Source organism: Clarias gariepinus, chromosome 24 (assembly GCF_024256425.1).
Source record: "Clarias gariepinus isolate MV-2021 ecotype Netherlands chromosome 24, CGAR_prim_01v2, whole genome shotgun sequence".
NCBI classification, from domain to species: domain Eukaryota; kingdom Metazoa; phylum Chordata; class Actinopteri; order Siluriformes; family Clariidae; genus Clarias; species Clarias gariepinus.
Genome location: NC_071123.1, coordinates 1,631,407 through 1,775,585, shown reverse-complemented (window position 1 = coordinate 1,775,585; position 144,179 = coordinate 1,631,407). Strand labels below are relative to the sequence as shown.

The 144,179-nt window shown below is 38.6% G+C and overlaps 3 protein-coding genes and 1 long non-coding RNA gene across 7 annotated transcripts; 1 reads left to right on the top strand and 3 right to left on the bottom strand.

Annotated features, from left to right (window-relative positions):
• Window positions 1-37,828: 37,828 nt before the first annotated feature.
• On the bottom strand, window positions 37,829-80,397 carry eng (endoglin). 3 transcript variants are annotated; one of them, XR_008356222.1, is made up of 15 exons: window positions 80,304-80,397; window positions 79,244-79,456; window positions 65,457-65,611; window positions 55,857-55,979; window positions 51,760-51,922; window positions 51,529-51,679; window positions 51,312-51,411; window positions 50,235-50,415; window positions 49,647-49,783; window positions 49,222-49,455; window positions 46,981-47,047; window positions 41,202-41,309; window positions 41,004-41,087; window positions 40,821-40,868; window positions 39,730-39,820 (listed from the first exon to the last, which is right to left on the bottom strand). XR_008356222.1 is itself a non-coding variant. In XM_053484925.1 (14 exons), exons 2-14 carry the CDS (start codon window positions 79,302-79,304, stop codon window positions 39,699-39,701), a joined length of 1,650 nt encoding a protein of 549 aa, XP_053340900.1. In that variant the 5' UTR covers window positions 79,305-79,456; window positions 80,304-80,397; the 3' UTR covers window positions 37,829-39,698. The 3 variants fall into 3 exon arrangements, 2 of the variants coding, with proteins under 2 accessions (XP_053340900.1, XP_053340901.1); XM_053484925.1 differs by lacking the exon at window positions 41,004-41,087 and having other exon boundaries at window positions 37,829-39,820; XM_053484926.1 differs by lacking the exons at window positions 41,004-41,087; window positions 49,222-49,455 and having other exon boundaries at window positions 37,829-39,820.
• A 142-nt stretch (window positions 80,398-80,539) lies between these two features.
• Window positions 80,540-98,765, top strand: LOC128512205 (uncharacterized). Its single transcript, XR_008356264.1, has 7 exons — window positions 80,540-80,620; window positions 82,079-82,147; window positions 82,244-82,402; window positions 85,968-86,098; window positions 86,409-86,602; window positions 87,828-87,928; window positions 98,679-98,765. It is a non-coding gene; the product is annotated as an uncharacterized LOC128512205 (long non-coding RNA).
• ak1 (adenylate kinase 1) lies at window positions 96,117-107,010 on the bottom strand. Its single transcript, XM_053485363.1, has 7 exons — window positions 106,873-107,010; window positions 101,203-101,235; window positions 99,645-99,680; window positions 98,702-98,865; window positions 98,445-98,561; window positions 97,334-97,525; window positions 96,117-97,178 (listed from the first exon to the last, which is right to left on the bottom strand). Exons 2-7 carry the CDS (start codon window positions 101,207-101,209, stop codon window positions 97,110-97,112), a joined length of 585 nt encoding a protein of 194 aa, XP_053341338.1. The 5' UTR covers window positions 101,210-101,235; window positions 106,873-107,010; the 3' UTR covers window positions 96,117-97,109.
• A 3,880-nt stretch (window positions 107,011-110,890) lies between these two features.
• gpsm1b (G protein signaling modulator 1b) lies at window positions 110,891-143,682 on the bottom strand. Of its 2 annotated transcripts, none has more exons than XM_053485419.1 (14): window positions 143,489-143,682; window positions 128,394-128,615; window positions 127,840-127,975; window positions 125,283-125,425; window positions 123,953-124,076; window positions 122,335-122,450; window positions 122,010-122,165; window positions 121,766-121,874; window positions 121,105-121,219; window positions 119,354-119,424; window positions 119,099-119,263; window positions 113,727-113,889; window positions 113,130-113,335; window positions 110,891-112,398 (listed from the first exon to the last, which is right to left on the bottom strand). In XM_053485419.1, exons 1-14 carry the CDS (start codon window positions 143,524-143,526, stop codon window positions 112,213-112,215), a joined length of 1,950 nt encoding a protein of 649 aa, XP_053341394.1. In that variant the 5' UTR covers window positions 143,527-143,682; the 3' UTR covers window positions 110,891-112,212. The 2 variants fall into 2 exon arrangements, with proteins under 2 accessions (XP_053341394.1, XP_053341395.1); XM_053485420.1 differs by having other exon boundaries at window positions 119,111-119,263.
• Window positions 143,683-144,179: the final 497 nt, after the last annotated feature.

Here is a 144,179-nt window from a genome sequence, read left to right as displayed (position 1 = left end):
TATGTAAATATCACTATGGAGTAAATTCTGCCACTGTGCAGTCCTTGAGTGTGATATAAAGAAAAGATGGAGCTCTATAAACATCATTAATATCTAATAATAAACAGTATACAGGTTCTCAACCTAGACTATTATCTTTTTTTTTTTTTTTGTCATGTGTTTGGTAAAATCTATAAGGTTGACTATAGCCAGAGAGTCCGTATTATTTGACTCGGCAGTATTATATCCTCTTTACTATCTACCACCAGATAAAATGTTGAACGCTTCGATTGTGGATCGTCTGACCTCTATAAGCGTTTTGGTACCGTATAGGAAAACTAGAACTACTTACCAAACAAGGAACCCTCACAGGAAGCCTTTTTGTATATATGATTAATACAGTTTACTAATTGAAATTGTAGGAAAATTAAATAGAGAAAGATTTTTCCTTATTCAGAGGCTTCAATGTCGAGCTGACTGCGAGCTTTTTTTTTTTTTCCTAACAGATTTTCATGCACCTGGAAAGCAAGACTGAATGAAGAACAACAACAACAACTCGGTGATGAAGAACATTTGAAACTCGGCCTAATCAGCAGCAAAACCGCTTCATTAATGAGCGTTGATTTTGAATACAGTATAGTCTTATTTGGCTACATGTTCAATTCAATTCAATTCAATTTTATTTGTATAGCGCTTTTAAAAATTGACATTATTGCAAAGCAGCTTCACACAATGTGACATGTGACATTAACTACATGCCTGTATGAGATTCGTTATTTTCCTTTTATTTTTGAGAACGTCATCCTAATTAAACTGTAAGCCCAGACAAGTTAAATTTGCTTAAAAAATTTGAGGAAGCCCTAAAAAAATTAGGTAATGTTTGGGTAAAATCGTTTGCAATATCAATTGCTTTACCCAATCACACCACTGAATATCTTAAGTTAAAGTAAGAATTTTTATTAAACTTAAATTAGAGCGTTTAAATTATTTAAAATTTTTCTTTTTTGTTTATTATCTAAACAAAGGTTTATTCATAGTCCAGGTGCAGAGCATACATCAGTCCATAAAGCACCCTGAGGGCCTGAGGCATGTTGGCCGATTTATCCATCACATATTCGTTATAGTTGGATTTCTTTAAAACCTTGTTAAATATTCAGTCCAAGGCTGAGCCTTAAAAAGGGGCCGTACTCTAACGGTGCTGTAATTGTTCTTCGAGTCTCACGGTACATCGTTAATTAATGTAAAACTGAGCCATTGCTTGTCAAAAAACTAATTGAAGGCTGCAAATCTCTTTAATACCAGTCCATATGTGCCCTAATGTGTTATAGAAAGGGACAATGAAGTGATGTCGATGGAGCAGGGGTGGAGCTGCGGCTTGAACCCGAGCCAGTTCAGACATAATGTCATATTACACGTTTACGACCCGGCCACTTATCCTTTACAGTTGCACAGTTTATATATATATATATATATATATATATATATATATATATATATATATATATATATATATTTACAGGTTTAGAATGGTGTAAAATTATAAAATGTTTTTTAAAAAAAAGAAAAACTTTTAATAAAGGGTTTTCGATGAGTATTTCTCTTCCAGGTTTGATTTCAAGCAGTTTACATCATGCTAATAGAGTAATTAGCATCAGAGGACCTATAGAAAACATCCGTCTGATGTAATGACAAAATTGGCAGCTCTGTCACAGCACCAAATTTAGATGAGTGTGAATCATGTCATGCTGTGAATCTCTTTACCTTCAGCCTCCAAAAATTGTTGGAATTAGCTGAAATATTTCGAGAGGCTGAGCTATTCATAGACAGCTGAATTTACCTAACCGGTGCAGGTGGCATCTCTTGTGTAACCTTCACTTAACATGAACATACAGTACCATATAACCAGAATATAACGTGTCTGTGGTCCTGTTCAGGGTGTGTTCCTGCCGCACACCCAGTATCCTTGGGATTTAGATAAATGAATAAATTATTACTGGTATATAAGATGAGATTTATATTCATTTAATGGTCGATGCTTCCTAGACATAACAAGAATAAGCAGATGTGGTTACAGAGGTTGAGAAAGCAAACCCTGACTCTGCAGTATAATTTTAATTTATGATTTTCATCCATACATCTTTAGGTCTGGATCTCCCCTTTTTTGACCAGGTGCTTTCACACCATGCCCAGGTACAGCACAATTGCTGGCCTTTTTCCTTATTTCCACTGACCAGCTTTCGGTACCTGAATACACTTGCATATTTACACTCTCCGATACAGTAGGTGGCAGTATGCACTGACTTGATTTGCAAACCGATGATTAACCTTAGTCTTAACGCTATGTTTAATATTACTGGTATTTCAGAGCTATCCTTTGCCATTTGTTATGAATAAGTATCAGGAGAAGCAAGTGCAATTTCATGTGTTTAATGAAGTGTAAATCCAAGCAATCAAATCCAAACTCAATTTTAAACAATAGGCAAAGGTCTAGAGAGCTGCGACAGGCATAAACGAGACTAAAAGAAATTTGGAAAAATGAGCGAATAAAATTGGTTAAATCCACATAAAGCTTATCCCAGGTTAAGTGAAGGTTAAGTGCTTGGTAATGATCTGGATCAAGTCACAAGAGTGTGTACTTCACATCAAATCTGTCTGTTTGAGGTTATTTTATACAGGTTTCTGATGGCTTACAGGTGTACTATAATCGCTTTAGAAAGTGACTGATGAAGTAGACATTCTTATATGTTGAATTGGTTCTTGTGGACTCAAACAGCTCCGGAATTTTACTCTGATTTGTGTCCAGGTACCGTATGGAGTGTTCACGGCACATGAACATACCAGACTTTGAGATCAAGTGTACTCAGATCTGTGCCTGTGCCTCCCTTTAAAGAGAGGTGGCACAAATTCTGTACATGAGTCAAAGTAGAGATTCTCTAGTGCAAATATTAATTAAGAAGAAGTAGAAGTTCTCCATTAACATGTGTGCAGTATAAATCCTTCAAGTGTCAAAAAGTACAAGACTTTTATTAGCTCAGAGTGGCCTTTCTCATAGACAACTCTCTCTCTCTCTCTCTCTCTCTCTCTTTGCTTTCCAATTGTGAACTTGTTTTTTTCTTCGCTGACTGTAACCAGCTCGACTTTTAATTTTAAACACCTTTAATGTTATTAGGGATGTCACAAAAGAATTAATAGATAAATGTACAGGGTGGGTAAAAAGTAATTAGGCCTAAAAAAAATGGTAAAATGTTTCTTATAAACAAATTGTACATGGACTTTATTACATTTCAAAATGAATGCAATTCTTTACATTTCAATGGTGGCACCAGTGACATCACTGATATTGCTGAGAACCGCCAAGTCCTCCAGTGTGTCCTCCATTTTCCAGGACATTGGCTGGGACGAGGCAAACCTCATGAATGAGCTCCAACAAGTCCATGGGCTACGCAAGAGAGGAGGCGTACTGGGCAAAGCTTAACACACTGAAAGACTTGGAGGCACTACATGTACAATTTGTTTCTACTGCATTAGAAATATAGACAGTAAAAAGTTTTATAATGAAAAGTATCCACTGATACAAAAAAATACTCAAGTGATATACAGATATGTGAAATATGTACTAACATATAATAATGAAGTATATTTACTCAGTTACTGTATCTCCCAACGCTGTATTTAAGCACCCTACATGTGCCAGCAGAGAGGGAAACATTTGGACTATTGCTAGAATGCAAGAATGCATAGCATGCCACTTCCTGAGCCCCTACTGGACTGTCTGATCATGTTATGATTCAGATCATTCCTGTATATAGACAGAACTGAAAGTAATTAAGTCTGGAAAGGAAAAAGAAAGAAAAATATGGACTGCTGAAGCAATTAGAGAACTACAACTGTGCCTCAGTGCCACAGACAGGGATACAGAATGTTTAAATCATGTACAAACAGTGTGGATAAGGATACAGACACAACTTTTATCAGAAAACTGAGTCCCACAGCAAACCTTGGTTCAAAGCAGAGCATGGACTGTTGGCAAGGCTTTCAGGACAAGAGATAAGGAAGACTTTAAGAAGGTAAAACAAGTTTGCGAGAACTTTTTTAAGCACCCAAAGAACAATACTCTGATGAACTGAATTTACAACTTTCCAATAATACTTCCATAATAAACTACGCAAACTACAAAAAAATGACCCCCATTTTTTATACTAAATGACTCCTACTGCAGAGACACAGATGGCCCATCACGTGTCTAATCTATCACCTACTCAGCCAGACCTCGTCCCAGTCCTGTCATCGTGCACCTTCATCATCACAAAACAAGGGATGAGAAGACAATTCAAAATGGATAGAAAGCTCCTAGCCCTGCTGCACATGGAACACTCAGACATTAGTGTACAGTAGATCAGCTGTTCCCCATCTTTACAGACGTATTCAACTAGTCATTGAAGCTGGTTTTTGTTCCAGCATGTTCCAAGGCATTAACTATTGTCTCAGTTCCAACGAAAAACCAAAGCTGATAAACCTTAATGATTACAGACCAGTCATTATCACCTCTGTCATCATGAAGATGTTTGAAAGACATTAGATGATTGGATGTCTTAAACCCAACAATTAGGATCTTCTGGATTCACTGAAATTTTCCTAATAAAGCATCAGAAGTTGTAGGTGGTGCAATTATCATGTACAGTGTCAAAGCAACTAGACTCACCAAACATATACCAGGATATACCAGGATTCTCTTTGTAGATTTCTACTCAGCCTTTAATACCATCATGTCTGAGCTCCTAAAAGTCAGCCCTTTGAGGCCCTTGTGGTAGAACGATGAGGTTGTGTCTAAGATCTGTACAGCACATCTGAACAAATTCGCTGGTGTCCAGTTCATGTGTTGAAATGATTCCTTATGCTTCCAGAACCTCCTCTTCCACAAGCGTGAAAGACAAGAGTCCTGGAATATACCCGTACCACAAGGGAAGAAAAACTCTAATAATGGGATAACCCCAATAATCACGGGATAATTGAGGCTAAAGGAGGTCAAACTAAATAGTAGAGTGCAGTATTTTTTGGCCATGCAGTATATAAAACACATCATTTTAGCAAAAATTAGTGTACATTTATAAATAATGTGTTTATGTTTTTAATTGTTTGCTAAACATTTCTGTCCTTAGGGTTTATTTTTAAAGGTAATTGGTTAAGTATAAAATGTTTAAGAACTCTTGACGACTTACATTGCTCCAGTATATTAAAGATTGTTAAATAATTAATTTCCTTTTGGTTAATTGGTGCAATGTTTGGTTTACACCCTTCCTTCAGGAAGCCTGAAGAACTATTCCTCAAGACTACAAAAAAAAAAAAAAAAACAAGAAAGTCTGGAGCTTTGGAAGCAAAATCTGAATAAATAGGATCTTTATCCTATAATAAAAGGGTGTGTGTGGCGGGGGGGGGGGGGCGGGGGGGGTGATGGGGTTGGTTAGAGGATAACAGATATATAAGAAAAACTTTTCGACTCTCTTCATCTTCAGTTAAGTGATTAATTCATATATTCATTCTCCAAAGCTCTTATTCTGTACAGGGTCAGGGGTCAGGGTCAAGCCTGGCACGAGGCAGGGTACACCCTGCACAGGGTCAAATTCATCACAGAGCACGCACACACACACACACCAGAAAAGCCATTTAGCCTAATCTGCATGTCTTTGGAGGGCAAACCTGGAGCACCCAGAGGAACCCACCATGCACAGGGAGAACATGCATGTCTTTCTATTAAACCCTCCTCCAGGGTTTGCGTTTCCTCCGGATACTCCGGTTTCCTCCCATGGTCCAAAGACTTATTAGGCTGATATATATATATATGCATTTATTTTCCTATACAGTATGAGAACATGTTTTCTGCTTGAATAGTTCATCTTATAGAGAGTGACCGTTGCGTATGATTCCTTTACTTTCATGTTATTTGACACCTGAACCATTCATTTAGAAATGTGATTCTTTTTATGTGTGATTCCTTAACCCTATTACTTTATTCCCACCTGTGATTCCTTCTGTCATTATTGGTTTATTTTTCAAGAGTGATTTAAAAACCTGAGAATTAGAAAAAGAGAAGCTGCAGAGAAAGAGAGAGAGAGAGAGAGAGAGAGAGAGAGAGAGAGGTCTGTTGTGATTCTGGCGTGAGGAAGCTGGGCACTGTGGGGGGTTTCACTGACAGATTGACAAGACAGAAGTGAGCGAGGGAGCGAGCGAGGATCGCAGCTTTCTAACAGCCTTTTTGTGTCGGAGTGCAAAGCGAGCATCAGGCAGGAACTGTCAGGAGAAGAGTGTGAAAGAAAGAAAAAGAGTAAAAGAGAGAGAGAAAGAGAGTAAGAGGAAGGTGGGTGGTGAGGTGAGGTGAGAAAGAATCTCCAGCTGGAGAAAAATCGCAGACTTCTGAGGACGGGAAGTTCCTTTGCAGGTGCTCGTAGGTGGAGAAAATAGACGCTCTGAAACTTCACTCCCCCTGCGTACTTTAAATTATTTTTTTTTTAAATCCTCTATCTAGACACGCAGGAGCGCAACCACTCTGTGTATTAGGGTGTGGCGATGTCTGTGGCACATGCAGGTCATGAGAGGGGTTAAACCACACAAAGCTGTGCCAATATTCAGGTCCGGCACACTATCAATTATCCCTAGATCTCTATAAATGTAGTGCTTCATAAAAAAAAAATTAATAATAAAAAAACATTGCTTTCTTTTGGTATCTCTCAAAAGTATTCACCTGCCTGCCTTCAAATGAATATGAACATGAGTATCATCCAATTTCCACAAGGTTTAGGGGTGTGTTTGTGAGAATTGTTGACCATCCGACACCAATGTTGGACACAAAGGCCTGGCTCGCAGTCTCGGCTCTAATCATCCCGAAGGTGTTCTATCGTGTTGAGGGTCAGGTCTCTCAGGTTCTTCCACACCAAACTCGCTCATCCATGTCCTTATGGACCTTGATTTGTGTACTGGTGTGCAGTGTACTGTACATCATGTTGAAATATATATCAAGAAATTGTCAAAAAAACATATTATGATTCTTTTCAGTTAATATCCTTTAATTTTTTTTATTTTTATTTTATGCAACTGTACAAGAAGATACATATTTTTCCCTGGAAACTTTAAAATTATTTAAATTATCAATTGAAACTTTAGATTTAAGGCAATCTTTAAAAGCAGTGTTTGTTTCAGGATTTGATTTTTTTATTGCAGTAGTTTGTTCTTTTCATGATTCTAGCCTGGGATAAATTTCCATTTTAATCCAGTCATTGATTTTCTTTATTTCTAATTTTCTAGCAAATAAAAAAAAAAAAAAACTCCCTGTTTAATTTCCATTCAAGCATTTTCATTTTGATGAAGCCCGATGCAGGGCATTTTTGGTTCAGGGAGCAGGCCGAACGACCCGAGCACACGGATCTGCCCCGCACATAACACTCCACCTGTGGCCCACTCCGCTAAGACGCTCCGGTACTCAGAACTCAGACCCTTTCAGCCCCAAAGAGACAAAGAGAGAAGGAAACGAGAGGGACGAATAGAAGGTTCTTCTCCATCTCTGGCGCCTTCCTCTGCCATGGAGAGTTTGATTAATGGCCGCTCACAGAGGCTCATCAAGAGCCCGTAAAATATGAGGGCATAAGTCAGGCTTCATCCCGAGCTCTGGCAGGCGTTCAGCTCCCTCCGTTATCAGGCCGGTGCCTCTGAGGCCACATCCATGCTAAACACATCCATCTCCCTCACTTTAATCCCCTAATTCAGTGTGGGGTACGATCCATCACCACCACCACCCTCTCTTTCTCTCTCTCTCCAACTTTTAGAGGAAATAAAAGACAAGCTCTGACACTTCTCCTGCTTTTTAGGTCCCATAGATGTAGCTGCTGATTGATTTTTATGGCTGATCAGTTGAATAATCTGGTTATTGTTTGAAACGTGATCTGTGTGTGTTACTACAACATGGAGCGTGTGCTAATAATCAGGAATATATTGTGTTAGAATAGCCAGCATACTGTACATAATAACCCCATTCGGATGAGATTAGTATCTGTATTTCTCCCCTACTGTACGTGTGTTTTTCTGCCTTCCCTTATTGTTCAATTTAGCTAATCCATAAAACGATTATATGCTGTTGTTTTTTTGCACATTAATGTTTTTAAATAGTCAGGATGATAAAATGTTCAAAATTGTTTAAAAAGGCCTCTAAGTGGCGCAGTGGTAAAGTGCTTGCCCTATCACCCGGAGAGCGCAAGTTCGATTCCCGGGTGACGCTGTAACTCTCGCAGCCGGAGGTCTAGAGAGAGCTGTTAGCGCTGTCCTCTGAGTGTTATGTTGCCCCCAATGGTGCGTGAGCAAGCAGTTCGAAAAGATGCAATCGACTGGCATCACATGGTTTAGAGGAAACACGTGACAGTCTTCGGGCCTTCCGACTTGTGGTACATGTAATGGGGAGGAATTAGATATCACTAAATGAGGGGGACAATTGGGGGGGAATTTTTTTTTTAAAGAATCTACTGTATATTTAATTTTACTTTATTTATTAATATTCATTTTATTTATTTAACATCAAAACTCAAAACATTATGCAATGTATTGTATAAGTTCCCCTTCTACCACCAGGGTGTCTGGCACCAGGATATTAGCAGTAGATCCTTTGGGTGCGATGAGTAGTTAGGTGGGATCCCATGAATCGGACTTTATTGTATGGTGATTCCATGGGTGCTCCATTAGATTGGAAATCTGGGGAGGTTGGACGCTGGGTTGGTGTACTTTGGCTCTTTGCTTGCTGGACCCCATGCATGGTGGGCTGTGGTGCCTCGGGTGGTCTGGCTTTTTTTTTTTTTTCAGTGATTTGTGCTGCATTGACTTTTCTGTGGGATCAGACCTGACTGATTGGCCTTCGGTCCCTGTGGGCATGGGTTAGCCCTGTGTTCCCATGATCCTGTCACCAGTTTAGTGGTGTATAATAGATAATCGATGTCATTCAGTTCTCCTGGCCGTGATGTTAATGTTCAATTAGTACTCTACATCGAAAACTGTTATTTTATAGTCTCGATGTTATGTTTGTTTATTCATTTATTTATTTTTTACTAGAATTAGTACGTGTCGTTGATGAAAAGGTTAAAGCTAAACATAAGCTGATCAGCTTTAATGGAATCAGTGATTTCACTTTACACATTTGAAGCCCACATACATGCCTGGTACTCGCCTGGTGTCTGTTAGTAGATGGTATTGGGAGAGTGAATCACAGATGAGAAATCAAAAAGGTAGATCAGATAAAGATGAAGTTTTGTTTGATTAGGACTGGTTTCTGGTCCTCCAATGTATGAAATGTAAAAATATTAAAAGCACGACTTCTAACTAATGTGCAATTTAAACCCTTCTTTTATTTATTTGTTTGTTTATTTATTTGTTTGTTTATTTAGAACGCTATTTTAATTAAATAAACACTTAAGGCACTTATGTAATATCTAACGATGGTTATTTAGTTAACTGTTTATCGAATTGTTAATTTATTTATTTTGCATCCTTATAAATGCTTTACTTTTCATTATTTATGTAATTTTATATAAACATGTATATATAAATATATGATTTGTTTTCTCAGCCTAATCTCTGTATGTCCTGAGAGTGTGTGTAGGAGTCAGCGAGGCTATGAGTTACGCAAGCACAATGCCTCAGGACTGGTTTGGGTTTGAAGAAAAAAAAAAACTCAAAAGATGAAAGCTGGAGAGGCATTTTGTCCTTGGACTTGTCCATTCACTATCGAACAAAATGTTCAGTTGTGTAAAAAAATGTTTTTACTCTTTTTTAACTCTTAATTTCTATAAATTTAAAGGTTTCGTCCTTGGGCTTTGCTGGAACCAGTGCATTCAGAAATAAATAGAACTGAAAAGTAAAAAAACATTCAATCTGGGAAACTGACGACACTCTGGGAGACAGAAATCCACAAGAATTTCAGTCAAAAGGTTTGCATACTGTACTGAACCTTTTTCTGTACAGAAAAGAATCTAAATCTAAAACTCATAGGTGAAAGGTGAAATTAATTTTGTAATATGTAATAAAATCAAATCATGTGAAGGTAAACATGTGCACTGGGTGAAAATTGTGTGAAACAACATGTGATGTGTCCAAAAACCACACACATACAGTATACAGCATGATATGAGAATCCCAAGGTCAACAGCGGGATGTTACTTCTTTTTCAGAAAAACAAGCAGCGACAGCAAAAAACTCATATTTGACTGCAATTGCAAATTTAACACTGATTTTGAGAACTTAAGCAAATTCACTAAAATTAAAGATTTTGTAATAATTATATAAAGTTCACAAATACACTTAGCTTGCTTAAAAATCCAAACATGTTACACTGCAGATGTTTATTTGTTGTTGTTGTTTTTAATACTGTTAGCGCAACCCCGTTTCATCCAGCCCTGAATTCTGCTTGCTAGGATTTTCCTTTTAGCAATATTGGCAACTTGCTCTAATTAGCCCTCAATTACCCTGGCGATGTTGGATTTCACCTGTCAAATTTCCAAACCAAGCATTTGGACTTTTCTCTCATTTGGTGTGCACTAAGCTTGCAAGCTTTCCACTCTCTCCAATGAGATTAGTGTCGGATCCGCTGGGGAAATGAGGCGGTGTGTTTTAAGTGGCTGCTCCATTATAGTCAACTTGCCAGACGCTAGCTGTCTGTATCCATCGCCATCCGCCGAGACTCAGATTGCGGCGCATCATCGCCGTGATTGGGCTGGAATTCGATTTGACTAAAAGGGCTTCATCGTTTAGACGCTCTTTTAGGCGGCTGTCGGCAGGATGTGTTACAACAGGGTGAAGGTTTACATTCATCTCCATTGCTATTTGCACAATCCTCTGCTGTTCTGCTACAAATCCCCTGATGGGATCACGTCTGGCTAACATCGCCGCCCATCACTCTAAAGCTTAATGGGAACTTTCCATCTTTTCTCATTTTTCCATGTGTTCCCCCTTTTCAAAAAGAAATTGTAAAAATATATTTGCTCTCTGAGTGAAAGTGGTGTTTATAAGACCTCCGTAATAACCATTTATAAAGTCCTATAATATACGCCATCAGTCTCTGACATTTAAAGAGGACCTATTGTGCAAAAGTCACTGTTCAGTCATGTTTAGAGATTCAGATTTGTCTCTAGTGGGCGTTTACAAACAGCAAGGGAGGGAACAAAACATTTCCTGTTTTTTTTTGTCCTTTTTCCATTGTTGTATTGGATGGGACTAAAACAAGCCAGTTAGATTTTTCCCCCTATTGTGACCTCATATCAGAAGAGCCCCTCCCCCAGCGCATTACTAAGTGATGCTGTTCGCTTGTGGGTGGGGTTTAGCTCTTGCTCATTTACATTTGCGTTTAGATGAAAAAAAACACGCGGAATTTGAAGTATAAAAAGGGAAGAGATGGAACTTGTGTTATCTTGATAAAGAAACAAAATGGGACCTTTAACATAATCAGACTTTTTATAGTGTCGAGTATTTATTTATTTATATTCATACTGATATACTGTATGTTGTATATACTTTTTTTGTGGACAATTTTTTATCTCATTCTGTTTACACTTTTGACAAATTTCTTTACAAAATTTCTTTACAATCATGTGAGGTTAATAAACTTTACATTCAAGTTATTGTTCCTAAAAGTGGTCCTATATTCTACTGTATTAACTGTTCTATAGGGTGCACTTACTTTTTCCAGTCTGGTTCTTGAATGTTGGTTGCATTTGTTTTATGTCTACATACTGCATTAAAACCTATTGCTGCTTTGTTTTTTTTTGTTTTTTAAAAATAAACTAAATAAAAGCACACAATTGTGCACATGATATAAATTAAATAATTATAAACAAACCTAATTAGAGATCTTCACAGAATGATGTCTTATTAACTGCCTCTGTTTTGCATCTTGCCACAGATAAACCCCGGCCCCTTTGACTTTTTCACTTTATTTTTAGCAAATCTTCCCACTGGGTTCTTGACACGATCCTCAAATCTCTGTTAAAGCAGAGAAGTGTTAATTCTCTGCAAGTCATCTTCTTCTTTAAAAAAAAAATAAAAAAATAAAACGTAAATTTTTTTTTTAAAAAACATGAATTAAATAGGAATGCGTTCTTTTAGTGCTTTGAGGCGTCGGGCTTAATCCTAATCGTAGCAGATGTACCGTATTTCTCTCAGGTCCGCTAGACAAGCTGACCTGTCGGCTCACATGTTCTCAGAAGATTACAGAGCTGTTAAATCCGGTGTAGTAAATGGACCAGGGTGGACGGATAGATCATACACACTCATATTTGGTGACAGGAAAAGTGTAAAAGAAGATTTATCTTTCACACTTTGGATAGTCGTGGCAGAAAGGGAGTGCATCATGCTTCTACCATTCCAGTCTGGCTAAACTAGATTTAGATGGCAGGAGCATCAGATTTAAGCTAAAACGAATATATTATTCTGGATGAAGAGACAGTGTCTTAGCATATACAAGCTTACACATACATGGGCTGGGTTTGCTTTTATTCTCTTTATCATTACTATTATCGGAATATACAGTACCAGTTTGGACACACCTCTGGACTAACTCCATGTTTTTTTCATTCTTATTTCTTTCTACACTGTAAAACAATGCTGATGGCCTCCAAATATGGAATGATCTCCTTTGAACAGTTGATATTGAGATGTACAGTATCTGCTACTTATGATCTGTAAGTCCTTCATAACGGCTCTAATCTGAGGTGCTGGTTGTTAATTGGTGATTTCTGAGGCTGGTGATTCCAAATTAACTGCTAAGTTTTGGTCTTGCTCGCCTGGAAAGATCTTCATGAGAGACAGTTTCATTATGGAGCTTGATGGGTTTTGAAAACACACTTGACACAATGCTGTTCTTGCAGAACTGCTGACCTTTGCGTCTTAAAATACCAACTGACTGTTGTTGTTGATGTTACTTGGTGGTGGTGTTCCATACATGAAAATGGTAGTATCCTATTGAAATTTTGCATGAATTTTGCCTCAGTATATGAGGCATTTTTGGCATATGAGGGAAACCTGTGGAAAGACAAGCAAATCGGGTAAAAAAAAAAATTCCCAACATTTTTAGTGAAGACATAGCCAGGACAGAAGCAAGAAGAAAAGTGAGCCACTTTCAGTTTGGTTTTTAAAGCAGCCGGTGCCAAGACAAATCATAAATTAAGGTTATGTCAGGTTAAATGTCTATTTATTTTATATTTTATCTTATTAACATGTCTTTTCTAAATGTTTTGGTTGTTTTATATGCAAAAATATGATTATAGTATTAAAAATTGATAATATTGGTCATATTTTTGGGTGGCTAGAACGGATTATCTGCATTTACATTACTTCCTCTGGGACAGTGTGTTTTCACAATACAAAATTTCACGTTAATAACTCGTTAAGAACACCTTAAGAACACCTTAAGAATTTCGTTGAAATTCGTACAGTATACCGAGGTTAAGTTCGTATGCCAGGGTGCAACAAAATTAACCTGCATTCGCTTTTAAGTCTGGCTCCTGTCGAAGTTTCTTCCTCATGTTCATCTCAGGGAGTTTTTTCCCTCAGTACCCCCACCTCCGGCTCACTCATTAGGAAAGAACGTTTATTTAATTTATGTCCATATGTTTCATGGACACATTCATGCAATACATATTTATATATCTGACCATTGCACATGACACTTTCATAAGTCACTTTTCATGCATATTAGCACAGCCATTGCCACTTTTTGCCACAATTTTTATATATACTTCCCCCCCCCCCTATATTCCTATATTTCTTTACTCTGTAATATTTTTATTATGCCCTTATTTGTACAGTTTATTTTACTAGTTAAATTTATTTTATTTCGTATTTCTTTTATTAATATTTATTCCTCATATATAGTTTTTATTTTCTTTTTTAAAGGTCACTGGCGGTCGTACAAGCATTTCACTGCATATCGTACTGTGTATGACTGTGTATGTGACAAATAAAATTTGAATTTGAAATAATTTTTATTCCTGTTAAGCCGCTTTGCTGAAAACGTCCATTGTTAAAAGTGCTATGAAAATTAAATTGAATTCAGATTATTTCATAGCTTCATAGCTTTACTTTCCTTTCATTAGGGTGTTTCCCTATCTCTAGCAAGCGTCCTTGTGAAGATATTGACACAGGTACGGAAGAGATGGTGCGAGGAAGGAATGCACAGGCTGGGCATATCCCTCTGAGCCGTTTGAAGCAGCGAGACGCCCAGCGAGGCCCACGACAGGCAGCGCGCAGTGGCAGTTCATTGACTTTCCCCTCCAGAGCTAAAGGTCGAGGGATCAGGAGTCAAGCTTGTGCCACTCTAGGTGATCATTAACGAGCCTCTTGCTCCACCAGCATGGATATTTAACAGCTGGTCACTATTGAGCTCCTAAAAAAAATCATTACGATCATTACGCTAGAGTGGGGAAGAGCTCTTAAATTTGCAGCTTGTATAAAAAACCTTTTCACGTCAAGAAAATTTCCAAATCTCAATCACCATTGTCTTTAGACTCTTGAAGTTCCAAAGTGTATTGGGTGATGATGAAGATGAAGATGATGATATTTCTCGAGTTCATCAGCGTAATAGTGACAAAGTTTCTAATGGAAACGGTTAGCACCAGCCTGGTTGGTGTCAAAGGTTCTCCCGCTGACATGATTTCTAAATGCTGGCGCTCCTTTATTAAATCTAATAGCTCTATGTTTTCCTCAGACGTCAAGAAGCTGTAAAAGGCTCTCTGACAGGACTCGGAGAATGAAAGCGCTTTAAAAGTCGGCAGCAGACTAAAAATAAAAAGTGATAACTGACAGATATGAAATGAGGTCTGTTTTATATGTGGATAAAACTCCCAGCTCTAACCTCATCTTCTGCCTGAACCTGTCAGCGTTCAACATGACTTTTAATTAGCGCTGTGTATATTTTCCAGAATTTCCACAGCAGCCTGGTGAAGTCTTGCCACTTCTGTCCTCAATCTTTGTTCTTTTTCCTAATTTGTGTGTAACAACACTTCTTTTGTTATTCTTTTTGTTTTTTCCCCAACTCACCTGATCTCATGTACTAGATACAAGTTCTGCCACACCGCTGGGTCACTTTTCTTATTAATGTTTACCATTTTCTTGGTACAGTACATGTTTTATGGAGAACCTGGAGTGTATCCCAGAAATGCCAGGCACAAGATGAGAATACGCCAGTATGGGAAGGTACACCAGTGCATGGCCGGTCATCCCACACACACACACACACACACACACACACACACGTATACACCTTTTTCACCAAGGCAGTTCCAGACCTATTTCGGAGCCAGTGCCCAATTTCCAGTTCCTTGTCTTCAGACAGCCAACATGTAGTCCCTCCACCAAGACTTATGCTGGACAACAATAAAGAACACCTTATGTTCGGGGCTGGGGGCGGGATTATCACAACCAACTATACTTTAAGTTTGTGACTGTCATTTTTAAACTGGAGTAGTGTAGTCACATGTAGCATGGGTTTGTATCTACCACTGAAGGTAAACTCGAAATGCAATGGGTAACAGAAATGCTTTATAGTAATAATGGTTTGATAGCAAAATTACCTCACAAACACTTGTCATGTCATGTCATTTCTATTTTCTCAGAAATTCTAGTGAAAAGAAACGCTAGCAGCAAGCACAAAAACCACAACATAGCTTTGCAAGCTGGTCTTGTGACATGACATGACTCAAAACTCTAAGCCGGCACTAGAACAAGACATAGTTCACCTGGTTCACTTTGGTGGAAAAGAGAGGATCATTCACAAAAGTTCACCTACTGACGGTTCAAAAAAAGAAGAAAGCAAAGAACCTGGAGGAAATCACTACAAGAAACATGCTAAGGGAGAAATATGGAGAAACTGCTAGCAACCCAAGCTCAAGTCCATACTGTATATCCTGAGAGTCGGGACACATGTTTCTGTGGTAAAGTCCAGTGGGGCATTGGTTCATTCATGGTTAGTCAAACTGGCTAGCGCGTGAGGCCTCATTACATTAAGTCAACTGTATAAACTTTTTTATTGAACGTTAGCCTGTTTTGCCCACTCATGCCAGACTTTTGGTACTGTGAAAAAGTTTTGACCCCCTTATGTTTTCATATTTTGCATCCAAAGCTCTAGACTTTTTTCCCAGGCTTTCTGAAGACTTTTTTTGTCTTTTGTAATTTTCAGGCGTGGCCCTTAAACCTGAGCAGTCTCAGAGGAATGTTTTCTGTTTCTTAAGACAGACAGCGACCTATGAATCATTCAAGCATTAAGAAAAAGCATCTAACTTAAGGCATGACCCAGTGAGAAACAGATGCAGAAGATGACAGATGATCAGGTGGTGATTGGTGTACTGCTGATGCTGAATGCTAAGTGGTTGAAACAGACGAGAGGGGAAATGAGGCTGCTGCTGTGGTCATTACGTAAACAAGCAATATCTTTACGCACTTTGCAGCCTGTTGTAATAAAACATTTGTTCCCATTTCTTTAATTTAGTGTAAATCATTTAATTTAATTAAATATGAAGAAATAGGAGGGTGTCCAGACTTTTGCACAGTACTGCACTTAAACAAAATGATGTGATACAATGGAAGACAGCACGATGTTCATTCATTCCTTACGCTGTATGTTTCCATGGTTACAGCAACGTCTGATTGATGGATTTGGGATTCCTGGTATTGATAGGTTTGGCTTTTTGGATCCTTTGCAATAATATCCTATTTGTTAAAGAAATATGCCATCTACATGCGCAGATATACCACAGTTTAACAATCTCATCACTCAGGTTTAAAAATGATCGCCTAAATCAGAAGTGAAAGAGTTTAAAAAGCAAATAGTCAAGACTCCACAGCGCTACATTAGAACCCATTACTGAGGTACAATCAGTCAGACTTTCTACACTAAAGTCGAAGAACCTCTGCTTGATCCTTCATACAGCATTGCCCTCCAGTGGAGCATCGGATTTATCCATCACGACTCGCCCATGAAGAGTAAAGCACATGGAACAAAACAAACTAGCAGTTAGAACCTCCGTTTATTCTGGGTTTATTCTAGTTCCCAGTATTCCCAGTGATCTATCCCTCATTCCCAGCAGTGACACTTCTGACTGTGTGACGCAGCTTCAGGAAACATAGCTGTTGTTTACCCTAGCATGCAAATCAGAGCTTTAGATGTGTGTGTGTGTGTGTGTGTGTGTGTGTGTGTGTGTGTGTGTGTGTGTGTGTGTGTGTCTGTGTGTGTGTGTGTGTGCGAGCGTGTGTGTGTTGGAAAGCAAATTGGATCGAATGTAATTCGGTTCACATGAGGGAGCGGATCGATAATGCTGACAAACGGCTTTCTAACCCAAAGTGCCCACCTTGTTTAGAGCGCTTTGTGTCCACAGGTGGAAAAGAAGGATGACAAAGAGGAAAAGGAGAGAAGAAAACAAGGCGAAAAGGAAGAGAAAGAGGGGACATTTAGATAGGGGAAGAGGAGGAGGAGAGGGTGAAGGAGGAAGAAGAAAAATGAGGACGAGGATCAACGAGAGGAGGGAGAAAAGGAGGAGGTAGAGGAAAAAGAGGTGGAAGGTAAAATAAAAAAGAATGAAGAGAAGAAGGAGGAGGAGGAAGATTACTCAGGGATAAGGGGAGAAGAAGGAAGTAAAAAACAAGAGCAGGATGAGGACTATATAATAACAGAAGGAGAATGGTGCAGAAGAATGGAAAGGTGATGGTACCTTCTATCAGGAAATGTTCCACAGACAATAGTACTCTACAAAAGAGTGCTTTGCTGTCAAAAAGATTCCAAGTTGAGCCATTTCCCAAAGCTTAGACCCCTTGAAGGATGTCGCATCAGATCTAGATGTTCACCTTCTGCAGGTTTCACTGTATTTGTGAAGAAAAAAAATAATGAGCAGTTACTATACAGTCTGTGGTTTTACTGGAGAAAAAATGGTTCTTCAAAGGTTCTTTAAGGCAAATGAGTGTAAAAGAAGGCTTATTATAAAACAAAGTAAAGAACGATGTGTATTTTTTATCCATTTGTGGTTGCACTTAGAAGTTCTTGCAGAAACAGTCATTTCTTTGTGTCCCTCCTCTTTCTTTACGATGATGTAGAACAAACAGCATAGTTACAAAGCACTGACACTGAAGACTCCTTACATACTGTACATGATTAATTATTGTCTTCTGACTGAAAGGAAAAACATTATTATTATTAAGCACATTAATATAAACATCTTCAATCCGGTTATCTACAAGTCACATGGGGTTCTGGGGTCTATGTCAGGGAACTCTGGGTATGAGGTAGGGTACATCCTGGATGGGGTCGCAGGGACAAACATCACAGGAAACTAAAACACACACACACACACACACACACATTCATACACTAAGTGCATGGAGGAAACCTGAGTACCACATGCAAACTCCACACACCACACAGACAACAGTGAGATTCGAACACACGGCCATGGAAAGTGCGAGGTGGCAGAGCTGCCCTCTATGCCACCTTTATAAACACGTGATGAGAACTAAATGAAATCAACATCTTCCGAGAATTCAGCTCCGATTATTCAGATAAAGCACAAATTGAGAGAGATGCACGGTCACGTACCATAGACACGCTCGGCATCGGTTTCCCCGACTGTGAGCCATCATAATAACGAGGGCCAAACACAAACCCCCTCGGTCGAACAGAGAAACAAAGAAACCCTGCGGCGAAAGCAAACACACAAACGGCCCAGAGTCCTTTCATTTGTTCCCGATCAGACTTTTCTCATTGCGCTCCAACATGGCTTCTCGTTTCCTGCCTGCTCCATCCGTTCTGCTGCTGCAGATGGCTGTGTGAAGGATACTGCAGTCTTTTTCCCTCATTGGCACCCTGGCAGCCTGGAGCAGAAGCCATTAGGGCCCATTAGTGTTGGAGCTGAAGCCGTCCCGCCTCGGCCTCCCACCGATAAGAAGCTCTCGGCTCTGGACGTCTCTCTAATGAGCAGCTCTGCTGTCCTACATGAGCCAAAATGGGAAGCCTGGGACGCAGGATGCTTTTTCTTTTTTTTTTCTATCTATCGCTTCATTTTTAGAGGCCCGGAGGCGAAAAGAAAGTCGCCGAACTGGTATCGTCATCCACAGTGAAGCAGCAGTTTTTTTTTTCTTCTTTGTCTTTTTGGTTAATCTGTGTGCTCGAGAGAGAGAGAGAGAGAGAGAGAGAGAGAGAGAGAGTGATGAGATGTGAAAGGGTGAATCAGGAGCTCCGTCTGTCCTCGACACAGTCCAATCTGTGACAAATGGCAAATAAAGCGTGTCCTCACAGGACGGCCGTGTTTATTTAACATCTCCAGGATGAGGTTTTGCACAAACTCCGGGGGTCGTTTGACAACGGAGCTAATTAAATGCAGAGTTATTTGTTAGGTGAATTTAAATAAAAAATTAACAGTCCCTCTGCTGATGCCACGGAAAATAAATAAATAAATAAATAAAAAAGGCAGTGGAATTTAATGAGACGTGGATTTGCAGCGTTGTTGTTTTGTTTTTGTTTTATTTTTATACGCTGGGCAAACCTGATAGAATTTAACACACGCAGAAAAATCAATCTGAATTTAAATGTAACTCTAAATGGATAAAAAGTGAAAAAAGAAAAGACGGTAGTGCTGTTATGGGAAAATAATCTGATTTTGTTAACTCTGCATAACTGAAAAACACTGAGTGTTTTGTACTTTACATACTGTGTTATTACACTTATTCCACCAGATGGTTTTTTTTTTTTTTTTTTTTTAACAAATGTCAGAGTTGTGTTTCTGGCAGAAGAACCCTGAAAAGAACTCGAATCAGTTCAGGTCACTCAGCAGTGAAGCAGAGCAATTATCACTTCTCTGCGTTCTGAAGCTGTTCGTTCACAGCCTCCCGCTCTTTCACTCTCTGGAAGACTCTCGCAGATGTGCTGTACCGAGCCGCCACCAAACGCAGTTTCACACCAGCATTATAGCGATCGCACCACGGGTGAGAAAACTGCACAGGAGTCACGCCCTGTAATGCGTCTTATAAATGATGGCGCTTCGGCCTTGTTCTGATGCCCCAGGAATCAACTGGCACCTCCGGGAACGGTGGATTACAGAAGCATTGTGCATTGCTAAGGCTTGACGTGTTGGATATTTGGAGCAGACCTTACTGAAAAAACATGACTCCACTTCATTCTTAACGGAGCCAAGGTGCGGCAAAGGGAAAAATTAATAATAATAAATAAATAAACGCTGGACAAAACTGTCCGCCATAACGAGACAGAGGCCAAGAATACACTTATAACTATCACCTTGTCATAAAGAAGGATTAAAAATGGAAAGATGCTGGTGTGATGAGCCTTGTATGGATTTATGGGATGGAAATGTGAATCCAACTTGGACCTATTGGTGGCGCCAGGTGGATTAAGACTAAATATGTGAGCTAAATTACATTTACAACCTGCTGTACAGTTTGAACAGTTTGTGGTTAATACGAGTTATAATTACAATAACAGGAAAAATGAGGAATGCCACAGGGCTCCTATGCACACACGTGTCAATATACGCTGGACATGTGACCCAACTTCCGTGGTTGAACATGCACAAACGCATGCTCGTATCATTGAAAGTTCTTAACTCGAATGTTTGTATGTAGGGGACTTATTGTAACTCCAAAAATTATCAGTAAATCTACACAAGAAGCAAAATACTGAACAAATGTAAGGTATGACTTTGTCTCCCAGAGGATTAAACGCACGCAAAATGCTATTGTCTGAGTCTAAGTGGCTTACAGTTTACCAAAACTGGTATGCTAAAACCGTGATATGGCATTTCACAGATATCCTCCACCAGAGTTGTCACCACGTCCCAACCTCTTGTATAAACCTCGGCTAACAGATCCTCGTCTTTTCAGGGCTCTTTGAAGCGTCCTCTTCTCTTCCAGCTCTTTCATCAGGGACGGTGAAGTAACAGAGCAGCAATACGGCAGTGAGAGAATTCAAATTAACCAAGAAACCGTTCAAGAGCCTTTGGACTCAAAGCACATTAGTGCACAATGGATCAGTGCTCAGAGAAGCCTTTTTATGTGGCGTTCGGAGAGATGCAAGCTTTTATGTGACGTTTAATAGAGACGTTTTTCGCGTGCGTCGGGCTCATTACCAGGCTGAAGTCGTACAAATATCACAATCCTGTGGGTTTAAGATGAGTCAGAAATCCTTAATAAGCGAGAACGAACTCAGTCCACGAACAGATCGACTGCTGAGTCAGTCTCCTGGCATTTCAGTTCACCAAGAAACGTGTTGCATACACGTGACACACACACACACTTCTTGATGGTCTTGTTTCTTAAATTTATGTCTGCAATATTTTGCAACACTAAGGAATATTACAGCGATCATCATTAGGCCAATTTTGACAATAAAATCAGGGTTGCCGTGTCTGAGCACAAAATCTACAACTCAAAAATCGATACAAACACATTTTCATCCTAAATTAACCATTATATACTGTAACTATGCCAAAAACGACCTTAAATGACTGGTATGTTATTAGAACAGACTCACTCGCTCACTCTAACTAATCATCTATACCGCTTTATTCTGTATACAGGGTCTCAGGGGCCTGGAGCCTATCCAAGAATGGGTCACCAATCCATCGCAGAGCACCAACACATACACAAACACTCACACACACTACCTGCAACACCAATTTGGAAACACCAGTTAGCCAAATCTGCATGTCTTTGGACTGTTGGAGGAAACTGAAGCGCCTGGAACCCACCAAGCACAGGAAGAACATGCAAACTCCATACACACAGATCCAAGGTGGGAATCGAACCCGGACCCTGGAGGTTCAAGGTTCACCGACACACAGCAAATGTGTTTATACTATAAAAGTAGTCAATTATTTTGTTTTATGCTTTTAACATTATACAACAGCTTATTTCACAGGATCAGACTGAGGTAGCACACTCACTGTATGTGTAACCATAGTAACAAGCTTCGTTAGAAATATTTATACAATATACACTACAAATTCTATTGTGGCAGCTCCTGAATCTATGGAGGCTCCACCCCACAAGCCTAACGTCACAGTGCCAGAAACCACCGCGCACACCCAGAGCCATGCCCTGAGGAGGTAGAGCCACCCCAGAGGCACATGGGAGAAATAAAACCTGGATGGTTTCAATGTTAATGGTTTTAATTTTAAGTCTAGTCTGCGTGTGTGTATAATGTAAAAGTAATGCAACAGTGGACATATTTACTAACTGTCATGGGTAAGTCAAATTGCACATATTTGCAGACTAACTCTTATACAAAAATAGGACTCAACATCACAAGACATGCATTTGTCCACTTTCGAACCGTGTATGAAAATCAGGTTACCCGCAGTTGATGGTTTCCCACTGCATTGGTTTAACTTCAGTGCTGCTTCCTCTCCTTTAAAGTTCTTCTCGTCAATGGTGTCACCTCTGGAACTTTCTGTAGCACAGTCAGGGACCATGACCTGCAGCAAAGGGGATTTTCAAAGAGCATTCGACCAGTCTGCAGCTATACAGCCCCGTTCACAACAAACTGCATTGTATTGTGTGTTCCAACTGCTTTCTATCAGAGCCAGCATTCACTTTATTAGCAATTTGTGGTACAGTATCTCTTCTGTGGGGTCAGACCAGACTGACTACCCTTCTATCCTTCTATTCTAAAACGATGAGAACGAGCATGATAAGGAAGATGGTGAAGAAGAAGATGAAGGAAAACAAAAAGTTTCTTTGAACTTTCTGTAGTGCAGTCAGAGACCATGACCCGCAGCAAAGGGAATTTTCAAAGAGCATTCGACCGGTCAACAAACTGCAATGTACTGTGTGTTCCAACTTTTTTCTATCAGAGCCAGCATTCTCTGTATAAGCAATTTGTGGTACAGTAGCTCTTCTGTGAGGTCAGACCAGACGGACTACCCTTCTATCCCCACACGCATCAGTGAACCATGGGTGCCCATGACCCTGTCGCCGGTTCAGTTTGTCCTCCCTCACAGGACAAACAAGGCTGCTCCATGGAGGCTTCACCTCACAACTTACAGGACTTCTGTAAAGAATCTGCTGGTACAGACTTTGTACACACAGCGCATCCACAGTATAAATGTGGATATATTTACAAATCAAAAAATTGCTAATCGCAAAAAACATAGCCTGGAAAGTGGCTTTAAAAAGTATGAAAGTATTGGAATTAAATAATTAAAATGTAATTAAAATTCTTGGTGGTCACAGCCACGGACATGGTTAGATCGTTGCTTTAGTCCCTATGTTTTTATTGCATCACTATGCTTCAGTGAACGTGTATTTTTTATCCTTTCTTTCTTTCTTTCTTTCCTTTAGGAATAAGGAACCTGACTCAAGCTACGACTCAGCATGTGGTCAAAAATCTGTGATGATCTCCAGAGAGTTTGGAGGATGAAAGCGATCACTCTGCGCCTCCTCCAGAGCTCTCCCTTTTCCACATCTCTCTTTCTTCTGACGCTCTCTCTTTCTCTCTCCATCTTGAGCAGCAGAGCCATCACAAAGATGGAGGAAATCTGACCAGCCGAAGAGGGGGCGCGGCAACTTTTGTTTACCTTTTGTGGGAGGTTTAGAGGTGACTTTGATATTCCAAATGAGTACTTATGTGGAAACCAAAGACTTCTGTTCTAAACTGACCTTTTCCCCGACGGGGCTCCGGGTGCGACAGCGGCTCATCGTAAAACAAAAGGCTAAGCGAAAACCTCTACTGATGTAAAGTCAAGAAAGTTGGAAGACACTCCCTCTATGGCCGTGACTTGAGTGAGAGCCATTACGCCTAGAACCTGAGTGTAGTAGGCGTGCGTGTGTAATGCACACTAGCCAAGAATAGAAATTGTAATTGTTGTAAGAAACGTGTTAGAGCTTTTTAAAAACCTGCTTATGTGATCTTCACACTCTATACTGTAACAGTCTCAGATTGTTGCGGCTTCCTAATCCTATTCTTCAGATAAGAATGATCCAATCTTATGAGGTTTGTCAATCATGCTGATGAAATATGAATGGTTTTAACTCTGGTGATGAGAAAATTGTTTAGTTTTGCTGTAGAGAAGTGCTTGTGAAACCTGTGCAACATATAAAAATATGAACGAATACTTTTGCACAGCCGCGTCAGAATATTAGCATTGAAACGTGCTGATCACTAAAATAATTATTTTACCAGTCCATTGTAAATAAGCACTTAATTAGTTTTGTCTTTACTCGCTAATTCACTGTCATTTGCCAGATTAGCATTTGCTAGCTACGTTTTATTTCACTTGCTAGCTTGTAACTTCTTTGCAATTTGCTGCCACTTTTTCTGCATTTTTTCCACATTTGCTAGTCAAATATCATTTGCTAGCTAGTGTTTGTTTGCTGCAAGGTTTTAGGTGATTCTATTGTAATCCATATTTTATGTGTACATAATTCTTTAACAATACAAAAGAAACACACAAATGAAGTAAAGCTAAGTTTTACCACGTAGTAAACAAATGCAAAAGGAAATGTGTTTATTTGCATAGTTGTCATCATATCACTCCAATGTTAGCATTCATGGGCTAGGTTTATTTTTTTCAATCATAAGCTTACCTTTCCTTGCTAGTTTGTTACCAATTTTTAGTTTGGTTTTTACTTACCATGTAGCTGTTCACTTCACAGTAATCCCAAAGTAGTAAACAATGCTGCACCTGGTGGGCTGTTTAGTTATCAGTCACTTATTAGTTAGCATTCACTTGCTAAGTATCTTTTTACTCACTAGCTTGTATTTTCTTTCGAGCTGGTTGACACTTTTTAGTGTTCCTGGTTGCTAATTCCACTTAATAGTTTTGTGTTTGCTACTTAGCTACGTTTCATATGACTTTTATCAAGTTTTATCTAGTAGTAAACAAGGCAAAGGTAAATGTATTTAGCTGCCTATCTTTATCTATTACTTTCTACTTTATATTCATGGGCTAGGTTTATATTATAAACATTAGCTTACCTTTTCTTGCTAGGTTGTTTCCACATTTTTTCTTACTACCTAGCTGCCAATCGCTAGCGTTGTTTGCTGCTTGGTTACTTGACAGAGTTTCCAGTGTATTATATATTTTATATGTATGCTGTATTTTCAGGGGGGAAAAGCCTTAGGTTAAGTATACATTTTATTATGTTGTTAATGCGAAACTTATTTGACTGATTAGCGGTCGATTGTTAGTTAACCATCACTTGTTATGGTAGTTAGCTTTTTGTTGCTGTTGTTGTTGTTGTTGTTACTTAGCTAGGTTAATAAATGTGTTATGTTATATTATATTATAGCATTTAAAGATATATAATATAATATAATATAATATAATATAATATAATATAATATAATATAATGTTTTTTATCTGTGTGTGCCAGCGTTTTGTATTGACGTCAGTGATCTCTCACAAGGTGGATTTTTCCCGAACTCCTGACTTGGAATTACGTCTTTAATGACCTTTCCCTTGCTCATTTCCATGACAGAGGTTGAGTTTTTCTATGTTCTGAATATAATGGATCGCACCACACGTCTTCCATGTTTGTTCCTCTCACTTGCCCTCTTGTGACACATTTGGTGAAAAATTTCCCGTTGGGTGAAAGGTGAATTCTGTGACACGATAAACAAAGATGGCCACAGCTTCATGTAAAACATGCAGTGGCAGTTCAAGAAATGAAAACAGCCAAAGAAAAGTTTAGTTAAATTAAAAGTTATAACCATTCAGTAAAAGCAGTCATTAATAGGAAGCAACTATTATACTTCAGGGTCTGAAGTCTGTGTACTGGCTTTGTGGATTACAAAAGCAAAAGTAAATCAGAAGGAGAACCTCATTAGTTGATAGTGTTTTAGTATTGCAGTGTGTAGCGGCTCCTCTCTTCCTCTCTGGGCCTGTTCTCCTTTACCTGATTAATACACTGCAATATATACAGTTATAAGTGGAAAACTAAGCGCTCCCTGTCTCCAATTTATAACACACGCTGGCATAATCATGACTATATGCTATTTTAATACACCGTGCCTGGATATTTAAACACTTACATGTTGTTCTCCCAATTGATTTAACGCAAAATTAATGGCATCCAACTTCATCAAGTGCTTATATTTTGTTACTGTGGCTCTTAAAATTAGCTCTAATGCGTTGGCAAAATCCCACGCCAAGCATCCATAGAGCCAAATGAGACCTGAAATAAAACCTCGAGGGCCACGAGAGGGCATTGATTAACTCGGAGATGCTGATCTAAACTGTCATTAAATATTCATGTCTGCTGTTATAAGGTGAAGTTAACTATGGTTTTCTTTTTTCCTTTTTAAATATTAATAAATGTTAAAAGTAATTAATGATGTTTTGTCATCAATCAATGTTTATAATTGTATCAATGGCTTGTGTGTTGCTTACAGTCTGTGAGTCAATGTTCTTCGTGTCAACATGAAGCCGTGCCAAGGCGTGGCTTGTGTGAGCATAGAGAAGGCGTGGCTTGTGTGAGCATAAAGAAGGCGTGGCCTGTGTGAGCATAGAGAAGGCGTGGCCTGTGTGAACATAGAGAAGTCGTGGCCTGTGTGAACATAAAAATGGTGTGGTTTGTGTATAAAATAAAGGTGTGGGTTATGTAAACACAAAGGAGGTGTGGCCTGTGTAAACACAAAGGAGGTGTGGCCTCTGTAAATATAAAGAAGGTGTGGTCTGTAATTGTATGTGCTGGTTATTCTAAAGGAGGTGTGGTTTCTCCATATCTGGGAGATTATTTTAGTCATTATAAGGGGGGGTGTGGTACAGCACAGCACATGGACTTGATATCAGACATGTGATAAAGGGACATGGACTGTGTGAATGTTAAGGAGGCGTGGCTTGTGTGTCTGTCAGTCAGATCAGATCATGGGAGTTTATATTATTTGAGACGTGAACGTGATGTTTATTTAATTTAGAGCTTCCTGCTTAATCACAGCTATTTTTCCTTTTTGATGTTCACCTCACGGTGTCTGGGAAGACCGAGACATGGGACAATCTAATTAAAATTATTTGTAGCATAAATTTGCTCAATGGTTCTTGAATGCTGTGTGTGTGTGTGTGTTTGTGTGTGCAGGCTGCAAGGCCATAACTCAATCACGTTGTGTACCAAAATGTGTCCCCTGATCCAATCCCTGGCTTCAAAAGTTCATCAGAAAAACGGTTTCATTGTCTCGCTCATTATCACATCGTCTGTCTCTGGCGTAATGAGTTTAGTCACTCCAAAAGCAGGTTTCATGGACGTGTCTTTATCTCTCCGTCCACGCAGCCGTCTAGCGCCCTTTTCCGAGAAGCTGCCCTCTCATTCATTCTAATTAGAGCCATTGAAATGGAATAGAAGCGGGCCTTGTTGCTGAAGAAGCTGTCGCTACTTAGCATTCAGCAAGGGGAGGTAGTTGTATTCACACACACACACACACACACACATACACACACACATAGACAAGGTTTACCTGAAGCTGCTCAGGCTAATCTGCATTTATGTTGCGCCTCGTTATTTCCATATCTGCTGCTGCAGGGCGAACGGGAGAGAAAAAGTGAGCTACAGTTAAATCAATCATGTTTTCCTGTGTTTTTCTGTCCACGCTAACAAGGTTTGCAGATTTAGAAAAAGCCAAAGAGAACAAATTTCAATAATGTTAGGAAGCTTACACTGAGTGAGCAGATTGAGGGAAGGAGGATATTAAAACTATTCAATTAGCATTAGCAAACTAACGATCTGGAAGTTCATCACTGAGTCAAGAAAAAAAGTTATATTAGTGTGATACAGTGGAGCAAAAAAGTATTTAGTCAGCCACTATTTGAGAAAGTTAAAACGATGAGAGAGACTTATAAGTTTCATCATAGGTATACCTCAACTATGAGAGACAAAATAAGAAAAGAAAAACAGAAAATCACATTTTTAAAGAATTTCTTTGCAAATTATGGTGAAAAATAGGTATTTGGTCGTTAACAAAATTTCATCTCAATACTTTGTTATTTTGTGTTGGCAATGACAGAGGTCAAACATTTTCTGTAAGTCTTCACAAGGTCTTTACACACTGTTGCTGGTATTTTGGCCCGTTCCTCCATGCAGATCTCCTCTAGAGCGGTGATGTTTTGGGGCTGTCGCTGGGCAACATGGACTTTCATCTCCCTCCAAAGTTTTTCTACGGGGTTGAGATCTGGAGATGGGCTAGGACACTCCAGGACCTTCTTACGAAGACACTCCTCCGTTGCCCAGGCGGTGTCTTTGGGATCATTGTCATGCTAAAGGCCCAGCCACATTTCTTCTTCAATGCCCTTGGTGATGGAAGGAGGTTTTCACTACGTGGCCCCATTCATTCTATAACAAACTTCAGACGGGCCTGGACATGTACTGGCTTAAGCAGGGGGACACGTCTGGCACTGCAGGATTTGAGTCCCTGGCGGCGCTGTGTGTTACTGATGGTAGCCTTTGTTACTTTAGTCCCAGCTCTCTGCAGGTCATTCACTAGGTCCCCCCGTGTGGTTCTGGGATTTTTGCTCACAGTTCTTGTGATCATTTTGACCCCATTGACTAAAACTTTTTTGCCCCACTGTATGTGTTCAAATATAATTTTATTATATATTACATTATATATATATGTTTTTAGACCCTTTAAGTTTTTTACATTCTCTTGTTTCACATCTTGAAATGGATTCAATTCCTTTATTTATTTTTGTATTTTATGTTCTTATTTACTTGTTCTTGTGAATGATGCTACTGTACAAGCTCTTGGCACACCTCTTCCTTTTGAAGGTTTCTTCCATTCCTCTTGGCAAAATCGTTTGAGTTCCACAAGATTGGATGTTCAGCATCAGTGCCATTTTCATGTCTCGCCATAAACGTCCTCTTGGGTTCAGATCCAGACTCTGGCTGCGCCGATCCAGTCCAGGACTTTCATGTAGTTGTTCGGAAGCCACTCCTGTGTTTTCTTGGCGTTACGCTTTGGCTCGATGTCTTGGTGGAATGTAAACCCCTTGATCTTGAGCTCTCTGGAGAAGGTTTTTACTAAGGACAGCTCTTTATTTTTTTGTATCTAATTCCCCTCTATACTGCCAGTTGCAGAAAAAAAAACATCCCAACAGCATGATGCTGCCACCACCGTGTCTGACTGTAGGGATGGTTTTAATAAGGTGATGTGCAGTGCCCAAATCTATAATTCCTAATAGTTTAATCTTTGTGTCAGCAGACCAAAGGATTTTGTTTCTCATGGTCTGAGTCCTTGAGGTGCTTTTTGGCAAACTCCCAGCCGGCTGTCAGGTTCCTTTTAGTGAGGAACTGCTTCTATCTCGCAGCTCTATCATATAGGTCCTATTGGTGGAGTGCTGCAGTGATGGCTCTCCCTCTGTAAGTCTCTTCTATTTCCACCAGATCTCATTCATAGTAACCCTTGGGTTCTTGGGCACCTCTCTAACCAAGGCCCTTTGTCCCTGATCATGCAGTTTGGTTGAGCGGACAAATCTGGGAAGACTGTCCCTATTTGAAAATGATAGGGACTAATGTGCTCCTGGGTGCTTTTACTTTTAATGAGTACCTCCATTTTTTTTTAAATATCCTACCTTAGATCTGTGCTTTTGGAACAATCATGCCTCGCAGATCGACAGATAATTCTCTCGACCTCATACAGTCATACATATAGTTACACGTCACAGTGCTGTTACTGTCTGCTATCAGCACTTTTGGAACACCTCTCGTCCAATCAGATTACTTGGTCGGAACTAAGTTATATAATATGGATTAATTATTGAAACCTAGATATGTAGCAAATGAACACTTACTATCAGCAAATCTAGCAAATAGTGACAGCTTAGTAGTAAAAGTTATATAAGTAGCAAATAAATAATTAGTGAGTGACAGCTAATTAACAAATGACAAATAATTAGCAACATACATCTGTAGTCTGTCCCTATTTACTATTTCAGCTATTTTTTCTTTTCAAAGCAATACTGAAGATAAAGCAGATGACATCTGTTCACACAGTACACTTTCAAAAGATCATAACACATTGCACACACACACACACACGTACAGTACGCACACATCAATCATGCTGCTCACATTTGCTCAAATGGCCGTGCGTAAATAGACATTTTGTTCTTCTTCCTCCTCTCTGGTCAGAAGGTGTTGATTAGTTTTCTGTAACAGCAGCTCTGACAGAAGCGCAGCTGCAAATCACAGCTTTATATTTAGTCCTAACATGTTAGCGTTTCTATAGTAACGGCTCGTTTGCAGGGAATTGTACGGCACCAGACGCTTGACATGAATAACACATGATACAACGCGATAACGCTGCTGTTTACAGCCGCTGTAAAGTTCCACAATGTTAACGAAAATAGAAAGGGATAAAAAACTAATAGGGCATTGTGGGTAAAATGCTGTGGCGTAAAAGGAATAAAGAGTGTTTGAGAAAATGAATTGTAACAGGAAATTGTAGCTCCGCTTCATCATTTTATAGCATCATTTTGCTATAAAAGTGTGACACAGGGTGTTTTATTTCTAAATTTCTATACGAGTGTATGATGCTAAACCGAACTCGGCTAATTAGCTACAGTACATTTGGATATCGGAGGTAATGTGTATATTTATTTTTTTGGCTAAAATACTGACAATATGCTGTGGATTAGTGCACACACACACACACACACACACATGCACAAACACACTTGGGAAAACATCTGCAACTCCACACCAGACAAAACACACCTTGGAGCGCTGGGAGGAAACACACTCACACAGCGAGTTCTTCACAAGCCATCTGTTAAAGCAGACTGATTTCAGAGAACAAACAACAGAACATACACCAGGGTTCAGCGTAATTAATATTAATATTGTTATGTTGTTGTTGTTTTTTTTTTTTTTAATAAATAAATAACAGTCCTGGATGGTTTAATATTCATCGCGTTGCGATAACACATGATCCTTAACTAATCGACACTCCGAGACTGACAGGTTCAGGTTTACACACACTTTACTGATGAGGGAAGATATTAGATAATTAGATTCCATGCGTTCAGGACTGAAGTATTTCTAATTAGAAATGTCAGTTTTGTTCAAAATTAGTTTTTGATGACCAAAAAAGACCATACTGTACGTTCAAGAATAACGATCCTGGCCAAGGTGGCTCGGCGCTCACTGCAGTCGGTACCATTGTGATCATTCAGCGAGTGGAAGGCCTGATTGTTGAAAATCGACGTCGCTAACTTGCAGAAGAAAGAGACGCATCTGTCACACACTCATTCACTAACACCACTTGCACATTAAAGGAGCTCTGGGAGGCTGGGAGTTATCGCCACATCCCCTGTACAGTCCTGACCTCGCTCCAAGCCATTTCCACATGTTTGGGTAAACATTAAAGGAGTTCCTGGGAGGCCGGGGTTTCAGAGCATGTCTCAGGCGTACTGAGAAATCTTTCTACCTTAGTGGCATCCAAACACTATAGTGAAATACTGAGATAAGTGCATTAGTGTAGCAAAGGATTAAATAGAGACATAAAGGGTTTATTCTGCACAATTAAAAGTCCCAGTTTGACTTGAACACCCTTCATAGTTATTATATGTTGTAAATATATATATATGTATACTTTTTTATTTTTTAACTTTTATTATTTGTCATTAATTATAAAATAGGAACACTTAAAAAACACTTTTAAGTCTTCTAATGTGTTAGGGTTTGTGTTGTTGTTGTTGTTGTTCTTTTGTTTCCTTGTCTTTCTTTTTTTGACCAAATGCATTCCTTGTCATACCTCATGTCTGTGTCTTTAAATATAAATAAATTTAATCTACAGAAAATTATATTTAATTTGGAATGTCATATGAAACTCCATCCCAATCGCGCACCTTTGGATTAAAGCTGGGATCATAAATCAGTCTGATTTTTTTATAGTTGTATAAAGATCTGTTTACGTTCCATTACAGTACATCCATTTTACGTATGTTTTTTTGTTAAAAAATTTGTACCAATCGGTACTACTACTACTACTGTACTAATAATAATAATAATAAAAACAATAATAATAATCAAGCACTATTATCTCTAAAGTCAAAACACTTCTTATTTATTTATTTATGAACAACATAACAGGAATAAGCCAAAACAAGCTGCACTTACTCCTTTTCATCACACGGGGGCAGAGAAATTCATTAAAGTTTGAAAAAGTGGTTCTACAAAAACAAAAGGTCTGACCTGAGTTCAGAGTGTGTGTGCCTGATAAGTTAGACTAGGATAGTGTAAATTCTAATTCCCAGGGCTTCATGAAACATAAAAAAACCGACAGAGAGAAAGAGAGAGAGAGAGAGAGAAGGAAAAAGAGAAAGAGAGAGAGAGAGAGAGAGAGAGAGAGAGAGAGAGAGAGAGAGAGAGAGAGAGAGAGAGAGAGAGAAATTAAGCTGAAACCACACAACTGGATAAAACATCTGCCAACAGATCAAATGAAAAAAGAAAAATAAGACACTTCATCTTCTTTTCTTCTTATTCTTTTTCTTCCTTTCTGACAAACATGTCGTGATCGTGGCTTTTACTCACACCTACAACATGACTGCATGGCAAATTCCAGCTTTTCTTTCGTCTTTGGGTTTTCTAATGACATTGTTATGGTGGAAAAACAGCAAAACTGGTGTCATAATAGGAATAGGCCAAAACAGGGCAACCACCTCATAAGTCAAAAGAGTTTATAGTAGACTTTACCAAACAGCGGCTACCAGATAGCAGATAGCTAGTAGATCAGTGGGACCCCAGTAGAGAGAGTGGACAGGTTCCTTTATCACAGTGTTCATGATCATAAGGACACCCTGGTGAAAAGTAAAGCCCATACACGTCTCTTAGACGTTTGAAGCACATACTCTTCAAGGTGATAAGAACTTTTGCCCCTGCACCGTAGAGAGCATCCTGATAGGAAGCATCACATTGTGGTTTGGGAACAGCACCAAGCAGGACAGGTGGCTCTCCAGAGGGGGTTAGATCAGCTGAGCGCATCATCCTGACCGGGCTCCTGACCTGCACTCTGTCTACAGCAAGCAGTCCTGGACCAAGGCCAGGAAGATAGTGAAGGACCTCAGCCTTCCGAACAATGGACTCTTCACAGAAGCGCTTCCGCACTCCGAAGGGCAAAACAAAGGAGGAGGAGCTTCTTCCTGCAGGTCATTTAGACCCTCAACCCAGACAACATCCAGGATTAATCCCTCAAATTTGATCACACAATACACACACACACCCCACACATTCCTTTTAATACATACAGTATACTGTACTGGTTTATTAAAAGGAATGTGTGTGTGTGTGTGTGGGGGGGGGGTATATATACAGTATATATAGGGGCTGCATGCCCACTGCTGCTGCTTCGTATATCTTATACTCTTTATAAACTCTTTTGTTTTGTTTTGTTTGTTTACTGTAATTTAAATATAATTTTTGTGTAAATTGAATTTTATGCTCGGTCTCCGCTGTTCAATCTCTGCTTCACCTCACAAAATCTCCAAAAGAAACTTAAATTTGTTTAATCTTTAAGTTAGAAAAGTTAAGATTTAAGATTAATTTATTAATTTAATAATAAATAATAATCAAACAAATGAAACAATTAAGCAATCAAAAAAGATACTTTGTTTTGATTTGTCAATTTCTGGCACTTCAGTCAAAAAAATAATGAGTATTTTTGCCTAACACATTATTATGTTGAAATTCTATTTTTTTATTTATTGTATTAATTGTTGATATATATATATGTGTGTGTGTGTGTGTGTGTGTGTGTGTTGTTATCTTTATTTGGCTGTACATTTTATTTTTGCTTATTATTTAACTTTTAGTGGTAATTTTTACTATAATTGAAATTTTAGTGTCATTATTTTGTTTAATGGTTGACTTTTTTTACTGCTAAATTTATCATCATTATTTCTATTATTTCTTTAAATATTAGACTGATACCATTGCATTCCGTTTGAATAGAACTAATAAAAGAAGAAGAAAAAAGTTCATTAACCCGTGCTTAGCGAGAGGAGCGTGTTAATGCTATTGGCTGGATTTGGACAGTCCATTTATTTTGAAATAAAACAGGGATTCGGAGTAAAATCTAGGCAGAATGATAACCGTCCTGGCGTTGTGTTATGTGTTTTGGTCTCCGTCTGCACTCCCAGGCCGTTCCAGCGCTCTATCTTTGTGTGAAACAGGAGAACCATCACTCACAGACAGACTGACATCTCTGCGTTGTGTCTCGATGCCTCCAGAGGAAAGTTTAATCAGAAGCCGTAACAGCCAGACTACATTCTGTCTAGATTTATTTATTTGGCTAAAAAGTTTATCTCTTTTATTTTCGTCTCAGCAGGACACAGCAGGACTTTCTGAGGCTCAAGGTCATGTCTCTGGAATAACGCAGTGATGACTTGAAGCTGACTCCATGTTGTTTTTCATTGTTCTGTCTCATATGATAGAGAAAAGCTAGGGTTAGGGTTAGGCGTCAGCGTACACGATAGTACTTGATTGTTTCTTTCTACTTGTGATGGAGTTAGGAGGCTAATATTAATGTGGTTAATAGTTAATTTGTATACTGTACATACAAGAATCGTTCGAGTCAAAGCAGGATTGTGCAGAATAACAGAACACAGTGCTGAGAATAAAAACTCCCTGTATTTCTCTATATAATTTCTCAGTATGCCAGAGTCTTGATCAGACTGCCCGTTTCATGTCTGAAACACTGGCCTCCCAGGAACTCCTTTACTGGCTCAAACATGTGAAAATGTCTTTGTAGCGAGGTCTGGACTGTACAATAACTCCCAGCCGAGAAAGGAGTTTTATTGAGTGATTATGTGTACAGTTCCCACATGTGTGCATCTCTTCCACAAGTTGGCGACAAGTTACCTGTTGATTTTCAAGCACCAGGTGTTCTACATGCTAAAGTCTCACAGTAACAGGCAACACTTTAGCCAGGTACATACGGACTTTTTTAAAACATTTGCACCATGTACCGTCCAAATGTTTTACTGCGAGATACATCACCATACTGTGTAAAATTACACATATTTTTTATTTTATTTAGTAATTAAATATAGGATGGAAATGATTAACAAGTCTATATTATTATTATTATTATTATTATTTTTATTAACATCGAAAGTTACACAGTCTACTGATGGGGTGCCAATATTTGTATTATTCAAATTAGCAATTGTTTTTTTTTTGTGATATTTAATTTTTGTTATAATTATCACCTCACAAAACTACACATACTTAAGTGCACATACAGTATAGAAGAAATAAAGAATCATTGATTTTAAAATATACCTACGTACATAATGAGGTGCCAATATTTTTGCAGTCATGATTTTAGTCGATTTTGCATGAAAAACCAGATGTAGCATGAAAGAATGATCTCTACAAATATCATCCCTTTTCTTTCTGCCCATACACTGTAGTACTCCCCCATAGTTTACACAAGCCAAAAGTTTGTGCACCCCTGACCATCACACTTGGAGTATATGTCTTTGTTGAGCTTCCTAGTTCAGTCATTTATTCATTCAGTCATTCCTGTTATAATGAGCTTCACTTCCCCGAGAAGGCTTTCCACTCTATGTTGGTGCGAGGCTATGGGGATTTGTGTTCTGCTACAAGAGCTTTTGTGAGCTCAGGCGCTGATGTTGGGATCAGTCGAGGAGGCTCCAGTGCTTGTTTATCCCAAAGGTGATGGTTCAGTGGGGCTGAGTTCAGTCAGAGCGTGGTACAGTACAGACTGTGTCTTCATGGATCTCACAGAGATGTCGTCATGCTGGATGAGCGTCTGAGTCTCTCAGTTAAAGAGAAACTGTAATGTGACAGAATACAGAGACATTCTCTACAATTGTGTGCTTCTGTGCAACTTTCTGGTTACACTCTGGGTAAGAACCACATATTGGTATATGGTCAGGAGTGCGCATAATTTTGGACATATAGTATGTCAACTTTTATTTGAAGATGCAATGTTTAATATATATTTTTTTATATTTATACCTTTAAGTCTTTAATCTTTAACCAAATGAATCATCTATTAAATGATTCACCAAATATGGCTCACTTATTATTTAAGCCATATTATCAATCATGTCATAAAAATGGCAATATCTCTTAAACAACCAAAATTATTCATTATCTCTATTCAATGACATTTCACACTAAATGCAGAAATGACCACGCCCACTCCATTTTACTTAGTTTAATTTGAATCAGATGTTTTATAATCATGTACAAATCTAAAAACTGTTGATTAAAGCGTAACATTTGGTGCGAGTCTGAGCGTGAAATCACAAGTGTACACCTCGACTGGTTCGTAACCGTGTACACTTGTGAATTCATGTCGACTCGATAGTAAAAAAAGAGAATATGAAACACACATTTGATACATTTACACAGAAAAAAAGTCTAAATAAAAATAACCTGTAAGACACATGGACGTTCCTGTCGATATTAAAGAGGAATTCCTCCAGTATTGCACGAAGGCTCAAAGTTTGTTTTTTGACACTTTAAGAATCATTATAGTGCAAAAAAAAAAAAAATCACACAATATCTGACACAGTTTCCTCTCACGGCAAAAACACTCCATCAGCCGAGACATTTTTAATGGCTGACTTACCAACATTACAAAGTCTAAAGCAAGTATATGAAGATTTTGGAGTTTATTAAAATAAAAACATTGTGTTACATTGTACAGAGACATTGTGTAAGGTTTTTTTTTTTTTTTACTGAATTGTTCCTTAAAGTTTTTATAATACCCTTAATATCACACTCTATCTGAACACACACACACACACACACACACACACACACACACATAGTGTCTACAAAGAGGAAGAAAATCTTGTAACACTTTCTCTGAAGGCCATAAATATAACATAAGGCATTGATAAAGTATTATAACCCCTCATAATCATTATTGAAAATAGATTACACACTATATAGCATTTATAATAATAATAATAATATTAATAATAATATTTATTGCTTTATATGTTTTAAACTTGAAACAACTTTCCAAAAAATGAAATTGCAAATGCAACAGGTTCGCGAGGTCTTGTTCAGCGGATGAACAGCTTAAATATAGGAGATGATTGAGGATTAGATGAAACATCTATGTTTATGTACAATTTAGGGAAGGAGTCTCCAATGTCGGCACAGCTGTAACTTTTACGGTAAAGCTGTGGCTTTTAAGACAGGAGCTTTTTTTTTTCGTCTTAATAACTGCAATAAAAAGAAGTAGAAAAAACAGACTGGTGAGCGAGCGACTTTTTATATTGCGGCTACAGTATAAAATATATAATATGATAAATAGCGATATATTCAACAACATTATAGATGCTAATAATTAATCATTAATCGATTCATCGGGCATTTAAAATTTAACGAATTAAAAATGTATTAACCGGTAATGTTTGTTTTGTATAATATTTCTCTGTAGCTCCTGTGTCTATTACCTTATGAACCACAAGAGGGCACACTTGCAGTTCAGGTGGACTAAAACTAAGAAAATATGCGTTCTGTTACTATTACTAAGTAATAATTTTATGATAACTGATTGTTAACATTGTTTACAATTTTAAAGGATCGATTACTAGTAAAAAATAAAATAACTTTCAGTAGCATAAAACTTGTTGTCAAAAAACTGATGTTAATTTGTTTCCCATAAAAGCTCTGAGGGATTTATTCGTCGTTAATGTGTAATAAATCATTACAATCTGTATAAAAGCTTATAAATGTATTAAAACATTTTATTAATTAATGACAGCCTTCACAGAAAGTATCATCTTTATTAAAATTTTAAAAAGTCACATGAAATTGATTCTTTTTTATATATATATATATATATATATATATATATATATATTTAAAATAGCTACATGCTGTGAGAATTGAGGTTTGAAATGGTTTTGAATTTCTTTCATTTCACAGACAGAGGAGGTCTGAGTCGCAAAAACGACAACTTGTAATAGTTTATAATTTACAAAAATGCTATAAATGTAGAGGGATTTTATATTCAACTCATAAAACTGAATAATCATGATGTATAATCTAAAGAAATGACAATTTCTTTTATATAGAATGAAGTGGGGTTTTTTTTGCCGTGAGCTGAAACATGTCGGACTCTTTGATGAATACATGAGGGTTACTGCAGTATATATATTTCAAAACAATGTTGACGAGGTCACTAAAAAACAAGCAACACAAAACAGAAAGAGACATTTTACATTTATACACAGTTTCTACAGGGTTTCACTGATGCGGTCTGACCGCTAACACTAACACACACACCTCTGTCACAGAGACTGGCTTCGGACACACAGCTCTTCAGGAGTGTTAATCTAACACTGGAACTGGAGGATCAACATACAAGTCACACATTTAATACACGATACTGAGTTAGCTCTTACACTCACTCGCCAGTTTATTAGGCTACAAATACGGTAAATAATAAACTGGCGCAGTGTTAATGGGGTTCATTTGTTGTTTTTTATTGTTTCGCTTCTAAAATAAAAATAAACATTCTATAAAAGACTGAGTCCACTACCGAGATCTCACTCGCCACTCACAATGACTGAAATTAGGATGACAGATGGAGAGCGTATAAGTGTGTGTGTGTGTGTGTGTATACGGGGGTCACACAGTGAAACGCGAAGGTGTGTGACGTTACTCCCTACTGTGGTTAGCTTGTGTTAGTAACTCATGATCTTTAAAATTAACACCCCGGAAAAACAAACAAAGGAAAAATAGGGAGTTCAGGTACATGATTAAAAGAGAGCGAGAAGAAGGAAAAGGAAACTATAAGGAGGAAGAATTGTAAGACAAAGAGAGAAAAAATATACATTAGAAATGTTGATTTCTTTTTTTGCTAATGTTAAAGTTTAAAAACAAGTAGAGAAATAAAGAATAATGTGTGTGTGTGTGTGAGAAAGAGATAAAGAGAGAGAGAGAGAGAGAGAGAGAGAGAGATGTGAGAGAAAGGGAGAGAGAGATGGAGAAAGAGAGAGATGAAAAGAGGGATGAAGAAAGAGATGGAGAGAGATAGAGAGAGGGATGTGTAAGCATGTGGCTGTAGGTTTACTGTAATAAGGTGTAAACCTTGTGTATTCGTTTTGATAATGATGAGCAGAAAGTCGGCGGAGGACTCAGGCTTTAGCGACACACACGCGGTTTACAGTAACATACAGCACCAGCACGTCACTCCTGCAGAGAGAGAACACGTGATTCATCAGGAATGACGTGACCAACTGGAGCTAATCTTTTCTTCTTCTTCTTCTGTACTCTATAGAAATGAAGAGGTAGCCTGTTCGCAGTCGCGTCTTCATTACAGTCAACTCGTGAGGCTGACGCGGGCATCGACTGCCAACGTTTCTTTTCTCTGTTTCTTTTGCATTAATCTGAGGGGTGATGCAGGTCGCAGCGGTTTGATGTGTGTTTTTCTCCTGGAGTCTTATTGTGCCTTGGATCTGTCGAGAGGAATGCGGTGAATTTCCTGTTAGTTCTTGGGGGATATGCTGTGTTTTTCCTGTCTCGGACCGAGGCAGGACGCTGACTTCCTGATGCTGGGTGTCTGCAGAGGCGGAGTTTATTAAAGTTCCCGGTTCAGACGAAAAAAGCCCTGCCCTGTTCGTCTGTGCGTGTGTGTGTGTGTGTGTGTGCGTGTGTGTGTGTGTGTGTGTGTGTGTGTGTGTGTGTGTATGTGTGTGTCCCTCTTTGAGCATGCTCATGCCATGCTGCTGGTTGGTGTGCTCTGGGTGCTGCTCATGCTGCCGTTGGCACTGCTGTTCTCAGAGGGAGACGGGTTAGTGGGCACCGCGTGACGCTTAATCGGACCGCAGGGACATCCTGAGAGAGAGAGAGAGAGAGAGAGAGAGAGAGGTGGGGGGGACAGATAGAGGGAGACAGAGATATGAAGAAAAAGAGTCAGACAGTAAAGTAGAGAGAGTTTAGAGTGTGAAGCAACAGAGAAAGAGACAGACAGAGACAAAGAGAGAGTTGATAGTGACAGAGAGAAAAGGAAAGAGAGAAAGCAACAGTAAAATTATAAACAGAGATAGAAAGAGAAAGAGAAATTAAATTACAGTGAAAAAGAGAGAGTTGATGGTGACAAATAGAGGCATAAAAAAGAAAAAAAGAGAAACAAAGAGAGATGGAGACAAAGGAAGTAATATAGTAAGAGGAGACAGAATGAAAGGGAGAGAACGGTAGTGAAAATAGATACAGAGGACAGGAGACAAACAGACGGGAGAGAGACAGAGAATGTGAGCGATGGAGATATGGAGAGAAAGAGACAGAGAGACAGACAGAAGAGGGAGTTAAAGTTTAGAGCACAAAGGAGAACGAAGGAGAGACAAAGAGAGAGAGAGAGAGAGAGAAACAAAAGGTGAAAGAATGAGACAAAGAGATACAGATACAGCAATACAGATAGAAAGAGAGAGAGAAAATAGAGCGAGTGGGACAAAAAGAGAGAGAAGTTGGTTATTTACTTAGACACATCCTGTTTTAGACTAAATGTTTAATTCCACAGGACTTTGCATTCGTTAAACACACATTTTTTTATATAACTCTATTGTTTAGTTTAATGTTTGAGACACTCTTTCATGTTCTGACTCGTGAAAGCTTGTCGTGTTACAGTTTCGCCTCTGACTGTACAAAGTGCTGACACTGGAGACTCCTTCCACACACACTACATAGACGTGACCGTATCGGTGTTCCAGTGTTTTAGCATTACAATAAAACTGCTGTTCGAGAAAACAGATCAACACCTTCTGACCAATCAGAACGGAGAACTCAGGAGCGCTGTGGTGCATGCTGGGATGTATCGTGTCTGGTGTTGTGTTCGTACCTGAGAAGAAGGTCCCTGTGGGGCCGAAACCCAGAGCGATGGGGTAACCTGAAACCAAGAACAGACACACCAGACGTGAGTTCCGGGTCAGACATCGGCAGGCCTCAGTCACACACCTTCAACCTCACCATTACCGCACAAGCAGGTGAAATCCCAAGAAAAGTAGTGTTGCTGTTACTTAACTGTTTCATCTTATTTCTAGCGGGAAATCATCTCGAGGCTTGTTAAGGTCGCCCTCGCCGCCCTTTAGGCCTCTTCCCTCATAAGCTAAAGGAGCAGAGATGGTTCCCGCTCACACACTCGTCACATCGCCGTTCACTAATAATAAATTGGAAAGTGTACAGAACGGTGGAGCGTGCGTGTCTGCCGCGTTCGGCTCACCTGTGCGGATTTTGATGAACCAGAGAGCGCTGACGAGCAGGACGCCGATGAGGAAACCTCCGAAGGCGACGCCCAGAACCGACTGCAGGCTGAACTCGAAACACGGACCTGAAACGGAGCAGAAATCAATTACTCAATCAAAAAACTATATATTAAACAATAATTATAAATATATACTGTATATATACAGTATATGATTCTTCGACATGTTTCCTTGAAATAAAATGTGTATCGCAAAAACAAAATAAATAAATAAATAAATGAAGACAAAATGCAAAAGCTTTGTTTTAAATGTTAACTTCCAGTGTATAATTTAATACGTACATATTTCTTTCCAATTTTCTATTTCTTATTTTGTCTCCTTAATTTCAATTATAAATTATTCATTTTTCATTTTTTTTTATTTATGTACATATCACATTTCACAAAGGATTTATTTATAAACCTAATTTCTTATTGTATAATTTACTTTATACAATAAATTATTGCTTATTGTAAACCAACTTTTAAATTCCTCAAAAAAATATTACATTAAATTAAGCATTATTCATTTTATTATTTTTTATTTATTATTAATTTCCTTATGTATTTTCTTTTGAAATAATTTTTCGTATTTTATTTATTTTTTCTTGGTTTAAATTATTTTTAACAAATTAATTCCGTATCTAAATACATACTTCTGCTTGTCTGGAAATCCAATGTAATTAAATGTAATAAACATTAAATAAGTCATTATTAAATATAACTCTTTCTTGCTGCTTCTCCTTCTCATAACGAGACGTTACACGTTGTTACTTGGCGATACGACGAGTTCTGAAGTGTGTGATGTTCCACTGAGCGCAGAAGAAGTCAATAGGCAGAAATAGGGAGAAATGTTTGTTCAGCTCTGCGGCTGTGACTTTTTATAGACTGATTTTTGTCGGAATATAGCGCAGGACTTCCCTTTATGTTCGAGGCTGCAGATTTTTTTATAGGAAGAAAAACAAAAACGTGTTGTCCAGTGTGCAGAAATAATGTATTTAACACCTGCAGTGTGAGGGGAAGGCAGCAGGTTCTGCAGGTTCTGCTCCCTGAAGACCTGCACTGACTGATTACTCTTCCTTTCTGAGCTCAGGCGGAAAAACAAAAAATAAGCAGGAGGGCAAACAGTAGTGCTTGTGGCGAGCTTTTTAGTTTCGCCCTTACAGCAGCTTTAGCTGTTTAGCTGGTAAACATGAAAAATGTGGCCTCTTTAAATACTTCCTGAATTTAACCAATCGACACGCAGAGTCCATAACAACGTAAAAGTCAAGTTTATGGGCTTCAAATTTAATGCAACGGAAATTCTAATCTAGGGGTGTCATGCTATAGAATTATAAATATTTAAATTTGCATGTAAAGATATGAAAGTTAATCAATGGGGTGTGGTTGAAATGGGGGCGGGGTTAAAACTGAACTGCGGTTTATATTCGTATCTTTTCTTCATTCAGGTTTATTTAAAATTTTGTACAAAAAGTTACAAAGACTGGCGTGGAGTTAGGGTGTGGGTGTGGTTAGAATAGGATGGGGTTAATGTTTGTTACTTTGAGGTTTATTTTCAATTTTAATACCATTTAATGCCAAGCAGAGTTATAACAGTGGGCATGGTTAGGGGTGTGGGGGGGTTAATATTTGTAGAGTTCCTATTACTTATAATATCAAATAAAATCTAACCACATACACGTTGGTTGTTTAAATTCTTACAAAATGTTCATGGTGTCAGGTTGAAATCAGGTGAGATTATAATACGGGTGGAGTTAAATAAGCGGCATGGTTCAGGGGTGGGGTTATAATTTCTACCATTTATTGTGATAGAAACTTTATTCGTATTAACTGGAGCAATTGTTCATGAGATCAAGTTTATTAAGTAGGTTAATTAATTTCTAACTCGCCGTGCTAGGTGCTAATAAAAGCGAGTGCTAATTTGGGCTTAAATGACAAAACAGTACTCTACAGACAAGTCAAATAAGGGTTGCTTGTATTTATAACCAATGATGACGTCTGCCTGGTTAAAAGGAAAAAGTTTTGTTTATATCCCAACACCTTTTCTTTCTTTTTTTTCTTTTGCTTGCTTGTTTTTTTTCCGCTGAAACACTGGAGAAGTGCCTTCACAAAAAGATTCTTATTGTTTCAAAACAGTAAAAACTAAGCTGATCAAACAGAGGCAGGAAAGAGTGGCGCAGGTGGCTGGGACAAGTTCAACTCCAGGAGAGTCCAAACAGGAAAGACAGTCTGCACGAGTCACTTCCTGTCCAACACCCTTCTAAATAACAAACAGAGCGAGTCATCTACTGTTTGTGCCTTTATTAATACCCTGAAGATTTGTACGTTACGGGCCAAATGCTTCGGGTCATGTCTCCTGTCTCCTGTCTTTTACAGGGCATCCTTAAGTCATGAGGATGGAAAGGTGTGAGGTGTGTGATGAAGCTGTTGTGATGAAGCCCGTTCACTTTTCTAGAGAACACAGCAGGAAAAAATAAGAGCGCGGCCAAGCCGAGGTTTTTGCACGTGTAGCACAAAGACGTGACCCTGTGATGTGACCCTGTGTCCGGTCCCCTTTTCCTCTTTTTTTTATTTATTATTTTTTATTTTTATGAAAGCGCGAAGTGAAATATAATGGGCTTTTCTCCAGGACAGAGGTGAGGAATGCGGCACTCGTTCTCGACTCGTCTGCCCGCAGGCTCTCTTCCCGCTTTGAAGACCAACAGCGTCCAGCTTTGTGTGCGTCTCTGACAATGGCGTGTGTTTGGACAGCCACGCGCTCCAGGCCCCAGGACACAATAAATCCCCCACTGACTCATTATTTTCTGATTACAGTCACAAGGTCAGCGAACAGGCCTTCCTATGAACCCGGCCACATCCTGACCTCAGCTCCATGACGACTGTTCACGTCAGCGCCAGGGGAGAACCGTTAACTCTTTACGCTCTGTCTGCTTTACAAATTAAGCAATCTGTCTGAAATGTGACTTTTAAGTTTGTTAATCTGTCCCTCATTAAACGATTCCACGGCATCAGTTTAAGTGCATTTACTGTACGGGCAAAAGTTCTACGTAGATTCCTACAACATGGTGTTTTCCTTTCATATCGTCATCATCAGTATCGCAATAGTTAGTTGTTCTAGGTTTTACATGACAAGAAGACGAAAACGAAAACTTCCTCTTGGGGGAAAAAAAGGGTTCTTCAAAAGTTCTTCAAGAAAAACCTGTGTTGTAAAAGTGAAAAATACTTTAAGGGCTCACTGGCTCATAAAAGTAAAAAAAACTGCGACAGATAAATCACTACACACATGTTGAAAGGAACAACAGGAAGAACATTATACCAGAGGTTTTATTATTTGAACCCTTTAAGGAGAAACCCTTGAAGGAACTTCCCTGAATTTCACAAACGGTTCCAAGCAGAACTTTGATTGTCCATTGAAGAACATTTATCTTTTTCTAAGCATGCACTCAGTACCAAGATGCTTCATCTAGTTCCCTGAAGTTAAGTAAAAATCATGAACGACTTTGTACCACGTAAAAATCACGGTTCCTCAAAGGTTCTTTAAGGGATTTCAGGAGAACCCTTGCAAATAAGCAACCATGTATAATCGGAAAAAACACTCTGTTGTATGATTTCTGCTTAAGATCTTAAAGAGTGTTAAACTGATCAGTGTAACAAGTGAGTAAAAATGTGGCTCCACCCAGGAGACATTTTTCTCCAAAAAATATATATTTATATATGACTTTATATGACAGGTTTGATAGATTGTTGTACATCTGCTGCAGAGATGCTGCGAGTCATCTCCACCCATAGCAGTTTGTTCTTCATGATGAATGGAATTTAATAAAATCAGATTGTCACAGTTTGTTGGCCAGACCCTAAAGTTTCCTTTTTGCCTCGTGTCCAAAGAGAGAGCAATGCAGACACGCCCACGCTCCAGGATAATGACAGTACTGTGCATAGAGACAGACATGTGCGTGATGGATGACGGAGTGTAAACGTGTGGTTTATGCACCAAACTTTGGGTCCCGATCAAAAAAAAAAAAAAAGGGGGTGTCAACTAGCACATGCTCCACAAAGACCTTGGAGTTCCTGGACACCGCTTTGAGAATCACTGCTTTCATCTGAAGTACATATGGTGAGTGGAAGAGTGGACTACAAGTGACAGGAACATTCTCTCAAGACACAGCTGGAATCCTTACACGATTTGTGCTGTTAAGGTGAGAGGTGTAGCATAGAGGGGTAAAAAATGACGACTATTTTGTGAGCAAGATGTTTTCATGAGCATTTTAGAAAATGGGCTTGATAGCCTTATTGTAGTCCTATAGACGATAGTGTCGAGTGTTTTCCTGTTCTCTCCTATTTACATCATTTAGAACTCTGGCGCTGGATATACAGTACATTAACACCTGGGCGTTTAAGTCAAAGCAGGACTTTTAATGGTGCAGAATAACAGAACACAGTTCTGAGAGTGTTAGCTTTTTCTATTTCGTTATATAATCCCCTGCTACACTAATGCACGTATCCCAGTATTTCACTGGTGCTGCTTGGATGCCATTAAGGTAGAACGTTTTCTCAGTCTGCCAGAGTCATGATCGGACTGCCTTCAGGTCTGAAACGCTGGCCTACCAGGAACTCCTTTAATGACCCTTTTATTTAATGGGCTCCACTTGCACACAACAGGAACTTGGCTGGGATTTACTGCCACATCCCCCATACAGTCCTGACCTGAAGCCATTTCCACATGTTTGGGCCATTAAAGGAGTTCCCGAGAGTCCAGGGTTTCAGGTTGGTATCCAAGCACTAATGAAACACTGGGATAAGTCCATTAGTAAAGCAGATGATTATATAAAGAAATAAAGGAAGTTTTTAACTCTCAGAACTGTGCTCTGCTATTCTGCACAATCAAAAGTCCTGCTTTGACTTGAACACCCATCATACTAATAAAGGTGCATCACCGAGCAGATACTATTGAGTTGGTGGTTTAATACAAGTGCAGCACTGAGAATGACTTTATTCATTTTAATCAGCAAATATATAAACAAAGTCATCCTTTAGACCATGGGGGTTTCAGCATCATGTTACCGTTACCCTTGGTACCTTCTCGTACTAATCCTCTCTCACCCTGACTTTTTGTATACTGCACGTGTGCCACTGTCTTTCTCCTTTAATTCCTTTCTTCTTTATTTCTAATCTATTTATGGTGCACAGTTTGTAGTATTTTTCCCAAAGATCCAAACCCTATATCAACTTCGGAACTTTTGACCAGGACTTGTTTTTCTTGCTGCTATTTATTTATTTATTTATTTATTCATGTTGTCTAAAAACAAATCTCTGGATCCATCCTCGATAAGGTATTTACAGTGTAATCGTGTGACACTTATACAACCCAATAACACACTACAGTAATTATGCTAAAGCTAATAAACCAATAGTTTATCTAATATGTCTCCAAATCATACACTTTATTTTTATGGTTTTTATGGGTTTTTTTTGTAAATTCAAAACAGAGCATCCCAATTAAGTCCATTTCAGTTCCAACAGCGCCTGTAACACTATTATATGTGGAAAAACTCTACAGGGGATTGGTACTTTACCCTCCACCCCTGCGGTTTTTGGTGCATAACTGCCAGATTTTGAAACGCACCAAACGGCATGATTAGCGCTGGGAGACAAACTCAGCCTTGCTGTTATCGAGGCAAAGCAAAACAAAATCCAAACACTGTGTAATAAAGCGAGGCCTGCATTGTAGAAAATATGTCTGGCTTGTTTCTTTACTCACTCGCTGGTGCGACGTATGATGGCGTGACCAGCACGGTCTTCTTCACAAGCTGGGGTTCTGCACAACTCTGAACAAAAAACAAAAAAAAAACATTTAACAATTAGTTTCCCTGTCTAGTTTTTGTAACAATAATCAAACGGCGGATTCTGATTGGCCAGCAGGAGGCCTGAGATCATGTTTCATATATAATAACTGCTGATTACTTGCTGCTGTTCCTTAATAACTTCACTACGGGGTCATTTTGTGGGAACGTTTTTCTGGCGTAAGTGTTTCTGGTCAGAATGCTCTCTCTCTCTCTCTCTCTCTCTCTCGTTTGAACAAAGCAGTGACCCAAGTACAAAATCACTCCAAAGTGCCTCAAATTATTTCAGATGGTGACCATGGTAACAAAACAAAACTAAGAGACAGCAGGTCGCTTTGGTTCAGTTCTGTTTTTTTCTCCAGGCAGAGGTTTCTACTAATACAAATGAATTAGTCTAAATTGCATTATTCTGAATAAATATCAGAATAATGTTTATATGAGTCCTAAACTGGTCTGCATGGGAGGAGTGATGTTTAGTCTCAGTTACCATGACAACTAATGAGTTCAGACTTTTAATCATGCTGTTTGTGTGTTAAACAATTTCTGCCTCAGCAAATCCTCAGTCAAGTGTAATTAGTCAATTAGTGAAAAAAGATTTTATGTTGCTCAGTATTTAGGAATAAAGTCGGATTTATTTTGTTTTTTTCCTAGGATAAAATTCTCACTGCACTGTTGTTAACTGTGCTCTTTTTGTCTTGTACATTGTCTTGTGTAATATCTTGCACGATTTGCACAAGCTTGCATCTGTGCACTTTATTGAGTTTACAGTAGGGTTGTACTTTAAGTATAATGTTTTAGATATGCACAGTCTCGTGTAGTTCGGAACTTGTGGTCTTATGTAGCATCATGGTCCTGGAGGAGTTTTGTTTTATTCACTGTGTACAGACCTTACTATATAGGGTTGAAATGACCATAAAATTTGAAAAAAATTGACTTTGTTTATTAAAATAATATACCACACTCATCTACCAATCAATTACTCATCTACCAAATTCAACATAGTCTGGGAATAACATTTTATCAAATTTCTCTTTATTACCGCATGAATTTTGTGTCCTCGCTGAATAACGAATTTCAAATATTCACAACCTATTTTAGGTCCATTTGCATCAACATGTTATTTTTAAGTCCAGCCACTTTACAGTTCATTTAAATAGCTTAGGTAATATTAATAATATCGAGGAGCTGGGGAGCTCTGTGGTTAAAGCCATTGGACTGGTGACCACCAAGTTGCCACTGCTGGGCCCTTAAGAAAGGCCCTTAATACTCAACTGCTCAGATGAATAATGAGACAACAATGTAAGCCGCTCTGGATGAGGGGGTTTGCCAGATGCTGTAATGTCATGTAGCTGGGTTTTCTGACATGACAGTTTTACTGCATATGGTGATCATGTTGGAAAATATTAACGTGGTGGACACACGTCATGAAATCCATTAAACTCAAACGCATACACGATTATTGTTCTTGCACTTAGCGGATTATTTATATATTATGCATCATGAACCCTTTTTATTCGGCTTGAATTCTGAGTCAAATTATTGATGATGATTTCTACTTTTGTACAAAAGTTCACAAAAATACAAAAATTCTGCTTAAATGATGCAAAGATTATTTTTAGCCATTTAGCTCATTCCTATTTATCAACCCTATACATAAGCGCCTCTCCAGGCAAGGTAATGAAAATGCAACTGATCTTTAGATCTTTTTCTACTCTTGATGTCCATTGCATCTTTTCCTAAACTAATGATATACATGTGTGGTTTAACTTTTCCCCATTTACATTTTCTGTTGTTACCTGTTGATAGTCTGATACCCAAATATGGAAGAAAACCTGGCTTACATGGATAACGTGGCTTTTGATGACCCCTCATTAATCACCTATAGATGTACATGTATTACGCTGAAAGCTAAAAAGAAGGTTGTTGCAGAGCTTGCTGTTGCCTCTTGTGAGTGCATTGTACATCACTAGTGTGTAGCTAGCCTTGTGCTGCCAAGGAAGCTAACACAAAGCTGAGCACCATAATATAGAAATTAAACTTTCATACATTTTAAATAAAAATGTTTTGTATAAATTGTTTAGTTAACAGTAGGTTATACAGGCCATGCATACAAGCGGTCATTACAAGAGCCCTCTCGCTTACTAGCTCGAACCACCTACCTTGGCGTAATTTGGGGTACAGTGGCTGATGTTACACTGGAGCTCCCAGGTGTTGGAGGGCTGATCCTGGACATTTTCAAAGGAAAAGCTGAACCGGGTCATATTAGGACACTCTAAGCAAGGTTCCTCTTTAATGGAGATATGTTTCTCCACAGGATGGATGCCTTTGGAGCGCACAAAACATGACTTCACTTGGATAACTAGGAGCAAACCTCCATGAACCAAACTCTGGACCTAAGAGAATGGCATGCAAGACCAAGAATCAGGGATTAATATCTCTAATATACTGCATATGCTCAAAGTACTAGGAGAACTGAAATAAAAATCTTTCCGCCTCTGCCAAGAGGTTACACCTGGGTCATGTGGGAATTGATCCAAAACAAGGACAAAATGTAACTTACAATCATTGATTTGTAGTTTATTACCTGAGCATAGAGTCTCTTGTCGGTCTGCACTTTGGTGGTGGGATTGAGCTCCGCTGTGTAATCTGGAGACGTGAACAACTGCATCTTGGTATACGACCTAGGAGACGCTGTGGTCGCCACCTCGTTTTTCTCAGTCACTTTGCAGACAGAGACAGAAATTAAAGCCCTAAAGGCCCCGTTGTATATACTGTATCTGCGATATATTTATCTATGATTAATATTTATCTAAACATTATAATGAGCCATTAATCAAGACAGCGGAGAGAAAAGAATAAACACCATCAGGGTCGGAATTCATACAAATACTACATCAGAGGGATGAACCAGATGTGAAACATACTTCAGCAATACTTTATTACAATACAGAGGTATAGTTCTTTAATGGAAAAAGGATAAACTTGAGTTTTGAGAATTCCTGGCTAAAGGAGAATGAAGCTTTTTCCTTTTACTAACAACCATCCTAGCAATTTTGAAAATATTTAACCAAATGTTTTACTACACATCCACACATCTACAGTAAAAACACTTTAGAAAGCTAACAAACTGCACCTTTAACCTCTGAAGTTAAGGCAATCACTTGGGTTTTACCTTGTTCTCTCTCTTCAATCCTGATCGAAATCAATGGGCTGTTTAGAAAAATCTCCGTGTAGCTGCTGATTGATTTGCTCTTAAAAAGACTGAGTGCTTGATTCTGGAGCACAGCGGCATTGTCAGAAAAGTTCTTCGGCCAATTCACAAGCCGATTGTTTAACTGCACGGCGTTGTTGGACTACACAAACAGGAAAGAGTATACATTTATAAGATATAGAATTTATAAGATGTAATATCAGTATTAAAATATTCTGCTTCCCAAATCATTAAGGAAAATAAAAATCCTCTTAAAACCGAGAAAATTAACAGGTATAAAATCATTTTTAAAATATCTTATTCATAGTGTAAATATTTTTAAAGAATACAATGTATAAATAAATAAAATAAACACACACATATATATATTTAAATTGTAATGTCACATACCAGCACATTAAGTTTATATTTAACTCATTCAAGTATTATAAATTCATGAATGTCATTTTTTTAAATAAATGTATAAATAAATAGTTTGTGATTTCAAAGTAAAAACTTAAAAATTTTAATTTTAATGAATTAAAAAAAAAATTACATTTAAAATTTCTAATTTAATTCTTAAGAAATAATTAATAAGCAAACTTTTTTGGATTAATTCTCACAAATATGTTATAAAATAAATATTAATAATTTTTTTATTCTTCGAAAATTCTTTAGCTTATGCTACTTTGATATATTTTATTAATTTAAATAATGTATGAACGTTGCTAAGTGTTGTAATTAATTCAACACTCAATCAATAATTTAATTTGTCATTAAAATGCAAGTAAATTATTAAGGTATAAAATAAATAAATTACATAATCAATAAATTAGCAAAATAATATTGTACTAGATAAGGTTTAACCAATAAGAATTTACATTATATAATCATCTTGTTATGTTTATTAATTTAATAAACTAATTAATGTAATTTAAATGGTTTCTTTCATGAATGTAATCAATAAGTGAATTACGCAATTACTATATTAGTAACCAACTTATTTGTAATGAATGAAATGGTTTATGTGCAGACTGGCACATCATGTTCTTTACTCACCATGAAAGACACCCCCAAAGTGTCGATCTTCCACAGCATTCCAACCGGACCTCTTAGGACGAGCTTTATACCAGATGTAACCACGTCCACCGAGACGTTTCTGTGAACCGTGATTAAGTAAGTTTAATGTGAGTGTGTTTAATAAAACTGCAGTAATACATCTACACAGGAGTGGCTGCAGTGACAGGGTGAGAGGTGAAATCCCGAGGCTGATCACCTGACGTCGATGTAATCCGGGATGTTGATGATGTGAAGCTTGTCCTGAGAGTTAAGGCAGCAAGATTTCACGGCTTGCTCATCACTTTGGACCTTTGGTGATGTCTTGTTCGTTGGTACTTCTAACCTCAGGTCACAGACCGTCTCTGCCCCTGAGCAAAAGAAGGGGAAGTATTACTGTAGCGATAACTGTGTTCTTTAATATTATCATTTCTTTAAAACTTTCTTGTACCTTTAACTCCAGTGAATTCGATCATTTTTGGAGCATTCACTGTGGTGAAAGATGAAACTCCTCCGAACTGTTTTTCTGCCCATGAAACCAGCTCTTGGCCTTGAACATCTGGAGTTTGCTGAACAGGCTTCCTCACTTGAATAACAGTTGTCCCATTCTGTGCCTAAATATTAGACAGGGAATATTTAAATAAAGTATAAACCACACACATCCTTGTACTGTATGTTGTGTCTGTTGTCTGATTCTTCCTCATTGTCTGCCTAATTTAGTCTATCATAAGAAACAGGAAACTTTAGGACAGGTGAAGCCACCCAAATGCATCTTTTTAAACCCCTGCTAATGCCATGCAACAGAGCGGCGTAACACACTCAAAGGAAAGTGCTATCCGCCCTGTTCTACATAAATGTGTCAAATTTCTGGTGCATCAGTCAAAATTTTGCTAGAACCTTAGAACCTTTATATGCATGCCTCTTCGCTGTAAGAATTAAATTATAATGGTAAGAAAAAGTATGTGAACCTTTTGGAATTTCATGTTTTTCTGTCTTAATTTGTCATAAAATGTGATCTGATCCTTATCGAGGTCAAGAGTATAGACAAATATAATATAAAAAATCTGCTCTTTTATGTCTTTACTGAACACACTCGTTCAACAGTCAAAATGGCAGTGAACCCTTGGAATTAATAATTGAATGATCCCACCCCCTTGGCAGCGATAATCTCAACCTGGCACTTGGTGTAGTTGTGGATCAGACCTAGACTCTGTTTATCATGTAGCTGTGGATCAGACCTAGACACCATTCTTCCTGGCAGAACTGCTTCAGCTCCGTTATATTCTTTGGACGTCTCATGTGTATGACTCTCTTCAAGTTATTCCATAGCATCTCCACTGGGTTGAGGTCTGAGTTCTGACTTGGCGACTCCAAAAGGCAGATTTTGTTTTTCTGAAGCCATTCTGAAATAGCAATTGCCTTGGGAATACATATTACCCTCTATGACTGCAAGCTGGTCAGGCCCTGATGCAGCAAAGCAGGCCCAAATCATGACGTTTCCTCCACCATACTTTACGGTAGGGATGATGCTTTTATGACGAAATGCAGTGCTCTTTTTCATCAGATGTAGTGCTGCATGTTCTTTTCAAATGGTTGGTTTCATCACTACACAAAACATTTAGTTAATATCGCTGTGGAGTGTCCTTCAGGCGTGCCGCAATGTTCTTTAAAGTTCTTCCTTTGTGGTGTCCTGCCATGGACACCCTTCTTGTTCAATGTTTTACGAACTGTAGACTCATGAACTCAGATGTTAGCCGGCTCCAATGATGCTTTGAAATCTTTGGCTGTCACTCGGGGTTGTTTCTTTACCTCATTGATGTGTCTTTGTTGTGCTCTTAGGGTCATTTTAACTGGGTGCCAACTTTTTGGTAGAGAGGCCACAGTCTCAAAGTGTCTATATCTGCCTAACTGTAGACAGTCTCAAAGTGTCTATATCTGCCTAACTGTAGACAGTCTCAAAGTGTCTATATCTGCCTAACTGTAGACAGTCTCAAAGTGTCTATATCTGCCTAACTGTAGACAGTCTCAAAGTGTCTATATCTGCCTAACTGTAGACTGCTACATTTCTAAAGCTTCCTTGCTTCATGACTAGTTAGTGTTTTTTGAGGTCATTAACTTAAGGGTTCTCATACTTTCTCCACTAGCACTTAAATGTTTTTATAATTGTTCTAAATAAAGACATGAAAGGTCTAAAAAAAATTTATGTTATTATATTAGGCAGATTATATTTGTCAATACTCGACGTAGATGGAGATCAGATCACATTTTATGACAAATGAATGCAGAAAACCATGAAATTCCAAAAGGTTCACATATTTTTTCTTGCCAAAGTTTATGGAATATTATACATAAAATTTAGTTCATGCACCAAACATAGTAACTGGACATAAAATCATTCGCCAGCAACAGTTGGAAAGTATCATTTAGAAGAGATCCAGATTTACTGTGACTCAGACTTAGATCCTCTGATTTATGTCTCTGTTCATTCATACTTTAAGGATTACACAATCAGTCGACTTCCTTTCGGCTTCTTAGGAGGAGCAACAGGTCCTCGCGCTTAGCATAAAAAAAAATCTTCCTCTAAGAAATTTTGCTTCATACATCCCATCAGCTCCTCCCTCACTCTCATGCTTTCTCTTCTTCTTTCTCTTTTCTCAAAATTCTCTCGCCCTTTCTCGGGTTGAGTGTTTGTTATGGTCCAGCGTCCATGTGCTGGATTGCACAACCTCGCTGGTGCCACACTACTTCCTTCGCTTCCTGGCTGGGGACAGGAAATGAGACTTTTTTAACCGCGTGCGTCAGTCCGGGTGGCTTGAATCCGACCCGGTGTGCGGATAAATATGGACGTACACACTGCTGTCGACACGAGACGTTCACCATGTGGCGGAAAAACAAACAGAGGGCAAAGAACTCCAGTTGAGCCGAATCAAGAAAATCAACACTGACACTAATAACACTGTCTCGTAATTAATAATTGGCATGGATTAAAATGCAAATAGGAAACAAAACTGTGGATCGAGGGTCAGGCATGTATTAAGAAAATTACAGTGGAGCATTAGGAGAATAATTTTCTTGATTATTTCTGTTTGATTATTAAAATCTAAATGATTTACTCCACCATGTAGAGTATTACCTCATTTTGTTATCACAGGCAATCATCTGAGACGTGTCTGATTTTTTTGTTTATACATAGACCAGTCTAGCATGGCGCAAATTGCATGTCTAAATCATTATAAGATAAACAAAAGCACAGGTTGGTAGTTGAGAGCAAAGGTTTGTGCCTCCATAAAATATATATTACATATAAATATATAATAACAAAAAAATCTTTCATAGTTAAAAGTTTCACAGTTTCATAGATTTTTCATGAAATAATTAAAACACATAAAGGGAGATACAAACACGAACTAATATCATTTTAGTTTCTTTGGTAACGTGTGATAACAAATGATAACAAGAGTTCATGCTTTGTTGTTTCACTGTAACATGACAAGCCGTAAAAAAAGAGTCATGTGAGTAAGTGACTATAGTAGTTATAGGGGATGTTCCACATCATAAGTAACAATTAATGAATAAAAAATACAATTATAGGAAATGCAGTCACAGGAAGATAATCAACTTTCTTTCAGGTAGTAAAAGTAACTCGGCTTCACCACACCATGGCATCACTGCTCTCTTTTCTTTTCCCACATGACACAGAGTGTGTTACTCCTTATATAAATCACAGTTCATTCGTTTTGCATTGTCTTTAAGGGGGCACAAACTTTTGTGAATGTCATTTTTGGTAATTTTAAACCTATCTGTTTAGTCATGGTGGACAGATAAAGAAAGACAGGAAGCGGCGGAGACGAGAAATTAGACAGATCACAGTGAAAGAGTTAAGGGAGTGGACAGGGAGATAGAGAAAGTGAGGATTTGGACGGAGAGAAGCGGAGGCAAGAGGGAATCTGTCTCCGGAGGTCATGTTCTCTCTCTGGACTGATAACAGGAACAGCGCATGAGCCGAGCTATCCTAATCCAGTATTCTAGCTGACTTGACTTCCTTCCTGCCGCACGACTCGGCGTGAACTTGAACGAGACCTCGGAAACAAAACAATCAGAACGAAGACAATGAAATGCAGACAGTTATACTGTATATATAAAAAGCAGCATTGCTGAGTGTGATTAAGAGGAACCTTGTGATCTGGGGAGCGTCACTTGGAGCGAGCGCCTTGCGTCTTATGAGTGTTCTTACAATCCATCTCAAGAGGATTAAATCTAAATTTAACCCCTGATTTGTTACGATGACCCTTTCTTAAAAGCAGTGATAGTTTCCCCAACACTGTGCTTCCTCAATGACATTTACACCACAGTGCTCTTGACATCTGATCAAAAGGTGCTGATTAATTTCTCAACAGCGGCTCTGATAATTGTATACCTTACCTGTACAAGTGTTTAATTCCTTATAATAATGACAAATGACTGCTCTCCCAAACCCAAAGATGAGCCTGAAACACATGCAGGTGTGAACCCAAGGCTCAGCGCCTTACAGTTCACTCATACACTTACATAGATGCTGGTGTCGAAGTTAGAATTCAAAAGGATGTAGATGGGTTTGGAGAGCGTGTCTGGGCTGGTGAAGATCAGGATGGCTGGACCGGCTGTAGTCACGGACATCATCAAATTATCATTCTGTAACAGAGCAAAGAATTAAAGGTCAGTGTCTCTATAGTCAGGGCTTTCACAACACACGCGGGACACGAAAAAAAAAAGCAGCATTTTAATTTCCCGCTGCTTTTATACGTAGATCCTCAAAAGAAGCAAAGATGGGCAGTATGTGGAGATGTCATGTTGACACTGGTATGCATTATATTACAGTACACATTTCTGAAATATCACCTTTATGTTTTTTTTGAAAGGTTATTAATTTATTTGTAATGAAAGACTACAAATTAGAGGAGCAGCTGATTCAATGTTAAATATGAATAATGTTAGATGAAATAACTATTATATAGAGTACCAGTCAAAATTTTGGACACACAATTCACTAAATCAGTTTTTTAGGAGTGTGCAAAGTTTCGGCTGGTATGACGCTGTTGATCCAATGTTAATGATACACTGTATTTATTTGTTTATTTGTTTGTTTTTTGTTTGTTTATATTTAGTCATTCACTTCCAAAGCCTAATTCTAACTGTAAAATTATAAATGCAAGTGACTTTGTGTTAAAAGTGCTTTTTATTTCCGCGTGTGTGATTAGTCAGTTTCAATGTTTACATTATATTAGGTATGGCATAATCTGTTTATTACCCCCTAGTTAATGTTAACTTTTTTTGTAGCATTACATCTTGTTTTCTGTAACAGTAATTTAAAAGTTAGCTTGTTTACTGTAATGCTAGTTCATGAGTTAGCATGTAGCTTTAACTTTAGGAATATTAAGTATATTTAAGATGAAACACACTGTATGTGTATATAAAGCTAAGGCTAAAGGCTATAGGCCCCCAAAGCATGCAAAGAGAGGAGGTACTTGTGATATCATCAACATGGTCCAATTACTTTATGTAACACTGGTTAATGAGGTAATCTGCTTATTGTAATGCTAGTTCGTGATTTAGCATGTTTATTGTAACTTTAACTGACTAGGAATGTGAAGTATATCTAAGTAGAAACACATTGTATGAGTGTATAACGCTAAGGCTAGGCTTTGTAGCACTACAGTTAACAGGCTAACTTGCTAGATCATGAGTTATCTTGTTTTCTGTAAAAGTCCTTCATAAGTTAGCTTGCTTGCCGTAATGCTAGTTGATGAGTTAGCTTGCTTACTGTAATGCTAGTTCATGAATTAGCATGTTCACTGTAGCTTTAACTTTATAAATGTAAAGTACAGTATATCTAAAACAAAACACAGTATATGTGTAAAAAAAGGCTAAGGCTAATAGCTATAAGCTCGCAAGGCAGGCAGAGAGAGAGAAGGTACTTGTGATATCATCAACATGAGCTGTTTACATTATGTTTACATTCTGGTCGAAGCAGAACGCCACGGCTGTACGAGACACAGTGTGAGGCCAGGGGGCACGAATTCCCACGAGCCCTTCTGCCATGATTAGGAAGCAAAGAAAAACACGCGCCATAAACATGTGGCGTCCTTTTTGTGACTTTGTTTTTGCTTCCCAGGCGAGACGAGGAGACTTATAGACGCATCGCAGACACAGATCTGAGCTAACGTCAATACCGCCAAACCAAGAGAATGTTTATTTTAATCCACAATGAACTTCTGTTAAACAGTGACGCAATGTTAAGTCATCAGTATTACAGTATAAAAATACAGTCACTAGAAAACACAAAAGACGCGCCATCTGCTTGATGTCGTTATATTACAGAGAAAACTGAACTCCTCTGTAGATGACGATATGGGAAACCTTCAAGTTACAGCTTACTTGCTTACTTTTGACTGGTACAAAGCACTGATACTGATACTGGAGACTCCTTTCTTAGATGTTATATAAACTTCACAGCAAACTACAGAAAATATAATACTTCACCACTCAAAAAGTTTTTATATTGTTTATGCACATCACACAGTCAACCTGCAATAAAGTTTCTCGGCCTTGATTGATTTAAATTCTTAATTCTTAAAAATTTCACCCTGATGAGAAATATATGTACCTCACATATTTATTATAATATATTAAAATGAATCTTAATAGCGTATCACTAACCGATGGAATAAAATCAAAGTCTCGTGAAAGCACAGGGGGCGCAATTGAGTTCATAAACACGCACACTTTATGAAGACATTCTAAAGACTCCAGTCCTAGTGTGTAAATGTGAACTGAATCCCCTACGGCTCATCCGTTTCTTTTCCAGCTTTAGAGACGATGCAGAGCCTGAAACCTCATTCTGCCAAATCCACTCCTAATCTCCGCTAACCGCAGTGTAAACACTCCCATCTGGAGGGGCGCGGTGATCTTTCTCAGAGGCTCGGCCGGGGCAGGATTTGCACCGATCCCCACCAAATATTTGTGAGCCTCAGGTAGAGAACAAATTACCCGCACTGGGTTTGGGATGGAAATGAAATAGATAAAAAAGTGGGTGAAATATGATGTGGAAAACATAATAAGAATAATAATAAACTGCTATGTAGAGCCATAAGTAAATATGCATGAGGTGTGGCAGGTAATATAGATCACAGAAAATCTATAAGAAATCATGGAGAGTAAATTATTATAAGTCAGGATTTTGTCAAAGAGCTAGAGCAGATCTCTTCCTTATTATGACCTGCTGCTTCGTTTTACTCGGCTTTGAGCGCTAATAAGGATATTGTGCGCGATTTGAAAGTCTAATTAATCCTGAGAATCGCCGTTGAAAGTGGACTTTTCGGTTTGTAATCCTCGCGTCTGTGCTTTCGGCTTTCTTGCCTCAGTGCTTCTGCTAAAGCGGGGCGCGCTGGAGTCTGCAAAGGGAATCCAACGCATCTAAAAAAACAGCTGTGCAAGACGGCGTCCAGAGGCACGCGTATGCTAATGTAAACCTTTTAATATCAAAGGCAGTGGCGTATCATAATTTATACCATTGCACTGTTGAGTTCCCAATTCTGATTGGTTTTCTATTATAACAGCTCTGATAAACCTAATATGTGACAGTGAAATGCTTTTCGGAGATACGGCTGTAGAAAGTAATCGTGCCAGGCATTGATTATTTTCCTACAACAGCACTCGAGATCATGTTTTACTTCTTAGATGAAACATCAAGTATCTCTAGAACTATTCTATCCCAGTTGTGCACAAAACTGCTGCATCCAGGCATAGAGAGTGCTAGTATTCGTCAGGACGTGACATCTGCCAACATTTGATGCATGGTCAAATGATCCCAGAGGTCCTCCATCTTTGAAAGCCCACATTTATATTTTAGATGGCATGTCTGCGAGCGCTAGGCATTATCTCCGAGCTGGAAAGCTGCCTTACATTTAATTAGTCTCGCAGGAACCGAGTTGTCAAACATGTCTGAGGGTACAAAGCTCAAAATAAAGAAAGAGCGAGAGAGGGGGGAAAAAAGATAATTTCCCTGTTTGATCAAAAAGCTTTTTCATTCTAGAGGAGATGGAGTAAGAAAGGATAATTCACACACACAAGAAGCATGTAACACAATACTTATTAATTAAGAGGAGTGCAACTCCAGGTAACCCAAGGGTCATCTACTTTAGACGTTGTCTGTGTTGCACTGATATTACAGCAATTGTTTGATTTGCGTGCTTTATTTTAAGTTTCAAAACACTATCACTTAGCGGCGCTATATTTTAAAGCTGTACGTTATTTGTCTCCTTGCCTGAAGATCTGATTGGGCGAGTTGACTGTGTGACCAGATTGAAGCATACCAGGAAGCCTGGGTAAGGCACCCGATGGTTCTTGAGTTCTGTCGAAACTGAATTTTTATTCTAAGACCTCAGGCACCATCTTAACCCCTCTTTGCCAAGGGGGGAGATATGATCCATTCCAAATGACTTGGAGTTGAAGCCTCTGTCTTATGCCTGCAGGGATTTCTAGGTATCTAGGATGTCTGATGCATGCAAGAAGTCTAGCATCCCCTGACCACCAAAGAAGCAGCTTCATTTACATTTTATCAGAAGACTGCAAACATCTAACTGGGTTATTCACATAAACTGTGCCCCTGAGTAAAGGATTGAAATGTCAAGTACTAGGAATGCCAAAGGTTAATAAGAGGGGCTCAGGGGAGATTGGTGTCCTCAGTCTTTGAGAACGGACCTTAAAGATATCTGAAATTCAAACTCCAGGATGGTAATGGTTGATGAGAGTGACTTTGTTAACATCCTGTTGTACTATGTCTCAGCCATTGAGTACACCCTCACTGGAGTTCTCAAAAGTTCTTTACCAAGACTGGTTGAGACTTGTAAATTCACAATGTAAAAATCCCCTGGCTATGCTTCAACAAGCCCCCGGGAGTTCTCAGACTCCAGTTTGAGACTTTTTTGCCCTACTTTGGTGGAAAAGAGTAGAAAGTATAAATGATTCCAAATCACCAAGGGAGCCAGGATGCCCAAGGGCAGCCTTGGAAAACAACAAACAGAAGATGCTGGCACCAGCTGAAAGCCTATTCCTTCTTGTTAACCTTGGAACAGGGTTGCTGTATAGGGGATAGTTCCAAGGATGCAAAGTAGACAGGAAATCCACTAGGAGTCCAGCAGTTACAGGATTTATGCACACTTTGGTCACCTGCATTTACAACAGTTTATCTGTAAGTGGCCATGTAACTGCTATACCTACTGACTGGTTGTGCAAACTTTCCTACCTTCTACACAAGGAAAATAAAATACTCAGGGGCGATAATGAATCTCATTGATACCTGAAGAGAGGTAGAGTACAAAGCAATGTGCTTAAAAGGATGCTGTTGGTTTTGGCTGAGAAAAAACTTTACACAACATAAGCCAATTTGTTCCTAGACTAATTGTGTTTTGCAATTCAGGACAACACAACTGAACATTAAAACAATGCTTGAGCGCCACATCAATCTAGAGCACTATTTAATAATTAATCAAGATGTCTGGTTCCTGTGTGTCTATATTTATGTTCTTTGTACAACAGGAAAAATCCAAAGTGAACGGAAACCGCCGAACAGAAAAAGAAACAAAAAAAAGGAGAGGGAGAACTCCAAGTTGTTTAGAGAAAACAGCACAGACTACCTGTACCTCTTTATGTACTTCATTTCACTTCGCTCAAACCTAAACAATGTCCCTTCTAGTGCCCAAGCAGTCGCCCTTGCTATTTTTGTTCCTGTGCTTTCAAGATACGATTGTTTTCCTTTTTTTTTTGAGGGCAGTTTTTTTCCAAGGTTTTGCTGATGCATAACTGTTTCCCGTTATTCTTTGGTTCTCCCCCTAAGCCGAGTCGGCTCCACCGCTTCAGTCTCGGCTCCGAGCCAGACAGTGACATCAATGAAAGTCTGAAAGCACCGCCCTTTCTCTCTCTCTCTCTCTCTCTCTCTCTCTTTACCAACACAAAGAAGTCATATTAGTTACTTCTGACCAATTCCCATGTTGATCATTAATAAACTTGCCAGCAATCCCTATGGTCTCTTTAGCTCTCTCTTCTTTTTTTGTTTTCCTGCCTAAATGTTTGATTTTGATGTTTCATATACAGTACAGTATGTCAGCTAGATTACAGTGTCACAATGTGAGTAAGAACCATGGTGACAATTCTGTCTGAGAAACAAGCAAGGGTCAGTTCATGCAGATGTTTCTCACATATTAACAGTGTGCATTTACGATCCTAACATGATATAATGGTCATTTATATAATACCATAATCAATTCTGGTTTAAGCCCATAAGTGATTCAACTGATAGGTATTAGTTTTATAAAATATGATTCAGTGATTATTTTATCCTTTAACAAAGTACAAAGGCCACTTCACTATAAGTGAGATACAGAGGCCACACCTACTATTTTTAAAGGTCCCATATTTTGCTATTTGTTTAACAAGCCCACACAAGACTAAGAGATTTCCTTAAAGTGTGTGTTAATGCCTCAGCCAAAGTACCCCATAGATGATGCATTAGTTATACCCCAAATGCCTCAGAAATAGGGCTCTAGGTCTTAAATATTTCAGTAATGAGTATTCTACCAAAAATTAAATCGATTAATCGAGTAATCGGATAAAATGTAATTTAGCTCAGTTAAACACCTATGTAAAATATATATGTATCAAAAAAAAACTAAGGCACACTGTTATGCGCTAAAATGCCTCCCTGCCACGAATTGCCCCCCCTCGCCCCCCACTACTTCACCTCTATCAAATATTATATTAGAACATAAATTCATAGGTTTTGTTTAATTTTTCATCATAAACAATATTTATTTAATAATAATAATATGATATTGTATAATAATATGAAAAATTTACAGCTCAGGCATAACATAAGCCTTTACTGACCTTTCCATTTTGCAGCAGAACGCTTCATCAAATCAATACACCGCAAACTGTTTGCGTGGATGACATACTGTAAGCGCTTCTTCTTAGTTGGTGTTTAGTGGCGGCTTGCATCCTGTGTCACGCAAAAAAATCTAATAATTGCGCAAAAACATAACGCAAGCTGTTAAAAGTAATAATTTTTTGTAATCGAATTACTCGAGTAATCGTTTCAGCCCTACTCCAAATGCACCATTTCAATGTCTTTGCAAATCGGCTACTGCTAAGCCACACCCCCCTCAACAGAACAGCTGAGCTGAGTAACAATCTGGGCAAGGGTTTTTTTTTTATATGAGATTAGGAATGCAATCACAAGTACAAAAATGCAAAGAGGACACAAAAACAAGGCATTTTTCTTCTTACAATTTTTGTGTACACACACTGGAGATTAATGTGAATGTCTGTCTAAAATATGAAATTTGCATAAAAGGTGCCCTTTAAAGTGAGTGCAGTTATATAAAATACTGTGATTCCAGTGAATCTTCACAAACTGACGATGTGCAAGAAGAACAGAACATTCACACTTCTTTTTGTCCTATTTTTTTTATGCCTCTTCCAATAATTTTCCCAAATATTTGTCGGTTAAAAAAAAGGAACCGATTCATAATTTTTTTCCTACGCAGTTTCTGAAAGTTATGTTGGGGTTAGTGCACACAAATGCAAAGGTTACGTTATCAGTTCTCCTCTGAGAGAAATGATTGATTTTTTTTAATTCTGTTTCTAAGCTCTGATTTTAACATCATGACCCTGGCATCCAAAAACCACTGCTGGAGTCACTTGGGAACAGGATACACATGCTTAAACTCTTTTGTGTTCCCATGCATGTGCTTTTTTAATTCAGTACATATCTCTTATGCAAGCTCCAAACTGAAACCATAGGGCTTTCGAGTTCTCTCACCCAGTGCAGACTCTCTACTTCGGCTGTGGGAGGTTGTTGCTCAAATGAGATTTATTTTCCCAAACCGCTGGAATACAGTAAACTTCTCATTATTAAGAAACAGATATTGTGTGAATTTTACTGCTTTTAAAAAACAAAATTAGATAATGGCTGCCGACACATAATATATGTACCTCTAGTGTGTACTGTATATAACCTCTAGGATGATCCTGCAGTTCTGGGGCAAAACAATAGTTTGGAAAGAGGAATCCCAGTTGTGTGAAAGCTTGGACAAAAGTAACCATGGCTTCATTAAAAAGGGCTTTGACTTAAGAAGAAAATAGTTTTAGGTTGGGGAAAAAAGCATCAGTTTGGACAAAAGAAGCCTCAGCATTTACAAAAAAAGGTCTTAGCTTGGGCAGAAAACCCATGGTGGGGGAGAGAACTCTCAGCTTGGGCAGAAACCCCATGGTGGGGAATATAAGCCTCAAATTGGGAAGAAAGCCCATGGTAGAGAAAGAAAGGCTTGAATAGGGCAGAAACCCCTGGGTAAAATACAGAAAGGTTCGGTTTTTGGCAGGAGATGCTTAATTCATATGGAGGATTACTGTAAGTGCTGGGCAGGAGGTGCCTCTGGTAGTGAAGATGAAGCCTTAGTTTCGGGAAAAAAGTTTAGCTTTATCTTCAAAAGCTTTTGTGGAAAGCTTTGGCTTGGGCAAAAAAAAAAATCTTAATTTGAAGTGGACTCAGCTTGGACATAAGAATTACCTGCTTGGGCAATACGAAAAGAACACATGCATTTGGGTAGAAGTATCCTCATCTTGGGCAGAAGCCACAGATTGGGCATAGGCTTGGGTAGGAGACCCCTCAGCTTGGACACGGGTTTGAGTCAGGACAGAAGAAACATCAGCCTGAGCAGAAAAGGTCTTAGACCTATGTGAATATTGGCATTAATTTTTAAAATAAAACCCAAACTTTTCTCAGTGGTGAACTTTCTGGAGTGTTGTACTGTACTTTGTGTCCTCATCCAGTCTTTGCCATTAGTAAACACGGCAGAGAGCAGATAGACACCACTGATTCTGACCCTCGACACACACTTTCATCGATGGGAAGAGCGTACTCGCTCCCTGCAGAGATCCCAAACCCACTTCTTCTCACCCGCCCGCTGTAACCCGAATCACCTCGGGGAGCTGTTTCTCACTCCCTCGCTCGCCTGGCATGTGTTGGAGATTTTTTCTATCCGCTCGGATGAGATGTCCTGACCGTTTTCCTCTGGTCCCCGAGGGAGCCGCAGTGCTGCTGGTCATCTGGCATCAATCTGACTCCGGCATGCTTTGAGAAAACAAAGTCAGCCCCTCAGGAGCGGAGCAGTCTAAGCAAACGCTCGGATGGAGTTTGTTTAGAAATTCGGACGGAGGGTATTAGGTTTGGGATTTCGCTCTGAGTCATGATTAAAGGTTTCGGGAGCTTGAAATGAGGTTCTCTTCTTCCGTAGCGTCTGATTTACACTGCGGGGGTTGATATAGTGGGACATGTCAACAGCCTGCTTCTCCAGAAGGGGATTAGTAATATTTCACATTTCCCACATTTCCTGTTTTATTGAGAATAAATTGGGTAATAAATATTCCAGGACATGCAATGCATTGTCTTGTTTTGCCAGCGTCTATGTGCCCGAAGTTCAGCAGGTAAAAAGTACAGCCACAATGCAAAAAAAATCAGCATTGTGCACCGTAGTCCTGTAGATTCGACTCTGCAATAATGCATAAAACATTATAATCCAAATATTTCTATTAAGAATTATGACTAATACCGAAACCTGTCTAGCGGTAAGGTACGCCAAAACATGTGGAGCCTTAAAAATGAGCTAGAATTGTTGTGCTGTAATCCAAATTGTTTTTATTCAAAAGAATTAAACCAGAGTGATTCTGGTTGGTATTGATTAATTTTCTACAACAGCAACTCTGACAATAGTGCAGTTTATATTAATGTGCTCGTTCTAATACTTTGCTTCATTGATAAAGTAACAGCTCATTTTCCTGGAACCTGGAGAGGCAAACTGCAAAAATCGGTGCTGCTGTATACAGAGGTTAATTAACGTTTATGGAATGAGTCTGCAGTGTCAGTGCTTTGTAACAGTTTATGTAAAAGTTTTACACTTTGTTGTCTCTCTGTAACGTTATTTTCTTACTTTAAGAAAAAGTAAAACGGAGCCTAAAAGGGAAAGAGTTTCTGTACAGTAAGTGAGAACAGGAACTAACTGTACACAGTATACCATGATGGCAGTAGTGACTGAATGTTAGTATCAGACGTACCACTGAAGCAAAGAGCAGATTGATGATGTGCACTTCTGTCCCGTTCTTCGTTGCGTAGTTCGTCAAGCACCCATCTGTCATTTCGTCCACGGTGATGGCAACTTTGTCCGTACTTTCTTTTCTGTAAATCCCCTTCGGTTCGCAAAGTGAGGAACCTGATGCAACAAGAAAGAATTTGTTCTTTAATAAATTAAAAACAGGAAAATTCATACCACACAAGTCATTATTCTTTCAATAACAGAACATCCTGTAGTTGTGATTTTTTTAACATTATGTTACTGTACTTTTTAGAAACAAAAATAATTCCAAAGGCATGATCACAGGAAGTTATTATTCCACTTTTAGTAACACTTCTACTTTAAATATTAGATTTGCAGGTCAGTTGATTTATTAAACCCACCCCCACGCCCACCCCCCGATACCATGCTGTCCAATAAACCCTCATTCCAGGTTAGGGAGTGCGTGCCTTGCATTGTTTTCCCGAGAAACTGAAATGATTAATCCAATCTTTATTTGGCGCCTCGGTCAATGAACATTTCCCAGAAGTAAATGGAGTCTTTCCTAAGGAAGTGACGGGGTCAGGTGTCATTTCCTAGCCAATCAGTGGCGCGGTTCGGTGCATGTTTGAAACCAAAGATCGAGGGTGCGATTGGCTGCTGAGGTGTAACCCGTGGCACCGACGGGCGAGCACGTTCATTGTTTTAAAGGCTTGGCGTGAATGCTTTGCAGGCCGGCCCAGACTCTGCGTCTCCCTCTCCCTTTTTTTTCTTTCATTCTAACTATAAACAGTAATTTTCTCTTTATCATGATTGAGAGACCATGACCAGGAATTTATCCCTTGATAAAGAAAAACTAAGAGTTATAATGAAGAGTGATTGAGTCTTGTTTGAGAATGGAAAATAACACACAAAATGGAGCACATCCTGAAGACGTACAGTTACGCAACGTTCACGGGTTATTTAGCGATTATTTAATCCTTTCAGACAATGAAAAGGTTATAAAATTATTAGCTTTGAATACACACCAAATCATAATCAAGAAGTCAGTGCAGTTAGCTAGCTTTAAATCTAAAGATAGAGTCCACCATGATTTTCATAGTTTTTGAGAAAAACAGACTGTCTGAGGATCAAAGTTGAAATAATTTAATTATGAATATTAACTTTAACCTGCATTTATGTTTAGCAGATTTGTCAAGACTTTCTTACAACATTAGTTCATTTTTACACAAAAAAACCTTATACTCACATATTAAGGACGTGATGTGTAAGGGCGCAGAGAGGGGGTTAATGGGTAAGCGTGGGGCACGAAATCATGCAGTGTATGCATGTACTGTATAGTGTTGTGCATACAGTTTTAAGAAAGAAATGCTGAGCTGCAGCTGCTCTCATTATATAAACACACGTTTTATTTATTTAAAGCCATAAAACTAAAAAAAAAAAAAAAAAACGTGTTCACTAGCTAGTGTACTGTACATTAATAAATTGCAGTTTGTAGCTACGGCCAAAACACAGCATTAGTGCTGATTGAATTTTTTTTATGTTAATACAGAAAAGGTGTGTGCAACATTTAAGTGACCGATCTTACTTCCCCTTAAAATTTCAAGTTTCTAACTTCAGACGTTTTGGAGAGATGATTTCATATGCGCCCCAAAAATGGCCATTTTTCAGTGTTATACTGTCTCGCTTCAAACAATAATCATTTAAAATGCTAATTATTTAGCAAATTTTTTCTTTAAGAGTATTGATACTAAAATTGGTGTAAGTTTCTCGAAGCTAATGACCTGTTAACATTGTTGCTTAAATTAAAACATTCCGTGCAAAATTACAGATTTTTCCCCCAAAAAATCTGTAGTGTCCGTAACCATGTAACATTCATTTCGCAATATCTTACCAATTTAGAACAATAACATTTTTCAGGTTTATGTCTTTTTAATTGGCCAAGTTTCATCTGAATGACAGTTAAGATCATTGAAAGATTTTAATTCAAAAAAGTTACGGAACTAACGCACCATGAAGCAGAAGTAGACACCAGGCCTGATACACTTATTTTGCTCTGACACTGTTTCCAAGGGCAAGCAGAGGAGGAACAGGAAGCCGAGACGTTCTCGAGGACGACAGGAAGCACTCTGTTTAGAAGAGACGAGATCTCCATGGTGCTTATAAATGTTAGCCCCCCTCCCTCCGTTCCAGACCTATACCTTGACACGTTCTAGTGAAGCCGATGTTGTATAGCGAGCTTACAGCTGTCACAGCTCACGAGGCTCATTCCTCTGTAAAAGCCAATGGCCTGTGACGGTGAGGAGATTTATCTCAGCCTCCGCTCTGGGAGTCGCCGCTCGGTCACATCTATCAGTCACTGAAATCAGGCGCGGCGCTGCGTTCACGCTGACCGATGAACCTGACCCCGGAAATGCCGATGTCACTAAACGCCTCTGCTAAACGTTTCTGTGTTAAATGAGGTAGAATCTGCTTTTATCAGCAGCTCGAACGACTCTTTCCCATGCAAACTGCGCCTCGAGGCTTCAGCTGGGAATTGCGCCACAGTGGCTCGTTTGTCATCGTCAGGTCTGTCGGATAAAAAGTAAAAGATAGCTAGCTGTCGTTGTACATCATGAGCGCTTTATGAGGCATTCGTTTGGCTTACGTGTGTGTTTTTCTTGGTCAGTGTGTGTGTATGTGTCAGAAACTGTGTGTCAATTTCCTATTTGACCCCGAAACCTCACGCTGAGCCAAAACAAGCTCAAAGGGAGCACAGTTTGCTCTGGGGTGAACAGAAGGAGTGAGTCATGAATAAGATTGCTAAATACTGGACAACCCCGAACCCCATACACACACACACACACACACAGACACACACACATTGATGCACACATATCCCTGCGGTACAGTGTGATACAGTCCATCCCACTGTGCTTTGACTAAAACTACCGGTACATGGCTCATGCCGGGGATTTTAGTAAATGATTCAGTCAAATGATTCCTTTTCTTTAATTGGATTTGGGTCCTATATGTTATCGTCAACGAACACATTATTGTGGACGCTCCACATAAACAGGTTAAATAAAACTTTAATAAACATTTATTTATTTAATTTAATCGATTAATTTAATAAATAAGTCGAAAGCAGGAACACTTTTTAATTCTTACTTATTTATAAGGCTTTAATATTATTCATCACGATATATTTTTTTAATAAATAAAATAATTCTGCTAGAATTGTTTAGATATCCACCCTTTGAACACGACACCAAATGGCATGTTTCATTGACGAGTTGTAAAAATTTGTTGTAAAAATCTCTAATAAGACTAATTCAAAATCTAAAGCCACAAAAATGAAACCTAAAAACCCTAAAAAAGCAGAACCATTTCTTGTTTTGTAAGATACAACAGGCCTTCAGTCAGCAAAAAACAAGAATCAAAAAAAAAAAAAAAGAAAAAAAAACACACTGAACCTCAAAGAACTCGTCCTGAGCTGGCAGCGAAGGTCTACGTCCTGGAAACGGCGACTTCCTTTATTGAGTCTCGTCAGAAAGTCGGAGCCACTACTCACACGGCTATTGTTTCCTATTATTTAGATTTTACGGTGTGGAGCTTTTTTTATCATCGCATGACGGCGGCGTGTGTGTTACTGCAGGAGGCTTTGGAAAGCAGTGATGAGTTCTCTGTGATGAGCTCCCAAAATGCTACGACGGACGCATACTAACACTCAGGCCTAATTATCCGTGCAGTACATTAATCAATCGGCGTAGCTCGTGTCCGCGAGTGTTCAGGATGACGCTCGGGTTTACTGATGAGAAGCTTTATTAGTTATACACCACCGAGCTACAGTGATACTGGGTAAAATCCTAACATTACATGCCACGAGGTAATCCATGCGCTGCTCCCTGAGTAATGATCCACGCCGCTTCGAAAAAGTTTCAGAAGTCCGAACGTGTCTGCTACAAAGAAGGGTGTCCTTTAAGGGTTCTTCATATAGTTTAGAGTTTCTTAGCTTCCTTATTGAGTTTTGGTTGGAACGGGGTGATTATAGATAATAAAGTGAATAAAGAGTGAATAAAAAGGTCTTTCTCTGTGGTCTTACAGAGTTACTGTTAACACCGACTGCTAAGTGGATCACTGCAGAAGTCTTAGCAAGTTACAGTCTAGAACCCTTAAAGAACACCCTTCTAAAATAGCATCACTATTTCTTAAATCTAAAATTAAAAGCAACCAAATATATAATTATTAACTACTTTTTGAGCTTTAAATGTTATTTTATAGCTAACTGTTTGTCATTAGCTACTTAGTTGTCTTTCGCTAATTTGTTAGTTAGCATTATCTTGCTAATTATCATTTGCTAGTTAGGTGTTACTCTCTAATTTCTTAGTTAGCTCTCTCTTGCTAATTATTTCTTATTTGTTAGTTTGCTGTCTCTAATTGTCATTTGATAGTTAGTTGTCCTATTCGAAGTTTTAGTTAGCTGTCTCTTGCTAATTATTTCTCATTTGCTCGTTAGCTTTATCTAATTTGTCATTTTCCAGGTTTATTGTATCTTGCTAATTGTCTGTAATTTGTTAGTTAGCTGTCTCTTGATAATTATTTCCTATTGCTAGGTAATTTGCTAGCATTCATTTTAGAAAGAGCAAAATAATTCACTAATATAATAAACAAATATTTGTTATATATATATATATATATATATATATATATATATATATATATATATATATTTTATGCCATATGGCAAAAAAATAGTAAAATAGCATGTTTTACTTTTACTTGTCTTTTTTGCAGTGGTTATTTCTTTTAAATTAAACCTATTACACCACAGTAATTCCCTAAGTTTAAAAGCTCTTATTTATTAAAAAAAAAATACACAATAGTTTTATAAATTTTTTTGTTTGTTTGTTAGTTTTAAATCTTGTAAAATTTTGCGTTGCCTCTTGGAGTTTACAAAACTCTAATACGCGGCTTGCCGCTAAAAACTTCAGAAAGTTTATGTATGAAGCTTACTAATGAACGTAACAAACCGCTCGCACTGATGACTCCTTCCATAAATGTCACTTAAACATTTAGTGTGTCTGACTTTTAATTTTTCAGATGTTACAAAAAAAGGGGAGGGGGGGATCTCTGTGAACTTGTACGTCAACTATAACCCTGGATTTAGCTAAAAGTCACAAGATTACTCCACTTTAACCCTGCACGTGTCATGTCCATGTTTCTTACTATAAATGCTTGTAGATTCGATCCTGCTCTATATCCGGGATTAAAGATGATTTTTAAAAAATCCTAAAGAGATGCTGAAGTGTTCGTGAGGGTGAATTGAAGGGTGTCGGAGTGAATGAGGGAGCGAGCGAAAAAGTCCCGCCTCTGCTCCATACACCTATTGTGGAAGGCTTCCGTGGCTGCCGACCCCGACCTAACCATCCACAGGAAGACAAACAAACTCTTATCAGAGTCACGCAGAGACCTGAGCTGTCCTGTGACCTTTAACCCCTACTCCAAAAAAAAGTAAAAAAAAAACCTATCTGAGTCATATAAATATAATAGTCTGAATGAATCATTCCTCTTCACTGTTCATGATTCAAGGCTTTCCAGCAGTACAGTCATCATAATGATGTGTAAATATGTATGTAAAATTAACAACAGTAATAATATGCATAAATCCTGGGCCTTGGGCATATTTCTAATACGTCTAGATCGATCCTCCTGAGAGTAAGCGGAAGTTAATTTAATTTGCAGATAATTCATAAGTGATACATGATATAAAGAGAAAAATATTTCTAATAATAAAAATGAGATCTGAGTATGAAAAGTATAATTCTGAGAAAAAAAAAAGGTTTTAGTTCCCATTCTGATTCCGGGTTCATGAAGAACTTTTGTCTTTTGAAGAAGCTTTTGAGACTTCTTTACATTTCATATTTTGTGACCAAGAAACCACAAAGTGCAACGTCTTCCATCATGTTGTGTGGGAAAATCTTAAAGCTGCGACTTCACCTCTGACTGTTACAAAGCGCTGACACTGGAGACTCCTTCCGTAATCATTGTCATGTTAGAAAGAAAGTTCAAAGTGCCAAATTGTCCTGAAGTCTTTCCTGAGGTGGAAAACTTCTGTTACAAAGCGCTGACACTGGAGACTCCTTCCATCAACCTTAAAAAAAAAAGATTTCCTTAGAAAAAGTCTTTATGTTCAGTGCTCATTGGACATGCCCTTTTGAAGAAGGTGTTACTACAGAAACTGTAAAACGTGACTAAACAAGGGCACTAATACAGTATGAACCAGTCGTCTGCAGAGGTTTAATGCCGCTGGGGTACAGTCTAATTTAACACAACCCAACATGTTTCTCTCGGCAAACAATCTCATTTTGACAGTGAGAGTAATTATGTTTAACCAATAACACATACACGCTTCTTGACAACTTTCCTCCCTCACGCGTTTTTCTGCACATCTTCAGGACGCAAGGCGCACTTTTTACAGCGATGACAGATCGTCAGGAACAGCAGCGTGAACAGAACGCTAAGTATTTACAAATGAATTAGGGGATGAGGATGAGCTGGCGGTGGTGGAGGGGTGCGGCGCGGCACAGTGAGCTCATCCGTCTTCGCTGCATTAATTAGCGCCACGGCTCGTGGAGGAAGGATTCGTTTAGCCGAGGCTGTTAGCCTGTTCCGCCAAGCAGATGGAAGCGCCGGTGCTCTTAATCATTCAAGTCTGATGTCGTTGCACACAAACATATGTTTCGCATAGAAGCGACAAACGCTGCAGCGGCGCCACTGATGACTGTGACCCAAATGAAGATTTATGTGTGAGACTGTGAGGCATGACTCAAGCAGCAAACGCTGTGATGATTCGCGGCATAGGTGAAAAATGCTCGCTTTGACCTCGGTCGTGTATCGAAAATCTGTTCCTCAGAGTGATGCGGAGGAGCTGTTTCAGACTGGCTGGATAAGGAGGACATAAAATGTACACGATGTCCCAGGAACTCCAGATGCAGCCCATCTATAATGGCATGTACTGTATAGCGTTAGAAGTTTGTTCCTGGTGTTTCGCACTGGAGGTCTGATTCCAAAGCAAGACTAGTTTGTTCATACATTATTTCCTACGAGCATTTCTGTAAATTTACGTATAGACTCATATAGCGATGTGAACCGCAACTGGTTTGTTGATAAATTAAAAGCGCTTCGCGATTTTCAAACATTTAACACTTCAATCAAGCTAGTTCTTGTCCTCAGTTACATTACAGCACCTATAAACAGTCGTTCCCTCACCAGCTTGTCATGACGTCAAGTGAACTCTCACAGCCTTGGAGAATCCTTCCAAATAAACATCTCCTTACTAAAAAACTTTGTCTTATCAACGGCTACGTGTATTTTGGAAATTGATTATGTGCCATGTCCGCTGTACAAGTCCCTGTGAATCCGCTATCACTATAGAAACAATAACATCCTGTTTTAACGGTAACAGTGACGTCTGTATGAATCAGGATTTCATATAAAGAGTGCATCAACTTGTTAGATTTAAACATATTTATTAAGTTTATTATTATGTATTTATATTCAAAATTATTTTTTTTAATAACACAGTTTAAGAACGTTGAATGCAATGTATAACATTCAGAATGCTGCTACATCCACTTAGGCACTTATTGTACTCTTTAAACATATACTATATTCATGCAAAGAGTATACAGTAACAGTTTTTTGCATGTGAAAATTATCACAGCATCCCATAATTTATGTCCTTAACATTAAAACAATAAAGTGACTCTGAACTGTTTTCTTCAAACACAATTCCTTACTTAAATGTACTTCTAACAAATTGTCCCTGTTCTGGCATCGTACACAAAGTATGATCTGCAGTATGAAACATACCTAGTGTAGTCATTTATAAAAATGTAACAGATATATGCAACTCATTAATATTAAAGATATATTTATTTTATGTTGAGTGACTGGAGCATTAAATTGAATGGATTTAGTATTATAATAAAAATAAATAAATAAATAAACCTCTGATAACAACCACAAAAGAAAAAAAAAGAATGTCAACTTAAATATGGTAAACACTTATGGTTTTCTTTTACATGTCTAACCAATTGAATAAGGACTGTGATGTTTGATTAGGTTCTCACAATAAAAATATATATTTTATAAAAAAATTTAAATAGATATGAGTATATCTTTTAGCAAACTAATAATTTAAGTACACTTAAAGTAACTCCAGAGCAATTAGAAAAAAGTAACAAACAGTGTTACAGTACTATGTAACCAATTTATTCGAGTTATATATCAAGTTTTTAGGAGCATGATTGTAGAAAACTTGGATAAACCTTTTAATTTTTTTACATTTTCTATCCATTTAGTCATCTCCAGTGAAAAAGACGTTTTCTATTTTTATCCACACTCTGAAGAACAATGCAATGATTCAGCTCAGCTCAGCTCATACTGCAATAAAACTCATACTTAAATGTGTTATGTTAAATCTTACGAAAGCTCCTGGATCAGATTTCTACTACAGTACAATAACACAAAGATGTCTTGTATAAATTACAGATTTAAAGCATGTACTGGGTGTCTCTTTGTGTTTCCAAGATGTAGAATAGTGCCTGAGTGCTATAGAAGAGACAAGAAAGGCATACTCAGAGACATTCTTCAGCCTTCCTTAGGAAAAAAAAACAAGTGAATGAGAACTACAGAAGTTTAGGCAGCGAATGGCGATCCTTATCGGTCCAGACGGCCGTCGCTCTGGTGCTAACAGCGGCTCTGAGATTTATCTCGGCCTGGTGCTAATGAGCCATTCAGGACTCGGAAGTCTGGCGTAGGAGAGTGCCGATATATGGGTATGACGGTGTTCCGTGATAAATCGGTGTCGAGAAATCTTAAGACGTGATACCGGCTTAATTATTTATTTTCCAAGATGGCCAGACTGATGTCATTCGCTAATGCATTTTCGGTGGAGCCGAAGCGGTTTAACTCATAACGCCGACACTAAATGCCCTAATTAAAATCAGGCAGTGCTTATGAGTGAGAAATGCAAAGGGAATTAAGTGCATCTCCATAAGCGCTGCTTTGATCTGCCTCTCCTTTTCATATCTCGTTACATGTTGCTAGAATGGGAATTAGCTTGGAGTGGAAAATTCCACCGAGCTCTGAAAGTAACATCGGACTGATTGTCTCCCTGTACCCATCTGAACATACTTCCTCAGCCCACACAGAAAGCTGGGGTTAAAAAAAAAGAATGAAAAAAAACACGTCACATGCAGGAAGAGGGGCAAAAACAGCATAAACAGAGTCAGCTGAAGTGAAAAGAGAGAGCGAGGGAGAGAGAGAGACAGAGCGAGAGAGAGAGAGAGAGAGAGAGAGAGAGAGAAAAAATAAAGAACTAGCAGTCGAGTGGAGTCTGGCAGGAAAGACAGGGCGATTGTTAATTGCAATTTGGAGATAGAAATCGGACTCCGAGAGCGACAAGAGGTCGCGTCATTGGGTCTCCCTGCCACACTGTCTGGCGGGGGTAGTTGGGCACGGTGCTATATGCTAATGTGAGTGTGCTAAAATTAGCTTATGGGGTTGTTTTACTGAATATATCTTTTGGGAGATATTTGAGTTAAGAAATTTGGCTGAATTGGAGGCATTTGGGTGGAGGGGCATTTAACATTCTGTCATGGGGGCATTTGATGCAAAACACTTTAGCTAATGATCTTCATGCTGAAAAATCTTTCCAGAAACATTTAATTTTGCGCACTAGGGCCAAGGACATTTGGACAGGGACATTTACATCAGGACATTTGGTTCAGTGATAGTTGGACAGAGGCAGTCAGCTTGTGCCATTTGGGCTGAAGACATTTGGACCTGAATTTTCAGCTTGGTGTGTTCGGATCTGGAACATTTGAAAACAGGCATTTAGCTTAGGGCTTTTGGCTCATTGAGGGTGGGGCATAGTTTGCCAGAGACATTTAGGCAGGAATATTTGTGACAGGAAAATCTCTCCAGGGCATATGGGGCAGTTACATTTCAACTGGTTGTATTGAAATGGGGTATTTGGTAGACGCTTTGCAGTATGTTTCCTGAGTTTTAGTATTGGCGCTTTGGGGCAGGAACAAATTTCTCAAGAGCAGTTTGGCTGAGGTCTTCTGGCCAATTGATACAGGTATTTTTGGCCAAGGCCAGAGCATTGTTCGAACATTTGAGTCAGGGACATTTTGGAGTAGAGGCATATTTCAGGACATGTTAGGGAACTTGAGCCAGGAACATCTAGAAAGGGGTATTTAGACTGAGGCACTTAATTTAGGAATGTATGGGCAAGACAACTGAGGAAGTGGTATTTTGTCTGGGGCTTTTGGTTTGAATGGAAATATAGTGGGGTATTTAATGAAAGCATTTGGGCTGGGGTGTGCTTCCAGTGGCATTTACTTTAGACTATCTGCGCAAAAGAATTGGGCACTGAGTTACTTACATCAAAGATATCAGGACAGGCAATTCAGGCTAAAGATATTTGGAAAGAGTTCATTGTATTTCAACATGTTGTCAGTTTGGGCTGTGGTGTGTTTGACAGGCCTTTGGCTTTGATGCTTTGGGGTGATAAATATTTAGACCAGGGCATTTAGGTTGGGTCATTTGGGTCAATGGGATTTTAAATTAGACATTTTTTTTTGTTTGGGTGCATTCATGTGTCATTTTTTAAACTTGGTATTGAAATTTAAGGACAAGGGCACTTTGTCTGGGGCATGGAGTGCAATTGGGCACGAGGTCATATGTCTCAAGCTTGGCCAGGCTCATTTAAAAAGAAAGGAAGTCCTTTATTTGCTCAAAGGAGGGGGATTTTTTTCTGTCTCTCTCTGATTTTGCTTTTTGTTTTTTGTTTTTTTACTTTTTTTGGTCTAACATCAGAGGAGACGTCCGTCATCTCTCTGACTCTCTCCGTCTGTTTCCCTGGCGGCCTATTTTTTCCGTCTCCTTCTCTGCGGGCCTGGAGTGAGCCGGTGACGCCGCTGGGCCACTGGGTCTAGTCGTTAGAGTCGTTATATAATGGCGCCCTGATCGCTGCACTCTTCCTCAGGATATCGCTCCCCGTGAATCCACTGCAGCTCTCCTTCTCCTTCTCTCTCTCTCTGTCTATAGACTTCAGTTCATACATAGCATACAGTACATGCTGTCTCTCTCTTCATCTCTCTTCATGTTTCTTTTTACCTTTACCTTTCTCGCTTTCTCTCCATATCTCTCTTTCTCACATGCATACACACACACACACACACACACACTTCTTTCTTATCTTATACACATTTTTCTCAGCTGGATGGTAAACAAGTGCATCATGGGATGCTGGTAATCTAGTAGAAATGCCAAAAAACAAACTTAATTTTCATTTAAGGTGATTTAAACTGAAAAAACTCAGAACATAACGTAGGCGTGTAATTTAGAGCATTTATACATTATGTTTTTGATATTTGCATTTTCAAATTAGTTTTATAGAAAAATTGCAAAATTTTGGTGTTTTATTCCATTCAAATGCCATAATGGAAGCACTTATCTATACTTTACCTCTCATATAGTGTAACTTCTACCAAAGATTTAGAACCACATTATACATTTTGATGAGCATGGACATTAATTTTCTGTCATAAAGGCGTTATTAAGTCTATAATCGGATTTCTTAAATAGTCTGTACTTTGACATTCCACTTCCTGCCCAGAAAACACACACCAAATAACCCACAGTGACCAAATTAAACCACAGATACTAGATTGCACCTTCTAAAAAAGTTCTTAAAAAATATTTGTGTATTCAGCGAATACACAAGCGCTGCAATGTCCGGGCCCGCCAGTTTGAGCATTTGCCTTAATCCAAACTTTTATACAGATTTCTTCTTGCAAACCCAATCTCATATAACATTATACCACGCCACTCATGAAGTCTCTATTCTGATTGGTCAGAGGGTGATGACTTATTTTCTATAAGACAGATGTTGTAATAGAAAATAAATTTCATTTCCCTAGGAATAGCTCAATCATGGGAACTTTTCCACATCAATCCTGAGATGAGAAATTTATTTATAATTTAAAACTCATGGAAGGAGTCTCCAGTGTCAGAGTTAAAAGTCTAACTTTCATGACGTACTCAGGGCAGGGCAGTTTACACTTCTTTGTGGTAAAACAAGATGTTGTTTACAGCATCTTGTAGAAAAAATACAGTGGAAATGAAACAACTTTGCGGTTGAGACTGTAACCTCGCTTTATCATAACACCTCGTAGCAGATGTCTTGTGCAGATGTTTTATTTCGGCACTTTGTGTTTAAAGTTAATGACTTCTCAGGCAATGCTCATGACATGGCTCACATCTCACGTTTCATGAGAACAACATCGGGAAAATTGCTCTTTCTTAAGCACGCAACAATGTCCCGATCTGGCTTGTGCTCAAGAATCTGAACCTGAGTAAATATACCGTGATGCACGCCCACTGTTGAAAGAATAGACGGTTCTTTCAGCCGCCAGAGGTATTAATAACAACAACGGTTTCCTCATATTGAACAAAGTTTCCTCACGTGATATACTCACGTGGACTTTACGTCTAATAACCAGACTCGCAATCAAAACTCAACAGTCTAACTTTTAAAAAAAGACCTTCAAAGAACAGGAGAGCGACAAAAGCATGTTTGCAGTGAACAACTTGTGGGGCAATTTTCTTATTTTAACAGGAAATACTAAGCATGTGTCATTTATATGTATACAGTATGAAAATAACTAAACCTCAAAAATTTTAAAGTATGCATGAGTTTATAGTTGCTATTTTTATCCCACAATGCAACATTTAATTTTCAAAATAAAAGCCAGGAACATGAAAAAAACAAAACTGCATGTTGCCGTACTTAGATAAATGTAGACAAATTGTGGAAACATCTGTTTAGTTTTGCTTTTATTTTACTTTCATTTTTTTAATTTTCTGTTACTTTCCATTTCATTATTATTAATACACGTTTGTATCTACCTTCTGCCTTGAATTTTCCCCAAACAAATACATGAATTGAACAGAAAGAGAAACTTAAACTGAACAGAGGAGTAAAGTAACGGTGCTAGCCATCAAGAGACTGTGCTGCTTTAATAGTACACATTAATGTGAATATCACTTAACATTAAATTCTTAATTCATGCACTGAATATTACCTGTTAATTATTACTTCATTAACAAACATTAAATCATAGAGTTGTTTTTTGCTCTTTATTTTCAGAATGTATTTAATCGATTGATTGATTGTATTAAGATGTTCTGTATACACAAATGTTTATAGAGTTACATACTAATTTACTATAAAATTGTATTAAGAAATACTGAAGAGATATTAATCAGTTAAAGTCATTTCAGAAACCAATTAAAAGTGTCGTTTTTTTATGTTTAATCTGTGAGGAACCCCTACAGCTCCATATCAAGCAGAACTTTTTAAGTAAGCTAAGAACACTTAATTATCAAAGGAAACCTTAAAAGAACCTTCTCTTGTTCTAAGAGTGTACGATTCCAGGTAACGGACAGTAACACTCCAGTGAATAAAGATGTTCCTAAAGTATAGATCTACAAACATGGCTGTCAATTCAAAACCACTAGTTTCTACAGCTGATAACTTGCAGAAGTTCAGTGTAAACATCCTAAACAGTTGTTCAGTTTAATCCTTTAGGGAAGCATGGGAAACCGTCTTAGGAACCCTTACGGGACCCTGTTCCTTTTATTTAAAGAAGAAAAAAAAAGCATAGGTTTGTGTACAAAACCTTTTCCTTCTTGAATTTTGGACTGAAACAGCATGAGAAGCAACTGCGGTGTTACCTGAAGCTGCGGAAGCGCTGAAGATCATCAGCAAAGCCAAAATAGTGCTGAAAGTCTCCATGTCGTGAATCGGTGTCGTTTTGGAGAGTCGATCCCTGTGTTAGCCGGCACCTGAGGACGGAGTTCCAGAGCTGTGCGTGTGTAAAAGTGTGTGTCAGAGTGTGTTTGGTTGTATTTCTGGCACTAATCACACCCGTCCGGCCTTGACGCTTCCTGGCAGGACAGAAAAGGAGGCGGCGTTAAGGAGGGCTGGAGGGCTGGGAATCTCCTGGGACTCATTTTTATCCAATGACCACAGAGAGATGATGTATCTGTTTTCTTAATTCTTACACTGTTTGGATTGCTCAGTAAAAAATTCCTGCTGGATCACGGCACGCTAAAGTGTCTGATAAGATCAGATGCGTGACTTGGGCTTTAACACAATCGTTAAAATTTCTTTTTTTATTTTTCTTACATAAACACTGATCAAATGTTTGCAGCATGCGATTTAAACATGTGATTAAATGTGTGTGTTCTGCTTTTGTTGATAACACATTCTGCATAAAATTACTGCTACTTTACTTATTTGTATTTCTTCTTCTTTTTATAAAATTGTTATATGTTTAAATTAATTAATTTACTAAATATTGTAGTCAATAAACACGCACGTGATTAACAATACAAATTTAATTAAATACAAATGTGCTTGTTAATTAAAATAAACAAATTATTGTAAGAAAAATCTAGAAACAAAGCTTAAAATGAATTCTCTATGTTTAAAAAATATATTACTAATTAATTAGTTTGATCATTTTTTATCTACAGAGCACGCACTACTTTCAAACGTTACCATAGTTACCGCAGATCGCGTACTTTTTTTTTTATGATCGCAAAAGCGCGGCGCAGGTTTCCATGGCGACCTGTAATCTGTATGTAGCAGCCAACGTCTTTACGTTTAACGTTTTTCTAGTAAAAAAATGGTGGGAAAAGTTGTATCATACGTAAATACACATAATAATAATAATAATAATAATAATAAATCCAACATGGCCGTTAAACATTAAGATCATTATAAACTTACCTTTACAGGCGAAGCTACAGAGAGACAAGTTTGCTGTGAGTTTCTCAGCTGTCACGAACTCTCGAGCTGAGAAAGAACTCGTGCGCTACACGCGAGCCGGTCTAAGGCTAGCCACGCCCACTTCCTTCTCAATCTCTTGGGCTGTAATAATTTTCAACTACCGCTAGGGGGCCCGTTAATAGGAGGTTTAAAGGTTATCAGATACACATCAGGTTCAGGGAGAACAGCGTACAGTAGAAACACTAATCTGCCATGTCCTCAATTTTTCCTCCACATAAAGCTTTGCTATTGAGCAATGTTAATATTACAACTAAAAGGTAGGTCATCTTTTCTTTCTCAATGGCATCTAAAAGGTATTGATCACATACATATTTTTTTTTTACTTGATGGTTCAGGTTCTATGGTTACATCAATTAAACAAATACAAATATCCTATTCCTTGAAGAGAGAGTTTAAATCAGTCATTAGTTCTATCCAAAGTGGCTTATTGCAACTTTGCACATCTTATCTCAGTTCATGTGAAATAGTGTAAAATTAATCAAACCATATCGTTGTATATTGTTATATTCAATATAGTTGGTAGCATCTCCATAGTCAAAACATACAATCGTGTAAAATGCATTAGCCATAACATTAAAACCATCTTTGTTGGGTAAAACCCTGGATACCACAAGAGCTCTGAATACATAAAATCATAACCTAAACAAGAATGTTACAAAAAGTACATTTCATTAGGCCTTAATAACCGATAACATAAACATCTCATACAAATATTGTATCACTAACAAGGTTACAAAAGTTTACTTAAAAATATTATGAATATTAGATTCATCCTGTTATTTCCATAATTGCAAAGTATGTGGACATTGCAGATTTCTGTACATTCTGCAACCAACAGAAAGAATGGATTTCTCATCTTGTTTCTACTTGTGGTGTGGTACAATCTTGGCAACTCGAAAATTATATTTTTCACTTTATTCCTGAATCTTATAACTTAATTGTAAAGGATATAATTATCCTTTTAAGCCATAGTAATAAATCATTTGAATACAGTATCAAGTTTTATATTTTAATGGCCAAGCTCTATATTCATAAATGTACATTTTCTAAATCACTTCCTAAACTATCGCATTTCCTCGGTGAAATACAAAACCTCTTGAACTCATTAAATCTAATAGAAAACAACAAATCTACTCTGTTATTGTCTCAACATTCAGATTTAATCAGTGAAACACTGTGATTGTTTTTCCCCATATTTAGGTAGTTTATTTTCTCTATTTTTTCTTTCTTTTTTTTACTATTTTACTATATTGCATACAGTACATACTGTACACTCATTCCCACACTACAGGTAATTTGGGAATGCCAATTAGCAACCAAGAAGGGGAAGAACATGCAAACTCCATGCACACAGACCCGATGCTGGAACCAAACTCGGACCTGTACCCGTACCCCAAACTGTATATGTTTTTTTTTTTTTCTTTTTTTTTGTTCTGTTAACCGTGAGGAGCTAATTGAATAGTTCAAGTTTTTACACCTGAATCGTGTATGGTATACTTTTATTCTTTTAATATTGTGATTGTAATTTTTATTAATAAAAACATTTTGTAAAAAAAAAAATATATATGCAAAATATTAAAAAATTATTTCAACTTATAGTTTAAATGCTTTTAATGATATATTCAATATAGTTGGTAGCATCTTAAAGTCAAAACATAAAATCATGTAAAATGCATAAGCCATAACATTAAAACCATCTGCCTATTATCCTGTAGGTCTCTCTGATGCCACCAAAACAGCTTTGAGGGGTCAAACCCTGGTACAGTACCACAAGACCTCTAAAGGTGTGTGGTATCTGGCACCAAACATATTAGCAGCAAATACTTTATGTTATGTCTCTTGCAAGGTGGAGCCTTCATGAATCAGATTTGTTTTTTCAGATTGAGATCTGGAGAACTTTAAGGCTGAATCAACACCTTAAACTCTTTGGAATCTTTCTAAAATCATTTCTGTACCTCCTGTCAATGTGTGTCAGGGTGTCAGGGTGCATTATCCTGCTGAAAGGCACCACTGCCATCCTGGTGCCATCTCCTCCCCAGGTAAGCAACACCACACACACACACACACACACACACACACACACACACACACACACAGACATCCACATGATGTAAAAGAAAACATGATTCATGCTCACTGATGCTCATATGCCCATATTAGGAGATTTCATTGTTGGACACGGATCAGCCTGGGCACCCTGCATAGCTAGTGTAGACACTGTAATATGTACATAATCCCCCAACACACACATTCATCTTCTTCTTTCCCCTGATCTACTTCTGAATATATTTTGTCCTGCACAGCTATATAGTACCAAGCATGTCAATGTTCAGCTGTCCCTGACATTTGTGCACATACAGAAAAAAAAACAGTTTTCTTCCAAAGCAAAAGCTCAGAGTCTGAGACACTACAGTATATGTTGAGCTCAATCAATTAAAGGTACATATAATCTGTGGTTTGGTGAAAAATGCAACATTCAACAAATACAGCCACATACTTTAATGCTTGCCCCCAAACCATGTCTATAGCTCACACACACACACACACACACACACACACACACACACACACACACACACACACGGCTTAGTGACCGTGTTGAAAAGCACCACAGACTCATGTCCGGACTAAAACAGGGAGCAAAAAATAGGCCACAAAGGAATGGAAATCACTTCCCTGCTTTACTCTGACCAAAGCTAATTTTAGTAACACAATAAAGTGACAGTGAAGCCACGTCACACAACATGCACGAAATTTCTATTTTCACATCATGAGGTACATATGAGCCATAAAACATCATTGTAAATCATCTTTAGTAAATAATAGGATTATTTATATAAAATAAATTAATGTAATTTTAATATGATATATAATCTATCTGAAATTAAAACCTGAAGCAAATAAATTGAAACAAAATAAATCAGTGAGTTTGTTAATAACATAAAATTCCTAAAAAGTCAAACATTTCATTATTATTATTGTTGTTGTTGTTGTTGTTGGTTATTATTACACCAACAGCAATAATAAAAGAACGAGAAATAGTAGTATTTTTATTAGTAGTAGTATTACTGTTGATGTTATTAATTTTAATAATAACATATAACTATAATATTATAATATGTTATAATAATATATTACACTAATTATTATAACAACAGTATTAATACTAATAGTACTAATAGCAACAACAACAATAATAATAATAATAAAAATAATAATATATTGTAATAATTATTATAACAACAAATATAATAATTATAATAACAGCAACAACAACAATAATAATATCTTAATAGTAGTAGTACTTTTATTATTATTATTATTATTATTATTATTAAAAAATATTGTTGTTGTTGTTGTTGCTGCTGTTGTTGTTTTGTTATAGTTGCAGGCTGTACAGTGCAGTCCAGCCATGTCTCCTCCCTCACTGTTGATCTCAGTCAGACTGAGGTATGTATAAGGTGAAAGAAACATTTTTGGCATTTCCTGGAGTCACTGGTGTTGTTTCAGCTCGAGAGTTTGTGCACGTAGCCTTCCCTCGGCGTGCGGTGAGCTCTGCGGGTTTCAATAACAGGAAACGAGGTGATGTCGTTTGAAGAGGCGCTCAGCACCCGTAACATGAAGGCAAAGTGTTTGAGCTTCCTTACGAGCCTCAGAGGAGACCCTCAAGGCCACAAACTAAAGAGACATGCGGTTATGTGTTAGAGTGGCGTTAAGTTTGGATGCGTGCTGGACTTTTTTCTGCTAAAGACATTAATGCTATAAATATCCACCTTGTAGACAACACATGTCATGTCTTCTAGTAATACGAATACGCTTTGTCTCCTAAATGAGACAGGTGTGACGATTATTGCGTTTACGTTCTAGTTGTCAGTAAACTCTGCAGAAGAGCTGATGAGCACTAAAACAGCTTATTTACATAGAAATTAATAAATAATTTTAGATATTTTTCCGAAATGCAAATGTCCTCTCATGATAGGTTTATTTCACTGAGCACTTTTATTAAATTTATTACACTTCGTAAATTTACTAGAAGTACATAAACGTACACACTTACAGTAATTATTGAGACAAAAGTAAAATCCAATGTTTAATGACATTCTCATTTTTTTTAAATGAGAAGAATAAGAATAATTTGATAATTTATGCAATAAAATTTCTCTATAACAATTAATATTCAGTATGAGGTCCCTTATTCTTCAAAACCTGTCAGAAGCTGAATAAAATTGTCACATAGGCAGTTTCTAACTAGTTTTACAGTGCATCCGGAAAGTATTCATAATATGCTTGGTTTGTGCTCTGACATGAACTGTCAAGTGTGGGACCTTATATAGACAGGTGGTCATGTTCCAAATCATGTCCAATCAAGTGAATTTATCACAGGTGAACTCCAATTAAGCTGCAGAAACATCTCAAGGATGATCAGGGGAAACAGGATGATCAGGGGAAACAGGATGCGCCTGAGCTCAATTTGGCAAATTTGCTTTCTCAATTTGTTTTTTCAATAAATTAGCAAAAATCTCAAGTAAACTTTTTTCATGTTGTCATTATGTTGTGTTGTGTGTCAAATTCTGAGAAAAAAAATAAATTTTATTCATTTTAGGATAAGGCTTTGACATAACAAAATGTGGAAAAAGTGATGCACCGTGAATACTTTCCGGCTGCACTGTATTTCTATATATAATCTCCTGCTACACTAATGCACTTATTCTACTGTTTCACTAGTGCTTGGATACCATCAAGATAGAAAGTTTTCTCAGTACACCAGAGTCACAATCGGTCTGCCTGCCTCACGTCTGAAACACTAGCCTCCCAGGAACGCGGCAATAACTCCCAGTCGAGTTCCCTTAACACACAAGTGCTGTTGGTGAATGAGTGTGTGTACAGTTCCCACAGACAGATGCGTCTCTTCTACAAGTCGGTCTCAAGTTATCCATTAGTTTTTAGAGGTCAGACATTCCACTCGCAGTGAGCTCTGAGTCACTTTGGACGGGATCGTCATTCACAGATGTACGGCCTTCTTTAAAACGCTTGCATTGTTCAAATGTTTAACTGCGGCTAAGAGTCTCATCACCGTGCTGTGCTTGAAGTCGTCTGTAAATGTCACTTCCTTTTAAACCTTCATAAAACATCACTGATGCTAAGGCAAGGGGCCTCCGAGTGGCGCCTTGTCATCTGGTTGCTGTAACCTCTCGCAGCCGAAGGTCTAGAGAGAGCTGATTGGCCGAGCTCTCTCATACGTGAGGGACGAGAGGTACTTTGTGCTCCCACATTAATCACAGGTCTACAGCCAATTAGGGCCGTCTGTAAACTTACACAAGCTGAAGGAGCGGATAACGCTGTCCTCCGAGGGTGTTACGCCGACCCCAGATACGTGATAACACGTGATAGTCTTTGGCCCTCCCAACTGAGTGGTAGTAGTAGCCCTAATGTGGAAGCTGCCTAGTGATGGAGAGGAATTGGACACAATTAAATTAGGGATAAAATCGGAAAAAAAAAATTTCATTTCACTTTTTTAAATCCCATGATGAGCCATTCACTGTCACTTTTTCTCAATAACCATGACAGGTTGCGTCCCGGTGTTGTGTTGCGTTGTCTTTTCAGCCCCTCAGAGGGACATCCTGATCCGTTCCTGAGCACGGCATCTTCTTCCCTTTCCTCATCGGGTCGCTGTTCCTCGGAGGATAACCCGGATACCTGCTGCGTCGTGTTTTTAGACCCAACAGGAAACACTGGTGAGCTTATGATGTGTGAGGAAGCCTGCAAACCTGTGATGATTTAGAAGCATATTCAATAACAAAAGTGTCGGTGGTTTTGTGCCATGTTTGTTCACTTGTCTGGCCTGACACGCGTTCTTTAGATTGTCTAGTAAACAGTCACATCCTGATATTTGGAAGCTGCAGGACGAGCTCCTGTTATTTGGGAAAATGTTCAAGTGCAGGTATTGGTTAACTCTCGGACCTTATTAAAGGTCTGAAATTCCTGAGTGACTTTTATGTGAGTTTCTGTTTATTTGTGTTTCTTTTTTGTCTGTCTGCTAAGCAGCACCAACAAAAAAGAGGAAGTGAAGGAAGTGACCTCTTTGTTTGGTCCCGTTAACCTGGAATGTTGATGACACTTTCCTGCTTTCTGGCGCCTTTTCAGCATCAATGGCGTCCCATTAGTTGGTGCTGGCTGCGAACTCTAATGTCCACTAGAGGGCATTTTTGTTATCTTCAAGACCAAAAGTTCTGAATCAGGTAAAAGTTGATCAGTAACAAATAAGACAACATACTTCTTAGAATTAAATACTCGCTTTAGTTATGTGGTTGTTGTTGTTACTGATCACACAACTTTGCACAGTTTTTATGCCAGATGCCCTACCTGATGTAACCCTCCCAATTTATCCATACTTGGGACCAGCACTTTATCTAGCGGCTGGGGTTTGGGCATTGGGTGGGACTCGAACACAAGTCTTTCGCACGTTTCAAACTACGGGATGATTGTGAAATTTTTCTAATAAGCATAAACATATACAGGGGTTGGACAATGAAACTGAAACGTCTGGTTTTAGACCACAGTAATTCATTAGTATGGTGTAGGGCCAATACAGCATCAATTTGTCTTGAGAGGGTGGCGAGAGGGATTTTGAGCCATTCTTCCTGCAGAATAGTGGCCAGGTCACTACATGATGCTGGTGGAGGAAAAATTTCCTGACTCACTCCTCCAAAACACCCCAACGTGGCTCAATAATATTTAGATCTGACTGTGTAGGCCATGGGAGATGTTCAACTTTACTTTCATGTTCATTAAACCACTCTGTCACCAGTCTTTATCATACTGATACATGGCACCGCCTTTAGGATACAGTGTTTAAACCACTGGGTGCATATCGTCCTCCAGAATGGTTTGGTAGTCCTTGGCAGTAACGCGCCCATCTAGCACAAGTATTGGGCCTAGGGAATACCATGATATTGCAGCCCAAACCATCACTGAGGCACCCCCATGCTTCACTCTGGGCATGCAACAGTCTGGGTGGTACGCTTCTTTGGAGGTTCTCCACACCGTAACTCTACCGGATGCGGGAGAGACGGTGAAGGTGGACTCATCAGAGAACAATACATGTTTCACATTGTCCACATCCCAAGATTTCCGCTGCTGGCACCATTGAAACCAACATTTGGCAATGGCACAAGTGACCAAAGGTTTGGCTAGCAGCTCGGCCATGTACATTGACCCTGTGGAGCTGGTCAAATTTAGCCATGAAACCCCCAACACTAAATTGACCAGTGTTTCAGTTTCATTGTCCAACCTCTGTAATTCCTGTCCCTTATAGTTTGTTTGTTTCTTTCTTTGTTTAAAGAATATTTTTTCTTCAAGGGGTAACTAAAATATTAACATATTATATTGACATGATGGTGAAAGTTTGAGAATATGTCCTCAACTGAACTTAAAACCATATGTGTGTAATTATTTTGAAACAAGGTCTGTGTCCTTTGGAAGAAATCCCATCATTCATACATTCCAACCAATTCAAATCAAACCGATCCTTAACCCCTTGACCTGGAGCATGGAAACTTCCAAAGGTAGTAGAATTTTCATTTCATATTTGTAACTTAGATTTTGTTGTTGTTTTTGTTGTTGTGAACTGGCCAGGTGTACTATTGGTCTTCAAAACATTATTGGCAAAATGGTTATAGTTAGGGTTGTTGCCTCCAAGAATTGTGCGCCACAATTCCCGGTTTGACTTGAACACCCCTTATAAATCATTTTCTCTTTCTATAATATATCTGTATAAGCTGTCTGAACTTGAAATTTGTAAAAGTTCTATATGGCATGTGTCTTTTATTATTAATGAAATGGTTCATATTATATTGTATTTTAGTTGGTTTACAGAATTATCTCCCTGATTGCACAGCGTTCTGCTCTGTGTTTTGACTTTTGCTATAATTTCTACTCTGATGCTGTGTCTTACTCCCCCTTGGGCAGTGGATCTAATGTCCATGGGTCCCTGGGCGATCTACTCTTCAGTGTCCCCCAAAACACTTGTCTTGAATTTACTAACGTTATGGTGTGAAACACAGAATATAAAATTATATCCAGTGTTCTGTAAGACAAAGCAATGAGGCGCCGTATAGGGCTTAAATCAAACTTTACTCACGCACACACATATGAAACACTTGCATACACATATATGAAACACTCACACATACATATATACTACTAACTGCTCAAACAACTACATATGAAACACTTGCATACACATATATGAAACACTCACACATACATATATACTACTAACTGCTCAAACAACTACATATGAAATGCGCGCGCACATACATACATACTTTCCGCGCACACACATACATACTTTCCGCGCATATACATACATACTTTCCGCGCACATACATACATACTTTCCGCGCACATACATACATACTTTCCGCGCATATACATACATACTTTCCGCGCACATACATACATACTTTCCGCGCATATACATACACACTTTCCGCGCACACGCACGCACGCACACACACACATACATACTTTCTGTGCACGCGCACAAAGCCAACTGTAGCGGTGTAGGGAACGAGTGATCAACGGATCTTTAGTTTAGCGGAAAAGGGAATGGATAATTTCCTTTAAGTCATTACATATCGCTGGAGTGTGAAAAAATTTTACTCGAAAAAGAATTTATATTTTTATTATAATTATTATCGAGGCGAGGACATCATATAAATAGGACACAATAATTTACATTTTGATTTAATAAAGAAACCATTCGTATTATATAGGCTAGTAATCTGTAAAAATAAATAAATAAATAATACGTTTTATATTTTTTATGGTATCAGTTTTTGTTTCAATAAATAATCTATATTTAATGTCCGTAGCGTGAAATTTCCACAGCAGCAGGTATCCGAGGTGCTTGTGTTACCATGGTAACGCAAGGAGGAAGTGACGTTGCATGGTGTTCTGAATGGTGGAATTTTGTAGAGTGAAGTTCCCTTTTCAGACATTTCCTGCGCAGGGTGTAGGGTGTAGGGAGTAGTCATTTCAATGTATATGAACTTCATTCTCCCTGATTAGTAGTAGCGTTTCTTAAATAGACCGTTAATGGACAGTTTAGAAGACAACGAGTGATTTAAGTATTTATCACCACAAAAGTGGGTGATATGGGGGGGTCGGAACAGTGTTTGTCCCGTGGGATTCCGATGAGTTGTTGTTCATATTAGCGAAGGCGAGGAAACACATTTCACAAAACAGTATTTCTTTCTGTTGTAGGATCCGACATATTAGCCACAGATTCCGTGCTTTAATTTTCTTTTTGCAAATCATCACCTGCGTTTTCTGCCGCTGAAATATTCAGACATTATGTGGATAGTTCTGAATATGCCATGTGATTGAGCAGTGATGATACAAACCAGTACTACCATTCAGGGAGAATGAAGCGACAAGTCCGTCTACACTGAAATGCCTTCCTTTTACACTGAAATGCCTTCCTTTTACACTGAAATGCCTTCCGGTTACACTGAAATGCCTTCCTTTTACACTGAAATGCCTTCCGGTTACACTGAAATGCCTTCCGGTTACACTGAGAATCTCATAGGTGAATGTGCGAGAAGAGTTTGTATGTGTGTGCGCGGAAAGTATGTATGTGTGTGCGCGGAAAGTATGTATGTGTGTGCGCGGAAAGTATGTATGTGTGTGCGCGGAAAGTATGTATGTATGTGCGCGGAAAGTATGTATGTATGTGCGCGGAAAGTATGTATGTGTGTGCGCGGAAAGTATGTATGTGTGTGCGCGGAAAGTATGTATGTATGTGCGCGGAAAGTATGTATGTGTGTGCGCGGAAAGTATGTATGTGTGTGCGCGGAAAGTATGTATGTATGTGCGCGGAAAGTATGTATGTGTGTGCGCGGAAAGTATGTATGTATGTGCGCGGAAAGTATGTATGTATGTGCGCGGAAAGTATGTATGTGTGTGCGCGGAAAGTATGTATGTATGTGCGCGGAAAGTATGTATGTGTGTGCGCGGAAAGTATGTATGTATGTGCGCGCGCATTTCATATGTAGTTGTTTGAGCAGTTAGTAGTATATATATGTATGTGTGAGTGTTTCATATATGTGTATGCAAGTGTTTCATATGTAGTTGTTTGAGCAGTTAGTAGTATATATGTATGTGTGAGTGTTTCATATATGTGTATGCAAGTGTTTCATATGTGTGTGCGTGAGTAAAGTTTGATTTAAGCCCTATACGGCGCCTCATACAAAGCAAGTCCTCTCATTTATTTTTTTTTCTAAAATGTGACCCTAACAACATTGATTTTTTTTTTCTATTCGATAAGCATCAAGACATTAGACACTCCCAGTGACGAATCAGGGTTAAATCATTTCACCTCTGGGCGTGTAGAATGGTTATATATTATTCTTAATAATTTCCCACAGAACAGAAAAATGTGCATATTTTAAAATATTCCTGTGAAAGCAGTATATTATAAATGTTATGTTGTTTATTATGTAACATTTTGTAGTGTGAGTGATTTTACTAACTGCATTGCTGTATAAAGTTAGGTGTGTGCTTTTTTCCTGCTCCCCCTCCAGGTGATGTCCATTAGCCCCCGTCCTCCCTATCTTCAAGTTCAAGTTCAAGTTCAAGTGGGCTTTATTGTCATTACAACCATATACAGTTAGTACACAGTGAAACGAAACAACGTTCCTCCAGGACCAAGGTGCTACATGCAACATAAACTTACAACATAAATTAACAGAGACACTAAACTAGCTAACCAAGAGGCCTAGTTAACTGGCTAGCAGAGACAGGACAGAGAGATCTAACATAAATTACAACATAAATTAACAAAAACTAACTAGCTAAGTAACATTTTTACAGACAACATAAAGTGCACGTGCAAATGTGCAAACAAGAGCAACAACAAAGTGACAGTGCGCAACCACGACATAACAGAACATAAAATATGGTGTTGAGGTAGTGGGTAAACAAACATTCCTTAAAACAGCAGCAAGATTTGAGGAATTAGTGCAAAAATGTAGTCCAGTAATGGTCATTGTGCAAAAAGATTGTTAAAAACAGTGAAGCATTTACAGGTTGGTGTGTACGATAATTTGGTGGTGTAGGTCAGTGTGTCTGCACTTGTGTTGATTAGTCAGTCCAGTCTCAATATTTTGAGGTAGTTGAGTTAAGCTGTGTGATAATGTTTGTGTTTGTGTGTGTGTGAGTGTGTTTGTGTTTATCAGTCCAGTCCCTTTTTGTTGAGGAGACGGATGGCTTGTGGAAAAAAGCTGTTGCACAGTCTGGATGTGTGTGCCCGAATGCTTCGGTACCTTTTTCCAGATGGCAGGAGTGTAAAGTGTGTGTGAGAGGGGTGTGTCCGATCAGCCACAATGCTGGTGGCTTTGCGGATGCAGCGTGTGGTGTAGATGTCTTCAATAGAGGGGAGAGAGGCCCCGATGATCTTCTCCGCTGTCCTCACTATCCGTTGTAGGGTTTTGCGATCCGATATGGCACAATTCCCAAACCAGACAGTGATGCAGCCGCTCAGGATGCTCTCGATAGTTCCTCTATAGAAGGTGGTCAGGATCGGTGGTGGAAGCTGGGCCTTCCTCAGTCTTCTCAGAAAGAAGAGACGCTGTTGGGCTTTCTTCTGTAGGGAGCTGGTGTTGAGGGACCAGCTGAGGTCCTTCTCTAGGTGGACACCCAGGAATTTGGTGCTTTCGACGATTCCCACAGAGGAGCCATTGATGCTCAGCGGAGAATGGTCGCCTCGTGTCCTCCTAAAGTCAACAACCATCTCCTTTGTCTTGTCAACATTTAGAGACAGGTTGTTGTCTTTACACCAGTCTGTTAGCCTCTGCACTTCCTCTCTGTACGCTGACTCGTCGTTCTTGCTAATGAGACCCACCACGGTCGTGTCATCAGCGAACTTAATGATGTGGTTCGAACTGTGTGTTGCTACACAGTCGTGAGTCAGCAGTGTGAACAGCAGGGGACTGAGCACACAGCCTTGTGGGGCCCCAGTGCTCAGTGTGGTGGTGCTGGAGGTGCAGTTCCCGATCCGTACTGACTGAGGCCTACCGGTCAGAAAGTCCAGGATCCAGTTGCAGAGGGAGGTGTTCAGGCCCAACAGGTTCAGCTTCCCAATTAGTTGTTGGGGGATGATAGTGTTGAATGCTGAGCTGAAATCTATGTACAGCATTCGAACATATGTGTCCTTCTTGTCAAGGTGTGTGAGGGCAAGATGGAGTGTAGTGGAGATGGCGTCGTCCGTTGAGCGGTTAGGACGGTACGCAAATTGCAGTGGGTCCAGTGAGAAGGGCAGCAGGGTCTTTATGTGTCTCATGACGAGCCGCTCGAAGCACTTCATGATGGTGGGTGTGAGTGCAACGGGACGGTAGTCATTGAGACAGGACACAGTAGACTTCTTGGGCACGGGGACGATGGTGGTGGCCTTGAAGCACGTGGGAACGACGGCGCTGCTCAGAGAGATGTTAAAGATGTCGGTGAGAACATCTGCCAGCTGTTCAGCACATTCTCTGAGCACTCTGCCTGGGATGTTGTCTGGTCCAGCAGCTTTACGTGGGTTGACTCTGCGTAGAGTTTTCCTCACCTCAGCTGTAGTGAGACACAGCACCTGGTCGTTCGGAGGAGGGGTGGTCTTCCTCGCCGCTACGTTGTTCTGCCTGTCAAACCGAGCATAAAAGTTGTTCAGCGCATCCGGGAGGGAGCCGTCACTGTCACAGGCAGGTGATGTCGCCCTGTAGTTTGTGATGGCTTGTAAGCCCTGCCACATGCGCCGTGTGTCACCGCTGTCCCTGAAGTGATTGTGGATTTTCTGGGCGTGTGCGCGCTTTGCCTCTCTGATGGCCCGAGAAAGTTTGGCCCTTGCTGTTCTGAGGGCCACCTTGTCTCCCGCTTTGAAGGCAGAGTCTCTGGTCCTCAGAAGTGCACGCACTTCCGCAGTAATCCACGGTTTCTGGTTGGGTCGTGAGATGATGCTCTTGGAGACAGTGACGTCATCGGTGCACTTGTTGATGTAGCTGGTCACTGATGACGTGTACTCCTCCAAGTCAGTGAAGTCGCCGTAAGTTGCAGCCTCCCTAAACATGTTCCAGTCAGTGCTCTCGAAACAGTCCTGAAGAGCAGAGATGGCTCCTGCTGGCCAGGATTTCACCTGCTTCAGAACCGGTTTTGAGCGCCTGACGAGTGGTCTGTATGCTGGAATTAGCATAACAGAGATGTGGTCTGAGTAGCCGAGGTGGGGGCGGGGCTCTGCCCGATATGCGCCGGGGATGTTTGTGTAAACAAGATCCAGCGTGTTTTTCCCTCTCGTTGCAAAGTCCACATACTGATGAAATCTAGGAAGCACTGACTTGAGATTTGCATGGTTGAAATCTCCAGCAACAATAAACAGTCCATCCGGGTGTGTATTTTGCAGTTCACTGATCTTAGTATACAATTCCCATAGCGCTTCCTTAGCATTAGCGCTAGGTGGAATGTACACTCCGATAATGAAAACAGTGGTGAATTCTCGTGGTAAATAAAAAGGTCTGCATCTAACAATCACAAACTCCACTAGCAATGAGCAATAACTAGAAACTAGCACAGAGTTCTTGCACCATTTCGTGTTGATGTAAACACATAAGCCGCCACCGCGAGTCTTACCGCACAGAGCTGTATTCCTGTCGGCGCGAAACGAGGCTAGCCCGTCTAGCTGAATAGCGGCGTCCGGTACTCTGTCGCTGAGCCATGTCTCCGTGAAAACAAAGACACAGCAGTCTCTAACCTCACGCTGTGTAGCCTGCTGGAGTCGGATGTAGTCCAGTTTATTGTCCAGAGAGCAGACGTTGGATAAGATGATGGACGGGAGAGCCGGCCGGCTAGGGTTTGTTTTTAGCCTAGCACAGACTCCCGCCCGCTTGCCGCGCTTCCGCTTCCTCGCGCACCGCTTCCGATGACCCTTCCTCCGGCCTCCTGCATCAGGCAACGCTGAGGCTTCGAGGCCTGGTTCACGCAGCAAGCCGAGGTCGCGTAGCTTTTCCCGCAGCTCATCGCGGATAACATTAACCGGGTTATTTAGGTTGAAAAGTGTCTGGCTGTTGTATGTACGGACACCAGTTGCGACGATATCCATACACATAATAAAATAAACGCGCTACACACAAAACGTAAACAAAGTAGCACCATTTTGGCTCCGGAGCGGCCGCTGCGTGCTACTGCCGCGCCGCCATCTTGGATCCAATCTTACACTCTTGAGTAAGAGAGCTTCCAGTCAGTCTCGCCTACACACTAGAATCAGGGCAATAATGAGGGTAATTAACCCACACAGTGACATAAAACAATGTGACATGCAAAAAAGTGATGGAAAACCGACCATATACTGTAAATGTTATCATCATTCTGAACTTCTGCTTTATTTTTCCTGTATGTGCTCAGTGCCATCCCACACCAAGATGCCACCATGGGTCATGAGTCCCGACCGGTGAGAAGCGCAGTCTCTATTATCAGGTTTAGGTGGAGAACATGACCTGAGCCTCCAATAACGAACTGGACTTTATATTAAACACTTCCAGCCTCCTAACACACACTGTGATGCAGATCAATCGCTGCTATCCGTTATCACTCATATGAGGATGGGTTCCCTGTTGAGTTTGGTCCTCTCAAGGTTTCTTCCTATTACCATCTCAGGAAGTTTTTCCTTGCAATCTTATCATTTTGATTCATACACATTCATATTTCATACAAACTTAAATCATTCTTTTGATTGTGTAAAGCTGCTGAATTGTTAAAAGCACTATGCAAATAAAATTGAATTGAATGACAGACAGGTTGAGGAAGAGGAGAGGTTTCCTTCTATCCACTGTCTGTTTGCATCTTATACACATCACCCTGTGATTACAAAACAAATGGCACCCCGTATCGATTCTATACATGAAAAGGCTTTTAGTTTCAAACTACGGGATGATTTGATATTTTACGGGACGGTTGTTAACGCTAGAAACAAGTGCCAATGGAAAGTTTCCAGACTCTTTCACGATTTTTACATTTTGTTATGAATCACCCAATGAACCAATTTTCAGATGTTGTGAGAAACATAACAAAAAGTGGGAAAGCATGTCTGAAAAATTTCCATCAGCACCATATAGGAAATTTAGGCTATTTCAGTAGAAACCTCACTTCACAATGTGTGTATAATTTTATACGCCAGTGGCTGATTAACGAAGAAGAATTAAACATAGGAAATGTCCTAGTTACTCCGAATATAGTGTTTAATATTTCACCCTGGAAACAGGAGCCTTATGATTAGCATCATGCTAACAATCTGTGCATAAACCATCACACGTGATCATCTCTAGAGTTGTGCATTCTTTTCATTCCATTATCTATATCACTTAGTTCTAACGCTGGCAAACATGATACACTTTCTTCTCTTACTTCTCTTACTCGCATCTTCTTTTAAGTGTTTTAAGCACTGTGCTTTAGCAACTGGGAAACACACACCTAAGCTAGCTAATGGCTCTGGTAAGCTGTTAATACACACAATCCAAAGGTACAACAACTGAAAACAATGTTAACTATCCAGAATATCAACATTTTCCTCAAAGGTGCAGGATAGTTACTGAAAAAGTTGTCTGTATCTGTATGGCAAAAGTCAATTAATTACCACATTTTCTAACTAATTTAGCATGAAGTTCCCTACGCTAAGACACAGCAATGATAACATGAAAACCACACAATAAGCAGAATTCAGTATTTTTTTTTTTTATATATAGACTTTTATTTATTCTGTTATTTTTTTTATGTACAAATGTTATTACTGGGCCAGAGATGTCATCTGAGAAAATGTGTGTGCTTGTGTGTGTGTGTGAGAGAGAGAGAGATGTTGTTACAAGAGCTCGTTTATTATGCCAGAAAGTATAAAGGGGAAAAAATTAAATAACTCTTTTCCTTTATTGACATTTTGCAGTTGACTGTTGATCAGTTATAATTTTGAGATAATATTAATAGAGATAATTGTATTGTTTTTTTAACTTCTCAGCCAGATTGAAATGATGACATACTTTTAAGCTAATTCGTCAAAGAGTTCACAGTCAGAATTTTGAGATCACGAATCTGAATTTTTATATCAGATCATTAAGAACATTGTGTTAAATCATTGTGTTTTAATATAATGTGTAAAAATTGTAACCTAATAATTTACAATTGAGAAATACGAGAATTTTTTTGCCAGGATTTTGACAATAACTTCATGTCCATATTGTGCAACACTTCGAAAATGGGTTTTAATGTTCTTCCCGCAGGATGGAAGAAAAATATATAAATATATTTTTTTCTTTTAAGAAATAATTTAAATAAGTGTGGTAGTTAGCCTTCGCCTATGGTATTTATAAGGAAGGAAGTTTAGCAGTATCGATTGCTGTGTGTGGACATGTGGTACAGCCTGTCAGAGCAGAACTACAGATCGCAAGACAAAACACAGCAGAAGCCCTTGACAACTGTGCGCGGGGTGTAAAGAAAGAGGTGCAAAGCGTTCTGAATACAAATCGCGTTCAGAGTGAGAGAAAGTGCAGATACGGTCTCCGGTGACAACGGCATGAACTATTCATTAAGGCGAAACCGGGCAGCCGGCGTCTCCCGCTGGCTTTGCTGTGGATTTGGGCTTGTTTCTTTTTTGTTTGCTGTTTGAGAAGAGAAAAACTACAGAATAAAGACCAAAAGTGCAAAGTTCATCTGATCAGGTTTTCTTTACATGATGCTGTCGACCGCCTGGGAAACATTTTTGAACACTTCATCTACCGCAGGCTCAGAGTCGATCTAAACAAAAACAAAAAACAGAGGAAAGATCCACGTAAAGTCTGTCTTATATGAATTATAGCCTTGTTTTATGCAGAAAGCAGTTTAGTATAAACACAAATGTTATCCAAACCATAAGGAATTTTTCTGTAACTTCCTGTTAAAGAATCGCTCACCTTCCTGACAATCCCACGGCCCTCGTAGAAGGCGATGACTGGCTCGGTGGCTTTGTAGTAAAGATCCAGGCGCTTCTTAATGGTCTCCTCGTTGTCGTCGGCCCGGCCGCTGGTCTCTCCGCGCTTCATGAGCCTCTTTACCATGGTTTCGGACTTCGCATCAATGTAGAGCAGCAGGGAAGGGGCACCGATCTAATAAATACAGAAATATATATATATATATAAATACCGCATATATTATAGCTGAGGCATTACTGATGGGTTTATAATGACAGAATAACAGATTAATACAGTACATTACTTCTGGCTGATTCCTATGTTCTAAATTACAGCAAATAATTTCTGTCAGAACTAAACGTAGTGAGACTGCTACATTCAAAGGTTAAGAAATATCAAACAACAAGTAGCTTATTAAAACTATTTTTTAAAATAAGATTAACACAAAAAGTGGTGCATCAAGAAGAAGAACTTAAAATATTTGTTGAATTCCAATTAAGTGTCTGGTAACATAAAAAACACCATTAAATACTACAAGTATACAAGTATTATTATTATTATTATTATTATTATTCCTACTGTACATCGTGTCTGTTACTGCAGTTCAGAATCTATCCACTAGAGGGTGGTGTATTATGATATATTACTAAGCACAATGAACAAGTCTAATGAAATTTAAAAATTTTTTAAAACAACCATAATATCGCGCAATAAAAAAGATATGGTGATAATGTTTTAAAGGTAAGCATTTAATTTTAGTTTGCCTAAATTCAGTCTCTTACCTTTACACCTTAAAGTTTTATGTTCTGTTAAGGACTTAAATGGTTTTATTTTTTTGCATTATTACATTTGATTTGATGTTTTTAAAAATTATATTTCATATATAGATATCTGCATCGGTTACATATCAACATGTCTGATATTGTCTTTAATAATATTAACAATCAGTAATTAAGGATTAACGCTTTGATTTATGTCACATGACCATCTTCCTGGATGTTATCTATAACCTTATAAAAATTGAAGATATAAATATGAGTGTATTAGGAATAAGAAGCAGAAATCAATAATATATAAATAATAAATAGGACAAATATGTAAAGTGCATCGTCACCTTCTTCTCAAACTCCTCCCCCTGTTTGACCTCACGAGGGTACCCATCAATCAGGAAACCCTTGGAGACGTCAGCCTTGGCGATCATGGCATCTTTGATCATGTCAAGAACGGTGTCCTGTAAAAAGAGAAGATGAAATCTGTGGTTTGTTTTTGAGATCCCATTACAAAAACAAACCACATAACTCATGAACACAGTAAATATTATTTCATTGTGTTTTTTTTCCCCTCTCAGGCTACAGAGAGGACTTGTCTCACCAGAGGCACTAGCTCGCCCTTCTGCATGATGGCCTGGAGCTGTTTCCCCCTTTCAGACCCGGACGCCACCTCGGCACGCAGCAGATCTCCTGAGGACAGATGGGTGAAGCCGTACTTCTCCACCACCTTCTCACACTGAGTGCCTTTACCGGAGCCGGGGCCACCTGAGGAGCAAGAGGGGTTTGGAGGAAAGGGACTTAATTAAGGTCCATTTATTAATTAAGTAAGGAATAAAACAGTAACGAGGCTCACGGTTATAGTGAAGTAATGACTGTACAGTGTGTTTTATTATTCATCTATACTTCATTAGGAACAGCTTTGAATACCTGAGGTGTTTAAAACGATAACTACACTACTATTTATCTCGTCAAATTCAGCTAGAGTCAGGACGTTTAAACCGACAATGCTGATAAATAGTAATAATTAGTTCTTTATTAATCCCAAAGGGAAATAGTATTTTTTGCACATCCAAGTTAGGAAACTGCGGTCAAATTGCCGGTGCTGGGTCTTGAACCTTGAACCATCTAATTAAAAACCCAGTGACCTAAAGCTTTAACCATTTGAGCCACCACTGCCCTACAAGCTGGACACATCATATGCTGGAGATCAGCATTAACCTTTTCAGCAAATAGAGCTACTAAAACACTTTTATTGGATCAGAATACATGGACCAGCCTTTCCTCCTCATGTTCATCAGTGAGCCTTGGCCGCCCATGACCTTTTTGCCAGTTCACCGGTTTTAATTACTAGCACCGCTTTTCTCACCAGGAACATCCCACAAGACCTGCAGTTTTAAGTTTTAGACTTGCTCTGACCCTTTAAGAAATCACAATTTGGCCCTTGTAAAATTCTTACATCTGCCTATTTTTTCTGCTTCCAACACACACACACACACACACACACACACACACAATGTATTAATGTTAATACTGTACGTACTCACCCACAACAAAGATGATCTTTGCATTCTTAATTTTGTCTGGAAATGAAAAACAAGAAAACGTCCAATCTGAAAATTTTATTTCTTTATCCATTTGTTTGGTTGTTTATGTTTGTGTTTATGTATTTATGCATTCATTATAGATAGATAGATAGATAGATAGATAGATAGATAGATAGATAGATAGATAGATCATCTTAAAGGGATATGAAAGAAACATATATGTATTATTATTATTATTACTATTATTATTATTATTATTATTATTATTATTATTACTATTATTATTATTATTACGTAATCACACGGACTGACACTGTTTAAACTACATTAACTCCATATATATATATATATATATATATTTAACACTGTTGTTAGGATTTAATTGTTTTATTTATTAAAAAGCTGACTTCATGTATTTTACCATCAGGGTGAACCTCAGCGCGTTTCCGCGAAAAACAGCTGCCCATATTTCTGTTACTTTGTAATCGCCACAAACAACACGTTAAATAAAGCTCGGGTTTTGATTAAGTTGGGAGTTGGCATGGCAACAGTAACTGGGCCAATCAGAACGTGCCTTTAGTAGCTTCCGCATTTCTCAGCAGTCGCTAGCAAAAGTCAACATAACCGCCATATTGGGAAGGTCAATATTCTTGAGAGGGTGTATGATAAGACACGGATTAAAATTGTTTAAACTATTTGGAAATGGAACCATATTTAAATGTCTCCCAATGAAAAAAAAAAAAAAAAAAACACTTCAAGTTTATATATTTTTTTTTATTTAAACGCAATAGATGCTGTTTGGTCGTGCGCGCCGTGTCGTCTAGACCAATCAAAGGTCGCCGTTTCATCCGGGTCATCGTAATGTTTTCGGATGACGTGAGCTGGCTAGCTACATAAATTAAAATTAATAGACGAGTAACATGTACTATCTAATGAAGAGGTCCTAAAATATTATTAGTTTCTTGTTTAAACGTACGAAAAGGGAAAAAATAAATAAATAAATAAATGGTCGGATTTACTTACGGGTGTGACATCCCATAATATCCTATTTGCTTGTTTGTTTGTTTGTTTGTTTGTTTGTTTGTTTGTTTTTCATCGAGTATTTTAAGTATTTGTAAAATATATATTTTTTAATTTATAACCATATTTAAAAAATACTTTGATTAAGCATTTTCCTGTTTTTTGTAATAATTAAAGCCATATTATGTTATTTTTCTTTTTTATATTTTTCTTGATTTTTCGATTTGATTTTAAAGTTACTATTTGTAATAAAGGTTATAAATCGATTTAAAACATACGATTAAATGCAATTAACTAAAGGAATTTATAACAAGGCAGTGAATTTGTACTACACAATTATTACCACAAGATGTCGCCAGAGACAACAGAATTAAAGTCAGCGCAGCGTGTAAATGGGCGTGACCGATTCAGCTATTTGAAGAAGTTACACAAAGTGGTTCATTTTGAAAACCGTAATTCAATTACTTATATGCATATTCTAAAATGTGTGTGTGTGTGTGTGTGTGTGTGTGTGTGTGTGTGTGTGTGTGTGTGTTACCTGCCATGGTGCTGTTGCTGTATTATGATTTTCCTGTAGATGAGAGAGAAACAGATAATGAGTAATGTCATTACATGATAATGGGAAAAGAGTCAACGGCACATGTTAGACTTTATGCTTTTGCTCCATGTTATATATTTTCAGCAACGCGTCTCTTGCACGCCACTTACACGCCTCCAATACGCATGCTGCATGGATTCTGCATGTCTTCTACACACATTTCAATTTCAATGCATCATGCAAGCTGTTTTACCGCCCTCTTTTTGCCATTACCTGCCTCCTCCATATGCATGCTGCATGCATCCTACAAACCTTTTACTTGCTCCTTGCACGCCTACTACACACATGCTACATGCCTCCTGCACAACTCTTGCACACATGCTGCATGCATCGTACACACTTACTGCACACCTCCTACACACATCCTGCATGCATCTTGTGCACGCATCACATGCATCCTACACACTTACTGCACACCTCTTACACACATCCTACATGCATCGTACACACTTACTGCACACTTCCTACACACATCCTACATGCATCTTGTGCACACATCCTACATGCATCGTACACACTTACTGCACACTTCCTACACACATCCTGCATGCATCTTGTGCACACATCCTACATGCATCCTACACACTTACTGCACACCTCTTACACACATGCTGCATGCATCTTGCACACCTCCTACACCACCAGTGTGCCAGCATGGTTTCTGCATGCCTCGACAGGACCGAAAGTGCACACAGACCTGATGTTCACAGTGTATTGGTCATGCAGAAGTGTGGCAGCGTGTTTTGTCACAGGAAACAAGTGTGTGATCTGTGTGTGTGTGTGTGTGTGTGTGTTGTTGTGTGTGTTGTGTTGAAATGTAGACTGCATAGAAGTTACACTGACACGCAGCTGATCAAACGCAAGTGATCCAGTGATTAATAAAAATTTATAAAATATAATTAATAAAAAAAAAAAAACATTCACCCTAATACCAGATTATTATAGTCTCAAATTGAGAAGGGTTAAAAAGAGTGAGAGAACAGAAAGAGTGAAAAAGGAAAAAAGAAGTACGAAATTAAATGAAGGCAGGAAGAAATTATATAGTCCGGAGGAAGAAAACAGGAATATGTTAAGAGAAACAGAAAAAAAGTTTTAAAAAAAGGAAGGAATAAAGGAAAACGAGAGAAAGGAAGAAGAAAAAGAGTAGGAAGGAAACAAAAAAAAGAAAGACAGAAAGCTGGAAGGAAAGTTTTTATATGTGTATAAAAAATAATTAGGGAAAAGGAATAAATAGGCCAGAAATGGGAAGAAAAATGACAAAAACAAAAAGTAAAAAAAAAAAAAGAGAGAGAGAGAAAGTGAGAAAAAGAATAGCAGAAAATAATTTAAAAGCAAGGATAAAGAGAAACAAGAAAGAAAGAGGACAGAAATGTGAGGAAAAAAGAGAATGTAACGGATGAACAGAGAGATGAAAAGAAAAGAGAACAAGAAAAAAGAGCTGATCTGAGAACACACAAAAATGTGACAAAAACACACACACACACACACACACACACAAAGGCTCTTCGCGGAACTAATAACCACACACCAATACTCATATCTGAGTGTAAAATAACATGTTACAACCTGCAGCTCATGCTAGCTCGAGCACAAGCTTTCCTAAAGTTTCTTCGTCAACATTTTAGCAAATCAAATGAAGTGCCGTTTGTTTACACTGAGTGTTTGCTTTGGGCGTCAAAGCTTGTGTAAAAATTTCCAGACGCTCATGGCTTCTTTACAGTGAAAGCTTGCTAGTTAGCTAGCATTTAGTTAGAAGTTTAGCCACTCTTTAGCGTGACATGGTGGACACTATAAGCTGGTGACCTTCAGTGCTCTTACTAATGAGGAGAGACTGAGAATTACCCCAGAGACCCGAGCTCCGGGATTTATTTGCCTCTGATTGACCCCGTGCCCTTTATAAATGTCACCTCGCCTCCTGATTCAGCAGCTTCAGGGGCTCAGGTTTGCCAAGTATGGAGCCTGAGGGGGCGTGAGGGGGCATGAGGGGCAGTTAGAGTGCGAGTCCGGTGGCCAGGAGGAGACATGAAGACTTCGGTATGTAATGGACGTGTGGAGCAGGTGGTGTGAGTCGGTATGTAGCTTCGGTTAAATTAGCGTACAGAAAATTTACTGCTGCTGCTGCTGCTGTCTCACACAGCTACTACAACAATACATAACACAAAAACACACAATTTCGTACACAACACACAAGTCCTACAAAAAACAAACAAACAAAGGAAGAAAGAAGGAAAAATAAGCAATGATAAAGAAAGAAAGAAAGAAAGAAAGAAAGAAGAGGAAAAAGCAATGATGGAAATAAAAAGAAAGCAAGAATAAAAAACTAAGATAAGCAAACTGAAAAAGAAAGAAAGAAAGAAAGACAAAGTGTCAAACAGAAAGAAAGAAAGAAAGAAAGAAAGAAGAGGAAAAAGCAATGATGGAAACAAAAAAATAAAGAATGAAATAACTAAGATGGGCAAACTGAGAGAAGAAAGAAAGAAAGTTGTGAAAAAGGAAAGAAATGAGTACAATGTATTTTATGTAAGTGACAGAAACCGAGTGTTAAATATTCTACAGCACTGAGGTGGACAAACACCTTCATACCCAGGCAGGGTTTAGTGTCGCAGATCCAAAGGCAAACCGAAGGACACAGGATTCTTTTTATTAACCTCTTTTATAAATAGACAACTTTTGCCCATAAAATATGTCTGACACACAGCCGTGTGCACACACGGTACACACATTGGCATGGGAAACACAACCCTTCACCCCCAAACTGCTGACAGAGTTGTCCTTGAATTTAGAAAGGCTTTAAATAGATCTGATTACAGCTGCTTTTCTCCCCTTACACACTTGCTCCCTCATCATCATCAGAGCAGCACCATGTGGAGAATTAATCACTTACAGTACACTTAACGTCTTCACGCAACAGCAAGTGTGCACTCTCTGTATTTCATTTACAAAAGTACTGTGTGTGTTGCAGGTCGATCTAGAGCTCTGGTTTCCTTAGAGTTCTTCGGTTTCCCTCACACCTGCTAGAAACATGGTGGACTCATAGTGCTAAATTTTCTCCTGGGTGTGAATGAGAGCGTCTGTGTGAGTATATGAACGGCTGATTGAACAGACCGATAGGATACTCAGACTGAGGAGCGCAGGGCAGATCCAGTACAAGCCCACACACTCCAGTAAAAGCCCAACAGCTCAGCCCTGCTTACAGACCCTCTTCCTCCTCAGCACATTGTGGAGAGCAACACAGCAATCTCCATTGCGCAGCAGATAGCCAAAGATCAAAAAGGTGATTGGGGCAGCCTGAGCCTAACCCTGCTCTGTTTAAACCTAACTATGCACTGACTGAGCCTAACCCTGCGCTGAATAAGCCTAACCTTTCTCTACCTGAGCCTAAACCTGTTCTGACTCAAACCTAACCATGCCATGACTGAGCCTAACCCTGTGCTGAATAAGCCTAACCTTTCTCCACCTGAGCCTAAACCTGCTCTGTCTGAGCCTAACCCTCTCTGACTGAGCCTAACCTTTCTCCACCTGAGCCTAACCCTGTTCTGTCCAAGCATAGCCCCGTTCTGTCTGAGCCTAACCTTTCTCCACCTGAGCCCAAGCCTGATATGTCTGAGCCTAACCCTGTCTGAGCCTAACCCCCTCTCTCTCTGATCCTAACCCTGGTCTGTCTAAGCCTAACCCTGAGCCTAACCTTTCTCCATCTGCACCTAACCCTGCTCTGTCTAAGCCTAACACTGGTCTTTCTTAGCCTAACCCTACTCTCTCTGAGCCTAACCCTACTTTCTCTGAGCCTAACCCTACTGTCTCTGAGCCTAACCCTACTTTCTCTGAGCCTAACCCTTCTCTGTCTAAGGCTACAAGCACTCTGGCTGAGCCTAAGTCTGCTCTATCCCAACTGAATCCTGTTCAGACTCAGCCAAGCCCTGCTCTTACTGACCCATGCCCTGGTTTGCCCATGTTTTGTTCTACTAGCTGTGATGAATCTCTGCGCATGTAAGGCTCACTTCAAGGACCCACAAATGGGGCTCCTAGCCAAAAGAGGTGGCCATCCATCCACAAGCTGAAATGTTTTGTTCATGCCAAGTTTCAGCCACTTAAGTTTTAGTATGCCAGGGACCAACCGGACACTCACACCAGGTTCCTGATTGCCCAATGCCAGCCTGGAACACTTGCCAGATTCTGGCCCAGTCACCATGTCAAGGATGGTGCTGGCCAAGTGCTGGCCAAGCACCTAAGCTAGTTTCAGTCACAGCTCCTATGGCGATTTGAATGAGCAAAACATTTCAGCTTGTGGATGGATGGCCACCTCTTTGGTAAGTTTTAGACTAGTGCCCACACCAAACAGTGTAGGCTCAATCACCGTACCAAGCCCTGACACAAATTCCATGCCAAGTACAATCCCAGTTCCTGTGTCAAGCTCTGTCACAACCCTCATGCTCAGTTCCTGTCTAGTGCTTATGCCATCAGCATAATCCTTCGTTAGCTGTGGCACCTTTATTTTGATCCTGTTTCCCAGCATCCAATGTTAGTTTATGTCACAACACAAAGTTTTGTTCTGATTTGTACACTCCCTGTTTTGTATTGTTGTCTTTGTTCTGTTAATTAGTGGACACTGAATTTATGGTTTTGGTATTTACGTCTTGCATATGTTGTGTATGTATTTAGGTCTTGCATATGTTATGTTTTCTGTGTTAGGTTGTGTTCTGGGGCATCAGCATTTGCATTTAGCTTTCCATGATTAAAAAAAAAAAGTTCTCCAAATGCATCAAATTTGCACTTTTATGTAGCATTAAGGTAAATCGTTAAGCAGCAAGGCATGATATAATGCTTGTATAAAAATGTGAATAGCATTAGATTGATTTTTTTTGCAGTTTTTACAAAAATGAACACACGTAATAAAGCTTTAATAAATCTTAAGTAGTTTTAATTTTTCAGACATGGTGCAGAAGTGCACTTAGTGGGCAGTGTGAATCAGGTCACTTGATGCCACCTTCTCTTCAGTTCATCTATAAAAAGCCACTTCGGCAGCTGTCCACAACACCACGACACCATCGCTGCTACCCGGGAATCTTTTGGAATCCCGCTTCTTTACGGCAGGGTGCTTTGATCCGTTGCCACGGCAACAGCGGAGCTCCTTTAACAGCAGAGTGTTTGTGTGGCCTTGTTTACAATGAGGATCTACGAACATATAGCATGTTCTCTCTGACCGTGAGACTGGAGACCGATGCTCTGTGCTCATGCCATGAGTGTATTCGGAGTGTGAAAGAGACCGTCGTGTCACGAAGACCGCAAGCGTGAGACAAATGTTAATGTCAATTTCAACGTTAATGTAAGACGCCTTCCTTTGAGAGGCTGGTTCTGATCCTGAGCTCGTTCCCAAAAGCTTAATCGCTCCAAGGGCACACTTTTCAGTGATGCCGCAGTCCCAGCTGTCAAAACACACCACTCTTTTCACATCTCTCTCGTGAGATCTTACTGTATCTCTACTTCCTGGATAAACAGTTTATACAATGTCCAGTCTCAGTTACTCTCTTCAAACACCACCATAATCCTGTCTTAATGCCCTTCTCTAATCTCTTTCTGTGTGTGTGTGTGTGTGTGTGTGTGTGCACTAACCTCTCTTTAGGTTGGGTCTCTGTCTCTCTCTCTCTCGCTCACTCTCTCTCCCTCTTTCTCTCTCTCTCTCTCCGTCTGTCCCGGCGAGTCTCAGTGGGAGTCTCACTGCTGCACCGCACCCCTCCTTTTCCCTCTTGAGTCTTTATATAGAGCAGCTCGCCCTCTCGCACAGACTGCTGGGAAATAAGAGGAGGGTTTTTTGCCCGGGGTGTGTGTTTGTGTGTGTGTGTGTGTGTGTGTGTGTGGAATGGCAATAGGGCAATCCGATGGTCTTGACAGTGGAGAAAAAAGCAGAAAGATATGTGTGTGTAAATGAAACAGAGGCTGGGCTGAGAAACAGGAAGTAGGGTGGTGAAAAGATAAAAAAAAAAGAAAAATGTGTGTATGAAGATATTAAACAGCAGCAGGACTCATGGACTGGACACATATATTGGCTTGCATAAGTATTCACCTCCCTCTTAAGCTTTTCGACATTCTGTAGCAGTTCAGTTTGGAATTTAAAGGACTATTTTGTTCCACAATGTCTAAAATTTTAGAATTCTGGCAAAAAATATTAATAAAATCACCATCCAAAAAAGAAATACATTCCTACTCTCTAATTATTTATTATTCCAAATTATCTGTTCTTGGCTATAAATGTTAATTACACTATCTCAATAATGTTAATGTTAATAATGTAATTCTGTTTTGTCTCAGCTATTCAGCTAATTAGGTTCTTAGTAAGTTAGCTAGTTAATTTTTTGTTAATTTATGATGTAAATTTTTGCTGTATGTACTGTAGCACCTTGGTCCTGAAGGAACAGTTATTCGTGTCATTGTGAACTGAACTGTATATGGTTGAAATGACAATAAAACCCTACTTGACTTGACCTGAAAACCCTACACAAATGGTGTACAGGCACCTAAAATTGGGCGGATTGAGATCTCCACCCATGTAGGGGTGTCGGATCACATGCCCTACCCTCAGCACCACTACCACCCCCCACATTGGGTTTCATGATGCTGTTTGTTCACTAATGTTCTCTAGATGTGACACAGAACAGCTGTATTTATACTGGGATTAAATTACATACAGGTGGACTTTACTTACTGATTATATGAAAAGAAATCGGTTCCACTGGATTTTAGTAAGAGCTATCAGAGGAAAGGGGGCTGAATACAAATGCACACCACACTTTTCAGATTTGTATTTGCAAAAAATCTTTTTCCTTTCACTTCACAATTATGTGCTGATGATGTGTTGATCTATCAGATAAAATACACATAGTCTACATATACGTGTCACAGGCAACGTGACAAAACTTCAAAGTTCAAGGGGTTTGAATACTTTTGCACAGTACAGTATATAATTCACTGTATATTTTTATTAGAACTTAGCGATGCAAAAAATAGCTAAACTGCTCTGGTTGTCAAGAGTAAAATCTACTTACCTCACCTTTAAAGAAATAAAAACTTTTGACCCATAAAATACAGTAAGTGTATTCTGATATTTTTGCCCATTTTCCTTGACTCTGTCTCGAAGATGCTGTCTGGCAATCTTCAACAACAGAGTGAACAGGGGATAAGTGTAAGAATTCAAACTCTGAAAGTTTCAGGACAACTTGGAAACATTTAACGAAAACCCAACACTGCTCACCGTGAAACATGGTGGTGGTAGTATGGTGGTGTTGTCATGCTTTTCTTCAGCATTTCACTGCATATCATATTGTGTATGTGACTAATTCAATTTGAATTTGATTTGAATTGGACAAACATGCTGAAGGTGTGTGAGATAAGATGTAAACTGTTGTTAGTGGACAGTCAGTTTTTCCACACATTCTTCACCAGGCTTTAACTGTCTCATTCTAACACAGACTTTAGTGCAGGTCTGGCAGGATTCCTAGGGTTGTTGCCATTTTGGAAGGTGGTTCTCCACTCATGATCTCAAGTCTCTTTCAAACAAAACAGGTTTTCTTTCTCACCCAATTCTTTTTTTTTCCATTTCAACCTCAACCTTGAGTTGTGAAAAGAATCACTACAACACTATGCTACCACCACCACCATGCTTCAAGGTGAGCAGTATTGGCTTTTCACCAACCATTGTCCTGAAACCTTTAGAGATAAAATCCTCACACTTATCCATTGTTTACTCAGTCACTGAAGATCGGCGAAAGTCCTACTCAAGACGAGTTGTGGTTATTCTATAATCTCTTCAGAGTTTAATAATTAATTTATTCGTGCTACACAAAGTTTATTTTTTTTAACAAACTCTGATAGGTCAATTTGGATAAATTTTATGTTCTGGATCGTTCTTGTGGGAAATACATAAATGACAATCGGTACTTTTTGTTTTGTTTTATAGCCAAGAACAGATTATTTGGATTAATGGATAACTTAAAGTACTGGATGTTGGATTTGTCCTAACTTGATTTTACAGTAAAGGACAAGATGTACGAGAATGTAGCTTAGCAGGTTTCATCAATCTCCAAAGCCAATGTCTAAATGAAACATTTGTGTAACAGCCTACGCCCAAACCATAAATTACTGTTTAACATAACATGTGCAATGATTGGTTTTTACAATTTATCCATTAGTGAACACTATAGAATTATTTAAACACTAATTAGTTTTGAAGTGTGTGATTTCTCATGCTGGTTTCAAAATAATTGTCATGCTTCCAGTAGATACACCAGTTCCTGTAATGGTTAATAAGGTTTTAAAGGATCTACAGCAACTCCTTAATGAGCAAACACTTTTATAATGCCTTCTGTTTCTTTACATTTCTTTACACATGTTTGTGCTTGTGACCATTATCTTGTAAATGTAAGTAATTTTTCAAGTGGTTTAAATAGCGATTATTATGTGATGTTCATTCTATACATTTATGTTTTCTACTTTCTCATTAAGAGTGCCAATAATAATTTTAATTACACATGTTATATTGTTTTTCCTCAAGATCAACCAGCTCATTATAAACAACTTCATTTTTGTAGCACAGTAATAAATAAAGTATATAATAAATTCATTATTTATAATAAACAAAAAAAGGAATAAAAGAGTGATTTATATTTAATCAACATTTTATTAAAATGTTGAAAAGTAGACGTGATCATCAAACACAAAATAAATACAAAAATGAATGTTATGGCAGTGATTGACCTGTAAAAACATACCGATTTATAATTTTAAATACACTCCCATCAAACTGCTGATATCAGATAATAATCAGATATTAATGATTTAAATCTTTAACTCTGTAAAGGTTTTGCCTCAAAATATTTACAGTTATACAGCTTAAGCTAGTATATAAAGCATAGCTTTAATTTTTTTATATACACTTTATACTTAAAGAATTAAACATATTTCTTTTACCGTTTTTATAATTGTATGGTTTTCTATGTATTGATCTAATGATGACGTCATTATGAGACAAGAGTCACCTGTAAACGACAACAAGGTAAAGGGGCCATTTAAGTGTGTAAAGTGTGTAATGTAATGTTTAATTCACCATGAATTCTTTTTTTGAACTTGTAATGGTTACAAAAGCAAGAACAAAGGAAAGAAACAAGGAAAGAATTGAAATGAAATTAAGTTTAAAAATAAAAATAAATTTGGGGAAAAAAGTCTTGCTTTCAAATGAGAAAATGAACAAAGAAAGAAAGAAAGAAAGAAAGAAAGAAAGAGTCATTTATACTCTACCACTATCAGCAAATTAGGAATTAACATAGGGTGTATATTTTTCTGCTGGGTTTGTTTGTTTCTTTCTTTGCTCATTTTCGGTTTTATGTTGACCTGAAGCTTTAAGAAACTGCAGCTAGATTTAAACCTCCGAAGCTCCAGGTGGCAATAAAGCAGAAAGATTTACAAACAGATCTGAAATCAGTTCACGGTGTCCCTCTGAGCTGGAGTTAGTATGAGTCGAGGCGGAACACTGATCCTGGATCAGATCAGACATTCAGAATGTAACGTCCTCCACCACACGCTCTTTCTATTTCATACTGATTCAATTCCTGTCGCTATCTTAAGCTCTGCTCAGAATGCTTTGCAATATTTTTGTTGACTGATTAGTACGTCAGGTGGGGACAAACGCATTTTTCAAAAATACAAAGAACTAGACAAGACACACAAGGACTTGTGCATTTTTTTTGTTGTTGTTGTTTTTGTGACATTCTATAGTGCACTACGTATGTACTGCAGCACCATTACTGGGCATGTACTGTATAGTTAACATGACATCGTTTGGGATTCAGTCTTAAGACAACATTTAAGATAGCTTTTTGTCGTCTTGACTGAAAAAATGTAATCAGCAGAAAGCAACGAAAACAAATGACTACTGTAATATAATGCACTGTGCAATGCATCCTTTATCACTTTAATTTTATACCCTATGCAGTGAGCCTGTGTAGGATTTGGTGCAAATTATTGAGATGATATTTACAGAACCCAAAACAATTTATAAAATGTGGCTAAATAAATTATAACTAAAATAAATGTACATTTATTTTTCAAAAAATAAAACACTAATTTAAAATATTCAACTTAATAAAATTGTGACATTACCTCCCAAAACTGCAAAAGAGAGAAGTAAAAAAAAAAAAAAAAGAGGATAAAGCTTGGGATTACCCAATCAGTGATGTGCAGTATTTGTAGCTCCGCCCACACTTTCACTAGTTAGTTTGCTATTTGTGCAAGAAAAGCAACCACTTACGGCTCATTTAGCTCTAGCGCACATTAAAAGAATCAATCATCATTATCATAAAAGCTAAATACCACTGTTTTTTTTTTACAAACAAAACATTCATTCTTTTCTTTTAATCTTTTAAAAGTTTATATACTTTTTAAAATTGTTATATCATTATGATCTTATCTATATTAAATAAAATTAATAAAGGTATTTTTTTTCACAGTTGTTGCTATGTCAGTCTTTTTCTCCATCAATGCAATAATAAATATACAACATGCTATTTAAAAAAGAAAGACGGAACGACAGACAGCACCTATTTTGAATGAGTTTGAAGGATTTTTGTATCGTTGGAATGATACAGTACTATAAAAAGAAAACCAACACTGACACTGAGCATGTCACGGCTGATGGAGGAGGAACACCTCGGGCTAAAAAAGCGTCAAAACTCCACTTTCACCACATAGACGTACTGAATGACGATTTGCAGCTAGCGAGTGCATACTAAACAACACTAGAGGTTGGTGTCTAATGAACCACGCGAGGTCCCTTAACATCGTCAGCCTGGATAACACAGTGCACGATGTCACTCCTACACGAATACACAGACGATGCAGTCGTAGGCCAGGAACCGCCCCGTCATCTGTCTGTTTCCTGGTGTCTGTGTCTGTGTGTGTGGTCTAGCTGGAGTCTCCAGCGGCGTTCTCGTTGTCCGAGTGGTTCTCAGAGGGAAGCTGGACGCGTTGTTCATCCATGCGTTTGGCCTGAACCCTCTGGATGAGGCTGAAGAAGTCCTCATCTGGCACGGTGGGGGCGCGGGGACCGCCTTCTGGAGGGGAACACCGCTGATCGTCTATCCTGGACGACTGGCAGAACATAAAAAATTATTTTTGATTGATTGTGAAAACATATTGCTGTGAACACAAGGTGTGACGGGATAACGATTATAAACTTATAGGCAAATCTGCATTATAATTATACCCATAATTATGCATAATTACATCCATCGTTAAAAATTAAAGATAATTATGGATAAACACAGCTTGTGATGTCACCGAGAAACAAACGAACAAACGAACGAAAGAAAGAAAGAAAGAAAGAAAAAAAAGAAAATGAAATTAGGTTTGAAAATAGAAAGAAATTTGGGGAATTAAGAAAGAAAAAAATCTAATGAAAGAAATGCGATAGGGAAAAGAATAAAAGCTACAAAAGCAGGAAAGAAACAAACGTGAGAAAGAAAGAAAGGAAGAAAGTAAGAAAGAAAGAAACAAAAAAAGAAAGAATTAAAAAGATATAAATGGACACAAATAAGAAAGAAAGATAAACTACAAAGAAGTGTAAACTCCTTTGTCCTCAAGAAAACAAGAGCACTGACACTGGAGACTCCTTCCAGTCATTACATAAACATCTCTGAATGTATTGTACTCTATTTATTATTGAAATATGCTCAGATTTTTCTGGTGCGCCCTGTAAATGAGCTGTTACTATTTAGACAACAATGTTATTTATAGATATAGTTGTTCATAGAGAGTGTACATATTTATGTACCATACTATAAAGTGTAACCTCTGCAACACATGCTCACGTGCGCCCTCACCTGGCACTTGATGAGCATGTTGAAGAAGTCGTCGCTGGGCTCCTGAGGCTCGGCTTCGGTGCGCAGGTGCCCCAGGTTGTTGTGGGTAATCCTGAGACCCGGCAGGTTCCCGACGCTGACTCGCTGGTCGTCCAGTCTGCGGCTCTGCGAGCTGGCAATCAGATCGAACAGCTCCTCCGTCTGAGGTGAGGCCAGGAGGCTGGCATCTGTGTGAAGAACCAGGAGAGGTGCTTGACAGTTAACAGTTTAATGCCCCTAATGTTACCATTTAATTAACAATTTCCTAGGTAGTAATATGATGAGCTTGTTAGAGTACACCGCTGTAACCATAGCAACAAAAGTACATTTATGGTGCATCTCGAACAATTAGAATATTGTGACAAAGTTAATTTTTAACTACAAAAAAAAAAATCTTAATTCTAGCAGTTTCCAGAAAAACAATAACAATATATAAAGCATCGCTCCGTACTGGTGAGACGTGATTAAATTGTTCTGTGACGTGACTGATGAGGATATGGATATTATATAACGGTCCTGACCAGCCCTTGAGCAGCGAGCCGTGAGATTAACAGATTTAGACCATCAGGCAAGACTGACCGATCATGTCGCCGATGGCGGAGTCTGCGGCGTCATCGCTGTGTGTGTCCTGACCGTTAGCATCCTCGCTGAGATGGCAGCGCTGATCGTCCATGCGGCTGCTCTGGAACTTACTGAGCAGATCGAAGAAGCAGTCTTCATCGGAGGGGTCGCGACCCAGCTTCTGCATGTCAAACACACGGCAAAGAGGAATCAGATCAATCAGATGAACGTGCCGGGAAAGGTCACAGGGGTCACAGGGTGCTAATAATAATGATCACAAATTCAGTTTATTAGCCCATGTGTTACTGTCAGCGGTCACACACATACACACACACACACACATCATTGGGATAATGAACTATAGCTGTGTTTATCTGCAGGGTTACAGATCATCATTTAAACACTAAATATATTACGTGAATCACCACATGAAAGAATCACACATCTCCACTATCTATCCATCTGTCAATGTATATAATACCAATTGTTAAATTTTTGTTAAATACAATGTCATGTAGTTACTAAAACATCTTTTCCACATGTATTATTTTTTACTTTGTTAGAACAACAGTAGAACTGAGAGAAAACATATCTAATAATCTCTAATGTCTCATACACAGGGAGAATCTTTTCCTCCTGCTCCACCCTCCAGTCCAGTAGGTGGCAGCAGTGCGCCAACTGGCCAGAAACTCAAAAGAAGAAGCCATACATTTTTAAAAAAAGAGAATTTTGCAAGTACTTTGCAGAGAATGGAAAGCGTTTGGGTTTTCTGCAAGAGCTGTAAAATATTTAAGGAACTCGTCAATTTAAGACCTTAATAAGCATAAAGTGTAAATTATTCTGAATCAAAAACTGACCGAGAAAAGACTGATTTTATCCCATAATTGAAATAATCATTTGGTTCTAGTTAACAAAGTCAGAATGCAGGATTTAAACTTCAACTATCCTTTTATCTCTCTCTCTCTCTCTTTCCCTTATGCTCTTTCTTTTTAAATTTTTTTTTTTCTGTAGTTTTCATAGTGCAGCATTAAACCCAGAAATGCCGCCCAAATGTGTGTGTTATCGGTTCCTCAAAAGCACACTGAGGCTCAGAGTCGGTGGGAAGGTTAATACCCGAGCTCAAGAACTCAATATCTCATCAGCACAGAAACGAAAAATCAACCGCGCAGCTCCAGGATGGATTCGCCTAAGGACATGAGGACACAACCTCCACGCACACACACACACACACACACAACCACGAACACACACACGCCATCGATATTCATCAATACACACGCTAAGCCTGCGCTGAACAACATTCAGTCTTTCATTTTTGGACACAGAATATCATTACCCTGCCGTGAAGCAGCTGAGATCAGACCTGTCCCATCTGCAAGACATCACGGTCCAATACTTTTTTACATTAAAGAGGATTTTTCTGTGCACAAGACATGGTTCATAATCCTGTTCAGCGGGCACCAGTTCAAAATAATAGAATACTAGGCGTGAATATTTGTTTAGAAATTTTTCTAATATCATGTTCATCGTAATATCAAAAACTGTAACTCAAAAATCTTACTTTGTGCCACAAATTTTTTTAATCAAGCGACAAAACAGCGAACGTTTGTTGTTACGCCTCATGTCACCTGTACATAGCTAGTACAGTAAGCTTGCATCACTAATCTAATTTAATTCATAGTTAAACTAGCATGAAGGAAAGCCAAAAAATGTAAATTCAAATGTAAAGTTAAATTTTTACACTAAATAGTTATTTAAATAGTTTTTTGCTAGCTAGATTTAGCAGCTACATATAGAGTACACAGTAGCTGCTAATCACCGTATCTAAGGTTAACTGGACGCTACCATAAACTACATTTAAAATGCACTATGCGATAAATAAAAAAACTAGCTAATTACTGGTATAAATAGCAAAATAGAGAGAGATCGAAAAAAAATCCAGATCTAACACATGAAAATCTGGTTAAGCTTTAATAATTTTTCTAAATGATAAAAAAAACAACTCTTTCTATTATTTGTAAAACAAAAAAAATTACATACATTAATAACTTTAAACATTATTTAGCTTTTCAACTCAAAATATTCCCAAATTATTATTATTATTATTATTATTATTATTATTATTATTATTATTATTATTATTAAAAGTACTGGTTAATTGTAGTTTTGCTTAATCTCTGAGGATGTTTATTTGTAAATAAGTAATTATGATATATAAACGCAAAGTATAAACTAGCAGCTATAGGCAAATGTATAAGTTGAGTAAAAATTTTAACTCGACCCCTCGTTTAAAATCAAGAATCGTAACGAACGAATCAGAAACTCTGACGAGGAGCAAGCTTAGGATTGGAAAAAAGAAAAAGAAGAAAAAAATCTAAAGAAGCTAGCATTACCAAATTAGTGTTATATTAGTGAGTCCATGGATTAAATGCTCACCGCGTCGAAGAGAAAGCAGTGCCAATCAGGGCTGATAATCATAAAAACAATAATAATAATAATAATAATAATTTTTTAAGAAAAAAGAATCAGAAAGAGACATACTTAAGCTGCTGGTGTTCAGGTGATGGAAGCGAAAAGCGACTGACCAAAAACCACTCATCTGTTCTCTCTCTCTCTCTCTCTCTCTCTCTCCCTGCCACTGTGGGAAAACAACTCATTATGGGAAAAGGGCGAGAGGGAAGGGGGGGGGGGGCTGATCAAGGTCACATTGTGCACCGAGAGACAGACAGACTGAGAACAAGACAGACAGGAGGAGGAGGAGGACGAGGACGAGGAAGAGGAAGAGAGAGATACCGGGTATAATTTGAGGATTCCAGCACTAATCAGCATCCGCATGAGGAAAGGAAGAGGAAAACGAATCAGGTGAAAATAAAGGAGAATAAACGTGTTTAACCTCAGCACATGCACAGTCACGTCTAATCCTCGAAACACGGTGTGGACGCAAAGCACCACCATCACCTGTCTCTCTCTCTCTCTCTCTCTCTCTCTCTCTCTCTCTGTCTTTTTCCATCTTCTTTTCATTTCATTCTGTCTCTTTTAATTTTTCTTTTACTCCAAGTCTCGCTCTCTCTGTTTGTTAATCCACCTTTTTCCTAAATGTCTCTCTCTATCTCGCTTTCTTTCTGTCTTCTGTCTCATTCTGTTTCTAATCCCTCACTGTATCTAAATGTCTCTCTCTCTGTCTGTCTTTCACTCTTTTTCTCTCTTTCTGCCTTTTTCCATCTTCTCTACATTGCCTTTTTTTTTATTTTTCTTTGTCCCTAAATCTTTTTGTTAATCTTTCTTTCTTTCTAAATGTCTCTCTTTCTGTCTGTCTCAACCTTTTTTCTACTTCCTAATATTATTTAAATGTTCCTAATATTATTTAAATATTATCTCTCGCATATTCTATCACTTGATGTCTTAATCCTTTTCTCTCTCTTACCTACTTATTCTCTTTCAGTATCTTTTTCTTTTACCCTTCATACCCTTTTTCTTTCTGTCGTTCTCACTCATCCTTACAATCTCTCTTTGCCTTCTCTCTTTCTCTTTTTTGTGTTCTTAGTCTCTTGATATCTGTCTCTCCCTCTTTCTTTTCCTCTCCCTCACTCAACATCTGTCCTTCTCGCTCACCTCCCCCTTCTGTCTATCTCTTTCCTATTTCATTTTCACACTCGCTACACCTTTCCCTCCATCCTCTTTATTTCTCAGCCTTTATCCCTCTATCTTTTTATCTATCTGTGTTCATGTTTTTCTCTGAAAGTTTTTTCCCAATCCCATCTTTTCTTTCTTCTTTTCTTTCCTTTTATGTGTGTCTTATTCTATCTATCTTTCTGTCTGAACATTTCTCTCTCTCTCTCTCTCTCTCTCTCTCTCTCACACACACACACACACACACACACACCTCCTACTGCTTCTGCCTTAATGCATTTAGTTTCATTATTCAATTAAGTGTTGGTTGTGAAAGAGTGGGCGGTCCTAATCTAAATGACATCACCGTTGCTATAGAGACCACAACATGTATGTACACACACACACACACACACACACACACACATTGTGTGTGTGAGAGAGAGAGAGAGATAAAGAGACCATGTGTATGACAGAACGTGACACAATATAATGACTGTGTGTGTGTTTATGTGAGATACTCATAGAAAGTGAGACAGAAACTCTGTGTGTGTGTGTGTGTGTGTGTGTGTGTGTGTGTGTGTGTGTGTGTGTGTATACCAGGCCAGGTCAAAGGACTCTAATTAAGAATGGGACCTGTGCGGCTCAGTTCTCTGGGCTTTGTTCTAATTATACCTCCTCCATTAGAAAGTAATAACCTCTCTCTCTCTCTCTCTCTCTCTTTTTCACACACACACACACACACACACACACACACACACACACACCTACACACATTTTTCCAGGCCAACATGGCCGTCCATCACAGCTCAGAGCTAACGGGTCACTGAGGGGAAGGGAACCTATATTTCCACTCAGTGTGAAGGTCAGGTGTACAATGACAAACGTTCTGGTTAGAAATGATCTAGTCTTCTATAATGTGTGTGTGTGTGTGTGTGTGTGTGTACATGTGAACAGACAAAAAATCTAATTAGTTAAAAAAAATTTTTTTTTATTAGACATTATAATATCTAAGCTATTCCTCCTGCATTAAAACAGAGAGAGGTCACGTCTCCTTTACTAGGACTTGCAGACACAGAAGCCACGCCTCCTTTGTTGGGTCCGGCCGATGCAGAGGCCACACCCCCTTCACTGGGACTGACAGACACAGAGACCACCCTGCCTTCATTAGGACTGGCAGATGAAGAGGCCACACCTCTTTCACTGGGACTGGCAGATGCAGTAGCCACACCCCCTCTACTGGGACAGCAGAGGCCACACCCCCTTCATTGGAACCGAAAGACACAGAGCTTACGCCCCCCTCAACGGAACTCGCAGATGATGAGACCACACCCCCCTCATTGGGACTGGCAGATGCAGTAGCCACACCCCCTCTACTGGGACTGACAGATGAAGAGGCCACGCCTCTTTCACTAGGACTGGTAGATGCAGTAGCCACACCCCCTCTACTGAGACTGACAGATAAAGAGGCCATGCCTCTTTTACTGGGACTGGCAGACGCAGTAGCCACACCCCCTTCACTGGGACGGGCAGAGTCAGAGACCACACCCCCTTCACTGGGACGGGCAGAGTCAGAGACCACACCCCCTTCACTGGGACTGGCAGATGCAGAGACCACACCCCCTTCACTGGGACTGACAGATGAAGGGGCTACGCCTCTTTCACTGGGCCTGACAGATGCATAGGCCACACCCCCTCCAGGTGGACTGACTGACACAGAGGCCCCGCCTCCTTCAGTGAGGTGTAAAATGTGTTATACAGGTGCGTAACGGAGCTCCTACCTGTGGCGTTACCTGTACAGTGATGTCATCCGTGTCCACAGGTGAGTCCAGCCACTGCCGGTCCTCTGATGTCTGGCTCTCTGTGTACTTCTTCCTCCTGCTGGAGTGAGACAGCTGATGTTTAGACCTCTGGGACACGCCGTCCACGTCATGTCCGTCTCCGTTCTGCAAGACAATGAGGACGATTAAAGACAATGTGCACTTCGATGTGTTTTATACATCAGTGCGTTAACACAGTTGCTTTAAACATCAAACCTTTTCAGAAGTGTACTTCCACAGATCAACACTGTCCATACTGTTCCTCTTCTTCAACTTCGGCCGAGCGCCTACAGACACACCACACACACAGACACACACACAGTGACTCACTGTTATTCGCTCCACCGGCTCAACTAAAATGGACAACTGAGTCAAGGACCACGGTGAAATGAAATCTTCCACTCACTCATCCTGTCCATCTGACCATGTACTGTCTCTCTCTGTCCATCTGTCTGTCTGTGTATCTATCCATCTGCCTCTGATTGCTGTTCCGTTTTGTCTTCATGCTTGTCTGTGCACCCACGTGTCAGTCTGTCTGTCTGCCTGCCTCTCTATTAGTCTGTCTGTCTGCCTGTCTGTCTGTCTGTGTTTGTCCATCTATCCGCCTATCTATTTACACCTGTCTGTCTTACAGCCTCCATTTCTGACCAGTGTCTCCACCTGTCTGTGTGTCAGCCTGTCTCTCAGTCTATCTATCAAATATCTATCAAAAAGAGAGAGAGAGAGAAATGACAGAATGAGACACAAACACACAAACAGAGAGAGGCAAAGTGTCAGAGAGAGAGAGAGAGAGAGAGAGAGAGAGAGAGAAAGAGAGAGAGAAACAGCCAGAGAGATAGACAGAATAAGAAACAGGGAGAAAGAAAGGTACAGAGAGAGACAGAACAAATAAGAAAGCTACAAAAAAGGGTGGACAAAGGACAAAGAAGAAAGGGATAGGGAAAACAGGACAGTCTATGTCTCTGTCTATCTATCTGTCTGTCTGACTGCCAGTCTGTCCGACTATCTATTAACCTGTCGTTCTGTCTGTGTCTCTGCCTGTGTCTCAACACCCCATTTGTCTGCACACATGTCTGTCTGCATATCTGTCTGTCCATCTGTGTACATGTCTGTCTATCTGACCATCTGTCTGTCTGTCTGTCTGCCCGCCTGACCATAACTGTCTGCCTGTCTGTTCATCTGTGTGTCTGTATGTCAGTCTGCATGCCTTTTAGTCTATTCATTCATCTGTCTGTCTGTCCATCCATGTCTGTCAGAGTCTGTCTGTCGCTCTGTCTTTATGTTTATAAATCTGTCTATCCATCTAGGTGACCTGTCTGTCTGTCCATCCGTCACTGTTTATGTTCTTCCAACAAAGAACATGGCGTGTATGAAATGAGTCACAGCATTAGCGTTAGCGTTAGCACCATTAGCGGACTATTTAACACACCCTGGTCAGAGTATTAATACAAATTAAAATAAGTGTCAGAGTGGCAGGTCGATGCACATCCATTAGTGTGTGTAGTGTGTGTAATGTGTGTGTGTGTGTGTGAGAGAGAGAGAGAGAGAGAGAGAGAACGAGAGAGAGAACGAGAGTGAGAGAGATTTTACCTCAATTACAGCAGCTCAACCTGCAGGCCCGAAACACTCGAGCGGAGTGCCTCGTCCCTCGGGTGACGATAATTACAGCTATTAGAGCTGTTACAGTGGATGTGTTTGGATGTGTGTGTGTGTCTGTGTGTGTGCGTGTGCTTTCCACCAATTCCAGTGAGTACACACACCATCACAAGTTTCTCTTCCAGGCTGTGGTGTGAAAGAGTGTGTACGTGTGTGTGTACGTGTGTGTGTACGTGTGTGACGAGAGAGTGGGAGAGTCGTGAAAAGGCATAGAGGTATGTAGAACACGAACGCACACATTGTGAGTCACTGAATGTGTGTGTGTGTGTGTGTGTGTGTGTGTGTGTGTGTGTGTGCGTTCTCTCTCTTACCCTGCGTTTCGAACTCGGAGCCGCATGGCGATAGGTCTCCCTCTTTCACCTCCAGCGTCTCCATCAGCTGATCCACGTTCATCCGAGCTGTCAACTCCCCATTCCTGTCCCCGATCTGAGAGAGAGAACGTGAGAAAAAGACAGAGAGACAGAATGAGACGGACAAAGAGAGAGAAAAGGAGACAGAAATGGGAAGAAAAGGACAGATAAAGAGATTGGATGAGAGAGAGAGAAGAAGAGAAAGAGTGCCAGATAGAGAGACAGAGGGAATGAAAGAAAGACAAGAGACATCCAGAAAAAGAGTGAAAGAAAGATAAGATAGAGAGAGAGAGACAAAACAGGAGACAGAGAGAACAAAGTGACAGAGACACAAAATAAGAGAGACAGAACAAAAGAGAGAAGGACGCAAGAGACAGACAGAGCGAATAAGAGAAAAAAAACAAGGGAAACAGAGCATGAGAGAAGAAGAGAGAGGGAGAGAGAGACATTTAATAAAAATTCCTGATATGTTTTGATGTTTATTTAACATTTATGGAAGGAGTCTCCGGTGTCAGTGCTGCTGTGAAGCCGTCATCATCACTTCACAACAGTAAATATAACAATAGACAAAAAAACATTATTTCAATAATCATAATAATAATAATAATAATAATAGCTTTACCTCTCTGGAGATGTCGAGGTGTTTGTGTGCGTAGTGCAGAGCCTGGCGATGGTTTTCTAAAGACACATAGGCGTTTCCCAAACTCCAGCATGCACGGCCTTCTCCCACTCTACACACACACACACACACACACACACACATTAACAGTTTTTTGTAATTAGTACATCACTTGCTTATAAATAGCTTAAGAGGTTTAATAGCTTAATAGTTCTATAGTGTTCCTAGAGAACACACACACACACACCTGTCGTTGAGCTCCTGAGCGATCAGCAGGTGTTTGAGGTGATAGTCGATGGCGCGCTCGTACTGCTGCAGCAGTGTGTATGTGTTTCCCAAACTGTAACACGCCTGAGCTTCCATCACCTTGTCCTTCAACTGGCGGGAGAGCTGCAGGGTTTTCCTGATGCACGGACACACACACACACACACACACACACACATTAAGCAAGATAGAATTATTGTTGATTTATTTGTTGGTACGTAGTATCAGAGAGGTCATGTACTGCGTGTGTGTGTGTGTGTGTGTGTTCCTCTGCAGGCCTCTAGGTGTCGCAGTAGTCCTGCTGTACCTGTAGTACTCTGTGGCTGAGGTGAACTGCCCCAGAAAGATGAGAGCGTTGCCGAGGTTGCTGTAGGCCCGCCGCTCCGCCGCTTTGTCTCCGAACTCTTTAGCGATGGAAAGTCTCTGAGTAATAAAGCAAAATAAAGAATTCATTTCACTATGAAGTGTTTATAAAATATTATAAATATTTCTCCACAATCTGGCATGCAACACATCTCATCCTGGTAAGTATTTGTATTTTGCTTTGTTAATGATCACTTTTATGAATCAATTAACTCCAAACTGAGAAACAGCAGAACATCAAATTTTTATAGGAAGTTCCTATGAAGGCCTTGAGTAGGCCACAGTATCATTAATAAAGCTATTATTGCACTCATAAGACATTACACATCATTATTATTACAGACATATTACATAAACATTTCAAAGAATGCACTACAAAGTGTGTTGCACCATAGCGCCTTTATGTCGCCTCATAAGACACTACAGCGAGTGTACACCACAACTACACTACAAGTTATGAACGCGTTATATCACCAAGCCCCCGTATGCATGAGCATAATTCATAACGAAGATATATTTAAAAAAAAAACGAATAAAAATCTCATCATATAGTCTCATATAAGTCTCAAATACTGTATGTTCATTAATTATTTAACAACAGTTTATATTATGAATTATGAATGCATTGTTGTGTGATATGAATGTGCTTATAGTTTATTATAGATACAAACTTCTTAGAAACTGTCTAAGTTTTAGCTTTGCTAATTAACATAAATGGAATATTGCGGTTCATTATACTGAGCAACAGCAGAATACCAAGTGTTCATAAGCAGTTCCTATGAAGGCCATATGTACTGTAGGATGCGGTATCGTTAATAAAGCTACAATGCAAGACAATTCATAAGACAATGATGATTACATATAATTAAAAAAATAATGAAATAAATAAATGACTACAAAGACATTGATAAACCATTTAAAGAATGATTACTACAGAGTGTTTAGTGCTTATAGCGCTTTTATGTCGCTTCATAAGGCACTACCGCACATGCCTCACAAGGCAAACAGCTACACGTCATATAATTGAGATATATTCATAAACACTATTAAAAATCTATAAAGTGTCAAATATATTCCTTAATTATTAAATAAAAAATAGTTATATAAAAAATAAAATATTATATAAAAAATAGTTTATAATGCCTTATGAATGCACTGTGAAGTGATACGAACGTGCTAATAGTTAATTATATAGACAAACTTCTTAGAAAGTGTCAGGGATTTTCGCTTCGTTAATTAAATGCTTTAATAATTCTTGTCAAATGCAAAAAAATGTGTATGGAAAATTTCTTAGTTTAAATTAAATTATTTAAATTAAACTTGATTGAATAATTACATTTAATTGGTACAATTTTGTTAGTCGTTATATTAATAAAAGCGTACAGAGTGTTTATTTATTTGTTTATTATTGAAACTACAAAAAAAACAATGTTAAAAATAACAGTATGTTAATTAATGTGTTGTTTAATTACTAATAAATTAGAATTGATTGCATTATCTTGTAATTGTAAAGTTTTGCAGGGTTTTGTTGTTGTTGTTGTTGTTGTTGTTGTTGTTTTTACCTCACGATGAAACTTGATGGCTTCAACGAAATTACCCAGCAGGTAATGTGTGTTACCAAGGTTACCGAAAGCCCGCCCCTGAGCGGCCCGGTCACCCAGCTCCTTCACCAGAGACAGGTTCATCCTGAAACATAAATGGAGGAGGACATAAGACAAGAAACACTGAGATGTAAAAGTGTTAATAATTAACAAAAAATATTATTTATATTGTTATCTTCTAATGTTTCAATTTCTCTATGTTGTATTCTTATTGGTTGAGCTGTGTCATGTGACCAGTGTGTGGCCGCTTAAAGAAGAAGAAAACTGATGATAAAATGATGGATATGATAAGACCATAATTATTGTCACACTTGCATAAAGATGAGCAAGTACGTAAATAAAGGGTTATTATGGTTAATTCACATAGAACACGTGAATAAGTAAAACATAAGTTAACTAGAGATCTATAAAAACATCACACAGAAAGAGATAGAGAATGTGAAGTTTATTTAAGATTTGGAGAATTTCTATTTTAATAGGAACAGCTCTAGCACCATTTTATTCCCCTTCCATGGTATTAATTAGATTTGTCTGGTGAATGAAGGCACAGTGATGAGACTCTTAGCCGCAGGAAAACATTTAAACGGTGCAAACATTTTTAAAAAGACTGTACGTGAATATCTATACACACAATCATTCACCAACACCACTTGCATGTTACAGGAACTCGTCTGGGAGTTACCGCCACATCCCCCATACAGTCCTAACTGTATAAGCCATTACTACATGTTTGGGCCGTTAAAGGAGTTCCTGGAAGGCCAGTGTTTCTGATCGTGGCTCCGGCGTACTGAGAAAACTTGCTGCCTCTACGGTTTCCAAGCACTAGTGAAACACTTTTGGGATAAGTGCATTAGTATAACAGAGGATTATATACAGAAATATAGGGAGTTTTTACTCTCAGAACTGTGTTCTGTTATTCTCTCTCTCTCTCTCTCTCTCTCTCTCTCTCTCTCTTTGAGCCCGTATTGTGTGTGTGTTTGTGGTGTGAGTTTCCCCTACATGCTGCTTTGACACCAAACACTGCCTCTGTGGAAAATGACTCTCTCCTAAGTAGTGTTTATACTGCGTTTTTTTTTCCCTCCACCTGTCGTGTCTCTGTGTGTACGTGAGCTCCGTCTGTAAACACACTCAGCTCTTATCATCCCTGAGACTTTTCAACACCACACACAACTGAACGAGGTTCGAAAACAAGATGAAAAAGATACCAGTGTGTGAAAAAGTGAATGTGAAGTCAGATGGAGGTCATGTGTCAGAATACTTAAAACGTAAGCAATGAATGACGTGTTCTCACTCGTAGAAAGCGGTGGCTCTCTGTAACGTGTCTCTCATGTCACTCGGCAGGTCTCCCGGCTCCTGAGAACATCCCCACAACTGCTGCTTCCCTTTAGCGTGAAACACGTTACCGATGTTGTACAGAGCCCGGGCCTCGCCAACCTACACACACACACACACACACACATTGAATTACTTGTCAATACTGGTTTTGCATTTAATTTGATCCTAAACTTGTTCGTTTTTGTTAAGCAAAATCTAATTGCTCAGTGTGGTTTGGGATGCGACCCTGCACCCTTTATAGTGCCCGCTGTTTGTTGACAGATAGTAAGTTTGCAGTTGTGTTTTACCCGCCCTTGATGGTGCACAGAGTGTGGTTTGGGACATGTTCACAGTGGACTGGGACAGGACTTGTACAGTATGTACTGAATAAACCGCTTGATTGGGAACGGATCATAAGGCATGAGTTAAGACATTTATGTGGCCTATAAGGTGTGGTTTGGGAAATGCCCATAGTTAGGAGACGCTGAGACATAAAAGTGTTGTAGTAATTAATGACATTTGTGGTCTCCCTGCTCCCTTGTATGTTCAATAAAGAGTGTGGTTTGAGACAGAGCCACAGTAGAGACATCATGTGGTTGTGTGCCCTATATATAGTGTGTAGGGTGCAGTCTGGGGTAGTTAACAGATGGTAAGGTGGCTTATAATGTGTTCCCTATAAAGTCAAAATTGCAGTGTGGTTTGGGACGAGTCTATGTTGTAGTGTGTTGTTATTCTCTATGTAGTGTAGTTTAAGACACATCCACAATGCAGTTCTGTTGTGTTCCCTTGTAAACTAATTAGTGCAGGGTTTGGGACACAGCCAAAGTGGTAGGGTGTTCGCAGTGGGGTTTATGTGGTTTAGATGGTGGATAGGTTCAGGATGATTTGTGTGTGTGTGTGAGATTGGGACACACCCACTGTTATCTCATGTTGAGAATTTTGTGATGCTGTTTTTTGGGGGCCCTTTATATTAAACAAGGCGTTAAGGTCGAGACACAACAGTGAACGCTGCTAAGACGTTTGTGTTTGTGTCTGCTTATCTGGTGCTTCCGGCTGCATTTTGGGGATTTCATTCTATCCTCTGGACTTTCCCACAGATTAGCACTTTAACTAGTGTCGAAATAAAAAAATGCATGGATTGAAACACACTCCCAGAAAGCCCCTGAGAGAAGTAACGCTCATTTCAGCAGCAGTTTGCTCCGTTTCGTGCGCAGTGTGAAGACCAGCGATTAAATTTGCACAGGTTCTCGGTTTCCCCTCCTGCTGATGCGCTGACATTTTTGTATTGATTGTTTGATAACGACACTGTGAGGAAGGAAAGAACCTGCGGGCTCCCTTTAAGCCGTCTCCAGGAGCTTTAACTCATCACACGAACCCAAAGAAAGTGCAACAGCTAAGCCTGAACATCTGCTTATAGGCGTGGATAAAAAAAGAAGAAAAAAAAGAAAATGAATATAAAGAGATCCTAATTCCTGACTCAACAATCAGAAGAACATATTTTTTAAAAATTATCTTTTAATAAAAAACTAAAAACTATCTAAAATCCAACTGAAGAATTATTATACTTTAATAATAATAAGAGTAATAATATATTTACAAGTTATTGTAGCTTTTGTAGCATTTTATTACTGTAAAAAAAACAATTAAACAGCTTAAAGTTATCTATTTAAATATAAAAATAATTAATATTTAAAAACATTTATTAATAAAAAATAAAAAATAGGTATTTTTAATTCCCTATTTAAAGAATTTTAAAATATTTAAAAAGTAAAATGCAAATATTTCTTTTAATTATTTATTTATTTATGTTACTTTTAAATATCAATTAAATCTAATTACTATATGTGCTTATATTATTTACAATAAACTATAAATATTTAAATATGACTAATTTGACAACTGAAATTCTGAATAAAAAATGTAATATAATAATTAAATATAAGTTATGAAAAATTCAATGATTTTGTAAATTGTGTAATTTTTTTAATTGTGCGCAGTAGTAAAGTGCTCGCCCTATCATCTGGAGATCGCTGGTTCGGTTCTCGGGTGATGCTGTAACCTCTCGCAGCCGGAGGTCTAGAGAGAGCTGATTGGCCGAGCGGCCAATGAGAGGTACTTCATGTTCCTACATTAATCACAGCTCTACAGCCAATCAGGGGCGACTGTGAGCTCACGCAAGTGGAAGGAGTGGATAGCGAGCAGTTCGAAAAAAGTTGTTGTCGGCTGGCGTCACGTGGTTCGGAGGAAACACGTGATAATCTTTGGCCCTCTCGACTGAGTGGTAGTAGTAACCTTAATGTGGAGCCCCCTAGTGACGGGGAGGAATTGGACACGACTAAATTAGGGAGAAAATCAGGGAAAAAATCCAAAAAAGTAATTAAAATAAATAAAAAATAGATCTGCAGATAGATAGTAATATCAACCAGTTCTAAAGATTGCAAAATGTATTCAAATAAAATCAGAAACACCATTCCCCCCCCCCCATGATATTTTTTGCTGTTGTTTATTTGTTGTGTGTGTGTGTGTTGTCCTACCTTGTCTCCTTGCTCTTGTGAGATGTCCAGATGTCTCTGGCAGAACACGACCGCCTCATCATAGCGCCCAAGTACCTTTAGCGTGTTGCCCAGGTTCCCGCTGGCCTTGGCCTCCCCTATCCTGTCTCCGATCGTCCTGCAGACACGCGACACTGTCACATTCACCTGTTTCTCCAAATGTGACTGCCCACTCACACGTTCATCCTCAGAACACATGGCGTTAATTTATTCAGTGACGACACCCGTTATAAGACCAGGGTTACGAAGAGTTTGAAAAATATTGGCACCCTTTAGTATGATGGCAAGGGAGAACTGCATATAGTACAATTTTAATACAAAGCAAGTATTTTTTTACTGCGGATTGTAATTAAGTCTTTAATTAAATAAAATTCACTTTGGTAGCTATGGGAGGATGATTTTAATTTTAATTACTTCAGAGTCACAACATAAACACCCAAAAGTTTTGAAATTCATGTGTTTGGTAACTAAACATGATAGAGATTAAATTAAAAAATGCAAAAACACTCTTTTAATTCCCTGTTCAGTGTATTTACCTGGCGAGTGTGAGATCGTGTCGGTGATACTCCAGAGCTTTGCCGTACTCCTTGAGGTAGAAGTAAGCGTTGCCCAGCTGGCTGTAAATGGCACTGAGGGTCTTCAGATCTTCCGTTCCCACCTGAACCGCGGCCTCGAAGAACGCTGTCCCACCTTTAAAGTCTCCGGCTTTGCACAGGCGCTCACCTTCTAAAGCCAGCTCCAGACAGGATGCCTCCATCCTAAAGAGAAAAACAAAAAAAGTTGCTTTTTAACATCTCAGAAAAGTTATAGCTTTACCAGTGACACTGGAGACTCCTTCCATAAACTGTAAATAAACGTCTGTTTATAGAAAGCTTCACCATTTCTGTAAAATGGAGCATCTACTGTACTGTTGCAATAGAAAGACAAACACATTAAGATATGTTTTATATAAACCTTTGGTTTGCTTCTGTTATAGAAATTTTGCAAACGTCTTCTGATGGATCAGAGTTAAGCAGCAGGTGTATGAATTGCTGCAGTTGTTAAATTCCTCTGAAGAACCTTATAAAAATCACACAACCACCCTACAAACAGATGAGCTTCATCCTGAGGCACTGTGTAAAACAGCATGAATACAATTGTTTTATATTATAAGAACATTTAATAAATCTTTTACAGTCATTAGCTACGGACTTCGCTCATGCTCCTACAGCTCTTTTGATATTTAATGACCACGAGATTCACAATAAATTCCACCTTTCTCATCACAGCACACTGACTCAAGGCTTCAGAAATACATTGTCACAATAAGGTTTAAGGCTGAGGGTCCGAAAAAGCATGACAGAAGAAAAATCAACACTAAATGGTCGAACCGAGTATAATTTCGAATTCTCTCTCTCTTTCTTTTTCCGTTCAGATGATGAAAACATTACAACCTGTTTTGGGAAACCAAGTTTTCATTCCAGCCAATCAGAAGATTAATAGATGACTAGTTCATTAATTAAGCAAGTAGAATCAGATGTGGCTGGAAAGAGAACCTGCAGCCACCCTGACCTGCTTAGTGGAGAGTACTGTAGATGTCTGCCGTAGGGGAACCTTTAAACGTTCTACATACAACACAGGACCAATCAGAACACTTTCCCTAAAGGTTAGAACACGGAATGAAAATAACTATAATGTATATGCGCAGTCACATCTTATTAGAGTCGTATGCAAAACTGTGTGCAACTGCTGAAGCAAACAATTAAATTTTTCATATAAATTATATAATCATATGTAATGTATAAACTCTTAAAACCTGATCGGCACAAAAACCGTGCAGTGTTTTTTAAAAAAATATATATGTTTTTATATGGAAGCCTTGCTGTTGCTTGAGTTTTCGGATATGTCCAGTAGGATAACGAAAGTTATCATTACTTTTATAACATATAATAATGTAGGTAATTTACTCCTACCGGTGTCACAAAAAAAAACTCCCAAAATGAGCATTTTTTTTTTTTTATTATTTGGTCACAGAAACAACTAAAAACAACAATAACATTACAAGATCATTTGTATCTGTGCTATTTTTTATTTTTATTTTGCCCAGTCATGTGTGGTTAGAAAGAAATAAACTTCAATTCATCATATTGCTTATTTTGTGCTGAAAAAAAGGATATGTTTATTAAAAAACAGCTAAACAAATATTGTCTAAAATACTCTGGATTTTAAGGGCTACTGCAGCATTACTTTATAACTCGTGAATTTTACTTTTTCTCATAGAAGACTAGGGTTAAATTTTTCTAATAGGGAACCCCAGGCATAAGGGTGCACAGGTGCATTTAATTAACTGACATTCAAGGTAAAAATAAATAAATAAATAAATAGTCAATGTGGAAGAACACTCATATTCAGAGCCATGTCATTTACTGTGTTTTCCATACAACAAGGACACAGAAATAACAATGAATTAACCAAAAACATCTATATTGCTTATTGTGTGTACAGGGCCACAAAGGGCCTGGAATATATTTCAGGAGACTTAGGGTAGTGAGTCAGGGTACACCCTAGACAGGGTGCCCATGCATTGCTGAACACACACACACACACACACACACACATACACTGCATACAAATTTGGAACATCAATTAGCCTAATCTGCATGTCTTTGAACTCCGGGAGGAAACTGGAGTACCCAGAGGAAACCCATCTAGTTATTAGATCCAATTAAAAAGAATGATTTGGAACACTGACATTGAGAGTTTGACGTTGAGTACAGTAAGCATTTCCAGAAAGTCAAATATCAGTTTTATTTTAGTTTTATGATAATTAAACATAGTTGTAATATACAGTACATGAACTGGTTGACTAGATTATAACATCCATGAAACGTCGTGAGTTTCACCTGGACGGCTAACGGCTGCAGTTTTGATTGAGTGACCGTTCATGTTAAAAATAGATAATCTGGTCAAAAGTGCACTCGTTATCTTAGAGATCTTTTTAATAGATTGATCTGTTTATGAATTAATAATTTGTTAATTATTTACAGTAGCTTGATTTGCATAGGGTACCCAATGTACTGTACTGTACTGTATCACATATTTAATATTTGTAAGCACTCTTTTTTCCAAATGAATGAAAAATGACTGGAGTCCGAGTTTCTGAAACTGCGATCAATTCAGTGGCTCACTTCTTGGACTGGAACACGGAATGAGTCACTGGGACAACCAATTATTATTCAATCCTTTGAATAATAAATGATATGGTCTGATCTCACCCTCAGATGTGATTTAGATTTAGATTTAACTTGCTCTCAGTGTCTGCCTGCTGTACATGTTCTGGAAGCCCTGCATGACATGCAAAATATTCAAATGAGAAAACTAGTAATATGCTAGTGATTAGCATCTGAATGCCTGATGTAAATAACATCCGCACGAGCTCAAGATGATAGTACAATTCGATCATTAAAAAGTGCATTCTCATACAATGCCTGAGGATCAGGACATGCTGGTAATAAAATATATACAATCCAAAATGTAATGAAGTGTAACTCGTTTGTACCTTTGTTTCTGTTTTGCCCGGGATTTTTTCACATACTGTTCTAACTCAATTCGTAGAGGTTTTAGGGTGACTTGCGGTCTTGGTCCGCGATGGAGGAGTTTACACAAGGCGATCTGAGCCCCACTTAGAGGACAAGCTTCAGCAGACATGATGGGATTGTCCGGGAACTTGTCCGAGGGCATGATTACTGACGTTGATTACAGATGATAAGGTCCCAGTAACTTTAGAAACCACCAAAGACGAATGCTTATTTAGATTAGATGTTTTGGGATTTGTGATGTTCACAAATCACAGACGGGTTTTGCAGCAAACTCTGAAGAGCTAAACAACCAAGTCTTGGAGATATTTTCTGCAACAGTGTTCCATAAAATACATAGAGTTTTAAGGTTCAGAAGTCAATCCACAATGGTATTCTCAGGCCTCATGTTGATAACAAAAGCAAAGTATAAAAACACATTACAAATCTGGTTTGAGAGCATGGGGTGAGTCTAATCTCTTTGCAGGTTTGTTTTAACATCCGCTCTATCTAATCCAGTGCAAGATCCATTTATGAGGTTTCAAAGACCCAAATCTCCTTGAAATGAACTGGTTTAGAATCCAAGAAAGCTTTTTCGTGGCTGATGAAGTTAATTATCAGTCTCTATCCAGACCAACTGAAGGCAAAAGACTCCATCGTTCCTCCTGCTAGAGCAAGAGCCACAATCTGCTCTAATTCTCCAGTGCACTAGCGCTACTTTAAAGACACCCAGAGCTTTAGACACGCGGCTAATCCGGCACCTGCTGATCCTGACAGATATTCAGTTAAGGACTCCTAGGTCCTAAGAGAATGGCATTATGGTGCAACCCACAGTGACCCTCCTGTCATTCATTTCTATTCCATCCAGTAGCAATTGAACAAGTGATCTCCATAAAGCATGCTAATGAGCAAGACTTTCTGGATCAATGAGCCATAATTTGTCTTTGATGCATGTACCTCCACTTCCACCTTGTAGATGAATACAGTGACATGTTGACAGGGTCTGCTACTGATTACTTGGTTCCTATAGAAGGTTACTTAAGCCAATTAATCATTAATGAAAGTGGAGACTCAGGGGACGCCGTATTGGAGATTTAATGGTTCGCTGCAGAGAGTGTTCTCCGTTTGATTTGTTCACCAGGGGAGCCCTGGAGGTTCACTAATGTTAGATCAGAAGAAATCTAATAAATTCTCAGACCCTGATTCAATAACATGGTCTACAAAATGTTGCAACTTTCACATAAACTGCAAATTACCACGTCCTATTCATTTTCACACAGTATGTTTGTTTGTTGTTATAGGGGCATCAATGCGTCTTAAAAAAATATTTATTGTAAGAGAATATTGTGGAAATGTGATTTATACTGTATATATAAAACTGAAAAATTGAACATTTTTATATACTCTGGATTGATTAGACGCAAGTGAAATATTTCAAGTACATTTTTTTAGATAATTAATATTTTAAAATTCTGTTGTCTTAGAATGCTCAGATATTTAATTTTGACTTTATTATAGTAAATTACTATTTATACAGTATCTCTTAATCTAGTTCAGTACATGCGGCAGCAACAGAAATGACCACAGACGTAAGAAAATTGTCAAGCAAAGCCAATTCAAGGCCTTGGGAGAGCTTGACAAAGGAGTGGAATAAGACTGGAGTTAGTGCATCAAGAGACACCATGCACAGACGTCTTCAGAAAATTGGCTGCAATTGTTGCTTTCCTAGTATCAAGCCACTCCTGAACCAAAGACAAGATCAGAACCGTCCTAACTAAGCTGAAAAGAAAAGCAACTGGCCCATTGATCACTGGTCCAAAGTCCTCTTTAAAGATGCAAGTAAATTTTGCATTCAATTTGGAAATCAAGCTCCCAGAGTCTAAAGAAAGAGTGGAGAGAAAGATAATCCAAGTTGCTTAAAGTCCAATAGGATGTTGGTGATGAGGTGGCATGTCATCTGCTGGTGTTTGTCCACTGTGTTTTATCAAGTCCAAAGTCAACTGAGGCATCAACTAGGAGATTTTAGAGCAATTGATGCTTCTGTCTGCTGAAAGCTTTATAAAGATGCTAATTTCTTTTTCCAGCAGGACCAATTGGTCACAGTGACAAAACAGTGCTTGATTGGCCAGCCAACACACCTGATAAGAAACACCCAAACCAACAATACAGACGAGCTGAAAGCTGCCATCAAAGCAACCTGGTCTTCGATAACACCTCAGTAGTGGCACAGGCTGATCACCTCCATGCCAAGACGCATTTATTTAGTAATTTATGCTAAAAGAGCCCCAAGTATAAAGTGCACAAATAAATGCAATTTTCAGAAGAATTTCAATTGCTTTAATAAGGATCCAATTTGGAAGTTTATTGATAAACTAATTGAAAAGTCTCTTATCAGCAAAATTACGCATAGATAAGTACGACCAAGCAGCAGGTATGGAATCTGCATAAACCTGTTTTTATAAAAAAAACAATTAGTGTATATTATATCATTCAAAAGTTTGCAAATTCCTTTGTTTTTGTTTAGTGATTTATTTTCTACATTCTACAACAATACTGGGGATTTCAAAACTATAAAATAACACATATGGAATTAGGTAATTATATAACAACAACAAAAACAACAGTTAGTTGTTATTTTAAGACACAGAGGTCAGCCTTTCTGTAATAGTTCTTGCAAGAACAGTATTGTCAAGTGCATTTGCAAAATCCGTCAAGCACCATAATGAAACTGGCTCTCATGAAGGCCGTCCCAGGAGGGCGAGACCAAAACCTACCTCTGCTGCAGACGAGAAGTTCATTTAGAGTTATCAGCCTGAAAAATGACCAATTAACAACCAGCACCTCAGATTAGAGGCGTTATGAAGTCTTTACGGAGCAGAAGTAGCAGAAACATCTCACCATTAACTGTTCAAAGGAGATTAATGCATTTTTTGGATGCCTTCAGCATTCCTTTACAATGTAGAAAGAAATAAAATCAGGAACCATCATGGAGTTAGAAAGTGAACCCAAACTTTTGAACGGTAGTGTGTGTGTATATATAATTGAAATTAAGTTTTAGCATCTGTACATTTAAAAAAATTATAAATGAACATTTCCATAATAAATTTAGAGCATGTCCCACACCTATGACCCATGTGTTCACTAACTTTGCGTAAATGTCATGTGTTTTTTTAAGTTTTTGACATGTCTAGCAATTTCTCTAGCAGTTTTACTCTTTATGATATTTGAACTTTTAACTTTTGATAATAGGATCTTTGTAGATCAGTTAGCAAAATTAATAAGCACACACACACACACGGTTTTCCTCTTGCCAACAGTAAATGTGGTTTCAGTTCCTCGGGATCGGATATCCCCTCTTTAAACCATCTCATTAAAGTTAATATAACTTTTTAGTAATCAAATTCCCAGGCACTGACAGATAAGACGGAGTGCAACGCAGCACACTAGACTCAGCTTCTTGATTTCGCTTCTTTCCTGTGAAATGTCACAACCTGCAAGATGATTGGCAGATCACAGGCCATGCTAACGCACACTCGGTTTTTAAGCCGCCGTCTACAGATCATAGAATAGATGTGCTTTTCTTGACATTCGCACCGTTTGATCTAAGCATTAGAAGCAAATGTGAGACATCTTAGCGACTCGCTGTGATGATGAGTTTCTTCACAGCAGGTCAGAAACCTTTAGTGCTTCAATCAGCACAGGGTCAAGACCTTAATGAATCTTTAACAAAGTGTGCTTGAGTGTAAGGTGTAAAGGCAGTGAGGTGTTTTGAGGCGAGCCGATCATTACACATGTGAATAGCCACAGCTGCTCTACGTGACTTGAGTCATCCAGAATTATCGCTAATGAGATCTGGGAAGCAGCAGGATTACAAAGTAAGCTGAGAGTGCCCAGATGATAACATAGACAACATAGAACATTTTTTTCAGGCATTTGTTTGTTTTCTGATTTCACCCCATTGTAATTTTTTTTTATCCAAAGAATTGTAACTGCAACCTTTCCAGCCTCTGCAAAGATCCCTTAATAGTGTCCCCCAAAGAAAGATGTAATTTGCCAGATGTGTAACCCAAAAATATCATAACTCAGTCTGGAGTTAAAACATAAACTCATTTCAAACTGAGTTTTTAATCTCACAGATTCAGTCAGGTAAATATAACAAACGATCTAACTGAAGCGCCACAAAATAGCACTGGATAAATGTAGCTCGGTCTAGACGCAAGTCAAAGCCAAGAATACAAGCAGAGCGGCCAAATACAATAAATCTGTTCACATAGCAGAAAGCCAATGGAGACTGGAGGAGAAGCATGGATGAAAACCAGGTCTCGTTTTCCAAAGAGTGTATTTCTTGCAATAATTCATCCGGCATAACTCAAGTTTAAAGATTTCAGTCACGAGGCTGATTAACTGAACGAACTTTGACCTCGTAAATCAAGATTATGTACGACTAGGGTAACTCTTCCAAACATCTTAGTGCAAACGCTAATCGATCAAATGATAAACTAGAAGGAATTTGTGGAAATTAAAAGGAAATCGGCCACTAAGGTCATTCGAGTGCATTGTGCAGACTGTCAGGTTTATTTTTAGAAAGCAGACAGATAGAGAAATGTGTGTAAGTTTGGGAAAGAAGTGTAACATGGTATACGCTTTATACAATCAGTTTTTTTTTTTTTTTGCTGTTGTTGTTTTTCTTCCAAATTGTCTTGCTACAAGATTATGGTTTCTATAGTAACATGTGAACCCACGGTCCACTTTATTACCAACACTTGTAATCCTGCACATTCATGCAGTTATCTAATCAGCCAGTTACTGTATGTGGAGCAGCAAAATAGAAAAAAGATTCAGGCAGATACAAATCAGGAGCTTCACAGCAAATATCAGAATTTCAAACAGTCTACTTGTGCCCAAAAAAGTACAGTGGAACCTTGGATTACGAGCATAGTTCCGGAAGTGGGCTCGTAATTCAAAGCACTTTTTACCATAAGAAATAATGGAAACTAAAAACAAATTATTCATTCCACAGCCCCAAAAAATAAATACATAAAAATGATTAATACAAAATATAAGGTAAAACTGAAACAAATTAACCTGCACTTTAACTTTACATAACATCACTTTAACAAAATTTCCATTTATGCGCACAGACGCTGTGTGTGTGTGTGAAACATTAAAATTTCAGAGAGTGTGTGTGTGAAAAGGCATGTTGTCAAATTACACACGCGCACAGACATAACGACAGGCTGAAACAGAGAGGATAAAAATGGATCTTTAACCTCTCTAATGAGACTTTGTTTTTCATAATAAACAGTTCACGCGCGCTGTACACACACGCTTACAAACACAAAATAAAATATGTTTTACGCACGCACACATTGCGCCCTGTGATGGAATCGGCACCCTGTCTAGGGTGTACCCTGTCTCGTGCCCTAAGCCTCCTGTGATAGGCTCAAGGTCCCCGCAACCCTGAATACAGGATAAAGCGGTATAGAAGATGTGTGAGTGAGTGAGCACACACGTGGTCACAGTGTTTTAGTAAACAGTACACGCATGCACAGATGTTGATTATACCAGTGAGAGACATGCACTAAGACCCAGCAGGAAAGATGATTACCCACAATTAGCGCAAGAAAGAGTGATCACGTGACACTCACCGCCAAAACAAGAAGCGTATATGTGATACATGATACTCGTAAAACAAGACTTGCTCGTTTTTCAAGTCAAAATTTAGTGAAGTTCATCTTGCGGAACACTCGCAAACTGCGTTACTCGCAATCCGAAGCACTGAATTTTAGTAACTCTCAATTTCCTGGAATTTTCGCGTATAACAATCTCTACGTAAAGTTTATACCTAATGCTGGAAAAAAACATGAGAGTAAGTGACATTTCTATGGGCAGTGACAAGAGAGAACAGAGGAACATGGTTAGATTTGTTCGAGCTGCCAAAAAAGATATACAGTCAATTCACCTACTGTAAGTTTAGTTTAATTATATTTTAATTCCGATCTTTCAATGATTTTAATTGTCATTTAAAGGGCAGTTTAGATTTCACATGAAAAGACATAAACCTGAAAAAAAATTATTATTCTAAAATGCAAAATTGTTAAGATATTGCAACATGAATTTGACATGGTTACAGACACTACAGATTTTTTTTTGGGGGGAAGCCCTAATTTTGCATTGAATGCTTTAATTTAGGCAAAACCTTTTTATAGGTCTTATGCTTCTAGAAGCATTATTGTTTAAAGGGAGACAGAATAACTCTGAAAAATGGCCATTTTTGGAGCACATACTGTGTAAAATCATCTCTCCAAAATGGATGAAGTTAGCAACTTGAAATTTTTAGGGAAGCAAGATTGGTCACTTTTATGTTGCATAAACTTGCAAAGTAGCTTCTTTGGCACACACATTTTCCGTTTTGCTTGTATAATATAAAATTCTTTTTAAAAAGCAGCACTTACTTGGGTAATGCATCAAGTAAGTCCCCCTCATACGAACATTCGAGTTACAAACTTTCGAAGATACAAACATGCATTGACGCTACAGTAGGTTAATGACAGGAGTTCGATGTCCTCAAATCATATAAAGTATTGCAGAAATTTTTATTTAAATTTTTTAGGTTTAATGAACAAAATTGTTCTCTCTCTCTCGCTCTTTTTAGGCTAAGCGGTCTCATCACTTTTGTTAACGGATGGGGATTTACATTCAACATCTCTTTCTTTCTCTACATTAGGCCAGTTAAAAAAATAAAAATTACAAAACATCCTTCACCCCAAAGTACAGTAAAGTATACTCCTGCGCAATACAATAGCAGTGACAATAATGGCAGTGGTGTTCAGGGGGATCTCCTTGATAATGAGTTACTGCAGTATGGGATGTCTGAAGATTAGATTTGAAAGAATTGCCTGGTCTTTCTTTAGTTATTAACTGTCCAATTTGGTTGAGGCTAATGGTTTTATGCACTACACAGCTGCTCCATGCGTTTCCCTCTGAGTTCTTTTTGTTCTTTTAGTTTCCTGATAAATACATCCTCTTCATTTAAATGCTATACACATGATAAAATCTTAAGAAAAGGTTTATGTGTATAGTTTGTGCATTTAAAAATGTAATAAAATTTCATTTGGGATGACAAATAATAGATGTTTCTGTGGCTGCATCACTGTAAGATCCCAAAATCACCCTAAACTGTGCTGTGCTGTAAAAATAGAGTCGGTAAAAATAAGCTGGTTTAAATATTAATCAAATTTGGACATTTGCACTTTTGCAGAAGGTTTTGCATGAGAGTTTTTGCAAGTTCAAAGTCTGGCAAAGTTCAATGGCTTTACTGCCCAAAGACCTTCATTCCACACAGCGGTAAATTCCAGGCTCAGCCTGTGATACGAAACAAACCACAAAAACTGGGCTGAACTCCAGAGTCCAGGGCTGGCATTGAGATTCGACCGCTCTGATGGCCTCACTGGCAGGAGAAGAGACGTGCCTGTGGTCATCCCACCACGGAGAGCACAGTACACACGGGTAATTAGCGAAGACAGAAACAATTACAGCATAATAACAGGCCTGTGGTCTCACCGAGCCAAATGCATCATTGTGGATTTTGAAAAACACTGTTTTGTTTGAAAACAGCTTCAGATTTTGAGGCTCAATAAATAATAAAACTGAAAGACGAAGGGTGAATATCATATCTGAGCCAGGGAGTATTCTCTTTGGATTAATTAACCATAATCCAGACCCAAATCAGTGGTGTAATATGATACTGTAGGTTAGCACGTCCATAGGATCAGTATATTATTTGTTAATATGCAAACTGATATCTTATGAAAGCATTTTATTATACATTTATTAATTTTTCTCCTGGATGCATTAATGTATGTTATTAATGTTCATCTCAAAACTTGAGACCTGACAATGAACAGACGAGAGGGGAAATGAGGTTGCTGCTGAGGTTGTTAGATAGACATACAATTTTTTAATTGTATCTTTAGGCATTTTGCAGCCCGTTGCAGTAAACATTTGTTCTCATTTCTTAAATTAAATATACATCATTTAATTAAATTTCATTTTAATATGAAGAAATGAGGGGGACTCAAGACTTTTGCGCAGTATTGTATAAAAATAGGTATGAAGGTCCTCTCCTGTGTAAATTATCTTTCTTTCTGAGCAATTATAAATTTGATCCTTAGCATTGTGATATCCTTGCACACCTAGTTTGTTTTTAATTTGCTTTTATAACTGTGGACTGGCAGCTGTAACAATATAATTTGTCTTTGGGATTATAATTAGCAAAATTAGCAAGTTTGCTGCCAGGCTGATTATATTAGAGAGCAGAGAAAATGGATAGATTGTTTCTATTGGAATTATTTTGGGATACTTCTCAAGACAACAGCTCAACAAAACATTTTTGGCCCACAGTACATATAATTGAACTAAAATGCAAATGCTGTGTGTAGTTACATTAAAAATTGAATTCAGGCTTTATTCATCATATACTTGGGCACTAATGGCGACTAAATATGAGAATGTTGAGTGGACATTACCATTATGCAAAATTAAAAATAAGGTCATAAGAGTGAGAGGAGCTGGTGTTTTTTTTATCCTACAAATAACATGATCAGCAGATGCATGTCGGTGTTTTCATCAAGCAGATATCATGAAGAGCCACAAGTTCTCATGTGTGTGTGTGTGTGTGTGTGTGTGTGTGTTAGGGGCCAGTGAGTCACTGCATGTATGTAATTTATAAACAAGTCAGTAAAGTATTTCTAGCATTTTTAAAGCTTTTGGAGAAAAATCTGAAAAGCTGTAACAGGAAGAAAACTAATCACAGACCTTTTTATTATTATAAATTGATGTCATGTAGACGTTCCCGCATGTCTTCTTTTCAAACAGCTTTTATATAAATCATGTATAAAGGCTGCCTGACCCTGAATCAGTGCGATTTAGTCTCTGCTTTCTGCTGTGTTAGGTTACAGCGAGGCGTTCAGAGCTTTAATCCAAACCTAAATGAAGCCAGTGAAGTCCAGTTGTCAAGGAAACCAGTGAGAAACTCTAAAAAAAAAAGAATTCCCTCCTTTATTTTCCCCCATTCTTTTTTCTCCTTAGCAACCTAATAGCACTTCCCACTCCATTGCTTTTCATTCTGATTTTATATCATAACCATTTATCATTTATCATTTTATCATTTACAGTTACCTTCAAGTAAGACCAGATTTTTAATAAAAACTGGTAAAATATTTTGGCACCCTATTATTAAAGCCACCCAGACAGTAACATCTCTATGGTGCAGTCTTTTATTATACTGTAAAAACTGTACTTCATGTTTTTGTGAGTTTTATTTGCAATAATTGAAACAGAATTGTGGGTAAATAAATTTGACAATATCATTTTGTGATATTATTATGATTTTGGTTTGTTTTTCTGTAGCACTAATATAAAAAAAATATAATAACCTAAAGTCATAAAGTTATTACATTTCACACATAACCATTAACAGCTTTATTATAAAAGCTATATAAACTTACCAATATAACTAATGTTTGGGAAATAACTAAGATAGCCAGGTTAGCAGTTTATCTATCTTATGTTGCATAACTTATATGATTAGCAAGAACAGAAAGTGTTTATTTCTATATATTGGGATTACTTTGGGGCACTTCTATATAATGATCATATAAAGAGATAAAAATTTTAGTAATTGTTATTGTAGTTATGCTTAACTGGACAAACTGGACAAACAAACAAAAACGATATATAGTTATTTGTAAAATTACATTCTGTTAATTTATAATGGTGTAATATGTTGTTACATTTAGCTAGCTAAAAATAACCAGAATGTTCTGAGGCGACATAATAACCAGAATATCTTATCTAAAAGATAATAATTATCCATATGTAATATATGTAAAAAATGTAAAAAGTCGAATAGAAGTTCTGCCATTGTTGTGTAATTAGTTATAACCGCGAGTTTTAATCCCAGAGTTGCCAGAAACTGCTGTTTTCACTCAAAAAATATTTTTTTTCCCTAAACTGCTCAATCAGCTTTGTCGTTAGAATTCTGCTTCAATTCTTCCACGTGGATAAAAGCGCCAGCCAGATGAATAAATCTAAATGTAAATGGTGAAGGCCTGAGATAAAAGCCAAACACACACGAGACAAAGGGCCTGTTCATGTGGATCAGTAAAGCTCCTATAGGACCCAAAAGGGAACACCAAACACACAAATAATAAGAGCTGCTGGTATACTGTGCACTGCATGATGTCAACATGATGAAAGGCGATAAACACCAACAACTTTTCTTGTTTTAGTGACACAAAATATTTGCCATAATCACACAGACAAGTCTCAGGTTACTTTATGATGATTTTTTTAGTCATATTTCAGTAATATGTTATTGTGGTATTGGTGCAGAAAGTCTATTAGAATCCAGTATGTTACATGAAAGTTCGGCTAGGAACAGTTCATCAAACCTCACCTGTTCCATTAAAGGTTTATGCTAGAATTTCTATAAGCTAATTGTTTTCTAGCTAACAATTTTTAAGTTTGATAATAATCTTCTAATCATTCTTCTTTAAATCAGTCATGTTCTTTGTATGTTCTAAAAACATTTTATATAACATTTGTAGACATTTCTACCAATCTGCTACTACAAATTTTCCTTAGTTGTTTCTTCGCAACATTTAGTTTTGTAACACTGTACATTGTAAAGCAAACATTTAGTACAGAACATTATTTTTTCAAATGTTAAAACTTAGCTTGTCAAATGTTTCTAAAACGTTTGCTTTTTTTGCTAAATAAAAAATTGGGGATCTACTGGAGCTCACCTTCAATCTCAATTCGCGCTAGTGCAGCGAATACTGTAAGTAGAAGGCAGTTTGCATTTTGTTCTGAGCTTTTTAAAACATAGCACAGATGCTACAGTCTTAGTTGTGAAACATATGCAAATAAATTGTTTACACAAATTTACATGTTTTATACAGTTTTTTTTTTTCATTTTGTGAAATGTTACTTTCACTCATTTTACTCGGTTATGTTACAACTTAAATAGATTTCTTTAAACTCCTTAAATATCACACCAATAATAAACAAGGCTGATTTAAAGAAAAGCAACAGCAACAAACCAACAAGTAACTACTTGAGTATCAGCATAACATTAAGACAACCTAGTTTCATTCTCTTTCATAAACTAGTACCCAATACAATAAAAATAAGTGTTTATCTGTAATAATTAAACCCAGTACAGTGAACAGGCTGATCCAGTCACTTAGTGTTTAGCTGTAAAATCAACTCAAGGTCAAACATCAACAAGGAACCAGGAACAAGATTTAAAGTTTCCCGCTAACACAACATAACACAAAAGCTTAACTATGAAATGTTCTAAAAAGTTCTGAGACTTCTTTTAGTGTGAAAACAAGCCTTATTTCCCAACATCTTGGGATCTTTCAACATTCAACAAGTAAACATTTTTAATTGGGATACATTTGTATGATCACAAATTTCCACGCTTAAACCCTAACCTTTGTCTTCGTAACTTTATATAGAAACTGAACTGCGGTTGTAGAATAAATTCTGCAAACCATGTTGCAGTTGACAAAATTCTGACCACTTAAAAGTCAAGGATTTGTTACTTTTTTTAAAAATCAAAAAAAGCAGAAGCTTTTAGAAAGAATTTTTATTCTTCAGACAGAAAGGCAAAAGCTTTCGTAGCTAAAATTCTTTCACCGCACCTGGCTGGGAGGAAAAAGACAAGAGGCAATGAGGAAATAGCTACACGAGGACATGAGACAGCCAGGCACTGCTGAAGCAGCTCTGCTGAACGACACGTATGCAAAAAGATAAAGCAGGAGGAACAAAAATCTACACTGGTTATAGAATTTTCAGAGGGGTTTTTAATCACGTGTCCTTTATCTGTGCCTTTGCTTTTCTCTGCACAGCTGTAGGACTCTGTGAAATGCTCGTCCTCAGCAAGCTTCTCTTCCACACCCAGACCATTCTTCATCAGCCCCCTCCATCTGTTTCTCTCGGTCTTTTAGACTTTCTCATTCTTTACCCCCTCCGTCCATCCACCCATCCCCCGTCACTTCATGTCCTACCTCGAGTGGAGCCTTTTGCTCGCCAGATCCTGGTCCATGCTGGTGAGCTTGTGGGCTTGTAGAGCCCGTACACTGGTATCCAGCAGCTTCAACCTGGCACTAGTGTGTGTGTATGTTTCTTTAAGTGCACACTCTCTCCCTGGCTCGCTCTCTCTCTCTCTCTCTTTACATACACACACACACACACACACACACACACAAGTGCCCTCCTCCTTGCAACGGCAGCTACTGAGGAAGTGAGCTGCTGAGCAAATAAACCATAAAAAGAAAAGCCCCGCCTGGTCAATGACATCACTAAACAGGAACTGCATTACGTTCACAGCCAGTCCATGTCAACACACTTCCTCTGGTCAAACACACTGACACATAGGTGCATTTTGGGATATGGATGAACATGCATGTTTCTTTTATTTTCACAATGGGTAATGCTGGCTCTAAACATTCTTTACTATCTCCTCTATCGCTCTCTCCCTCTCTCTCTCTCTCTCTCTCTTATTAATCTAAGCAGCTGTCAGTCACATTAGTGTCCAGTATCAGTTTCACACAGAGATGGGGGGAAAATGTCAGAAGTGTAAAACAATGTGGTTACACCCTCGAACTAAGTGAGACAGCTATTACCGGGATACTCTAGTGAGTCTGCTGCATTTCTCAGCATGTGTGATTAGTACAGACCAAAAAATGGCATTTGTTT

What these genes read in the sequence shown, in the direction of transcription:
- gpsm1b (XM_053485419.1), bottom strand. Translation starts at nt 143,526, where the DNA reads ATGGACCAGGATCTGGCGAGCAAAAGGCTCCACTCGAG. An exon ending in CCATCAAGTTTCATCGTGAG is followed by an intron (nt 122,451 to 123,952) that starts GTAAAAACAACA and finishes TTTATTACTCAG; the next exon opens with AGACTTTCCATCGCTAAAGA. An exon ending in GGAAGTACACTTCTGAAAAG is followed by an intron (nt 119,264 to 119,353) that starts GTTTGATGTTTA and finishes ATTGTCTTGCAG; the next exon opens with AACGGAGACGGACATGACGT.
- eng (XM_053484925.1), bottom strand. Translation starts at nt 79,304, where the DNA reads ATGGAGACTTTCAGCACTATTTTGGCTTTGCTGATGATCTTCAGCGCT. An exon ending in ACTTCGACACCAGCATCTAT is followed by an intron (nt 51,923 to 55,856) that starts GTAAGTGTATGA and finishes TCTAATATTTAG; the next exon opens with GCACAGAATGGGACAACTGT. An exon ending in CGAATTCACTGGAGTTAAAG is followed by an intron (nt 51,680 to 51,759) that starts GTACAAGAAAGT and finishes TCTTTTGCTCAG; the next exon opens with GGGCAGAGACGGTCTGTGAC.
- ak1 (XM_053485363.1), bottom strand. An exon ending in AGGGCGAGCTAGTGCCTCTG is followed by an intron (nt 98,562 to 98,701) that starts GTGAGACAAGTC and finishes CTCTTTTTACAG; the next exon opens with GACACCGTTCTTGACATGAT. An exon ending in GCCGTGGGATTGTCAGGAAG is followed by an intron (nt 97,179 to 97,333) that starts GTGAGCGATTCT and finishes GTTTTTGTTTAG; the next exon opens with ATCGACTCTGAGCCTGCGGT.